General features: G+C 40.1%; 5 protein-coding genes across 9 annotated transcripts; 3 read left to right on the top strand and 2 right to left on the bottom strand.

The window, feature by feature from the left end:
• Positions 1–2,590: 2,590 nt before the first annotated feature.
• LOC134803364 (aldo-keto reductase family 1 member B1-like) lies at positions 2,591–37,269 on the top strand. 3 transcript variants are annotated; one of them, XM_063776168.1, is made up of 8 exons: positions 2,591–2,732; positions 26,462–26,557; positions 26,888–26,934; positions 30,874–31,015; positions 33,730–33,924; positions 34,992–35,191; positions 35,488–35,643; positions 37,168–37,269. In XM_063776168.1, exons 1-8 carry the CDS (start codon positions 2,664–2,666, stop codon positions 37,205–37,207), a joined length of 945 nt encoding a protein of 314 aa, XP_063632238.1. In that variant the 5' UTR covers positions 2,591–2,663; the 3' UTR covers positions 37,208–37,269. The 3 variants fall into 3 exon arrangements, with proteins under 3 accessions (XP_063632238.1, XP_063632239.1, XP_063632236.1); XM_063776169.1 differs by lacking the exon at positions 26,888–26,934 and adding an exon at positions 26,778–26,824; XM_063776166.1 differs by lacking the exon at positions 26,888–26,934 and having other exon boundaries at positions 26,462–26,604; positions 37,168–37,268.
• On the bottom strand, positions 22,927–25,911 carry LOC134803517 (uncharacterized). The gene is made up of 2 exons (XM_063776316.1): positions 25,776–25,911; positions 22,927–24,334 (listed from the first exon to the last, which is right to left on the bottom strand). Exon 2 carries the CDS (start codon positions 24,322–24,324, stop codon positions 23,161–23,163), a length of 1,164 nt encoding a protein of 387 aa, XP_063632386.1. The 5' UTR covers positions 24,325–24,334; positions 25,776–25,911; the 3' UTR covers positions 22,927–23,160.
• Positions 37,270–52,296: 15,027 nt separating the features above from the next.
• LOC134803369 (uncharacterized) lies at positions 52,297–65,307 on the top strand. 2 transcript variants are annotated; one of them, XM_063776177.1, is made up of 7 exons: positions 52,297–52,473; positions 54,452–54,496; positions 56,233–56,407; positions 58,401–58,462; positions 60,028–60,198; positions 62,239–62,436; positions 65,054–65,307. In XM_063776177.1, exons 1-7 carry the CDS (start codon positions 52,425–52,427, stop codon positions 65,266–65,268), a joined length of 915 nt encoding a protein of 304 aa, XP_063632247.1. In that variant the 5' UTR covers positions 52,297–52,424; the 3' UTR covers positions 65,269–65,307. The 2 variants fall into 2 exon arrangements, with proteins under 2 accessions (XP_063632247.1, XP_063632248.1); XM_063776178.1 differs by lacking the exon at positions 56,233–56,407.
• A 2,630-nt stretch (positions 65,308–67,937) lies between these two features.
• Positions 67,938–76,576, bottom strand: LOC134803501 (uncharacterized). 2 transcript variants are annotated; one of them, XM_063776301.1, is made up of 6 exons: positions 76,409–76,576; positions 74,223–74,324; positions 73,007–73,073; positions 71,787–71,847; positions 68,856–68,929; positions 67,938–68,080 (listed from the first exon to the last, which is right to left on the bottom strand). In XM_063776301.1, exons 1-5 carry the CDS (start codon positions 76,469–76,471, stop codon positions 68,872–68,874), a joined length of 351 nt encoding a protein of 116 aa, XP_063632371.1. In that variant the 5' UTR covers positions 76,472–76,576; the 3' UTR covers positions 67,938–68,080; positions 68,856–68,871. The 2 variants fall into 2 exon arrangements, with proteins under 2 accessions (XP_063632371.1, XP_063632370.1); XM_063776300.1 differs by having other exon boundaries at positions 71,791–71,847.
• Positions 76,577–88,833: 12,257 nt separating this feature from the next.
• LOC134803333 (zinc finger protein 771-like) lies at positions 88,834–97,871 on the top strand. Its single transcript, XM_063776126.1, has 9 exons — positions 88,834–89,125; positions 89,797–90,188; positions 90,527–90,626; positions 92,093–92,182; positions 92,485–92,589; positions 93,560–93,682; positions 95,901–96,023; positions 96,497–96,655; positions 97,789–97,871. The coding sequence occupies exons 1-9, from the start codon at positions 89,006–89,008 to the stop codon at positions 97,828–97,830; spliced, it is 1,254 nt and encodes a 417-aa protein (XP_063632196.1). The 5' UTR covers positions 88,834–89,005; the 3' UTR covers positions 97,831–97,871.
• Positions 97,872–123,166: the final 25,295 nt, after the last annotated feature.

Genomic DNA, 123,166 nt, shown 5'->3' with positions numbered 1-123,166 from the left:
ATCGGTGTTTGTTGTGAATTATCGATAGGGGGAGGGAGAGGGAGAGGGAGAGGGAGAGGGAGAGGGAGAGGTAGAGGGAGGGAGAGGGAGAGGTAGAGGTAGAGGGAGAGGGAGAGGGAGAGGGAGAGGGAGAGGGAGAGGGAGAGGAGAGGGAGAGGGAGAGGGAGAGGGAGAGGGAGAGGGAGAGGGAGAGGGAGAGGGAGAGGGAGAGGGAGAGGGAGAGGGAGAGGGAGAGGGAGAGGGAGAGGGAGAGGGAGAGGGAGAGGGAGAGGGAGAGGGAGAGGGAGAGGGAGAGGGAGAGGGAGAGGGAGAGGGAGAGGGAGAGGGAGAGGGAGAGGGAGAGGGAGAGGGAGAGGGAGAGGGAGAGGGAGAGGGAGAGGGAGAGGAGAGGGAGAGGGAGAGGGAGAGGGAGAGGGAGAGGGAGAGGGAGAGGGAGAGGGAGAGGGAGAGGGAGAGGGAGAGGGAGAGGGAGAGGGAGAGGGAGAGGGAGAGGAGAGGGAGAGGGAGAGGGAGAGGGAGAGGGAGAGGGAGAGGGAGAGGGAGAGGGAGAGGGAGAGGAGAGGGAGAGGGAGAGGGAGAGGGAGAGGGAGAGGGAGAGGGAGAGGGAGAGGGAGAGGAGAGGGAGAGGGAGAGGGAGAGGGAGAGGGAGAGGGAGAGGGAGAGGGAGAGGGAGAGGGAGAGGGAGAGGGAGAGGGAGAGGGAGAGGGAGAGGGAGAGGGAGAGGGAGAGGGAGGGAGAGGGAGAGGGGAGAGGGAGAGGGAGAGGGAGAGGGAGAGGGAGAGGGAGAGGGAGAGGGAGAGGAGAGGGAGAGGGAGAGGGAGAGGGAGAGGGAGAGGGAGAGGGAGAGGGAGAGGAGAGGGAGAGGGAGAGGGAGAGGGAGAGGGAGGGAGAGGGAGAGGGAGAGGGAGAGGGAGGGAGAGGGAGAGGGAGATGGAGAGGGAGAGGGAGATGGAGAGGGAGAGGGAGATGGAGAGGACCCAAGATAGAGCTGATGCTGAACCCTGGCTGTACCTAAAGGAACTCAGGTTTGTTGCAACATAGGCACACGCTGTTTTGGTCATCCGACTCGTCTTGATGAGCACTTAGGAGAGTAGTACCCAAGATAGCTGATGCTGAACCCTGGTAGTACCTATTGGAACTCAGGTTTGGTGCAACATAGACAAACGCTGCTATGGTCATCTCTCGTCGCGTCAAACTGCTGTCAAGAAAAATACATATCTTGCAGCAAATGGGCCGCTGCCGATCAAGACTCGAGTGACGATAACGGCGATGTGGCTACCACTTCTCGAGTTGACTACGGATTTGCCGTGTAATAAGTTTCTTGTACTTTGAACATTAATATATCCTGCTTATTAATCGAAAAATGAAATATGTACCTATACTTATGCGCCACGGCGACAATTATTCAAACTTCGATCCGCGTGTGGAAATTTTGCAATTTGTTTGTTCACATGCGTTATGTCCAGGATACTTGTGTTAGTCTAAGAATAAAATAATTATCATTCAACGTTGTAGTTTTATTTTGTAACTTTTTCCTTATCCAGACTTTCTCGTCGCTCAGCGACAATATTTTTTCGAATTCCGTAGATTCATTTCCAATGTGCTCGATAGTCGTGTGAGGCACGAAATCTGTGAATTTTTAAGGTCATACCTATAATCATTATAAGAGCAAATTTCGCATAACTTCGTGCTTGCCTTGAATGGAAGCTGAATAATTCCATAGTTACGTCAGTTACATTAGCAAGGTTAGGGTACGGTTTCTTTGGTGCGACTGATTATATTTTAAAATATTGTAGGTACCTATGTTTTTATGTAATGTCTGTTCTTGTTGTTTTTCGAGATTCACGCGTTCTGGAAGAATTCTGGTTTCCACAACTGCAGGATTCCAGGTTTCTAGGAGTTTAGATGTGTTGGGTGACCGGGACTGCGACCCTCGTACCCACCTACTGCTTAGCTTCCAAGATTAAATACAATAAATACTCCACTAATTTCAACAATTTTACGATGGATTGAAATCAAGAACTTGCATATAGCGAAGAGAGCAATTCTATATATAGTTGGTCAAGCAGATCTTGTCAGTAGAAAAAGGCGGCAAATTTGAAAAATGTAGGCGCGAAGGGATATCGTCTCATAGAAAATTTGAATTTCGCGCCTTTTTCTACTGACAAGATTTGCTTGACCATCTATAATTAATATATATTATACGGAATGTAATTTCAATTAATTCATCATGCTCCACACAGACTCCACATGCTTGTTAAACAGATGTTTGTCTCTTTTGTTTTGTGTTTGCTAGTGATCGGCATGGGTGTCTGTTTTTTGCACAAATTAAAGGGGTGTCCGACAAACTGGCACGTTCGCCAAGCCTGGCGATGCCGTGTTTGTGTTGAATGGTGTTTATCATGTGTTTGGTGTATTATTATCAGCAAACACCAAGCATACTGGAGCCTGCGTCACTCCTCCATTCACCGCTCTAAACTTCAAGACCTACCATACCATAATCGGCATAATCGATCGGCGCAATGGAACGGCACGGAAACCTAACTTAACCTCTTTATAAATACACCACGCGCCCGCTCAGTCCGCGACGGGACGCCGAGACATACAGACGTGTTTCCTATTGATACGAAGTATAATTATAACATATATATACGGTGTTTGTGATGGCTGTTCCCGTGGTTACCTTCAATAATGGGAAGACTTGCCCGATCCTAGGGCTTGGGACGTGGAAGGTTAGTGGTTGTTCATTCATAAACCTATGTAAGTATGGTACATAGGTACTATTTGACAGCAAAAAATAAGAATTTCATTTTAACCGGCTTCACAAAGTATGTATGTATGTATAAACTATGTATTGTACAAAACACAAATGTATGGCACAGGATATGCGGTACAAAGGCGAACTTATCCATTTAAGGGATTTCTTCCAGTTCTCAATTCGTTTGAATCTTTGTCTTTTTTTGTTTCCCGATAGGGTATTTCAAAGAAATCTGGACTGATATGTACTTTTTGATGGAAATCGGTCCAGTAGTTTTAAGAGTAGATATATCAGCTCTTATCTAAAATGATGTAAGGCATTTTTGCCATCAAATGGATTTTTTGGCAGCGTGGGTATAGAGGGTGTTTTTTTTTGTAATTGACCGAAGCGTTAGCAAAGTTCTCCGTTTCGACTGCCTTTCTAATCCCTTTCTAATGTATGGCACTATCCCTTTCGGCTATATGGGATTGTCAAAATTCAAGTCATTGCCTATCTATCTGTGGTTGTTCACGCAAAGGGACGTCAAGTTGTGTAGCAATGCTGATCGAGCCAAACGGATATTTCATTTTCTCGCACAGACTATAGTACAACCATTTCCAGTCGCCGTTACGACGCGGTGTTGACACATCTTGTGTCGACACCGTCTGTTTCGGTCACAATTCCAGTCGCAGAGTCGTCGCCGTGTCGACACAGTTACCAGAAATGGGGAAGGGTCGACACATGACACAAAGTGACATAAAGTGTGGTCGCCGTGTGCACACATTGTTTCGGGTTTGCGACTACTTTATGCCAAAATCATTCGTTCATTCGTTCATTTTGTTCCTGTCAAATGGAAACTGTCAGATGGAAAAATACTTAAATAAAAATAAGTGACATTAATACGCCATCTCTAAAACGGATTACAAGACGTAATTATATATTGTTTGCATTTATATTACAATATGACTTAAATTATTATGGGGAATTAAACTGCTCGAGTGATTTGATAAACTAAGTGTAATATAATCAACGCGCCACCACATTGTTTTAGTTTAGCCGGAAATGAAATTGTTTACTTCTCAGTGCCTGTGTTCATAACTATATTATTTGAAGCATCTTTAGTACTTCGATGCGTATACTATACTTAAATAACAGAAATAACGCTTTACATACTACGAAACTTGTTAATTATGATGTATAAATATGGTTCAAGGCTGAGAAATATTGCAGTCACAAAGTAGTTGCAATGTTTCGACTTTGTGTCGACTCTGTGTTGACACATGACACGCGCTGTCAAAAGTAATAACAAAGTTACTGGTATGTTACTGGATTTGCAAAATGGCTCCTTGTGTTGATTTGTTTTCAGATATTCTCAAAGTGTAAAAATGCCGTGGTCAGAGATGGGCATTAATCGATTAACTGTTTATTCGACTAATTAATGGAATAAAAAAAGTTAATTCTCAAATTTTAATCGCGATTAGTTTAGTCGACCTAACATAGATTGAAATTGAATTAATCTGAATATTAATCGAATAAATTATCGATTAAATCTCGATTGAAAGTTGACAGGGGGCCATTTTTGTACGTAAAAATAATAGAAATGTCTTGCATGCAGATGGTAGCAAAACACTTTGTCATAAAAGTCGAGATGGGTGTCGATATATAGGTTTTAGGGAGTGCCGATTTCGAAAATAATGACCATTTTGGAATCCGAAAAGGCGGCCATGCACTGTGTCATAAAAGTCGTCATGGATGTCGTTTTATACGTTTTAGGGGGCCCCAATTTTGAAAATGATGACCATTTTGGAATCCAAAATGGCGGCCATGCACTATGCCATAAAAGTCGTCATGGGTGTCGTTTTATAGGTTTTAGGGGGCGCAGATTTCGAAAATGATAACCATTTTGGATTCCAAGATGGCGGCCATGCACTATGTCATAAAAGTCGTCATGGATGTCGTTTTATAGGTTTTAGGGGGCCCCGATTTAGAAAATGATGACCATTTTGAAATCCAAAATGGCGGCCATGCACTATGTCATAAAAGTCGTCATGGGTGTCGTTTTATAGGTTTTGGGGGGCGCAGATTTAGAAAATGATAACCATTTTGGATTCCAAAATGGCGGCCATGCACTATGTCATAAAAGTCGTCATGGGTGTCGTTTTATAGGTTTTAGGGGGCGCAGATTTCGAAAATGATGACCATTTTGGATTCCAAGATGGCGGCCATGCACTATGTCATAAAAGTCGTCATGTATGTCGTTTTATAGGTTTTAGGGGGCCCCGCTTTCGAAAATGATGACCATTTTGGAATCCAAAATGGCGGCCATGCACTATGTCATAAAAGTCGTCATGGGTGTCGTTTTATAGGTTTTGGGGGGCGCAGATTTCGAAAATGATATCATTTTCAATTTAAAAATGGCGGCAATGCACTATGTCATAAAAGTAGTAGTAGTAGTAGTAGTAATCACTTTATTGTACACAACACAGGTTTACATAATATTTACAGAAATAAAGGTACAAAGGCGAACTTATCCCTGTAAGGGATCTCTTCCAGCTAACCTTCGAGTAGATGAGGGGAGAATTCAAATTAGATAGACAAACTTACGGAATGCACAGTAACATTTTAAAAGTAAACTAACCAAAACGTCCAAAAGTAAATAAAATACGTAAATAATATTATAAAATAAAATACATGCTACATACATAAATACTAAACATATATTACATATAATATAATTATATATATAAAAGTCGTCATGGATATCGTTTTATAGGTTTTAGGGGGCGCAGATTTCGAAAATGATGACTATTTTGGATTCCAAGATGGCGGCCATGCACTATGTCATAAAAGTCGTCATGGATGTCGTTTTATAGGTTTTAGGGGGCGCAGATTTCGAAAATGATGACTATTTTGGATTCCACTTTTATGACAAAATACGTAGCCGCCATCTTGGATTATAAAATGATCATCGTTTTCGAATTCTGCACTCCCTAAAACCTATAAATCGACATCCGTGACGACGCAAGTCATCTTTATTTTCAGATCTAACAAATTGCTACAGAATACAAAGGACAAAAAAGAAGCGAGGAGGTAATGAAACAAGCAAAAATACAGATGATTCCTCGACGCAATTGGGTGATTCTTAAATTGTGTCCAGATTTTTTTTGTCATAAAAGTTTATATTTTTCACATATTACTAAATCTATGGCAAAAGTTATAATATTGCAATGGATTCCATCGCATGTAGGTATAAGTGGCAATGAGACAGCTGATGCATTAGCAAAACAGGCATGCAGCGATGGCATTGAATTTCACTTGAAACATTGTATGGGGGCAATAATGACTGTTTACATTTAGTCAAATTAAAGTGTCGCGAATTGTGGAAGGAATATTTCGACGAGAGATCTAGGGACAAAGGTATTTGGTATAAGACAATACAGCCACAACCCTTTAATTCTCCTTGGATTGATAATAGTGTGTTGTGTAGGCAGGATCTAGTTTTATTATTGAGATTGCGCTCTGGACACATTCCATTGAATAAGTTCGCCTACCTCATGCGTAAAGTGAATTCGGAATTATGCACCTTATGTAATCGCGTCGAGGATGTGTATCATATTTTAATGGAGTGTGTCCGAAATGAGCGACTTAGAAGACAGATATTTCATGACAATGACAGTTCCATTGGGTTATGTAATACCTACCTTTCGAACCCCATGTCTGAGGTTGTTGAAAAGGTACTAAATATTGTTAAGTGCGGTCTGAGGGACAGAAATGTGTGATGTAATTAAACTAGATGTAGCTATTTACTTTCTTTTAACTTTGTTAATTAAGTCTGTTTTTTATGGGGTGACATATTCGTTCAATCGAAAAAGCCCCTTAATAAAGGAAAAAAAAAAAAAAAGTTCCGTGACATTTCGACCTTGTAATTTTTTAAGTAAATGTTTTTGTTTATCTATGAGGATCTCACTAGAATAGTATAATCAAGGTATGTTTATATTTGATGAATGAAATAGTAACGCAAAAAAAATATATATTTGTGTCTTATATTCCTGCCGAAGACTTTTATTTTACCTTTTCCTTCTACACAAGTTTGGCCAAGTAATAAGAATTTAGGGCACTCAATTTTATTTTGACTTCTACAACAGTAAAGCTACGAGGCCATGTTTTGGTATCGTTTTCGTATAAATTCGCAGTACCAAATTTAGTTAAGGTATCACATTGACACCATTCCGAAGTAAAAACATATAAACTTATTAAAATACTTTCTTTTAAACTCCTCTTCACGCTTAAACTGCTGAACAGTTTTAATTTAAATTTGGTACACATATATTTTGAGTTCCGAGACAGGATATAATAAGTTATCTCAAAAATCACCCTTTAAAGGTGTGAAATGAGGTGTAGGGGGGAATTCAGAATTGACTTCTTGAAGTTAATACTGTTTAAGTTTAGGTTTGAAGTCATGTTTTTTCATCATTTTTAACTAAATCAAAGATGTAGACCATCCCAAATTTCATATAAATCGGTTCAGCGGTTATTGATTTCCCGTACAAATTTCCACGCCACTTTTCACACCTTCAAAAGATGATTTTGGTTATAAGATCTATCCTATGTCCTGTTCCGGGACGCAAACTATTTCTATACCAAATTTCAACGAAATCGGTTCAGCGGTTAAGCGTCAAGAAGAGTTTCAAAAAAACAGGCCAAGTGCGAGTCGGACTCGCGTATTAAGGGTTCCGTACATTAAGTCCGACTCGCGCTTGACTGCACATTTCTAATAGGTTTTCCTGTCATCTATAGGTAAAGAACTATTTTGTGTATTCAGACGGACATACATACAGACGCACGAGTGATCCTATAAGGGTTCCGTTTTTTTCCTTTTGAGGTACGGAACCCTAAAAAGATTTATTTTTATTTTGTGGAATGGTGTCAATGTGATATCTTAAATGGATTCAGCACCCCAGATTTATACGAAAACGATACCAAACACGGCCTAGCACCTTCACTGATATAGATATATCAAGATAAAATTGAGAGCCCTAAATAAACTTTCAAGAGCGGATATCTCAAAAACTATTCAACATATCGAAAAAATTGACGGAATAAACTTGTAACAAATTAAATTAACTTTCATTTTGTATAAGTGGCCATGTCGCTGAGATGCATAGTTTCCGAGATATAATCGAAAAACGGGAAAATGGGACCTTCAAAGCCCCCTCTCTCCCCCCCGCTCAAGGGCTACGGCCGGGGACTTTTGATATGTTCACCTCCTAACTTGTCAAACCGAGTTACGGAGTCAAAAATTGTGTTCCGAGCATTTCCCTCTACAACTTTTGGAGCATTCGTTGCCTGACCTAAGTAGCTTATTGAATTTCTTTAAAAACTTTTCTGTAAAAGGTTGACGGGTGTTGGGTGTTTATATGGTTTCGGTCGATTATTATCATTTGCATTGCCCATGATGACTTACTAGAATTACGAGCACACGAGACACTAATAGTAGTTTGACAAACCTTGGTTTTCAAGAGGTATTTTATATTGACATTTGCTGTCACAAATTTGCTGTCAGATTTAGTCGCAAACCGCACGCAAAGTGCACACAAATGTGTCGACACCTTGTTACGGAAAAGTGTAGACACGGCGACGACACTTTGTTTCGAAACAATTCTAGACACATTGTGTGGACTCTGTTACGACACATCTGACATTTAGTTACCACTTTGTGATTCTGCGACTGGAATGGTTATATGGGTATAGACTGTGCGAGAAAATGAAAACGGTGAAAAATAGAGATACTACTCCTAAAAATACGTGTGATACGATTAGATTCCTCATGATGCCTATAGAAAAATGTATTCTTAGCGTGTATTAGCACACAAAAAATATCAAAAGTTATAAACAAAAGAAGGGGGGAAATAGTAGATATTTTTTATTTCCACAATATCTCAAAAAGTATTAATATTTAAGAAACCAATATTCTTTTTAATTTATTTTATATACAATATATATACAGTGGTACTACTAAACGAAATTAATAACTAGCTTAAATCTAAAATAGGCCCTTGAGGCATTGTACCAAGGATGCTGGCTGCATTTCCTCGCTGTATCGCAATGCTGATACGTTGTGCGAGGTAGCCGCCAGCTCTTCGGTCACCAGTTACGTCAACCAGACGCTTCGCGATTTCTGCGAACAACTTATGCGCGCTGGGACCCCATGGACCTAGAGTTTCAACACCAAATGGTACAAAATGGTACTCTCTACCGAGGCTCTTATATTTGTTACGTTTTAGAATTTCGGCGCTTTCCGCCGCTCCGCCCGCTTTTACAGTAGTCCGTTGGAGGTGGGACGGTGCCAGTGTGTCTACGCAGGTAGCATCCCACACCAATATCCGTCCCAAGCTCCAAGGAACTAAGGACACTCCATCGGGCCTCTTGCCATCATCTCTGATAATGCCAGTCGGCTCAAGAAGAGCAGGCACATTGATGGTGGCAAGAGACCGACGGACTATGTCGTTAAGCGACGCATGTCTCGAAAAACGGCCTGCACTTTTTTGACAAGATAATCCGTGGTGTCCCAGTCGGTCCACGTCCGTGCCACAAGAGCATATGTGTGGCGTACACACCGAAACCCCGAGTCGCAAACCAGTCGCCAGTCTAAGGGAGGCCGGATCCAAGAAAGTACCAGTATTGGGCGAAGGATGGGCATGTAGCCAGTAACCGGCTTCCCGGGCTCCGACCGCCAAAAGCCTCGCGCGGTCTGGACCTGTACAGTTGTTTAGGAGAGTATTGTAAGTTAAATCACAGTAAACATTATCCCAACTCCTTTGTGAATTTGGGTTGTCTGGAAATTGTTTGCCTGGGCAAGCAATTTTAAAAGCATTTTTGGCGTCCTCAAAGCCCGCAATCTCACAGTTTGTGGGCAAAGCCCTTAAGATATTTCCTATGAACCAATATTAATATTATATAAAAGAGGACGACATTTCCAATAAAACATTCTATACTTGCAGCTAGAGCTGTATCTCCATTATTAATAGGTACTTTTTATTAAACGCTGAACACAGCCCTCCGCGTCTCATTTTCGGGAAACGCGCGCGGCGTGAAAAGGTGATTGCGCTTATTTTTTTCCCCTTTTTTTGTTTATAACTTAAGACATTTTTTGTGTGCTAATACACGCTTCGAATACATTTTTCTAGGCATCATGACGAATCTAATGAGGTAGGATCACACGTATTTTTAGGAGTAGCATCTCTATTTTTCACTGTTTTCAGTTTCTCGAACAGACTAGGAGCCAAGAATACCCGAAAGGATCACTTGTAGAGTCTGTGCGGCATTCTCTTTAGAGTCATCGAATGTATGGGGTTCTCTTTCAAGTGCAATAATACTACTTATTGCACTTGAAAGAGTAATATATTAAGTGCAATATAGCTGCCCGATAATATACGGCTTAACATGATATGATTTTTTTCAATACTATCATGTTGTAAAATACTTTTTATGAGTTTCAGTGATTAAGGATTATAAGCAAATAAGTACAATTAGTTAGGTATACGTTCCTGATAGGATATAACAAAAACTTAAACATAAAGGTAGATAGAATTAGACCAGGAAAGGTATGCAGCGATTTTGATAGCATACGCAGTGCAAGTATTACTTATACGTCATAATTTCATAGAAGTTTGACGTTTAAAACATCACTTGCACTGCGTGGGCTATTAAAATCGCTGCAGACTTTTCTTGGTCTGACTCTAGGTACTTGAAGCAAAAGTAAGGACCACACCAAATAGTTTTTTATACAATCGTGATATACCCTATATACTTAATAGAGAGCTTTTCAGTCGTGTACCTGGTATTAGATTAAATAAACATGCAATAGGTAAGCTTGATGATTATATCACTATTGTATACAATATAGGTAGTTAGTACCTACTTTTTCTATGAGTCATCTAAATAATACTTTTTCTACCATAAAACCTAGATACTTAATGAAAGAAAATTATAGTTTTTTTTTAGCATTAGAAAAAAGGTAAACAATGTTGACGTCTTTTTATTGAAAAACACTTTTGAAAAATAAGTCACGGCAAATATGTAACAATTATGAATCATATATTATGTACATTCTTTTGCTGTCATAAGTAATAGTTACCTACTGATTTTAAAAAAGCGTTTTTCAATGGAAAATCATTTATTTACATACACTATATATACAGTGGTACTACTAAACGAAATTAATAACTAGCTTAAATCTAAAATAGGCCCTCGAGGCATTGTACCAAGGATGCTGGCGGCATTTCCTCGCTGTGTCGCAATGCTGATACGTTGTGCGAGGTAGCCGCCAGCTCCTCGGTCACCAGTTACGACGGTTACATATCAGAATACCGAAAACTGATTTACCTAATGTTGAATCACCTAATGCTTGATTCACCTATTTTTAAATTACCTATCGATTATTTTACCTAAACATTGACTGACCTAAGTTTATAATACCTAAGCTCAAATAACCTAATGGACGAAACACCTAATGCACGATATACCTAATGCACGTTTTACCTACTGCACGTTTCACCTTAAGCTATTATACCTAATGCACGAGTCACCTATAGCTGATATACCTAATGGACGATACACCTAAAGCTGATATAACTAATGAACGATGTACTTAAACTTGACTTACCTAATGGACGAAATACCTAAAACTGTTAAACCTATCGCACGAAATACCTAAAGTTGATATACTTCCTGAACGAATTACCTAATGTCGATATGCCTAATACACGGAATACCTAAAGTTTATATACCTAGTACAAATATCATATCATTTTGCCGAATGATCAAGTGGCAACTCCACCCAATAAATCGTATGACTACAAAATTAGTTATCTTATCTTATCTTACCAAAAACTTAATATTTGTAAGTTAACATCATGACGATGAAATAAAAGTCGGTTTTGGCACTGTTTGGTCGCAGTGACCCTAACACGCTCCTCCTCGCTTTGCTCGTCGTCGCACCTATCTCGACTCTGGCAAATGACTAGACCTTATATTATAATAAAAAATTGTAAGCCAATTGAATGATTTGGCTAAAAAATGTATATCAAATGTATGTCCTAATAATATTCTACTAAACAATAATTATATTTTTAATTTTAGGTACATATTTCGTTGTATCGAATTTAGGTATTTCGTTCATTAGGTATGTTAACTTTAGGTATATTGACTTTAGGTAATTCGTGCAGTAGGTATGTTAACTTTAGGAAATTCGATCATTAGGTATACCGATTTTAGGTATTTTGTGCATTAGGTATATCAACATTAGGTGTTTCGTGTATTAGGTATATTAGCTTTAGGTATTTCGAGTATTAGGTGTTTCAACTTTAGGAAAATCTAGCATAGGTATTCTGAGCTTAGGTAAACCAATTGTAGGTGAAACGTGCAATAGGTAATTCGTTCATTAGGTGTTATGAGCTTAGGTTAATTGATCATTACGCATTTAAAAAAATAGGTGAAACGAGCATAGGTGATTCAACATTAGGTAAATCGATTTTCGGTATTCTGATATGTAACCGTTACGACAACCAGACGCTTCGCGATTTCTGCGAACAACTTATGCGCGCTGGGACCCCATGGACCTAGAGTTTCAACACCAAATGGTACAAAATGGTACTCTCTTCTTATATTTGTTACGTTTTAGAATTTCGGCGCTTTCCGCAGCTCCGCCCGCTTTTACAGTAGTCCGTTTCAATTAAAATACATGTCAAGATCGCGTAGTCTTTTTCTAATGCTAAAAAACCGGGCAAGTGCGAATCGGACTCGCGCACGAAGGGTTCCATACCATAATTTAAAAAACGGCAAAAAAAACGGTCACCCATCCAAGTACTGACCCCGCCCGACGTTGCTTAACTTCGGTCAAAAATCATGTTTGTTGTACGGGAGCCCCACTTAAATCTTTATTTTATTCTGTTTTTAGTATTTGTTGTTATAGCGACAACAGAAATACATCATCTGTGAAAATTTCAACTGTAGCTATCACGGTTCGTGAGATACAGCCTGGTGACAGACGGACGGACGGAGTAAAAGTTGACCTCTATAACTTAAGACTCGAAAACATGGGCGAATTGTTTTATCATGTCTAAGTATATTCTCGAAGTTATTTACTAACAAACCTCTGTAACTCGAAAAACATAATAAGACGCGTTTGTATAATTACCTAGCTCTCTAATATGAATTCTTCATTCGTCTGAAAGGATAGTGTTATCTAAGTGATAAGTTGATAACGATAACACTATCCTTTGATACAATCAAGTTATTATAATCGTAAAGCTGGATTAATAAGTAAAACAAAATCGTTAAAATGATTTTTTTTATATCAGTGATAACCCTACAAAGTTGTCATGTCATTCGTAGGATTTACTTGCTAGGGTTGGATCACTTGAATCATACAGATTTTTGCACTAATGTTTAACAAACTGTATTTCAAAAAATAAAATGAAAAAGAGTAAAAAAATAAACAATAAGAAAACCAAAATAAAATATCTTAATATAATTTCTTTTTTAAAAAAGGGAACTGCCTTCAAAAAACTAACCCACCTAAAAGCACAAAATAATTCTTATATGGCACGTGTCCTGTCCCTATCCCGTCGTAAAGCAAATTTCTGCCAAAAAGTAATTAATTAAAAAATAAAAATAAAAAAAAAACATTTATTTCAGACCTTGGTCCATACACTTACATGGAAAAAACTAACTAACTACAAACTAACTAAATTTAACTTAAAAACAAAGTTTTGTACTGAAATATACTTGGTCAAGCAGATCTTGTCAGTAGAAAAAGGCGGCAAATTTGAAAAATGTAGGCGCGAAGGGATATCGTCTCATAGAAAATTTGAATTTCGCGCCTTTTTCTACTGACAAGATTTGCTTGACCATCTATATGAACTAATTAAGGTAAACTATAAATAGTGTTTGACAGGAGCCAGGCATATACACCGGTATAACTACATACACTCATGTGTATGTAGCCACCACCGAGTGTACCCTGGCCCAGTGCGCAAGAAGCTGACTGTCCATCCTGTCCGCTATAACAGTCAGGAGACTGTTGCGACTGTCCCGCAGGCGCCGCAGTGCAGCCGCGCAGCGCGCGCGCATGATGGCCGGGAACCCGTTCACGCGCGCATCCGCGAACATCCCGGACGCGCTGCACCAGCGAGGCAGCCGCAACAGTGCCCTGAAGGCATTGTTGTATTGGATGCGTAGGTCGTTACCTTTGCGTATAGCTGGTCCATAGTGCACATGCATAGAAAGTCGTGCAAAAGGCTCGAAAATGCCTAATAATAAGAAAATTAAGACGAAAAATAAATAAAGAAAATTAATAATCATCCGGGTAATTACTTCGTTTTTGAAGTCGGTGCCAAACCAAAATTTTAGAGAATCGATATTTTAGACAACAAAGAACGCTGCACGTACTTGCATTATAAATATATCATAGGTCAGAGTCATAGTCACGTACATAGGTCTATCATAAGTCATATGTTAGTTTAGTTTACTCATTAATTTAGTTCTTGTAGGTACTACATACTCGTATTTTTTTCTGATTGGCAGCAAAGAATATTTTTGTCGGTTTGGCACCGCCTTCAAAAATGAAGTAATTACCCGGATGATTTGCTTTACGACGGAATAGGGACAGGACACGTGCCATATAAGAATTATTTTGTGCTTTTCAGTGGGTTGGGCGGTTCCCTTTTTTAAAAAAAGAAATTAAGTATATTAAGATATTTTATTTTGGTTTTCTTATTGTTTATTTTTTTACTCTTTTTTATTTTATTTTTTACTTTTTAGTGACAGGTACTTCATTTATTTTAGGTTTTGGGCTGAACTACTAGTTTGTTAGGCTCTCCATTTAGTTTTAGTGTAATTTAGTATTAAGTTATTTTGTTTTAGTTTATTTAAAAAAAAATCTTTTTTATTTATTTTGTTTTATTTTTTACTTTTTAGTGATAGGTACTTCATTTATTTTAGGTTTTGGGCTAAAATACTAGTTTGTTATCTTCTCCATTTAGATTTGGGCTAGTTAATTACTTACTAATGTTGGTGATGGTCTAACTCAATGATAATCGCGACAAAACATAATACTTATTGACGTTTCGGTGCTAAGCGATTTGTATGTATATTGCTCCCACTCCCACTTCCAGTCCCAGTCCGAGTCCGACTCCCACTCCCACTATTTTATCTAAATCGGTTTCAGCAATCTAAATTTGTTTGTAGGTATACCGATTGCATCGCCACCTACCGGGTCCAATTGGTTTTTCAAACCATCCATACACTAAAACCTTCTCCAGAATGTAACACTTTTCTGAAAACCGCATCATAATCTTCTTCTTATTCTTATTCATACAAACATACGGATCAAACTGAGAACCTCCTTTTTTTAAAGGCGGTTAGAAAAGAGTTGATTGACCCACCTAGTGGAACACTGCAACATAGGCACACGACGAGAAGTCGGTTAACCAAAACAAAGTGTGCCTATGTTGCACCAAACCTGAGTTCCACTAGGTACAGCCAGGGTTCAGCATCAGCTCTATCTTGGGTACTGTTCTCCCAAGTGCTCATCAAGATGTGACGGATGACCAAAATAGCGTTGGCCTATGTTGCTCCAAACCTGAGTTCCACTAGGTACAGCCAGGGTTCAGCATCAGCTCTATCTTGGGTACTGTTCTCCCAAGTGCTCATCAAGATGTGACGGATGACCAAAATAGCGTTGGCCTATGTTGCTCCAAACCTGAGTTCCACTAGGTACAGCAAGGGTTCAGTCAGCATCAACTCTATCTTGAGTACTGCTCTCCCAAGTGCTCATCAAGATGTGACGGATGACCTAAATAGCGTGGGCCTATGTTGCACCAAACCTGAGTTCCACTAGGTACAGCCAGGGTTCAGCATCAGCTCTATCTTGGGTACTGTTCTCCCAAGTGCTCATCAAGATGTGACGGATGACCAAAATAGCGTTGGCCTATGTTGCTCCAAACCTGAGTTCCACTAGGTACAGCAAGGGTTCAGTCAGCATCAGCTCTATCTTGGGTACTGTTCTCCCAAGTGCTCATCAAGATGTGACGGATGACCTAAATAGCGTGGGCCTATGTTGCACCAAACCTGAGTTCCACTAGGTACAGCCAGGGTTCAGCATCAGCTCTATCTTGAGTAGTGCTCATCAAGATGTGACGGATGACCAAAATAGCGTGGGCCTATGTTGCTCCAAACCTGAGTTCCACTAGGTACAGCCAGGGTTCAGCATCAGCTCTATCTTGGGTACTGCTCTCAAGTGCTCATCAAGATGAAACGGATGACCAAAATAGCGTGGGCCTATGTTGCACCAAACCTGAGTTCCACTAGGTACAGCAAGGGTTCAGTCAGCATCAACTCTATCTTGAGTACTGCTCTCCCAAGTGCTCATCAAGATGTGACGGATGACCTAAATAGCGTGGGCCTATGTTGCACCAAACCTGAGTTCCACTAGGTACAGCCAGGGTTCAGCATCAGCTCTATCTTGAGTAGTGCTCTCCCAAGTGCTCATCAAGATGTGACGGATGACCTAAATAGCGTGTGCCTATGTTGCACCAAACCTGAGTTCCACTAGGTGCAGCCAGGGTTCAGCATCAGCTCAGATCTATGTATACTAAAACCTTCTCCAGAATGTTACAAACACTTTTCTGAAAACCGCATCAAAATCGGTTCAGCCAAACGCGAGATAATCGCGAACAAATATACATACATACATACATACATACCCACTCACTTGCTTTTGGTAACTGTAGCTACCAGCTGTCACCCTTATTTTATTATAATAATAGAGGTCACTGAAAAATATCAATCATGTGAGTGGATAAATACATACATACATACGGGTCAAACTGAGAACCTCCTTTTTTTTTAAGGCGGTTAAAAACGGTTAGAAAACTTACGTAGCCTAAACAATTCCCCGTTTGCACAAAAGTCCCTCATTCTGTTCCACCCTTCGAGCAACACGGAAGGGAGGCGGCATTCGCACTATTTCCCCTCTGCCGAGGTACAAGATTAGCGCGTCAATCTAATCTAGCGCGGGTAATAAAACTAGTTGCACTTGGATTTTTCACTAGACCGAGTCCAGACGCGCGCGTGAACACTGCTGCACAAAAATGCCTGTTTTCTCGGTTTTTTGTTATAAAAAGAGGTCGGGGACATCAAATTTACAAAAAGAAAGTGTTACATTTCACACGTAATTTTGTTTTTTACATATCATACGTTTAATTACATTCAAACACAATTATTATATTTTAGTCTCATGTAATTGTTGGATTTATCGATTTTGCTCGCTCAGTACAAATTGCGGATCGGTTGAGCGACTAATCCGACTTCTCATCTCTCAGAATACAATAACACTAGATGAAAACCCGGCTTCGCTCGGGTAAAATAAATAATAATAATAGATACTCATTTTGAATTAAGTAATTATTTACTTTTAGACTTCAAACCTTCATCATGGCGGTTACATACCTATCTCATCTCAGAAAACTTTAAATCCGTAACATACAGTTATAACTCTAAAAACTTACTATTTCGATATATCTAAAAACAAATATGTAATTAAAAAACCTAACCTAACCCACTTTTCTGGTAACAGTTCGGTTCTGTAAGGGTCGCAGTTCTAACCTAACCTAACCCACTTCTGGTTGCAGTTTGGTTCTATAAGGATTACAGCTCTAACCTGACCCACTGTTCTGATCGCAGATCGGTTCTGTAAAAGCCGCATTTATAACCTAACCCACTTTCCAATCTCAAAAGAGGGAACCCTTTTGTACCTACCCTTCATGGCACTAAAATAAAAGTACATATGGAAATTATGACTACGATTTCATTCTTTAATATTAAAGCCTGTCCGTTAAATATTAAATTCGATTACAAAAAAAAATAAACAAAAACTGGATAAGTGCGAGTCGGACTCGCCCACCGAGGAGGGTTCCGTACTTTTTAGTATACGGCAATAGAAATACATCATCTGTGAAAATTTCAACAGTCTAGCTATCACGGTTCATAAGATACAGCCTGGTGACAGACAGACAGATGGACAGTGGAGTAAACTGAAATAAAGGTTCCGTCACACAGGCGCGTTTTCCAGGCGGGGCGTGAGCGTTTTATATGAAAAAGCGGCGCGCCCCGCTCATGCGCCGCCCGCAAAACGCGCCTGTGTGACGGAGCCTTAAATGTCATATACTAAGAAAACCGGCTAAGTGCGAGTCGGACTCGCGCACGAAGGGTTCCATACTTTTTAGTATTTGTTCTTATAGCGGCAACAGAAATACATCATCTGTGAAAATTTCAACTGCCTAGCTACCTATCACGGTTCATGGGATACAGCCTGGTGACGGACAGACAGACGGACAGTGAAGTAAACTGAATAAATGTCATATACCTACTAAGAAAAACCGGCCAAGTGCGAGTCGGACTCGCGCACGCAAGGTTCCGTACCATTACGCACAAAACGGCAAAAAAATCACGTTTACTGCATGAGACCCCCACTTTATTTATTTTATTCTGTTTTTAGTATTTGTTGTTATAGCGGCAACAGAAATACAATATCTGTGGCAATTTCAACCGTCTAGCTATCACGTTTCATGAGATACAACCTGATGACATACAGACGGACAGAGGAGTCTTAGTAATAGGGTCCCGTTTTTACCCTTCGGGTATGGAACCCTAATAAGAGTGTATAGATTTGTAACCCGTCAGCAATGTAAGTCCCTTGGAGATGCAGAGATCTAGTCTAAAGTCCCACTTACCATCGGCACTAACAGCCTTGTATGCTTGTTTGCCACCAACATGGCATTTTAAAACATATGAATAAAAACTTACTCATTTCATTTGTCATATCCAGTCTAGCATTGGCCCCGGTTAAATATTTATTTAATTTTGTTTTTAGTATTTGTTGTTATAGCGGCAACATAAATACATCATTTGTGAAAATTTCTACTGTCTAGTTATCACGGTTCATGAGATCATGGTGACAGACAGACGGATGGACAGATGGACAGCGGAGCCTTAGTAATAGGGTCCCGTTATTACCCTTTGGGTATGGAACCCTAAAAAGTGATCATGGCCTCCAGTGCCCCAGGCTGGAATCGAACCAGCATCCCCTGCTATAGCAGCAGGTGCCTGTGCCATTCGGCCACCGGGCCCCAGCGGCATAGGTCGAATTTTTCCAAGTATATGCACTACTTACTGAAAGCTTATGGTGCCCCCTGGCCATCCCTGAGCCTAAATTAAATATTTTCTGAAAATAATTTGTTTTGTGTTAATAGGACAGTGAAGTCTTAGTCCCGTCCCATTGCCCTCCCCGCCCCGTCTCCCGGGGGGTCCCGTATTTACCTTTTGTGTACAGAACTCTAAAAATCAACCTTGTTTACTATGTACTAAGCTTCACTATGACTCTGAAATTTTAGCAGTATATTGTTTTAGTTGTCACCTGACTATTTATTAAAGTCAAACTCTGAAGTTGATATTTACACTTTTATTTGAATAAGCATAAAATATATCTTATTATATATACTATCTATGTATATATCTTATTATCTTTTAACCTTATATTCAACTTACATTGTCTCCGGAGATCACTTATTAATAAATTAGCTTCATTCAATTCACTTCCCGATTCACTGATACGCCTCTAGTTTGATTCTTTGAAGCTAGTCTAAAGCACACATATCAAATATGTCCACCATACACTGTAGTTGTTCACACTGTTTTACACTGTCCATATAATCAGAGTGGAGTCAGCCGGTTCTTTAACTCGAGACTTTCTTTGAATTACTTTTGTGACTTCTTCTCACTTCACTTTCATCTCGCTCACTTATTAGTTTGTCATGCAAACTCCTTCAAGGTTGCTTTCCGTCCAGGTGGCTAGCAGTGCCATGTTTGAAGCCTTTCTGAAATGAAATACAACTTAGTAGACATATTCAATATAAAATGTTTGTCCGGTCTGGCCTAGTGCGTGGTGACCTTGCCTATGAAGCCAATGGTCTTGGGTTTGAATCATGGTAAGTGCATTTAATTGTATGATGAGCCCAGATATTTGTTCCCGAGTCATGGATGTTTTCTATGTATTTAAGTAGGTACTTCCAAAGAGACTGAGATTTGTGTAAGAATGTCCCTATAATATTTATTTTTATTTATTTGTCAAATATATTTAAAGTGTTGACACTACATACATAATACTGATTATAAGGTAATGTATGTAGGTGTAAACTATCTCATACGTTAAGTAAAGAGAAATTGGACGTTGCTCACGACGCTATAAGTTATGAACTTTGTAACATGTAATGCTAATGTGTCTCACATATGCAATACAATGAGAACTATTGTCTTATAAACTAACAAAATAATAAAACAAATACTTACTCGCCCAGGTTAAATCCAAATTTTAACATCCGTTAAACTTGTAACTTCGGTTTCTACAAAGGCTGGTAAGTACAAAACGTAATGTAAATCACTGTTTATCGTTATTTATACAATTTTTACACTTCAAACTACACATTTCAGGGTGATTTCAGGCCTAACTGATTTTATTTAGTTTAGATTTCAACATTTCAACACTCAATTATTCAACACAATGTAATGACGTTGACGTGACAGAAGACCGTTCGGAAACTCAAACTCCTCTTTAGAGCGCTTCAATGTCACAATAAATGGGATGGGTGCAAGATGAGATTGACGCCAATTTCTTTTCGGTCGATTTGATCATCCCGTCGACGCCTTTTTAGGCGTAATTAGAAAGAATGACAGAGATAATTTGCGAACTTCGGTGTTCGCGGTTACAATCCAGCTAACTAACATGCAACATATTCTGAACTGAATTCTGAACGCATCCATAGCTGTCAAATCTCAACCAACAAACTGAGCCTTTAGCATTGATTGTCGAAATTTTTTCACTTTTAAATGCAAAATACGCGACAATACGAATTTTGCGGATACATGTTCTCGATTCAAAAGTGATATTTTTTCAAGCTCTTTCGATTGAGCATAATTTAATTTGTTTCTACCGTCAAAGCCGCTCGCGTTTATATATGTGACGTCCCACGGTCAAAGGTACCTTATGGCGGGTATGGAGTTATGCATACCCCAGTAATCTACAATAAATAAGCTATCGATAACACAAAAGATCAACCTTCTAGGTTGCGTAGTTACAGAGATATGATTTTTTGAAAATAATGTTGTGAAATTAGCAACTTTACGATAGAGAAGTTTTAAGTTTAGCCGCCTAAAAAACTATGTTCCTGAAGTAAGTTACATAGTTGACTACAAATAATAATACCTTATATATCTGAGATTAAAAAAATATTGCGACTTGTTCTGTAATGCAAATAGAAACTTTTGATATCGACTGATTTATGTGTATACTAACCAATCTCTTGAAAATAAAGTTTTATTTCATTTTCACGATTGATTGCAATGAGCTCTCAAGATTTAAATTTTATCTATTAGAAAACGACACTGACAGACAGTTTAAGCAAAAAACAATACCGATTTAGAGGTGAAAATGTATTTTCTGACTTTTTCATATAAAATCACAAAATTCAATATTTTTACTTTTAATGTGACACACAATCAATTTTTCTGAGCACATATGAAAGAAATTCTGTCATTCAAATGAAATAAATCCTAAAACCCCAACTAAATACTATATTTAACCCCTTATGCCACTTTAAACTTACATAACAATAACAGTATTTGCTCCATACATTTACGAAAAGGTACCTTATGGAAATAAATCTAATAATACATCACTACAAAATATCAATCATATTACAGTTTATCTTTTATGAATAGAAGATATTAATTTACATTAAACTGCCCCAAATTTAATTAGTTCTTCGTCATAATAATCTTAAAAAAGACCAATAATTTGTATGTAATGAAAAGGTACCTTGTGATTAAGTTACATGATGAGGCATGATGATGATGGAACAGTTAGGATAAACTAATAATATTTTGGGGTTAAGATGGTATAAATCGTCTATTTCTTATCAATAATATATTTCGGTTGCTATTGAAGATAAGCGGCATTGAGGTTCAATGACCTCAGATATTCCATAAGGTAATGCGTCGGGTATTGGCATTTTTCAGCAAACCAATGGCTGATTTACTGCATGCGACCAAACCAAATGAAGATTATTCTAGTTAAGAAAGACTTGACGAGAGTAACTTTGGTATAATAGCAGGCTACTTGGATTTGTGATGTCGGTCGATGTACGGTTATAATATTTGCGAGGCGCCCCAACCAGAACTGAAATTATCAAATTAGTTTTGCAGAATGCTAATACAGTTCTCTACCAAACTTCTTTTCCCGTATTGACTAGTTTTTTTGGGAATTTTCAATCTTTTTTCCATAAGGTACCTTTTCTACTAAACTCTGAGACGACATTACTAGGCTTATAACTAACTTATAACAAAAATAAAAACAGGTAAACAAACGTTACGCATTAAGGTTTCAGATCACACAATAAAAAAAAATTGAGCATTTTTTCACCTCTTTACAAAACATTTCATATCTCCGAAACTAGAAACCCTCATAAGGTACCTTTTCCCGTGGAACGTCACATATAAGGATACTTCAACGAAAATGTGTTAGTGTGCGTGTTGTGACACTTGTCACTCGTCCGTACACAAAAAGAGATCGAGGTTTGCAAGATTTGTCTTTGACGTGTGTCATTTTCTATGTATTTGTGTCGTCATTACAGATTGGATTTTGTATGTAAGTGTGTGAGAAGTGCGACTGTGTGCACCTTTCCCCCCGCGAAAAATGGCAGAAAGATTTGTACGGTGAGATATCGCTTGGGCCCCTCCCTTCCGATGTGTCGGAAGCCGGTGTTGCTCGAAGGTTCCACCCGATATTATGTACTTATTATTATTTACATGCAAGTCACCGTTAAAATATAAATCAAACATAAAACTCAAAATTAAATTGTTTAATTTATAAATCTCGTACTCGTAAATAACTAATACTATTTATAATGCATTTAGGCAGTCTGTAACACATATTAAATATTAAATTATTTTGACTAATTGGTATTTAACAGAACATTATAATTTCCACAGTCAAAATGACTCTTTCTAAGGCTATGACTGAAATGAAATTAATAATTTATTAATTATTCATTATAAAAACATCACTTTACAATAAAAGTGGTATTAATTATACATTTAAGCTTAGACTTATAAAGAAATTAAAAGTATTTAAATCACTTCATAACTGATCAGTTGCTTGAAAATCACACATATATTGTCATTCTCAAAAAAGTGTGCCCATTATGTCAGTTACCAAATTAAGTGCTATTGAAATCGATCTTATTAAGTGATACCTTTTCCTGAGGATGTCACGTAATCACTCTGTAATTTGAATAATATTTTTCATTTCATTTCTGAGGTTTAGATATAGTTACAACACAAGGCGTATCAAGTTGATATCCAACCTTATTAACTGTTATCACAAATTCATGTCCCGGATACAGGTATCTGGGTAATGTATTGTCCCATACCTGTTTCTCATCAGCCGTGCAATAGATGGCCATTGCCGGTCTCAAAAAATAATATTCCCTAGACATTGTTTTGAGCCGCGTTGCATCCATGTAGATGTCAGTCTTAATACCCCAGTCAATTAGCTGAGCGACAGCTTTTTTCTCTGGAATAATAACATCTGTTATAATCGCTCGCTCATACCTTGTGTACCAGTCGGAAAACACAGCGACAGCTTTGCCACTCTTCAAGTTTTCAGCGATAAAATCCTGCTCTAAATAATAGTATTCTTTCAAGTTGTTCAACTCTTTGATATACTGGTTGTGATCTTCAATTTCACAAACATAAAAACTCTTTAAGGAATCCCCAGATTGTACTCTGACATTTAATGTATCTCCTACTTTTACTTTTTTGTATGTATAGTATAGTTTTGGTTGGTCTATGGAGGGCATTCGGCTTATAACATTGTTCCCGTAACCGAAACATGTGTATTCTGTTAGTGCCAACATAGTTGCAATGTCTTCAGGGCATGTATTGATCAGTTGCACTATGTATTTGTCACCAGTTTTTCCTTGGACTATCATTTTAGCTCTTTCGTCACCTACATAGTAAACCATAGCTTCAGTTGCTTCTTCGTCAAAAGAATCATTGTTTTTTGGTTGGCAATCTCCTAGTTGACAATGTAAGACAAGAGATGGCACTGGGGATTCATCTAGAGGCTTCTTTAAATCTTCTATAGCCACAGATTCTGTAAAGCCGTAATCTAGAGTGAATAAGTCATATAAAGTTGTCTCATTCTCAATTCTTATGTTTCTGATTTGTCCTCTAATATGATGCTTATTTGTTTTTGATTTAAACACAACATTGCTGCCTAGATGAAGCTTCATAGCATCAGCAGGTCCTTGATGTTGTTTTAAAATAGGCAAATAATCTCTGTAAGCTGTTGGACGGACATAGAAATCGCCAGGATCGGTTATATGTGTGACATTCACCCAATGCTGTGTGCCAATGGAATACTGTGTAGTACTAAGTTTCTGCATTAAGTCTGCAAGAGAGGCAGCCATTATTGGTTACCTAAAACCAAGGAGACGTGAATTATTATTAAGACACAAATAGCAATGTCGTTTTTGATCTAATTTATCAAATTTAATTTTTATTTTTATTTAATTTTTTTAAGTTAATTTTTTGACAGTGTGGTTATTAATAGTGTTAAAAGACCTTGAATGTTATCTTAATGGAAAAACGTTGTTAATAAAAACTAAGTTCGTGTAAGAACGATAAAAAACCCAAAGTGTAAGGGAATAAAATTGAGTGTGTTTCATTATTATTTATTATTTTGTTACAGAAAAGATGAAATTATAAGCCTATGCCTAGACCTATATTTCAAAATTAGCTATGTACAGAAACGGCGCCTATTGTAGATGCGTTATCATAGCAAACAAGCTACCCCAACAACTTTTACAGGAAACAAACAACAAAGTATTTAAAAGTAATCTTAACAAACTACTTCAAGATAAATGTTATTATACCATTGAACAATATTTAAATGATGACACTTTGCCAAATTGGTATCAATAGGACATCCAACACACCCATTTAATTTATTTTTTATTATATTTCTTTAATTTTATTATTGACTATTATTGAGTTTTTATAATGATGAATTGTACAATTATAAAATAAGTAATGCCACATAAATCCTATGTAATTAACACTTTCTATTATTTTATTATAATAATGAATTTTGAAATGTATTCTCAAATTATGTTATGACAATTTTAGTATTATTTGTAAATAGTCACCATTAGTATTTAGTATTAAGATTATTGCCATGCCCTAACAGGGTACCATGTACCGACTTTATAATGTTTTAATACCATCCTATGTACAAATGAACGTGGACGCAATAAAGATATGAATTATGAATTATAATTAACTATTATATTTTAAATTCTTTACAGGAATAGTCCTGCAAATACACACAAAAATCTCTTAACTTGGCACATCGTTGTTGAGTATTTTGCATAATGCTCCTCTACATAAGGGCTGATTTAGACGGCGCGCGAACTGGCATGCGATTTTAGTTACATTGCGGACTGTTGATTACGTCCAATTCAACCGACCGATCAAAAACCGCAATGTAATGAAACTCACATACGAGTTCTCGCATCGTCTAAATGAGCACTTGGCGATGATAGACATTGACTGGCGGGGACAGAGTAGAGGACACATTCGGCAGTTCCCGCCAGTCATCGCCAATGATGGCCTGCGACCCGTGAGTTGTCGGCTTTTTGGGCAGGCATCAAAGGGAACTAACGGAATCGCCGGGTGGTTGCGTTGTACAGGCGCATGTGGATGCTTGCACGATGAACTTGCCGATGATACTATCAACGATTATCGCCGCTAGTGTAGAGGAGGCATAAGATTGCTGTTGATAGCTAGCAGGCCTCATTATTCTCATTAATTTCATTGAAATAATTGCATTGATGAATAGATCGACATGATTTAGACTTACAGTGCTATCCACGCTCTTTAAGACTCCTAATCAGTTCACAGCGTGGTTAAACTTGTCTTAGATTTTACGGATATTAATACGGAAGTTAAATAACAAATAAATTGTGATGGAATAGAAAAAGCATCTAATATCAAATAGAAATCATAAGTGACAGTGACAAGTGACAAGTGACACGACACTAGACTTGCTTGACAGATGCCGATGATTTTTTTTTCAATCACAATGGCTATGGCTGCGTAACTTAATGCCTGGTACACACATATTTTCTATTCTATAGACGGTCAAGCAAATCTTGCCAGTAAAAAAAGGCGCGAAATTAAAATTTTCTATGGGACGATATCCCTTCGCGCCTACATTTTTTAAAAATATAGGCGCGAAGGGTTATGGTCCCATAGAAAATTAGAATTTCTAAGAGTAAATACATATTGAATTTAAGAATAAAACAAAATAATTAAACTAAACATTAAAAGACATTCACATTCTACTGACAAGATTTGCTTGACTAGCTATATACATATAATAGTCTGGCAAGCCATTTCCATAACTAGAAAGGAAGGTTCAACCTTCCATACAAAATTTGAATATTGCTCCTATATTTTGAGTATAGCTATCTCGTTTCGCCACGTAGACGTTATAGCGTCGCGATATGTACTGAGCAACTTATTTCCAATACAATTTGTCCACAGTCCCAGCCCGGACAGGTGACGCAAGCCGTAAAGGACGCGATAGACGCCGGCTACAGACACATCGACTGCGCGCACATCTACGGCAATGAGAAGGAGGTGGGGGCCGCGCTCACCGCCAAGATACAGGAGGGAGTCGTCACACGGTAAGGCGGTCTATATACTTACATAACGCTGTCTTGCTCACACACTGCGGCAATGAGAAGGAGGTGGGGGCCGCGCTTGCCGCCAAGATACAGGAGGGAGTCGTCACACGGTAAGGCGGTCTATATACTTACATAACGCTGTCTTGCTCACACACTGCGGCAATGAGAAGGAGGTGGGGGCCGCGCTTGCCGCCAAGATACAGGAGGGAGTCGTCACACGGTAAGGCGGTCTATATACTTACATAACGCTGTCTTGCTCACACACTGCGGCAATGAGAAGGAGGTGGGGGCCGCGCTCGCCGCCAAGATACAGGAGGGAGTCGTCACACGGTAAGGCGGTCTTCATATTGGAGGCCGTTCCTGTGCGAGCGGGACACCACTATATACTTACATAACGCTGTCTTGCTCACACACGTTCATATTTTCATAGAAGTTTGACGTTTAAAATAACACTGGCACTGCGTGGGCTATCAAAATTGCTGCAGACTTTTCTTGGTCTAACTCTAACCAAAGCTCTATATAACTATATGGGTCATTGTACAGTCACCTGCAATAATATGTTACTCTTTGAAGGTCGCAAAAATATGTGACACGCTCTTATGGCTCTACAAATAAGATAGTGTCAGATATTTTTGCGGCCTTCGTTGTGTAACATATTATTGCAGGTGACTGTACTCTTACTTTTTCATGACAATAAAAATTAATCTATTGTCAAATCTATTCCCATTCATAATTATGGGAATGAATACAATTTAGATACACGAATTCAATATCTAACATATCAGAACCAAATCGTAGGAATTTGTTGAGGAAAATTCATATAATTAATACTGATTAATGTAAAAAGATGGTATTTAAATGCCTTATTATTTTCATACATAACCGGGAGACAATCAAGGTCCACTGAAGTACTTATATGATTAATTATATGATTAAAAACATTTACATTACACACAGAGGTTATTCATTGAACAAAAACCGGTCAAGTGCGAGTCGAACTCGCCCACCGAGGGTTCCGTACTTTTTAGTATTTGTTGTTATAGCGGCAATAGAAATACATCATCTGTGAAAATTTCAACTGTGAGATACATGGTGACAGACATACGGACAGACAGACAGACAGGCAGAAGGACAGACAGACGGACAGCGAAGTCTTAGTATAGGGTCCCGTTTTTACCCTTTGCGTACGGAACCCTCGGTGGGCGAGTCCGACTCGCACTTGTCCGGTCTTTAAAAAGTTCTTAGTCAGAACAGAATTTCTTTACGGTGTAAATGGTGTAATGGGTCGAGTTAATAACACCTCGTGCACAAGTTATCAGTGTTATCACACCATGAATCACGATAATGCGACCTTCAACGTATTTATGGCAGTCTTGTTTTAGCACCTGGTCTTCGTACATTTTATTATATCATGTGATACTCAGGGCCGTCTTAAACTATGCTGGGGCCCGGGGAAAACTAACATTTTTCTACTATGATCTTCGGAGTTTTAAACTCATTTTATTGTATAATAAGTGTTATAAAATGAATATAAAAGTAAAATGAACTACAATTAAGATAACTAAAGCTATAAAATTAAAAATACCTATCATAATTTTGCGCCCTTGGTAAGATGCCCATCACGCAGGCAGCGTTCCCGCGCTGGATTGCTATGATCTTCTATTTATTATAGGTAATCAAAAATACTGTTACTGTCTGTCCTTCGGGCCCCCTGAGGATGGGGGCCCTGGGCACGGGCCCCGTGTGCCCTTATGGTAAACACGGTACTGGCGATACTCCTTTGAATTATATTTTTTTTACCATTAAACGGCTCCGGAAACAGTGGTCTCAAGGGGCTCCCTGGCGCCAATGACCTTCGATCTGAATCCCTTAGTTTTCTAATGTTTTTTGTAGCTTATCATATTAACAGCAACGGCTTTAAGCAATATAGTATCCCCAGGGCCGGATTAAGCATGTCGGGGCCCCTAGGCAGTGCAAGGCTCGGGCCCCCCTTACAGTCAATTCTGCATAGAGCATGTTTAGTTGTTTAGCACAGGGAAATAAGTTTGCGTTTTTAATTTCAATCTTCAGCCGAGACGATCCGAGTCTAGTCAGAACGATGTCTTTTTCGCTCTTATTGCTTGGACATAAAGCTTTTTTCTATCGGTTTTTGGCGATTCCGCGTTGCGTCAAGTGTGGGGAGAGCCCTTTAGGAGTAAGGCCAATTCCCATTGGAATACCAAAGCTGTGCGCTTGAGCGTCACTTTCCTATCTACCTCTAATGGAAAATTATAAGCGAGGCTACGCTCAATTAGTGCCGCAAACTTGATTTTCTCAATAGTTAATATTTTGCGAGGCTGAACAGCGATTGCCCGACCATAAGACAAAACGCCGAGCCACATGATTAGGATCAACCTAGTAATAAAGAACTTCCATATGTTAAAATTATTAGATTTAGACCAAGATAAGTCTGCAACGATTTTGATAGCACACGCAGTGCAAGTGTTATTTTAAACGTCAAACTTCTATGAAATTATGACGTATAAATAACACTTGCACTGCGTATCCTATCAAAATCATTGCAGACTTTTGTTGGCCTAACTGTATTAATTCACCAGTCAAGTTAACATGTAGATAGAAAGTTAGCAAAAACGCGAGCGCAGCGAGCGAAAATTTTTTTAACAATATCGTAAATTGTGAAAGCCTGTTAAAAGGCCAGGCCGGGTACCGATCTTTACCTGCGCCTAAAAGTCCGAAGTGCCCCAGTGAGGCGAGCTTTCATGCGAACTCAAAGCCTTTCAGGCTTCGGGATAAGTAGTTGAACACAGACACGAACCAAATCCCATTGTATTAAAAAGCGAGACTGCAGGCCGAGCTAGGCGCAGCGAGGCCAAAGGCTAAGCTGAAGTAGAGGAGATGAGGAACACAAACCAATGGTAAATTGAGGTAAAAAGTGAAGCTGAAGTAAAGGTCGAGCTCAGCAATCTCCGCATTGCTCGACAAGCCCGAAGCGTCTTTTAGCGAAGTGAGCTTTCATGCGAGGCAAAAGGCCAAGCTACTGAAATTGATATTTCATAAAAAGCGACGCCGAAGGCCGTGCTGTAAGGAAGCAGCGCTCTGACAATCGTCGAAAAAAGGTCACTATTGTGACGCATTTTTACATACATTTTGTATGGACCGTCACTAAACTGACACCCAAAATTCGTATTAAAAAACTGGGGACACTTTTTTCTTTCTTTTAATCAATAGTCCTCGTGATTCTGAGTCGAAATAACCCAGAAGTTGTTGGTTGATCGAAAAAAAGTAAATGTAACATTTTTTCAGAAAACCTTTACAGACAGGGACCCCTTTCTCAAAAGCTTGTAACTTGTAACACAAGCGGATGCCACTTTTTGACAGCTTTTGTTAGAAAGGGACTTCCACTTGTATTACAAGTTGCAGGCTTTTGAGAAACGGGCCCCAGGTACGCATATACGCCCCGTAAACTGTAACGTATTGCTTCAATTTTATTACAGTTTCATTTAATTAAAGAATGGATCGAAAAATAAACAATAACAATGCATACAAGAATAAAAAAAAATCGCGTGAATTTTGACCCTATGAAACAAATTTTTTTTTGGTGCGCTCTGAGCCGCCGGGGCCCACTAACCGAGACGGGGCCCCTAGGCAGTTGCCTACTTTGACTTAGGGTTAATCCGGCCCTGAGTATCCCATATTATATACCTCAAAGTCCATTCTCTTCGAGATATTTGGCATAAAAGTTGAACAATTTTAGGCCAAAACACTGGCTTTAACTTTTGTGTTAATTAGTTTAAAATTAAAATCTCTGGCCAGTTTTAAGAGACGTCAAAGACGAACGCAAATATGTAGATTTCGTATATGTAAGATTCACAGTCACAGTCACAGCAATCGAGTAAGCACTTATCGAAAAAAGTGGTTTTTTAGACAATGTTTAAAAAAATCATAAAATTTAGGTGTTAACCCGTGTGAAGCCGGGGGGGGGGGTCGCTAGTTCTAGATAAGTAGATACTAATTTTTAATAGAGTCAGACCAAGAATAGTCTGCAGCGGATTTCATATATTTATAAACTTCTATGAAATTATGACATATAAATGACACTTGCAATCAAATCCGCTGCAGACTTTTATTGGTCCGGCTCTACCACTCTCCTTTTGTTCCTGAAATTTCCGAGAATATTTCTGATTTTTGGAAACATCCCTCAACCAACTTGCATACCTACCCTGTAGTCACAAATGTCACAATACTAACGCCATCTATGTTTTCTTCCAGTGAGGAGCTGTTCATCACCTCCAAGCTGTGGGGTACGTACCACCGGCCCGACCTGGTGGAGCCAGCCCTCAAGGTCACGCTGCAGAACCTCGGCCTGCAGTACCTGGACCTCTACCTTATCCACTGGCCCCAGGCTTATAAGGTAAAGTACAAGTACACATTATTTTCGAGTTATGAACTCTTATAGAAATAAAAGAAAGTTCCAAATTAAAAACAGCAAAAATTGGCTTGGATCTCTTGAGGCTATAGGTTCAGGACCGGATTAACCCTAAGTCAAAGTAGGCAACTGCCTAGGGGCCCCGTCTCGGTTAGTGGGCCCCGGCGGCTCAGAGCGCACCAAAAAAAAATTTGTTTCATAGGGTCAAAATTCACGCGATTTTTTTTTATTCTTGTATGCATTGTTATTGTTTATTTTTCGATCCATTCTTTAATTAAATGAAACTGTAATAAAATTGAAGCAATACGTTACAGTTTACGGGGCGTATATGCGTACCTGGGGCCCGTTTCTCAAAAGCCTGCAACTTGTAATACAAGTGGAAGTCCCTTTCTAACAAAAGCTGTCAAAAAGTGGCATCCGCTTGTGTTACAAGTTACAAGCTTTTGAGAAAGGGGTCCCTGTCTGTAAAGGTTTTCTGAAAAAATGTTACATTTACTTTTTTTCGATCAACCAACAACTTCTGGGTTATTTCGACTCAGAATCACGAGGACTATTGATTAAAAGAAAGAAAAAAGTGTCCCCAGTTTTTTAATACGAATTTTGGGTGTCAGTTTAGTGACGGTCCATACAAAATGTATGTAAAAATGCGTCACAATAGTGACCTTTTTTCGACGATTGTCAGAGCGCTGCTTCCTTACAGCACGGCCTTCGGCGTCGCTTTTTATGAAATATCAATTTCAGTAGCTTGGCCTTTTGCCTCGCATGAAAGCTCACTTCGCTAAAAGACGCTTCGGGCTTGTCGAGCAATGCGGAGATTGCTGAGCTCGACCTTTACTTCAGCTTCACTTTTTACCTCAATTTACCATTGGTTTGTGTTCCTCATCTCCTCTACTTCAGCTTAGCCTTTGGCCTCGCTGCGCCTAGCTCGGCCTGCAGTCTCGCTTTTTAATACAATGGGATTTGGTTCGTGTCTGTGTTCAACTACTTATCCCGAAGCCTGAAAGGCTTTGAGTTCGCATGAAAGCTCGCCTCACTGGGGCACTTCGGACTTTTAGGCGCAGGTAAAGATCGGTACCCGGCCTGGCCTTTTAACAGGCTTTCACAATTTACGATATTGTTAAAAAAATTTTCGCTCGCTGCGCTCGCGTTTTTGCTAACTTTCTATCTACATGTTAACTTGACTGGTGAATTAATACAGTTAGGCCAACAAAAGTCTGCAATGATTTTGATAGGATACGCAGTGCAAGTGTTATTTATACGTCATAATTTCATAGAAGTTTGACGTTTAAAATAACACTTGCACTGCGTGTGCTATCAAAATCGTTGCAGACTTATCTTGGTCTAAATCTAATAATTTTAACATATGGAAGTTCTTTATTACTAGGTTGATCCTAATCATGTGGCTCGGCGTTTTGTCTTATGGTCGGGCAATCGCTGTTCAGCCTCGCAAAATATTAACTATTGAGAAAATCAAGTTTGCGGCACTAATTGAGCGTAGCCTCGCTTATAATTTTCCATTAGAGGTAGATAGGAAAGTGACGCTCAAGCGCACAGCTTTGGTATTCCAATGGGAATTGGCCTTACTCCTAAAGGGCTCTCCCCACACTTGACGCAACGCGGAATCGCCAAAAACCGATAGAAAAAAGCTTTATGTCCAAGCAATAAGAGCGAAAAAGACATCGTTCTGACTAGACTCGGATCGTCTCGGCTGAAGATTGAAATTAAAAACGCAAACTTATTTCCCTGTGCTAAACAACTAAACATGCTCTATGCAGAATTGACTGTAAGGGGGGCCCGAGCCTTGCACTGCCTAGGGGCCCCGACATGCTTAATCCGGCCCTGTATAGGTTAATTGGAAGTCTGGAAGAGATCGCTTTTTAGCGATAAGACCGCCTGTTTTTCCTCATCTTAATTTTCTGTATTCTTTGTATTGTATTCTGGTGGCTTTCTGTATTGAGGTGTGCAATTAAGAGTATTATCGGCATTACTTTGAAAAAAAAACTCGTATATTCTTCTGTCAATCAAAAGAAAAATGTGGTGTCTATGTATGGGCACAGAATAAATAATAGTACTAGGTACAGAAGACTCACTCTCTAACAAAACGCGTCTGTTACGATCAGCACAGATATGGCCGCTACGTGGCGACAGCGCCACGCGCGGCTTATGGCTTTCCCCAAAATTGGGGCGGAACGGATGTAGGTACTTTTAGCTAAGCGACGAAATCGCGGAGTGAGCCACGCCTGGTATGGGATGCATACAGGTTTACTAACTTTGAGTAGCAGTGTGCCTCAACAATTAAAGTCTGTACAGTCACCTGCAATAATTATGTTACTATTCGAAGGTCGCAAAAATATGTGACACGCTCGTATGGCTCTACAAATAAGGTCGTGTCAGATATTTACGCGGCCTTCGTTGTGTAAGTGCATTCCCGTTGCCAGGGAGGTTTTGGGACTATACTGAGCAACTTTTACTATGGGACCAACCCCGAAATCGCTAAAATAAATTGGCTGTTTCATGCATACTGGCTGGTCCATTTTCTTTCGTGATTTCAGGGTTGGTCCTATAGTAAAAGTTGCTCAGTATAGTCCCAAAACCTCCCTGGCAACGGGAATGCACTTATTTTTTGGCCACCGTCTATAGCTTGGAAGAGAGATATCCTAATAGAAATGTATTTATGTTCGTTTCTTCTTAAATTTCAGGAAGGCGACGATCCCTTCCCTAAAGACAGTTCCGGCAAGGTGATCTACTCGAGCACGGACTACGTAGACACGTGGGGCGCCATGGAGGCCCTGGTCTCGGCCGGCCTCACGCGCAGCATCGGAGTGTCTAACTTCAACAAAAAGCAGATCGAGAGAGTCCTCGCTGTGGCTAAGATCCCTCCTCAAGTTAACCAGGTACTGCTGAAAATATGAACTACCTCTCCTCGTTTGCAGGACATAGGCCTCTCCTATTGCACGCCATTGAGCACGATTTGCGGCAACTCTGATCCAGCTCTTGCCAGCCGCCTTGCGAAGGTCATAGCTCCATCTAGTCTGAGGGCGTCCTACGGCCGGTTTTTTTATAACACCTTTATTGTCGAAACTTAAATATAGATACAAACTAAATATGTAACAAATATACCTTTATACCTACCCTAAAACCCGTCCCGGGCTGCCCCCGATGCAAAGGTGCTCATCACCGGATTAACTGGAACTCTATTTGTAACTCCTTCTGCTTGTAATATTAGTCGTAAATTGTTTTAGTAATACATTGTTCGTCGGTCGCGACACTCGTCCCATCTATTGTCAAGTAGCAGTAGTGATAAATCCACTACATGGCGGTAGATTTCGGCTACGAAAATAACTAGAGATGCACCGGATATCCGGTTACTATCCCGCGTCAGGGATGCGAAACTCCTCCCGTCGGGTAAACTCGGCTCCGTTCGGCCTCGGCTCAGCATTATAAGGGTGACACAACTTAAAGTTGTGTTAATATTTTGTTATTTTTTCAATTATTTCAATTTGACATTTTATATTTATTTAAATTTATGATTATAATGATGAATTTGCACGCTTGCATGCAAGCTAGGTACATGATCTGTAACACCATATTGTAACTTCCCCATACTGTATCAATGCAAATAAATAATTTCTGAATTTCTGAATTTCTGAATTTCTGAATTCTGAATTTCTGAATTCTGTTCTTTTGCGTGCACGAACAGATAAGCTAATCGCTTGAATTTTGATAATCTAAATAGCCGAAAGGGATAGTGCCATATATTAGAAAGGGGCAGCATGATTCGACCCTGAACTGCTGTCAAACTTTGGTTGTACAGGAAGTTTCCTTTCTGTACGGTAGTACTATTACATATTTTATTCTGTGCCCGCGATTTGGTAAGAAAACTGACGTATGGAGTTAGCATTAGCACATTTAGCACTCTATCCTTTATTTATCTATGCTACAAACTCGATTTAATTTCCAGGTGGAAGTACACCCATACCTGAACCAGCAGAAGTTGTACGACTTCTGCAAGTCTAAGGGCATAGCTGTCACAGCATACTCGCCACTCGGCTCGCCAGACCGGCCGTGGGCTAAGCCTGGAGAACCCCAGCTGACTGAGGACCCCAGGGTCAAGGCTGTAGCTGACAAGTATGGGAAGACTACGGCGCAGGTTCTCATCAGGTAACCAACATCGTAACAGCTGGGCTTAAAATGAAAATCTAGCTTAGAAATATTTGCCAATATCCACATTTTACCATTCCCTCGCAGAGCAATATGTTTTTCTTTACTTTACACCCTGTAACATATATTTTCGCGGACTGGGCGGTTTCAGGGGAATTTCCTTCGCTAACTCTTTGGCTATAGAATAAATTCTGCCATGGTTTTCAAAAAGTACAGAAAGAAGACTGTATTTGACGACTGCGCTGAGCTGAGTACAAAAAAAACCCTTTAAATTTATACTTTTGTTTCTCTTGCAGATACGCGATCGAACGCGGGCTAATCGTGATCCCCAAGTCGGTGACAAAGTCGCGTATCATCCAGAACTTCCAGGTGTTCGACTTCCAGCTGTCCCCTGAGGACCTGCAGGCTATCGCGGCCTTGGAGTGCAACGGGCGCGTCTGCAAAATGGAAGAGTTAGTATTCATTACCATCCAGAACTTCCAGGTGTTCGACTTCCAACTGTCCCCTGAGGACCTGCAGGCCATCGCGGCCTTGGAGAGCAACGGGCGCGTCTGCAAAATGGAAGAGTTAGTATTCATTACCATCCAGAACTTCCAGGTGTTCGACTTCCAGCTGTCCCCTGAGGACCTGCAGGCCATCGCGGCCTTGGAGTGCAACGGGCGCGTCTGCCAAATGGAAGAGTTAGTATTCATTACCATCCAGATCTTCCAGATGTCAGACTTGATCTATAATTGTACATATATCAATTTTAATTTATTTGCATCAGAAGCCCCCTCCAGACTATGCGCGTGAATCGCGGGCGAAGCCGCGAACGCGAGTGTGGCGTCGATTTCGCAGATTGTTCAAGCCTTCGCGCCTTGTTCTCCGTTTTTTGTCGGTATTTCGGCCCGCGTCAAAGGAGACGCGAAGCGCGAACTTGCAAGACTCCACATTACACACCATTTTGGGCTCTTCTGTGGCAAGATAATTATACGAGTATTATGATTATATTATATTAAGCTGCTATATTTTACGGTTTCACAAGAAAACAAAATGGAAAAACAGCTAAATCACGTATGATGCCATAGATAACTAACAGTTAAACTCGATCAGCTGATGCTTTTCCGCCATCTTGCCGCAAACCAAACTGCGAAATCGCCGTGAAGTGTGCGAGTGTGGAGTCATACGTCAACTTCGTGATATGTTCGCTCCGCGACGTCGCGGCGCGATTCACGCACATAGTCTGGATGGGGCTAGACATATTAAGGCGAGTCGCGATTCGCGCACGAGTGTGGAGGGAATAACATACATCTAGCGCGACTTCAAGTATGGACTCGCGCGCGAGAACGCTACTCGTGCTAGTCTGATGCGCTACAAAAGCGTGGCAACAGTAACCTACATTACATCCCTTATTACTTGGACTTGCAGAACATGACAAGATGTGTCCCGCCGAGTTTGTTGCCGGTCCCATATTGGGATACCCTCCTCCAATTGAGGGGGGATTTAAATCTTCTCGAGGCAGAGGTGTAGGGTTGGAGCCGGTATAGCTTTATTTGAAGTTCATAAGCGCATTGTAATATGCCTACTTGAATAAACTATTTTTTAACTTTATCTTTTATTAAAGCCACATTCTCACGAGCGCTTTTACAACGCGCGTTAATAAAGCGCTTGAATCCGTCCGCACCCTAAATTAGATTTAACGACCAACGCTTTAAGTCGAAAATCCAACAACGCTTGATTAAAAGCGCCACCGCCATTGTGTGAATAAATACACATGTTTCCATTTGTGTCATTCAAACGCTTTTTTAACGCGCGTTGTAAAAGCGCTCGTAGGAATAACGATTTAATGTCGTCTTAGTATGCCGTCCACAGGCTGCACGTGTATAAAGTTAAAAGGTTTGACAAAACGACATAAATACTTAGGTACTTAATGTAGTTTTGACACTTTTGACTTAATTAATGTATATCAATGACATATTCCTATCACCTTGTTACAGCTCCGACCATCCTGATTACCCCTTCCACGACGAGTACTAAGCCCGAGAAACCAGCATATCTCAGCACAAAGCGTGACAGTCTATATGTCGTAGGCCGATCGTAAGATCAGGCAGATCGTAATGTTCCTGTGTAATGTTTTGACGATAGTCACATTAAACCAATACATAGGTAGGATAGGTTCGTTAGGTTGCTTCAGATGCCCGAAGGGCAAACTGCCCAGAAATAGGAGCCTTTGACTCGTTCTCCGTCGACTCAGGGAACGAGTCAAAGATTTTCACGTTTCACGATTATGTCTAGGAATTTCACGATATGCCTGATCTTACGATCGGCCGCCGACATATATATTTTTAAAATTATACCTATATACACGGTGGTTAAAAAATAACTGCATTCCCGTTGCCATTGAGATTTTCGGATTATACTGAGCAACTTTTACTATGGCACCAACCCCGAAACCGCGCAAAAAAAATGTACCCTCCCATAGAAAATGGACCAGCCAAAATGTATGAAACAGCCAAATTTTTTTTCGCGATTTCGGGGTTGATCCCATAGTAAAAGTTGCTCAGTATAATCCCAAAACCTCCCTGGCAACGGGAATGTACATTATATAGTTATTTACGATACAAGTGCGGAAAAGAGGAAATTCGAAACAAGTGGCGATAAACTAAAACACGACCGAAGGGAGTGTTTTAAATCGACACGAGTTGCGAATTACCTATTCGCACGTGTATCGTACAACGTTTTATAGATATGGCCCTCTAAACTTTTGACATCGCACGAAAAGTGCTATTTTACGCACTAGTGCGGGAAAATGGGACCATATGTACTGTAAAGTTATTTAGCCACCTCAGTAGCCATCCGTACACAAGTCAAGCACGAAGATAATAAAAATGTGTTCACTAGTAAGCACAGAAGTAACGATAGTACTTAAAAGATACAAGAGTTTGTTAGGCCGGTTTCACTTAGCATTTTTCTCTGCGCGCTTCCATAAACGAGTTTGTTTATACGCGCGTATAAAACGCTAGTCAGGGATAAACCGCCCATACACCACGAAATATGTACTATTTATATTTTACAAAATGCACTCGTGTGGAAAATTGCACGCAAATTACTGTTAATAAATGTTTAACTACCGTTTGAAAAGGTTTCTTTTAATTCCCTGTCTTTGGTACCGTCTTAAGAGTCACACTAACTCACAAAAGAAGTTACGCACACAATGGGGGGTATTACTGCAATGTTCTGCCGCCAGAGTGCAGCACTAGCGCCTCTAGTAAACCAGAGAGTAACTTATTAGGGCGAGCGAAGCGAGCCCTATCACTAATCGACGAACTATGCATTCTTGTGGTACACTTTACGGAAAAACTACTGCACTGTTAGGTTTGAAATTTAACATAGTAATTTAAATTCATGTCTAGATGTGTTATCAAACATAAAAATATCATTTTATAAACCTAAAAAAATTAAATAAAGTAATAACACTTTGTATTACTACTAGCGCCATCTGTTGGCAAAATAATGAATTATTTCTTTCTCTAACAGATGGCGTTAGTAATAAATAAATAAATAAATATTGGACATTCTTATACAAATTGACTACTTAAGAAGGCTTGTGTTGTGGGTATTCAGACAATACGATACCTATGCGGTGTTTTCAAGTTCAATAATGTTGTCGTGTATAGCTAGTTTTTAATCATACATGTTTAGTTTTAATCGTTCTTATATTATGTTAATCTACTTTTGTGTGTTTATTTTATTATGAAACTTGTGTCCATTTTTTATTAATTTTATTATGTTATGTGTATAATTTTAAGTGTAAATTGTTCCCCAATAAATTGCATACCCTTTTCCCTTAATTATGAACAATATGTAATAGACTAAGCTTATTGGATGAATAAAACAATTTCTCACTCTGCACGTAACACCCACGCCTTGAGTAGGCGTGGCCTAGAGTACCCACGGTGGGGATCGCGCCGAGCGCGCCTATATATACGCGCCCACCCTGGGTGCTTCTCACTCACTCATCAATAGCCACAGAGGCACCAGCCTCCCAACACTCTCCAAAGTTTTCTTATAAATCAACAAATGTGTTTTCATTAAACACCCTACACAGCCCCGGTAATGGTGCGGTAATCAAGAAGGAAATCTGCAGCAGCCAGCCAGCGCGTTCCAGCCGTCGTGTACGAGTTCCTGACTTCGGAATCTGCGAGCCCCACAGTAACTACGCTCGACATTATGGTCCTTCGTTTGCCGAATGAAGAAAGAAACAAGTACGCGCTGAATTTTAAGTAGAACTATACTTAATTCAGGAGAACAAAGAAATAAGAAAAACGAACGCGCTGAGCCCCCGAAGTTCGCTTCGGCTCAGACCTTATCTACCAACCTTTTCCGTAACCCACCATTACCGGCTTGCCGGTGGACCGTGCAGTGTTGTAGGTTCGCCTCCACTCACGTGTCCTGGCAACTTTAGTTGCATGTGTCACATGGTGATACCATCACACTGCTTTCGAACGCTCTAGGCCTTGCACTTTAGCCATTGCGGGAGATTCAGTGCACCGAGGGATCCACGCTTAGGGGCACTGACGCTGCGCTCGGTGGCGTCAGAGCATAGGCGTTAGGCAGGTAAATTTGTATATAGTTAGGGACCCCCCGCGTGTGTCAAGTGTTGTGTTGTGTTGTGTGCGTAAAAATCAAGAAAGAAGAAGATGTCGCAAGACGGAAGATCACTACGCTCACGCAAACGGGACCTGCCTGTCCCCACGCCTACGCCCTCGTCCGGCAATACTACGTCCGGCGCGACCAATACGTGGAGCAAAGGCACCAGTGGCGACCAGAAAACTAGTGATGAGAAAGAAAATGAGTCGGTACACTCAGACGAGCGTCATAACGATACAGTGGTAGTTCGCAGTCGGTCGAATACTTTAGTGCCACCCGTTGTTGCGCCGCCGCCGCGAGCGCCGTCTGTTCGCGAGTCAGTTAGGTCTGTTCGCGAATCGGTAAGTAGGGACCGCGATAGTGAATTAACCGTGCTGTTAGCAGAGCTCGAGGTTCGTAAAGCCGCTCTAGTCGTAGCCAAAGCAGAGTCCGATACTGCCAAGTTAATGCTGCAGATTGCCCAAGTTAAGGCGCAGTCTGACGGCGGCAGTGTCGAGTCCGAGGCCGAGGTACGAACTAGAAGTTGGGTAGAACGACAAGCGACGCTACAGCGCGAGATCGCGCGTAAAAACGTAAAAATCCCGCCGCCGAAAGAGACCGCGCCGCGCGCCGCGCCCGACCGGGCCAGCAAACCGCAACCGCGATATTTAGAGGTACCACACGGTACCTACCCGCCAATGTATCACAAGCCGCCTGAGTTACCCCCGTTCGGCGGAGATATCACCGAATGGATATCGTTTAGAGCGGAGTTCGAGGACACGTCGCCCATGTTTAGTGCCGTCAATAATGTCAGTAGAATCAGACGCGCGCTTAAAGGCGAGGCCCGGACGGCCGTAAAATCGATCATGTACACTGTTCAGGATCCATACGAAATTATGGAAGCGCTAGAACGGCAATTTGGCGACCCCGAGGAAATTGTACTTACGGAGCTGCATAATATCAAACGCATGCCGCGTTTGTCGGAAGACAATGCTAATATCTCGTCGTTTGCCGCGCATATCGCGAACGCCGTCGCCACCGTAAAATCATTGCGTCAAGAAAAATATTTGCACGCGCCTGAACTAGTGAACAAAATAGTGGACAAATTAAATTTGATAGTGCGTTACGAATGGGCCAGATATAGGCAGACTAATTCGGAAACTCCCGGCTTAGCCGCTTTATCTGAGTTTCTCAACGACATTAGTACTGCAGCCAAACGCGTAAACCGCAGACCGGCTACTAGATCGCGAGCTGTAGTGAACACGGTATCTTTTGAACACGAACCTAGGCGGTCGAGCAACGCTCCCTCTAGATCTCGCGTCCCCGCGTTCTCCCGCGACTGTAGCACGGGCTCGGAGTCAGATTTCCACGAAGATTACCCACGCGAAACGGAGAGTAGATCGCGTAGTAAACATACTGTCGCACAAGTAAAACCACGCGAAAATAACAATAAAAAAAAACCCGCGTCAACCGGAGCTAGACCCAAACAGCAGGTATCGTCCGTCCCTGTCTCGCGCAGTACGTGCGCCATTTGTAAGAGCGGGAACGAGCACAAAGTCAGTGCGTGCTCAAAGTTTTTAGCCGCGACGATATCTGAGCGATGGGATCTGGTGAAGGGTGCTAGATTGTGCTACAGATGTTTGGACGTGAATCACCGTAGGCCGTTTAAGTGTAAATACGTCGCGTGCGGTGTAAATCAGTGCGAAGCCGGACACAGTAAGCTGTTACACGGACTGAACGCGGCCGCGCCCGCGAACGGTAACAGTACGCCGGCCGTATCTGTAAACAATATTAGACTCCCGCAAACGTATCTTAAAGTCATGCCTGTGGAGGTGTCGGGACCTTTAGGTACCGTACAAACCCTCGCGCTACTCGATGAAGGCGCGGCAATGACTTTAATGCTGCACGAGACAGCTGACAAAATCGCGCCTCGTGTACGCGGAGAGACGCTAGAAATTGAAGGAATAGGCGGCAGAGTCACAGACCCTGATTCGTATTCACTACAGGTCGCGATTAGGGGTTTTTGTAGCCGACATTTGGAGTTAATGGAGGTGCTCACGATAGGCGATATAGGTATAGGTTCGCAAGGCGTACCACGTGACTTAGTCGACAAGTGCGAACATTTGTCGAAAATCGCGGACGAGTTAAGTTACCCGACGTCAGTACCTACTATCGTGATAGGCCAAGATAACTGGCACCTCATCATTTCTCGGCAAGTCATAGACGGCCCGCCTAACCTTCCCGTCGCGAGTCTAACTAGATTAGGATGGGTCCTACACGGCCCAGACCGAACGCGTCGCGCCGCGGTAAATTTTGTTGGGCACGCACGGCCTAAAACCGCGGACGACGAAGCTCTAGAGCTTATGAAACAGCATTTCGACATAGAATCGTTAGGCGTTTCGCAAAAGTTGCCTCGGGCCGATCCCGACCAACGCGCGCTAGACTTATTAAAAGCCACGTGTGATAAGATACCGGGGGAGAATCGGTATCGAGCGGGCTTATTATGGCGAACTGACGACGAAAAAGTCCCCGATAACCGAGCGCAAGCGTTAAAGCGGCTATTCAGTCTAGAACGTAAACTAGACCGCGACGTAAAGTTGAAAGCCGAATATACGAAACATATGAACAACTTGCTCGATAAAGGTTACGCGGAGAAAATGAACTCGCCCCCGCCCCCCGACTCACCCCGGACGTGGTACCTAGCTCATTTCCCCACATTTCACCCACAGCGCGGTAAAATGCGGTTAGTTTGGGACGCGGCTGCTACAGCATACGGACGTTCGCTAAACAGCGCGCTGTTAGCCGGCCCCGACCTGTTAGAGTCACTTTTTGGCGTATTAGTGCGATTCCGCGAAGGTAAAATCGCGGTGATAGCCGACGTCAAAGAGATGTTTTTACAGATCGAAATAGTAGAGCGAGATCGGGACGCGTTACGTTTCGTTTGGAGGGGGGAAGACCGTACATCTCCTCCACAAGAGTACAGAATGAAGCGGCTTATATTTGGATCGGCAGCGTCGCCGACAACCGCGTTATATGTCAAAAACGAAAACGCAAAAACGCATAGTACTGAGTTTCCGATCGCAGCTGAAAAAACAATTAAAAATACGTACATGGACGACATGTTGATCGCCCTCGACAAGTCAGAGGAGCACGCCAGACGCGTAGTAAACGATATTTACGAGCTAAACATGCGCGCGTCCTTCGAACTCCGCGGGTTCGCTTCGAACCACCCTGCGGTAATTTCTGACGTAGTGAATAGCAAAGAGGAAACGTCTTTGTTAGGCGCGAGCGAGAGCGAACGTACATTAGGTTTGAAATGGAATCACAAGCGTGACACCTTAGGTTTCAACGTGAACTTTGGTAATACGCCCGAAGACGTACTTAACGGTCAGAAATTGCCGACGAAGCGACAGGTAACGAGTAGCGCGATGTCAATATTCGATCCGATCGGTTACGTAAGCCCCATATCCGTCTTAGGCAAGGCGTTAATGCAGGAAATATGGAGGACAGGAATCGGTTGGGACTCGCCTATACCCGTCTCACTCGCACCCGCCTGGCGATCGTTCATCGATAACGTACAACAATTACGAGACTTAGAGATTCCGCGACACGTGCCCGCATTTAATAGGGAGGCATATATGCATGTTTTTTGCGACGCGAGCGAAATAGTACATTGTGTATTAAGGGCGGGAAATAAGAAATTACGAACGAGTGTCAATTTTAAGCCCGACGCGAAGCGAGGGCTTAAAATGTTCACGAGTTCGGAATTTCTTTACCGCCCGTGGCACACACAATGTTTTTCATCACACTTGTAAGGAAAAAAAGGAGAATTAATAAAAACAAACTTCTGTATAAAACACTTTTCCGCCCTAGGGCGAAAATTTCAATTTCCCGCCCGCAAGCCCTACGTGTAAATAAGTGTTTTTCATCACACTTGCTCGGAAAAGATTTTTTCCGCCCTAGGGCGAAAATTTCAATTTCCCGCCCGCAAGCCCTACGTGTAAATACATCTTTTCCGAGCAAGTGTGATGAAAAAATATATGCCGCGGCCGTGTATTTAGTTAGCGTGAACCCCGAAGGGACTAGAACTTCCGCGTTAGTAGCCGCTAAGGCCCGCGTTTCGCCTCTCCGGGTAGTTAGCATTCCGAGGATGGAATTGCAGAGCTGCGTACTAGCTACTAGATTAGCGGAAACCATAGTCAAGGAGTCAGATTACGTAATAAAGGACAAGTATTTTTGGTCTGACTCCAAAACGGCGCTCACGTGGATACGTTCGGACCCACGTAGGTATAAAACATTCGTAGCACATAGGTTAGCAGAAATCGAGAACACTACCACCCCCGCCAACTGGCGCTGGGTGCCTAGTGCAGCTAACGTGGCTGACGACGCGACTCGCGGTATACCTGCGCAATTCGGAGTGAACCATCGGTGGTTCATAGGGCCCGATTTTATACGTAAACCCGAAGAGCATTGGCCGACCGAAAAAGCGCCAACGCCCGTCGCCGATACGGGCGAAGAGCGCGCCAACAAACTCGTATGCTCAGTAGGTGTCGCGAAAAATAAGTTTGAGTACCTGCCGGAGGTAAGTAGGTTCTCAAAGTTCGTACGACTAGTTCGCGCCACCGCTAGGGTTCTGGTTGCCGCCGAGGTATTTAAAGCCTCACTGCTATCTAAGAAAACAGATACAGAAATGAATAAGGGGCATTTAAATTTAGCAGAGATATTGCTAATTCGCCGGAGTCAACATGCTGCCTTTCCAGAGGAGATTAAGCTATTGGAAACTGGGCGGCCTCTACCGAAGAAGTCTCCGCTGCATAAGATAGCAATACAACTTGATAAGAACGGAGTCATAGTGCTAAACGCTAGAATTGACAAAGACGTGCACATACCCGTCCTACACGCAAAAGAAGACTTCGTCAAGCTGCTAATACATCATTTTCATGCGCTCTTCGACCACGGCAACCACGCAACCGTCATCAACGAGTTGAAGCAGAGATATTTCATTATCGGGCTGCGCGGTAATATTCGCTATATAGCGAACAAGTGCCAATGGTGTCGGACCTATAAAGGAACCACACTCAAGGTTCCTGTAGGCGACCTCCCGCCAGAGAGGCTCCAGGCGAATCAACTGCCATTTACCGCTGCAGCCGTAGACCTGTTTGGCCCTATGCAAATCACAATAGGCCGCCGCCGCGAAAAGAGATGGGGTGTACTATACACATGCCTCACGACACGCGCTGTGCACTTAGAGCTTGCCGCCTCACTTTCGGCATCCTCTATGATACTTTCCTTGCGCAGAATGATAGCGCGACGCGGCACGCCTACAGTTCTTTACTCTGACAACGCCACCAACTTTTACGGCGCAGAGCGAGAACTGGCAGAGGCCAAGAAGACGCTGCCCGACACTTTAAAGCCATTTTTGATCGAGCGAGCCATAACCTGGAAAAAGATACCGCCCGGCAACCCTTCCGCCGGCGGTGCATGGGAACGGCTCGTAGGCAGCGTGAAAAGGTCACTAAAGGTAACACTCAAAGAGAGAGCACCTCACGAAGAAGTTCTGCATACATTACTGCTGGAAGCCGAGCACATAGTCAACTCTCGACCGTTGACACCAGTGAATCCAGACCTAGACAGCGAAGCTCTGACGCCGAACCATTTTCTCATCGGGCGATCGAGCTCAATGTCACCACTGGGCGTCTTCACAGACGCGACTATGTCACTCTCGTCATGGAAGACAGCGCAGACCTTAGCCGACCATTTTTGGAGGCGCTGGCAGCGAGAATACCGACCCAGCCTCCTCCCTCGGCCCGGTGCTCATCAGAACGTGAAGAAACTACATGTAGGCGACGTAGTCATCGTAGCGGACAGCTCCATGCCACGAGGAACATGGCCTAGAGGCGTAATCGCACAACTCTTTCCCGGCCCTGATGGCCACGTAAGAGTAGCCATTGTTCGCACCCGCGCAGGTGACGTCCGCCGCCCAGTTTCCCGGCTTATACCTATATACTCCTCGCAATCAGACGGTGTTGACACACGTGGGGGAGATTGTCGTGTATAGCTAGTTTTTAATCATACATGTTTAGTTTTAATCGTTCTTATATTATGTTAATCTACTTTTGTGTGTTTATTTTATTATGAAACTTGTGTCCATTTTTTATTAATTTTATTATGTTATGTGTATAATTTTAAGTGTAAATTGTTCCCCAATAAATTGCATACCCTTTTCCCTTAATTACGAACAATATGTAATAGACTAAGCTTATTGGATGAATAAAACAATTTCTCACTCTGCACGTAACACCCACGCCTTGAGTAGGCGTGGCCTAGAGTACCCACGGTGGGGATCGCGCCGAGCGCGCCTATATATACGCGCCCACCCTGGGTGCTTCTCACTCACTCATCAATAGCCACAGAGGCACCAGCCTCCCAACACTCTCCAAAGTTTTCTTATAAATCAACAAATGTGTTTTCATTAAACACCCTACACAGCCCCGGTAATGGTGCGGTAATCAAGAAGGTAATCTGCAGCAGCCAGCCAGCGCGTTCCAGCCGTCGTGTACGAGTTCCTGACTTCGGAATCTGCGAGCCCCACAGTAACTACGCTCGACAAATGTCGATGGCGCTTACGCCATTAACAACGATGAATACCAAAGTGGGTACAATTTTGGATTCAACCCACCTCGCTTCACTTGGTTTGATTCCCATTTTAGCAATTAAGTTTTTGTGAATACCTACTAGAACAATCAATCTTGCTGTATATTTACTCGTATGTTTTGTGACGCTGACGATGTGATGATCAGTCATGTTGTGTTAGCAAACTTAAATCGGGTATTTTCAGTTCGAGATACAGTTTTGGCGCCATTCATTTATTACGTAAGACGATTTTGGGGTGGAGGGGGGTCGAACATATCTTATTTATTCTTACAAGGGGGTGGGAGGGGGTTTTCATAGTTCTTAACCCATTCATGGCCACGAACCGCCGAGCGTACACAATACGCCAGGCCACCATACAAACCGTTTTTAGCTAAAACGTATGACTCAGCTTATGGGTCTCGAGCCTGGCGCGAACGGTAAATAAATCGCCGCTTATGAAGCCGGCCAGTTGGACAGCATTATGCAACATTTTTACTAACCACCGATTTTCTGTGCCTATCAAAAAAGAAACTAATTATTGCAGTTTGTAGGAGTGAATATTTTTACTTTCTACAAGCTTTTAATGTCTGACCAAGCTAAGTTGGCAGCAATTTTTATAGCTCAGCCTGTGCAAGTGTTAAGTTAAACGTCATAATTTCATATAAGTTTGACATTTAAATTACACTTAGGTACTCAGCCTGTGCTATCAAAATCGCTGCCAACTTAGCTTGGTCTGATTCTATTTAACTTGCCGTGTTTTTTGTTGTTGTTTTTTGGGGCAAATCTTGGAAGTTAAATTAGACCCGTTTCCCGATATCCCGATCCAGTTCATAGCACAGTCGGTCAGGTTAGGCGGGTTCAAATTCCGGTAATCCATAGCCATGGTCACAAAATACGAAACCACTAAACAGCACAGGAGGAGTATAAAGTCGCCAGCGAATAAATCGTGACTAAATAATATTTTCCATGTTACTCCAAAATACATCTCTAATGGGGGATGGGATGAATCACATCTTGAACTCTTGTGACAAATACCACATGAAAGATAATACCGCCGCCGCCGCTCGGATGCATTCCTTGTTTATTGTCCAAGTGTGTCCGATAAGCTTACACCTGGTCGGTCATGTATCTTTGTTTTGGTAAACGCCATTATATTAGTAACAATAGACAACTTAAAATGTATTATAGTACTTACTTTCTAATCTGCCGTAGAAACCACGATGTTTGAAAAAACTTGTAAATATTTGTCACAAACTATTTGTAATACAATACATATTAGTTAGTGGTGACTGTTTCAACCGCCTTGTTCTATATTGAAACGAAAAAAAATTAACCTTAACATCATTGTTAGTAGGTAATTGCCTAAGATACAATACAACGATCACCAAATATTATGACATAAAAGTACAGTGGGAGAAAATCCTCGTTGCCTTACCCCTCATACAAAACAAAATATTATTATACTACGGCTTGGTTCCTACAAATTGTTGCTTCCCATCATCCAAACAGTAATCAGTTGTAAAATGGTACAATATCAAACAGCTTCAACATGAAATAAGCTTTAAAACCAGCCAATAAAGTTTATTTTAGCCTGCTACGGAAACATTAGTAGTTTTTACAAGTAGCGCCAGGCCACGGTGACCCATACCTTGAGCCATGTCAATAACTTCTGAAATATATATATTTTTTGTATTTTTTAAATATAGATCTTTCTGTTTTCTTGCATCGCATTATGTATTTAGAATTTCAGTATATTTACTATATTGCATTGATAGTAAATCAAACTTGAATATTCGAGACCCTGTTTTCATTAAAAAAAACGTGTTTATAATTTTTTATCCTAATATGCCTTTGCCTTATAGAAATGGTTGTTAGCTTATATGATACTTACGTTATTACATCAAATTACGTTTCGTTTAAGTTTAAATCAGAATTTATTCAGGACTCACATGTGAGTCACTGGCCCTGCGGAACTGTTTGAGCATGACCCATACGCTGAGTCGCTGGCCCTGAATGGGTTAAGTAAGATCACAAAGATGCGATATTTTTTTTAATTTCTATGAAATTATGACGTTTAAAATAATACTTCCACACTCTATGCTATCAAACACGGTGCAGAGTTAGCTTAAACGAGCTCAAGTACCTTTGTACAGGTACAAATAAACATTCATAAAAATATTTTTTTGAAAATAAATTATATTGGTGGCTGGACGGGGTCAGCCTATTCTTATTATTTCTTACATAGGGGAGGGAGGGAGTCAAAAGCTGGCAAAAATTGTCTTACGTAATTAATGAATGGCGCCTTTAGTGTTACTATTGCTTGGAACTGCTAAAATTATAAATAAAGATAAGCATAATTAATACAAACTTCAGTGACTTAGGGCCGATACAGACGGACTACAACCCGACTGCAACTTGTATGGGAACTGCACGCCAATCGAAACGTCGGCGTGCAGTTCAGCAAAATGACCCAGTACCCTGGCAGTACCTAGTGGAACTTAGGTTTGGTGTAACAAAGGCACATTATGTTTTGGTCATCCGACTCATCTTGATGAGCACTTAGGAGAGTAGTACCCAAGATAGAGCCGATGCCGAACCCTGGCAGTACCTAGTGGAGCTCGGGTTTAATGCAACATACATAGACACACGCTGTTTTGGATATCCGACTCGTCATGATGATCACTGGGTAGATCAGTACTTTCAGTACCCAAGATAGCTGATGCTGAACCCTGACAGTGCCTAATGGAGCTCGGGTTTTATACAACCTAGGCACACGCTGTTTTGGTCATGCAACTCGTCTTGATGAGAACTTAGGAAAGTAGTACCCAAGATAGAGCTGATGCTGAACCCTGGCTGTACCTAGTAGAACTCGATCAGGTTTGATGCAACATAGACACACGCTATTTTGGACATCCGACTCGTCATGATGAGCACTTAGGAGAACAGTACCCAAGATGCAACTCATGCTGAACCCTGGCAGTACCTAGTGGAACTCAGGTTTGTTGCAACATAGGCACACGCTGTTTTGGCCATCCGACTCGTCTTGATGATCACTTAGGAGATTAGTACCCAAGATAGAGCTGATGCTAAACCCTGGCTGTACCTAGTGGAACTCAGGTTTGGTGCAACATAGGCACACGCTGTTTTGGTCATCTGACACGTCTTAATGAGAACTTGGAAGAGCAGTACCCAAGATAGAGCTGATGCTGGACCCTGGCTGTACCTAGTGGAACTGTGTGTGTTAGTTTATGTGTGGAGCAGCGTGATTACCGCCAGTAGGTGTCCAGACGGGATAGTTTTTCGATCAATTGTGTGGAGTGGACGCAAAAATAAATTCAAGAACATTGGCTCGCTGACGCAACATTATGTAGGAAAGCCAGTTGGGTTCCTTACAAAAAGTACTGGGCGACCGTGTAGGATGTAATGCACTTATGAAATTGTATATTACGTGTGGATGATGATCTATTGGCAATTTGATTTTGTCGTCTGCATGGACACGTTTTTAAAGGACAAAGTAAAAGCTGTAACAGACAGGCGTACCGGACAGCAACCGGTTCGGTACGTTAAGGTAGAAAACCTCCGCGAGCCCTTACAAAGCTCTGCTTTTTGCTAGTACATACTGTGCCTTAAACTGTTTTTTGACAAGTTTTCACAGACAGTAAAATATGACATTGATACATTATTAAAAGAACATCACCATTTCTTTTTAGGGTTCCCTACCCAAAGGGTAAAAACGGGACCCTATTACTAAGATTCCACTGCCCGTCTGTCTGTCACCAGGCTGTAACTCATGAACCGTGATAGCTACCAGTTGAAATTTTCACAAATGATGTATTTCTGTTGCCGCTATAACATCAAATACTAAAAAGTACGGAATCCTCGGTGGGCGAGTCCGGTTTTTTTTATATTAAGAACCCCAATCTGCAATATTCCAAAAATCATAAATTTTTATATGTGATCGCACCAATACATCAGTGCGAGCGAGATGGACTGCGATCGAGTTCACGCAGTGGCTAACGTACACGTCAAGTGTCAACTCAACTCGTGGTGAGAAGCTTATCCCGAGGTCTACAACTCACAGCCCTAGCGTGTAAATATCTATGGGGCAACCTACACAGATTGCACTACGAGTAATCCTACCTAAGTAAATTATATTACTTATAGGTCTCCAAACTTTATAACCTGAAGGGCCATATTGTGCGCCTCAGAAATGTTCGCGCGGGCCACCGTCGGTTTCTGCGTCGCGAGACGGTGTCCGGTTGCTGCTGTTAGGAACAGTTCCACTCTCAATGAATGCTGAACCCCTGGAGCCTGGCTCCCGCGGGCCGGACAGTGGGCACTCGCTTTGGGGGTCCGCGGGCCGGATTGGAACACGTCGCGGATTTGGAGACCCCTGATATAGACTATAGGCAGGCGTGGCTCACTCCGCGATTTCGTCGCGTCGCAACAAGTAGCTACAAGTAGGTACATCCGTCCCACACCAATTTTGGTGGCTACCCATAACCGCGCGTGGCGCTGTCGCCACCTAGCGGTCATATCTGTCCTAATCGTAAAAGAAGGCGTTTTATTAGAGTTCCTTTATCCGTACTTATTATTAATATTATAAATGCGAACGCGTGCCTGTCTGTCTGTCTGTTACCTCTTCACGCTTAAACCGCTGAACCGATTTAGTTGAAATTTGGCATAGAGATATTTTGAGTCTCGGGGGATGACATAGGATAGTTTTTACGTCGGGAATAATCCCAAAAGAGAATGAAAAGCCCCCCCCCCCCCCCCCCCCCTCCTTTTCACTCTCTTTTGAGAGAGTTAATGAATTGCCTGACCACTGATTGAAACTTATACTCAAATTGAATGATTGATATTACATTTTATTCAGGCGCTATGCTTACACTAGCTGCTGTTACTGAGCCACGCAGTCGAAGTCGCGGGCAAAAGCTGTAATATTATAGTATGGATTCAGGTACTAAACCGTATAATTACATATACGGAACCTTGATATCATCATCATTGACCACATCATCTGCTGCAGATGCTTGTTGCAGCGCTTGTGTGATGGGGTCCCGCATCGCCGTTGATGGCTATAAAGTCCTATAGCAGCGCGGCATTTCTTTAAATAAATACGTTAATAAATTAGGTAAATGATTCTTCATGTTCTTAATAGAAGGTAGCATCCTAATCATCATATAGAAGTGGTATACTATACGCGTGCCTCCGTGAGGGACAAAACATACGCAATGCGACACTAATATAGTTCGTTTTTTTTAGCATTAGAAATAAGGTAAACAATCTTGATGTGTCTTTTAATTGAAAAACACGTTTTAAAAATAAGTTACGGCAAATATGTAACAATTATGAATCTAATACAATCATTTATATTCTTCTGCTTTCATAAGTAATAGTTATTGATTTTTAAAAAGCGTTTTTCAATTAAAAGACATGTCAAGATTGCTTACCTTCTTTCAAGTTCTTTCTAATGCTAAAAAAAACGAACTATATGATTGGTCGAATTTATTTGTTGCCCACCATAAGCCATACTAAATTTACGGTGGGGAACAATAAATATGTGAGACTGCGACAAGGACAAACAATAATAGCGCTTTCGCTAGGCTACTCCTACTGAAAGATAGAGTCAGACCAAGAATAGTCTGCAGCGGATTTGATAGCCCACGCAGTGCAAGTGTTATTTTAAACGTCAAACTTCTATGAAATTATGACGTATAAATGACACTTGCACTGCGTGGGCTATCAAATCCGCTTTTTTTGGTCCGACTCTACATTAAGACTATCCCGTTCTGTCAATTATCCCCACCACTCATGCCAGTTCAATACTAGATTCATGATTTTCTTCAATGGCTTCCAAGCAACACTTGATGCATGAAATAGATGTGAAATTGAATGTATATAGGCGTGAAATTGAAGTACAGGCACTGATCAAAGTAACGACTGAACTGATGAACTCCTCTGATTTGTAAAAACACTTGTGTTTTTGCCAATGCAAATGAGTGCCTTTCGAATTTTTGAGACTACTGTATGTATATCAGGTAATATTCTTCAATACTACTACTACTAGTGCACCTTTGAACGTTTTCACAATATCCGATCCGATAACGGATGTCGGAAGGAAGTAAAATGTAAGATATATGAGTTTCTCTGTATTTATTTATGCATTTAATAAATCATTATTATAAAAAAAAACTATTTATAGCGTAAAAAGGCGGACTTAATGCCAATGACAACTGTTTTTGTCATTGCCACCTTCCGACATCCGATATCGGTTCGGCGCTTCCGATAGAGATAGATAGAGATAGAGATCTTTATTTTGCATCCAATGTACATATTTATATTACATACGAGTAAACTACATAGTAACATACAGGCACATGGACCCTGGTAGGGTATCGCAAAAATATTTGTAACAAATCAAATTATAAATTTTATGTGACAAGCATAACATATATGACTTAAAGTAAATTAAGAGTAGGTAACAATTAGGAGTAATCAATTTAATATATTTTTTAAGTAAAATGTGTTTTCTTACTTACATACTACTTATACTTATAACAATGTGTCTTCCATAAACTCAGATATACTGTAGTAGCACTTTACGACCAACTTACTTTTTAGATTTGTTGCAAATTGGTTGTATGACGTTTTTAAATAAGCGGGAATTTTATTGTAAATTTTAATAGCCCCTGTAATAGGGGCCGTTTTTGTAGATCTCTAGTTTCGGCTCCGGAAGTTCTAAATACTGTTTGCGTCTGGCATTTTGGCAAAATTTAAAAAGATGTATATTTTTGTGGACGAATATGGCTACTTCTAAAATGTAAAGAGAGGGGAGGGCTAGAAGTTTTAGATTTTTAAAATAAGGTCTACAGCTATTTGGTTGGTGGATATTGGCTAGGATTCTGACGCATTTTTTCTGCACCACAAAAAGATGCTGAATATCGGTGCTATGGCCCCATAATAGGATACCATAACGCAGCCATGCAACTGCCTGTGAACGATAATTTTAGCCATGTCGGACACCCCGTCTGCTGTCGGACGATAATGTTTGTTGTACTGTGCGTGACCGCTAACCGCTATAACGTAACCGCATTTAAAATAAAATTTTATAAAATCAACCCTTAAGGGGAGAAATGGGGGGGAGAAAGTTAGTTTGTATGGAAGAAAAACAAAACAACAGATTTGTTCCAAAAAAGTTCAAAAACGCATGGAAAAATTATTAAAACATTATATTCAAACTTTTAAAATGCCAAATTCAGTGTTTTAGTATAAACATTTTGAATCTTTGACTTTGGGCATAGTTCCATTTGTATGGAAATCGTTACCGCCACGCGCTATAAATTATTTTTTTATTACGAAAAAATGTATGAATGCCTACTATAAAGTGATATTTTGCAAAATAAAAAATACATGAGCTACATCGTCCAATTTTTTATTTAGTGCAAATCACCACACTGCGATTGTAACATCCAAAATAGTCACAAAAAATGACATATCATTTTCAATTTTTGTACAATAATATTTTTTTTATATGGAAAGGTATAATAATTATTTCAAAAATGGATTCCTCGTTCCTAAATTATACGAAAATTATATATTACTTGCCCTAGTTGCTAAGAACAGGAAGAAATATAGCATAGATTGGACCTGGGGAGCCGACCCTTTCACCCCCCCCCCCTTTTTAGGGGGTATGCACGGTACGATCTTTTGGCTACCGGGGCAAATCAGCTTTGTTTGACCTAAGGAACTAAGTGAGCCTAAAGTGCATGCTGTTCCATGCATTTATTAGTGTTCCGTACTAAACCTACTATACCTATTATTACAATCAGGATATACCTATATTCCTCGTAAGTTAATAAATAGACAATAGGTTTTTTTAATCCAATATTGTGTAGAGTAAGACCAAGAAAAGTTTGCAGCGATTTTGATAGCCCACGCAGTGCAAGTGTTATTTATACGTGCAGCCTGCAGACTTTTCACGGTCTCTGACTCTAAACAGCGTTGATTTGATTTCAGTTTTGTTCGTAGCGGTTGCGGTTTCGCAGGGGGAACAGCCGCCACGTAAGCCCTGTTACCTTCCTGTTATAATTATGGCCAGCCCCTCTGGCAACAGACGCCACGTGAGCCCTGCTACCTTCTTGTTACAATTATGGCCAGCCCCTCTGGCAACAGACGCCACGTAAGCCCTGTTACCTTCTTGTTACAATTATGGCCAGCCCCTCTGGCAACAGACGCCACGTAAGCCCGCCTGTTACCTTCTTGTTACAATTATGGCCAGTCCCTCTAGTCTGGCAACAGACGCCACGTAAGCCCTGTTACCTTCTTGTTACAATTATGGCCAGTCCCTCTAGTCTGGCAACAGACGCCACATGAGTCCTGTTACAATTATGGCCAGTCCCTCTAGTCTGGCAACAGACGCCACGTAAGCCCTGTTACCTTCTTGTTACAATTATGGCCAGTCCCTCTAGTCTGGCAACAGACGCCACATGAGTCATGTTACCTTCTTGTTACAATTATGGCCAGCCTCTCTGGCAACAGACGCCACGTGAGCCCTGTTACCTTCTTGTTACAATTATGGCCAGCCCCTCTGGCAGCAGACGCCACGTAAGCCCTGTTACCTTCTTGTTACAATTATGGCCAGCCCCTCTGGCAACAGACGCCACGTAAGCCCTGTTACCTTCTTGTTACAATTATGGCCAGTCCCTCTAGTCTGGCAACAGACGCCACGTAAGTCCTGTTACCTTCTTGTTACAATTATGGCCAGCCTCTCTGGCAACAGGGGCCACGTGAGCCCTGTTACCTTCTTGTTACAATTATGATTTTGGGGTTGAACGTACTCTATGTCCTTCCCCGCAACAAAAACTATCTATGGGGTCATCCATTAATTAGGGAGAGGGAGGGGGTCAAGAAAATGTGACATGTTGTGACAAGGGGAAGGGGGGAGGCATAAACTCTGTGACGTCACTTTGACTTCATCAGTAACCGAAAATGTATTTAAATTATTTTATACGCTAATTATCATTTAAATAACAAGGTTTTGAAACGATAATCGTTTTTATTCGTTTAATTTTATTTCTTAATCAGTTTTGGGTTATAAAACTACTAATATTTCTTTTGTCAAAAATATTTAGATAAAATATTAAATAAATATTTGCCGATTTCGTTGTCGTTGAAGAAATGTGACGTCACACCAGGGGGAAGGGGTTTGCCAAATGTGACCAAGTGTGACAAGGAGGGGTAAAAAAATCTAGAAATTCGTGTGACGTAATTAATGGATGACCCCTATATACCAAATTTCAACTAAATCGGTTCAGCGGTTATAGATTCTCCATACAAAATTCCCCCCTCCCCCTTGTCACCCCCTTAGGGGCAAAAAATTTCAAGGTTTTGAATTTTTTTGTTGTTTGTTTACTAAGACTATTTTACATACCAAATTTCAGCTTCCTAGGACTTCAGGAATTACCTTAAAGATTTTGATGATCATCAGTGAGTGAGTGAGTCAGTGACGAAATCGGGGTTTTTTAGATATGAATACAATCTAAAGTATAAGAGCCGAAGTATAACAATTGAAAATGTGTACGCTTAATAAGTCCACTATTGACATCCTATCCCGAGAATTTTGTTTATCTGGTATAATCCAAACCCAAGTTATGAGGGTTCAAAAAAACAACGAAGCGCTTTAGGAAAAGTAGGTATAGTGCCCTTGCGCTTCGCTTTGCTCGTCTTAATCAAATCAATATAATTATCAATTTATTCTGCATATAATCATTTATTCCACGGCCTTTTAATAACAATAGCTAGAGAGCCTATTGGAGAATCAGGAAAATTTGAGTGGTGTAAAAAAGCGGAATGCGTTGCCAACCAAACAAACTACAATACCTCGCGCTTCCACAAGATACGAGATCTCCAGAGCGTGGACACATCGCCGGGCGTCTGGGAGATCTATTTGGGGCTGTGGTCCACCTCCACCAGGTACCGTATGGGATCATCCATTAATTACGTCACACGAATTTCTAGGTTTTTTGCCCCCTCCCCCCCTCCATGTCACACTTGGTCACATTTTGCAAATCCCTCCCCACCTGGTGTGACGTCACATTTTAGACAATTTTGTTTGCAACGAAATCGGTAATAGTAGCTCGGCATTATTTTTTTGAATGAAAAAATATTTTTGGTAAAAGAAATATTAGTAATTTTATAACACAAAATCAATTAGGAACGAAAATTACTTCCAAAAACTCATTATTTAACAGTACAGCGAATAAAAAAATATAAATTAATTTTCGGTTACTGATGAAGTTAAAGTGACGTCACAATGTTAGTGTCTCCCCCCTCCCCCATGTCACAACATGTCACATTTTCTTGACCCCTCCCTCCCCTAAACGTGTGACGTAATTAATGGATAACCCCTATACAAATTAGAGATGCACCGGATATTCGGTTACTATCCGGTTTCTATCCGGCCATTATTTTACCATCTGGCCGGATACCGGATAGTGACCTACTGTCCGGCCGGATTGTAAACAGAATTGGAATATGAAACAGTCACGGTCGTAATCTAATCGTACTCGTTTATTATTTTAAAACAATTTAAACATTCCATTTACTGGCACGTGCACTTATTTCGAACCTTCAGCGGCCGGATACCGAATATTCGGCCGATGGTCTGGCCGAATATCCGGTGTCCGGTATCCGGCCAAACAACTATCCGTTGCATCTCTCAATGTTATCATTAACATTAACTGTATCGACTAGTAGAATATTTGCGAGTGTTTATTTTTTGGAATTTTTAGTCGGTTTGAGTCCCGGGCGAGGCAAGCGAGTTTTAGAAAATCTTTGCATGCAGTTTTGTTTCTTTTTAAAAATAAAGGAATGTCTCGTTTAAGTAAAATGAGCCAGCTTAAGGATTTAAGGTAGTTTCCTCCAGGGCCCGATTTATCTTTCCACACTGTATAAGGGTCGATCAACTTTTTTATGTACTTAATAAAAAAAGTTTTGTTCAATAAAATCTTATGGATAGGAAATATTACGCAAAACTTTGCGTAGGGGGCGCCACTACCACAATCCATCACAATCTGGGGGTCTACCGCGAAACAAGAAATTCTAAATTTCCTTATCTAACCTTTCTATCACTCTTGCATATTCGAGCGATAAAGAGGCAGATAACTAATTTTCGATTATTCGCGTTTCCCGGTAGGCCCTTTTGTAAACCACCCGCCTTGATGCATCAATGTCATATGTTATTATCTTTGAAAACTTGTCAAATAACAGTTTAAGGCACAGTATGTACTTATTAAGTAGTTACTCTATGGTTTACGATAGGCGCTACTGCTGCACTCTGGTGGCAGAATATTGCAGTAACACCCCCTATTTTTATAGTTGGTCAAGCAGATCTTGTCAGTAGAAAAAGGCGGCTGAAAAATGTGGGAGCGAAGGGATATCGTCCCATAGAAAATTTGAATTTCGCGCCTTTTTCTACTGACAAGATTTGCTTGACCATCTACCGTAAAATGGGGTGAGTAGGGTTAGCGGGGAGAGTTGGGTTATGAATGGGGAGAGAAAGGATGAAAGGGGGTGAGATGGGATTTTAAGGCTACTGCTACAAAAAGAATGTATGCCAATTTAAAATGGAGCTATAGTAATACTCATAATAAAAAAAACTCGATCCAACAATCTTCCAAAATCACCTTTGTATGAAAACCCATCTCACCCCAATTACGAGGGGTAGTCCCGAGTTGAGGTGGGATTTCCTGTTTATCGTCAAAGTTATGAAATGGAACTACCCAAAATAAAATAAAAACTAAAATACAAACGTCCGGAACACTTATATATTATAGTTTGCATATGTAAAAATAAAATGTTATCGAGGTTTGAATGTCAGTTTTGCGCCTACTCACCCCATTTTACGGTATATTTGTATTTTAACCGGCTATGCGATTTGACTAGTGATTGCATTACCTCCTTACAGGTTGTTAATCCTGCTGTCGCAACACAACAGCAGCACAAATCTGGGACAATATTATGAATTCAGTAAGATAGTGCTTCTTTTTAACAAGCTTTTATTAGGTCGACCTGTATGTAACTAACATGTAATGGAATCTAAGGTAACTAATTTAACCATCTTCCAAGGATCGTAGCGTCATGAAAATTGGCAGCTGTATGTAGTTCTGATGACAATACAATAATATGGTACTGTCGAACTGATCTGATGATGGAGACAGGAGGTGGCCATAGGAACATTAGGAACTCTGTGATGAAACAACGCAACCTAATTGTGTTAGGGGTTTTTAGAATTGTCTCGATGATTATTAGTTGTCTGTCGTAAGAAAAGTACAGTCAGCGATAAAAGCTTGTACCTAAAATGAAATTTTTGCCAAAAACTTATTTTTACTTCATTTCTTCACACTTCACAAGAGTAGAAACATAATAATTAGAGTTAGACCAAGAAAAGTCTGCAGCGATTTTGATAGCCCACGCATTGCAAGTGTTATTTATACGTCATAATTTCATACAAGTTTAAATAAAAATAAATAAATATTATATAGGACATTCTTACACAGATTGACTAAGTCCCACAGTAAGCTCAAGAAGGCTTGTGTTGTGGGTACTCAGACAACATGTGGGGTTGACGTTCAAAATAACACTTGCACTTGGTCTAACTCTATCAGGTTTTCCGCAAAATGTAGTAGAAAGTCGTTTAACCATCTTAAAGATCCAACGGAATATATATGGACAAGTTATTAAATAACTACAACTTATAAAACGAAGTCCCCCGCCGCGTCTGTCTTTTTAGTGTGTTTGTATGTTCGCGATAAAGGTAAAAACTACTGAACGGATTTTCATGCGGTTTTCACCTATCATTAGAGTGATTCTTGAGGAAGGTTTAGGTGTATAATTTGTTAAGGTTTTGTGTAGGTACCTAACCCGTCCGAAGCCGGGTAAATAAATGAACTTTTACTCGAAATTACCATTGTCAGGTACTTAAAGTGTCATTTTAGGGGTCATCCATTAATTACGTCACACGAATTTCTAGGTTTTTTGACCCCTCCCCCCCCCCTTGTCACATTTGGTCACATTTGGCAAACCCCTCCCCCCTAGTGTGACGTCACATTTTTTCTACGAAATCGCCAAATCGAATTAAGTAAGTACCTAAGTATTATTAATATTTTATCAAAATATTTTTGACGATATAAATATTAGTAATTTTATAACCCAAAACTGCTTAGGAAAGAAAATTAAAAGAATAAAAACGATTATCGTTTTAAAAACTTGTTATTTAAATGTACAGCGAATGAAATAATTTTAAAAAAAAATTCGGTTACTGATGAAGTTAAAGTGACGTCACAAAGTTTGTGTCTCCCCCCTCCCCCATGTCACAATATGTCACATTTTCTTGACCCCCTCCCTCCCCCTAAACGTGTGACGTAATTAATGGATGACCCCTTATGGAACTTCACGGGCCTATAAATCCCGGTCTTTTGATAGGCTTGCGTGGGGATATACATAGATCCATTGTGTATTGTTATTATATATAAATAAATCATGGTATGGCACGTGTGGTATTGAAACGTTTAACATGAAGAGTAAATGTTTAGGTCTTGGAGTCGAGACTCCAGGCAAGAATCGTGGGCCCGCCTTTTCGCAAGTCAAATTCAGATATAAAGAAGGCGGCGACGAGGAGCGGAAAAACATAACGTTTCCCCAGAGGCGGCCCTGGCTGCTCCCGTGGCAGGAGTTCGGATCCTTCGTCATCAGGTTCACTCGGGGTAATAACGACGTATTTTTCTTAACGCAGCGTACTCCGTTAGTAGGCGAACGACACGCGAACGCGAAGCGAAGCGATGCGCGGGGTGAATCAATCCTTTCATACCTATAGAAGTGTCCTACGTGGGCGATCTCGTTGCGAACGCGAACGCCTTGGGCCCGCCGCGTTGCGTTCGCGAGTTCTTCGCTTACGTAAGACGCAGCGATTTACATCGGTGACGACCGCAAGGTGGCGCAGGTGGGAACGTTCCCTGACGGCGGGCCTGCCCCGATATAGCGTCGATCGTATTTTACCTGGAATACCTGGAATAAAGCCAAATTGATTTTCTGAGATGTCAGATAGAGCCATTATCCGGGCCGCATTATTCTCTCGTACCTATCATAGTTAAAAGGAAAATTGTTGAAAATCATACGTTTTTAGTTTAGCTTGTAGTTGAGGCCCCTAGAACACAACCAGAGCATTCTCTTGGTATGTACAATCGTCTCTGTAACATTATCTACGCTTGTAATCGGGAAAGAACTGGCTCTTGAGACACAGGGAAACCTACTTTTCATTTCTCATGCTCTGAAAGAGGATCATTGTTGTTCTAAAAGGTGTGCAGAAAATAATACGTTTCTGCACTAGAGCATTTTAGGTTCCAAGAACGAATTTATTATTTTTTTACGATAAGCAATTGAAATTTGGGAAAGTATAAATGGATTTGTTATACTAATGATATTTGACTCCCCATTCCATAAATAACAATAATTTTGCCTAAATTGTTAATTGAAAGTACCCTAAAAAATCCTATAAAGATTTATCATGTCATGTTTTTAAAAAATCACTTGCATTTTACTGTCCTCGTATTAGAAATTAAAAGTGGGTAATAGAGTGTTTAACTCGGGTGAAAGGCATCATTTCAGCCTCGGAGCGTTCGAGCGCCAAACCTCGGCAGGTTTGCGAGTTGTTTTTCGGGCACAGTCACTGTAATTCTTAATAATTGTAGGAGATAACACTAATTGTTCATATTTACACTAGAATTTTATAATTGACCACTTTAATGTTCAGTTTTAACATTTTTAAACAATTTAATTACGGACCTATTATGTTTACCGTGGCACTAGCGCCACCTGACGCTCCCGATTAATATATAACTTCCTGGCCGCGACGCGATTCGCGCACGAGTGTGGAGTTTTATCAGGGGCGCGAGACTCCTGACTTCGGCCAAACTCGGCTCCGCTCGGCTCAGCATTGCTCCGAGCAATTATTAGGGTTGGCACCACTTGACGCCCCTTTGCGTGCACGACCACAGATAAGATAATGGCTTGAATTTCGACAACTTTAAATAGCCGACAGGGATAGTGCCATACCGTCGGTTGAGAATACGTTTGTGCCATATCCATTATTGGCAAAATCGTTTTTTAATGATTCCTTAAATAACAAAAAATATGCTATAATTGACAGTAATAAAAAAAAACAGTTTTTGAAAAAAACTGTTTTTTTAATAAAAAAAATCAGTTTTTTTAATAAAAAAAATCAGTTTTTGAAAAAAACTGTTTTTTTTTTTATGTTGTGCCATATCCGCATTTTGCTATAGGATAATAATTACACTCTGTTAACAGAAAATTATCACAAAAGTGTGACATATCCAAAACGTTTGTGTCATTGTACGTTTAACATTTACTCATCAAAAACGCATATGGCAATATTAAAAATGCTTTTATTTTATAATTACTACTATATTTACAATATTTGTATGGTACTATAAATAGTAAACATAATGTTCATAAATTAAAAATAAGTTCAATATTTCCTAAATGTAAAACTTTTCGAAAAATATTTTTTTTAGCTTCTTTTTGCTCTCTTGCAAACCAATGTAAGTGGCGTATGGCACAAACGTATTCTCACCCGACGATACATTAGAAAGGGACAGCATGATTCGACCCTGAACCGCTGTCAAACTTCGGTTTTGTAGGAAGTTTCCTTTCTGTACGACAGTTCTTAGTATTATTTATTCTGTGCTAATCTCGGGTGCTAATGGTACATTTATTTTTACATTCAGTTACTCGAGACCCTGGACATAACCTCACCTTCGAGCAGGTTGGTGCTGACATGACTGGCAATAAGGTACTACTCCACCACCGTAACAGTGTCAAAAATGCTCGGAAAATAGAATACATCGCCTTTGCCGCCGAGGATAAGATGGAGTCAAAAATATTCTTCGATTGTCCAAATCCTCGTCATGCGAACGCACAGTTCAGTAAGTTTTAATTTTGAAAAACATTTGTGACGTCCCACGGTCAAAGGTACCTTATGGCGGGTATGGAGTTATGCATACCCCAGTAATCTGCAATAAATAAGCTATCGATAACACAAAAGATCAACCTTCTAGGTTGCGTAGTTACAGAGATATGATTTTTTGAAAATAATGTTGTGAAATGAGCAACTTTACGATAGAGAAGTTTTAAGTTTAGCCGCCTAAAAAACTATGTTCCTGAAGTAAGTTACATAGTTGACTACAAATAATAATGCCTTATATATCTGAGATTAAAAAAATATTGCGACTTGTTCTGTAATGCAAATAGAAACTTTTGATATCGACTGATTTATGTGTATACTAACCAATCTCTTGAAAATAAAGTTTTATTTCATTTTCACGATTGATTGCAATGAGCTCTCAAGATTTAAATTTTATCTATTAGAAAACGACACTGACAGACAGTTTAAGCAAAAAACAATACCGATTTAGAGGTGAAAATGTATTTTCTGACTTTTTCATATAAAATCACAAAATTGAATATTTTTACTTTTAATGTGACACACAATCAATTTTTCTGAGCACATATGAAAGAAATTCTGTCATTCAAATGAAATAAATCCTAAAACCCCAACTAAATACTATATTTAACCCCTTATGCCACTTTAAACTTACATAACAATAACAGTATTTGCTCCATACATTTACCAAAAAGGTACCTTATGGAAATAAATCTAATAATACATCACTACAAAATATCAATCATATTATAGTTTATCTTTTATGAATAGAAAATATTAATTTACATTAAACTGCCCCCAATTTAATTAGTTCTTCGTCATAATAATCTTAAAAAAGACCAATAATTTGTATGTAATGAAAAGGTACCTTGTGGTCAAGTTACATGATGAGGCATGATGATGATGGAACAGTTAGGATAAACTAATAATATTTTGGGGTTAAGATGGTATAAATCGTCTATTTCTTATCAATAATATATTTCGGTTGCTATTGAAGATAAGCGGCATTGAGGTTCAATGACCTCAGATATTCCTTAAGGTAATGCGTCGGGTATTGGCATTTTTCAGCAAACCAATGGCTGATTTACTGCATGCGACCAAACCAAATGAAGATTATTCTAGTTAAGAAAGACTTGACGAGAGTAACTTTGGTATAATAGCAGTCTACTTGGATTTGTGATGTCGGTCTATGTACGATTATAATATTTGCGAGGCGCCCCAACCAGAACTGAAATTATCAAATTAGTTTTGCAGAATGCTAATACAGTTCTCTACCAAACTTCTTTTCCCGTATTGACTAGTTTTTTTGGGAATTTTCAATCTTTTTTCCATAAGGTACCTTTTCTACTAAACTCTGAGACGACATTACTAGGCTTATAACTAACTTATAACAAAAATAAAAACAGGTAAACAAACGTTAGGCATTAAGGTTTCAGATCACACAATAAAAAAAAATTGAGCATTTTTTCACCTCTTTACAAAACATTTAATATCTCCGAAACTAGAAACCCTCATAAGGTACCTTTTCCCGTGGAACGTCACATTTTAACTTAACGTTATCAATGGGGGACACTCCTCCGATCGGCCATTCTCGATAGGCCCCTGTACACAATAGGCCAGCGCCGGCCAGTCCAAGGGACGCAGCCATGCCATAGAATGCGATAGCAATATCATTTGCTCCCTCTAACGCATAAATGCGTCCCCCAGACTGGCCCACGCTGGCCCATTGTGTACAGGGGCCTAGCATTGCTCCGAGCAGTTATTAGGGTTGGCACAACTTAGCGTCCCTTAATCTTGCAAGGTATGTTTGACCCATTTTTCGACTTCCAATGAAGCTGAAAATTTGCATACATATATAAGTCAGGTGACAATGCAATATTATGGTACCACCGAGCTGATCTGATGATGGAGGGAGACGTGAAGTAGCCATAAGAACTCTGTGATAAAACAATGCAAATTAATTGTGTTTGGGGGTTTTTAGAATGGTCTCGGTGAGTATTAGTTGTCTGTGGAAAGAAAATTACAGTCAGCGATAAAAGCTTGTATCAAAAATGGATTTTTTGCCAAAAACTTATTAAATCCTGCGATTGCTAATATATTGCGATTGGTAGGCCTAATAGCAATATATAAGAAGGTATTATAGAAGCTAGGAACTTTGTTTGGACTAGTTAGGAGGTGAACATATCAAAAGTCCCCGGCCGTAGCCCCGGTGCTGGGGGGAGAGGGGGGTAAGGAGGTCCATTCCAATAATGTATCAAAACTTATAAACTAAACCTAACTAAATATTGAAATAAACGATAATAATTCTCCATAAAACATTGAAATAGGACTGGCTTTACGGGCAATAATAATGAGGCATGACAGGGGCCAGTACAACGGTGTGACACCGCTACAACGCGATTGGTTGATGAGTTCGCATCACGCGCGCGATTGGTTGACGAGTTCGCATCACGCGCGCTATTGATCGCAACTAGTTGCGTTAGACTGCACGATTGGCTGGAATTCGTGAGTAACACCGCTGAACTAGTACCATTTTTAGTGCCCCATTAGCCCGTCCTTAGATATTATACGTCAATGGCATAAAACAATTTTCTCCACAGTTATAAAAAACAGTGTGCCCAGACTGGCCCATATAGACGCGCCAACTTGCCGGCCCGACCTGTGTGATCAGTGCCCGCGCGTCTACCTGCCGGTGTGTTCCTCCGACTTCAAGACCTACCGCAACGAGTGCCTCTTCCACTGCCAGCGACCCATCAACAGCACCACCAAGGTGCTGCACAAGGGACTGTGCATGCACTGGCTGTGGCAGAACTAAGCTCTTAAAATTTTAAATTAAATGACTAAGGAAGTAATGTTAATGTGGCTAATTCCGTCATAGGGCCTATTCCGTCCACTAGCTTTTTTCTCGAACATTGATAATTTCGTCGAAAAAGCAGAGATTGCTTTAAAGGCGTGTCCAGACAGAGGTGATCAAATCGACCGATTTGATCAGAAATCAAATTGGTGGCAAATTCCAATTTAATCACCAATTTTAGATTTATGGTGATATTAGAGCCCCCTAAATTGAAAAAATGCCCCAAAACGTAAATACTGGCATCACAAATTGGTATTCTTGCGTCCGCACTCCAGTTTATCGGTAATATCGGTCGGTTTAAGTGGTATCCAGACGGGTCTGATCAAATCGGTCGATTTGACCAGGAAAATAATTGGCGCCAATCTTATCTAGCGTCCACACGTACACAATTTAATCACCAATTTTAGAACCATAAACAAACGCACGTACAGATCCTAGCATTCCATAGATACTAGCTTCGAAAATTGGCATTGTTGTATCCACACCTTTTGATTTGATGGGGCAATCGAATCAGCGAGCCAAATTGCCGTTTGCGTCCGCACCTCCTGATTCGATCGGGCAATTTAATCAGATTAGCGAAAAATTGACTAATCTGGATACACTTTTAATTCGGCGAGCCAAATTGGCTTTTGCGTCCGCACGTCCTGATTCGATCGGGCAATTTAATCAGATTGGCGAAAATTTGACTAGTCTGGATACGCCTTTAGTTTCAGCAATCAAAAACAAATGGTTTTTTTTCCTACGATTCAAAATCAAAGAAATATACCTACGCTCGCTTTTCGGTGAAAGAAAACATCGTGAGTAAACCTGCAGACATCTAGAAATCAGGCAACAAGGCCTATATACCTCCCTAATAGACAAACATACATACGCATTTTACAACATTTTAACGTTAATGAGCTTATATACCTACGTGGGTTTCATCCGCGCTTTTGCACTTGCTCGGTTTGGTGGTAACTACTGGTTTTTTTTTCAGTAGTTACCACCAATATATTGTTACAGTTCAATACTAATAAAGACAGTTTAAATATATAGAGTGCTTTAATAAATAATTATAAGTCGATTAGTGTTTCAGGAAACTGCCTTAAGAGTGATCAAAAATATTAAACCAGTTTAACCGGTACGAGTGCGAAAATTAAAACGTGTATAAGGAAAAAAAAAATAATTAATTATTAGGATAAATTTAATCGTCCATTTAGAATCTAAATTTTAGATAATTTTCAAGTGATTTTATTAATAAAAAAGTTTATGTTTTAGTATTTTTGATCATTTACAAGGTAGTTTACCGAAATGATACAGAAATCAATTTATAATACTTTTTTATACAAAATGTATTTATTAAATTGGCTGTGTTGTGTCATACAGTTTTTCCAGAGTGCCGTAATATTTTTAAATATTTTGATATGTGAAGAAACTTAAACAAGTGAGAAACCTAATATATTGAGTGAGTTTTACCAAAGACATAGTGGTTTTACGTGGGTAATATCCTGATGAGTTTAAAAAAAAATTAAGGTGGGCCTTATATACCTCGCTTACCTAACTATAGATGGTCAAGCAAATCTTGTCAGTAGAAAAAGGCGCAAAATTCAAATTTTCTATGAGACGATATTCCTTCGCGCCTACATTTTTCAAATTTGCCGCCTCTTTCTAGTGACAAGATCGGCTTGACCAACTATACTTCCCCCGTCCCCGTTAGACCCAGCCCCAGACCCACCGCAACGAGGGCCTCTCCCGCTGGCAGCACCACGACACCAAGAAGGGGTGCTGCAGAAGGGGTGCTGCATGCACCGGTTATGGCAAAAATATAAGATGGTCACGTAAATCTTGACAGTAGAAAAAGGCGCGAAATTCAAATTTTCTATGAGACGATATTCCTTCGCGCCTACATTTTTCAAATTTGCCTTTTTTTACTGACGAACTAAGGGGTTGTGCACCAATCACGCGAGGTGTTTTCGGCTACTTTTTGACCCCCCCTCCCCCTTGGTGATATTTGGTGGTTTTTGGCTACCCCCCTCCCCCCACACAACCTGTATTTTGACCTAATTTTAAGATCAATAGTATTGTATATAGAAAATCTTGTTTATTTTTCTATTTTCGTTAAATAGAATCGCTATTTTGAAGTGCAGAGTGAAGATTTATGTTTAACCAAACCGAGAAAAAGTATCTACTCATGTGGTAGGTTTTTTTTCTTAGTTTCGTTCACTGTAGAAAAATACACGTGAGGTTTCCTTATACCCCCCTCCCCCAACGTGATCTATCCTGATTTTTTCGTGATCCCCCTCCCCCTATCGAACCTCGCGTGATTTGTGCACAAACCCTAAGGGTGTGACAGAGACGGGACGTCTAAGTGTGCGTTAGAACGAGATAGCACACCTAATGGCGTCGTCCGAATAGAGCCAATAAGGCTCCGTCACACAGGCGTGTTTCAATAGTAGTACAGTCAGCAGCAAAAGTTGCTAAGCGGGCCAGGTGTTCAAAATGATCTTGACGCGACGTTATTGTTAAGAGAATAAGAGCGTGTCAAGGTAATTTTAGCGTGTTAAGGTTTAAGGTAATTTTGAACACCTCGCCCGCTTAGCAACTTCTGCTGCTGTGACTGTACTAGATCTAAACAGTTATTATTAATTTTATTTCTTTGCATTACTATGGTTTATTACTGAACTGATCATATACAATTTAAAAATGAATATTAGATAACATAAGATCTTCCATTCGTTCTTGATTCGTTCTCATTCACTTCATTCGCCAGAATTTATTGACGTTTGCCGGTGATCTGAAACAGAAAATTGGTGTGTTGATATCTCATTCTGTCAGTAACATTCTCTACCATATAAAACGAGAGAGTCGGACTAAGAAAAGTCTGCAGCGGATATGATAGCCCACGCAGCCCAAGTGTTATTTTAAACTTCAAACTTCTATGAGATTATGACGTATAAATAACACTTGCACTGCGTGGGCTATCAAATCCGCTGCAGACTTTTTTTGGTCTGACTCTACTGCAAATCGCGCTCTAAAAAGTATGAAACAAGATAGAATTCTTATCTGAAATTATCATACAGGAAATATTATAAATGTTATAATTTTTTATATAAAAAAATATAGTTGATAAAAAAAACTAGTTAGCCTCTTAAGGGTCTTAATAAAATGAACCCATATTATGTTTAATAATGACACTTGATAGACATGACTAGATAGACATCTATCTAGTCATCAAGTCATCATATATAGTGTCAAGTATCTGAACTGATAAATCCGCTACTTGACGCTAGATGTCGACTACGAAATAACCCGCTTTTTGGTAAGAAAACATAAATGGAGTGAGCACTCTATCTCTATGCTTACTTATACTCTATCTCTATCTTAAGGCCCCTGTACACAATGGGCCAGCGCCGGCCAGTCCAAGGGACATGAGATAGCAATATCACTTGCTCCCTCTAACGCATAAATGCGTCCCCCAGACTGGCCCACGCTGGCCCATTGTGTACAGGGGCCTTTATACTTATGCTCTATATATCTCTATGGTAATAAGAAGTAACGTATATTCGAACCTTGAATCTTTCGTCATCAATGCACCGGGACACCTGCAGACCGCGCTCGCATCCTGTCTTTATATTCTCGTTCACTGAAAACCAAACAACAACACATAAATTATTATACCACAGATTATATAATAGTTCTTACGAAAGCTTATATTATGCATATATATAGTTGGTCAAGCAGATCTTGTCAGTAGAAAAAGGCGGCAAATTTGAAAAATGTAGGCGCGAAGGGATATCGTCTCATAGAAAATTTGAATTTCGCGCCTTTTTCTACTGACAAGATTTGCTTGACCGTCTATAGCTGGTCAAGCAGATCTTGTCAGTAGAAAAAGGCGGCAAATTTGAAAAATGTAGGCGCGAAGGGATATCGTCCCATAGAAAATTTGAATTTCGCGCCTTTTTTTACTGACAAGATCTGCTTGACCAGCTATACTTACTATATTATGCATATGCTTATACTATGATAATACTATTACTTATTCTGTGCTTATACGAACAAGTCCGTAGCTTACGTACCAGGATATTGTGTGTCCTACGATATAACGACACACAACGTGACAAAAAGCTGAGTGAGGACCTTTTGGCACAAATATTATGTAGGTATGTGAATGAATTAATAGTTTTGTGTTATTTTATTTTGTGTTATTATTTGTGCTAATAAACATTTCTTATTCTTATTCTTAGGTAGGCTTGTGTCGGTCATGAGGTCACGACCGAAGAACTGTAAGGGGCCGCCGAATGGAATCGGCCTGTGTCAGTTAGAACAAAAAGTTGACAGTTCCGAACAAATGACAGGCAGATACCATCCGGCGGTGACCGAAATATTGCACGCTCTTAATCGATCTTCAGGTCCGTTAAGCCCCCCATTCACACTCCTACCGTGTAGGCCGCCTCGTAGTCCGCCTCGTTGGGTAGGATTGTGTATGGGGGTTGCGGACTACGAGCCGTCCTACCGTTTAGCCACATCAACATCAACATCAACATCAACATTTATTCAGCAAATAGGCCACAAGGGCATTTTACACGTCAACATTGAATTTACATACAAGCAAAAATAATAACATCAACAATTTTATAAAATAAAACTAACAATTCAATCTAACGTATTACAATTACTAAGAGATGTATATGGTCTCTTAATGTCGAATTACATACAAAATATAGATACAAAACACAAAAAAAATCTATAATATTTAGAGGTGAAAATGTCTCTAGGTGTCAGAACTATAAGATTATATAGTTTATCAAGTTATCCTTAGAGATGTATAGGGTCTCCAAGAGTCAATACCCTGTATAATTAATACATTCATTAAGAGAAAAGAAACATACGAGAGCAGAATGAGGCGTCTCACTGTAATTAATTAATAAAAATAAAGTTACTAAGTATAATAGCTTGTGTTAGCTTAAACAGACCAGTCTCCACAAACAGCACCCGTTCACGAGTATGACGCGTATCTCAGCCATCGCCTCCCTCAACCTTCATTCGGGAAAGTGGCGACCCGATCAACGACGCCACCGTAAGCAAAGACTTTTAAGCGAGCATGACATGTTCAAGCTACCGGCCTATATTAATATTAAAATAGTAATAACATGTAGCTGTAAGACACGGCATTTTGTGCTCGTATGTTACATAAAAAGACAGTATAGCTTCACATAATTACTAGCCTAAGTTGACTTAGAGATGTAAAGGTCTCTAAGTGTCAGAAACATTAAAAATATAGGTATGTACAACCAAAAATAAAAATAAAATATATAAATAAATACTTAGAGATGTATAAGGTCTCCAAGTGTCCAAAACTAAAATTAAATTAAACAATTTAATCAAGCGAGAACATCATTGTCTCATGTGTCAATTCTACTGGACACTAGCATATTTAATTCACAATGTAAAAAAAAACAATATTTATTTAGCTCTTATTATACTAATGAAATCAAGCTACCGGCTTAAAGGCGTCTCTATCGTTTATAAAATCATTTACAGTGTAGTACGCCTTACTTAACAAGAAGCGCTTAATGTGCGACTTAAATTTGTGAAGTGGTAAATTCACTACATCAGTGGGGACTTTGTTATAAAAACGTGTACAGTTCCCGACGAAAGACGTACTAACCTTACGGAGGCGGTGGGCGGGCACAGCAACTTTATGTTTGTTTCTAGTGTTATAGTTATGGATATCACTGTTAACCTTGATAGGTTGTTACCTTTGCCGTTTTTTGCTTGATACCTTTGCCGTTTGTAGGACGGCTCGTAGTCCGCAACCCCCATACACAATCCTACCCAACGAGGCGGACTACGAGGCGGCCTACACGGTAGGAGTGTGAATGGCGGGCTTTAGTAAACTGGGATTGGTGAGCGCTTGACATGAGTAAAACAGAAAATAGACCGAACGAAATGGTTCACAATGACGCTGGCACGAGTGCGAACGAGATAAAAGTCCTAAACCTGAAAAGTATGAAAATCAAATATATTTTTTATTGTGTCAAGCTTTTTAATGTTTAACCGTCATATAGTATCGTACACCTTGAATCGTAATTCAGTTGCCAAAGATAAAAAAAAAACTACTGTAAAATCGATTCATATTCATTCCAGCTCTCGTGACCGAACTGAACTAAAGGAACTACGATATAACTCGCGTTTTGGTAAGAAAACTGATGTATGGAGTTACCACTCGTCGTAACACACTATCGCACCGCACCGCGACGTTGGTGGAATCTTGATGCGTCGCACCCATAAGTGAGAGCGGGAAAGAGATATCTGTTTCTCGCTCTCACTTATGGATGCGACGCACCAAGGTCGCGGTGCGGTGCGATAATGTTTTATGGCTTATAAGTTGAAAGAGTATAGGTATAGACCTATAGATTTAGATTTAGATATTTATTCTCATAATATTAAATTACATTATAAATTATGCTACTAATTATGCTGCTTTTAATCATACTTACTTACCGGAGTTGCACGTTTTAGCGATTTTGTTAACTTGTTCTTGATTCAGTATGCCCTCATCACAGAACACCGCCTCTAGAAACCTAATATAGGCCATTTTGTTCCCGACGCAAATCACCAAACTGTGAGGTGCGGGAGGGGTGCTCACGGCGTTGCGATTGGTCGATTCAAACATAGCGCGCTGACACGTGCAAGCGTAGGGATGGGACATGTTCATTACAGGTAGTTGGTACTGCTACCAGTGATACCGAAATTTATTGTGGTAAAATTGTTACCAATTTAGTATACTTAGAGTAAACTTACTTAATAATTATATTGATTAATTTAATATTTCATTAAGTAATTTAACAATGTACCTGAAATTTTTACTTCACGCGCACTTCTTTGGAGTTCATCATCAGGTCCATCTCGTGACATGAGAGCTAACTGCTCACCTAGAGGATTCTAAAAAACCCATACAACATATGTCTATCACAAACCAACACCGAGTGCCCTCGCACTTCTTTGAAGTTCATCATCAGGCGGCGTAGCACGGTCGCGTTCTTATCCCTTGTCACCATGCCTGTCACGTAATAACAAGTATGTAAGTGCGAAAGGGACGCGCATAGTGATAGACGATAAAAATGGAACCGTGCTGAGCCCACAGGTCCATCTCGTGACATGCGGCCTAACTGCTCCGCTGGCCTAGAGGATTCTAAAAAACTTACACAACATATTACCTATATATTATGTCTAAAATGGTACAATACGGTATGACGAAGCACGAAGTTTCCGCAACTGAAAAACCATCATCGTCACATCACTAGTCGAAAGGGAAAGGGATAGCGCATAGCATTTTCAAGTTGACGAAAAGGGACGGACATACTTCGCCTCTGCTTACTGACCAGTATAAAATGAACCCCGCGGACAAGAAACATTATTCAATGAAATAATGAATTTGACTTTCCTGTGGGATGTTATTCCATCTGTTTCGTAAGTAGATGTCTTAGATGACTTGCCACACCATTTTACGCTGCAATATCCCATGATTTCCCAATGAATTCAATAGTTTACGATTTATTTTCTTAGACTCGTGCACACTGCTAACAGTTCGTTACGTTGGGCGCAACTGATCGGAGCGGCGCGCGAACAATCTTATATTTGACCTATACACCATACGGGCGGTGACCGCGAGTCGTCCTATAAGCTCGGTCTATAGGGGTTGGTCTGTGGCCCTCATGGACCATGATTGCCATCGCCTTAATTGCTTCGCTCTCCACGTAGCTACCACCACCATCTTTGTCCAACTGTAGAGTTAAGGATGACTCACGTTAGACCGGGCCGTGTCCGGGCCGGAGCTTCCGGCGCTTATTTTTCTATGACATGACAGGCGATCACGTGATGCTTTCTATAGAAAACGATGCGCCGGAAGCTCCGGCCCGGACACGGCACGGTCTAACGGGAGTCATCCTTTAAGCATCTTTTTAAACAAGCAATCGCTTACCAAGATGACAATCGTTTGATTCGTTCGCGTGATAGTGAACGAAACGCTTATGTCTCGCCGTAGCAGTGGGTGACAGTGACACTCCTCCTTTCGGACATTCTCGCGCGGCTCCGTTCGGCCATAGAGTAATAAGTAAAGAAAGAGCGAGAGCGGTAACTCCGTACATCAGTTTTCTTACCAAAACGCGCGTTATTTCGTAGTCGACATCTAACGTCAAGTAATGGAACTATCAGTACCCCTACTTGACACCTGGGGCCGATCGCATAACAAACTACAACTAATATTACAAGCGGAACTCCTTATTTAATAAGTGAAATTAGAAAAGGAGTTCCGCTTGTAATATTAGTTGTAATTTGTTATGCAATCGGCCCCAGATGTCACAAGCGTCGCTACGTTTGACGCGACATCTATCTAATGTCAACTGATAAATTCCGCTACTTGACGCTAGATGTCGACTGCGAAATAACGCGCGTTTTGGTAAGAAAACTGATGTACAGAGTTACCACTCTTTCTTTACTTATATTACCTACTCTATGGTTCGGCTTAGCATTGTTCCGAGCAATTATTATTGTTGGCACAACTTGACGTCCTGCGATCATAGTTGACGTCCCTTTGCGTGCACAACCACAGATAAGCTAATGACTTGAATTTTGACAACCCTATTTGAAAGGGCCAGCATGATTCGACCCTGAATCGCTGTCAAACTTCGGTTTTGTAGGAAGTGTCCTGTCTGTGCGGTAGTACTTTTATTTGTTCTGTGGCTGTAGCGCGACCGAACTGAGAGTACGCCAAGTCCGCCAGATTTCTGCCGCGGGGCGAGGTAGTTCGAATCGGGGCGGGGCGGTACGTGGCCGTGCTGTATGATAATACTATTACCTACTTATTCTGTGGTATGGGTAACTATTAAAGTTAGTCAAGTTAGTAGTTTAAATTCGCACCCAAAATAACTTACAATTCCGAGGTTCGTGATCTGGCAGAAGTCTTGGCACTCTCTAGTCTCATTTTTACACGCCTCTCTCGCTGCTTTGAACATTGTTCTCAGTTGATCATGTGTCTAAAATTAAAACATAAAATCAAAGCCATCATCTGAAGGACAGTCAGCAGCAGAAGTTGCTAAACGGGCGTGGTGTTTAAAATTACCTTGGCACTTATTATCTTAACAATAAAGTCGCGTCAAGATCATTTTGAACACCTGCGGGCGCAGCACGGTTCCATTTTTATCGCCTATCACTATGCGCGTCCCTTTCGCACACATACTTGTTAGAACGTGACAGGCATGGTGACAAGCGATAAAAACGCGACCGTGCTAAGCCGCCTGCACGGATATGATGGTTGTTCTTGTCTACGTGACAACGTGATAAAACGGTATCCGTCACTTTCTATCCCGCGGTGTTAAAAAGTGACAGTTATTTTATCACGTGGATAAACCTGGATAAAGCCATCCATAGTACGCCGGCTGGCTCGCTTAGCAACTTCTGCTGCTGACTGTACACGTAAAAAAGTCTCTAAGGCCCCATTCGCACGGCAGCTTTTTCAACGCGCGTTAAAAAAGCGTTAGAATGACACAAATGGATAACCATGTATGTATTCACACGACAGCGGTGACGCTTTTTATCAAGCGTTGTTGGATTTTCGACTTTAAGCCTTGGTCGTTAAATCGAATTTAGAGTGCGGATAGATTCAAGCGCTTTTTTAACGCGCGTTGAAAAAGCTGTCGTGTGAATGGGGGCTAAAAGTCTAAACTAAATGTTCCCGATAACCGCATGCGATTTTCTGATACCTACATTGCTGCATTTGATCGAACTTGTCGGTCATTAGCCGTGAAACCCTTCGATGGAAAAACATAGACACATTGAGATTAGACTCATTAGAAGATTTCGAGTACCTACTTGATATAGTTAAGAGACCAAGTTCAAGAGTACCTAGCAATTTTCGTAGGACTGAAAAGGTTTATACCAACGATATTAACTAGGGATATGCGCGTTCATACAAATCCGACTGAACATTCTCGTTAATCAACACAGGCGCCATCTGTTGTATAATATGCGTACTACCGGCTAAGTCAGAGACATATGTTAAAGTAGACTGCACTCTCGCGTCGCGCCGAACAAAATACCTCGAGGGAGAGCGGTGTCCCATTCTTTTCTTTAGGACAACGATGAAGTAACAATTGAATGAATGTTGCTATTGTTGCGACAGCTAAATAAGGCATGCGCCTTTTTATTAATATAAATGTCATAATTACAAATTCCGCCGTGCCAGTTTATTAACTCAGTTCATATAATATTATGTAGCAATAAGTGGGAGTCAAAAGATATAAAATATATTATAAATTAAGCGCGTACAAAATATTGAACAACCAAAGAAGCGTTATATTTTCTGAATGACAACATTTAGAAAAATATTATTATTAAAGGGAAAATTCTTAAGTTAGTTAACCAGCACGTCAAAACCCACAAAATAGACACTCTTTTTAATGAATGTGGTAGCAGAAGTCTCCCTTTCGAGCCGTCTCGTTCGGCACGCTCGCCGGAGACGAGAGCGCAGTCTATTTTATAATGTGTCTTTGGACGGCGCACGTACAAGGCCATCATGGCCGCACGCGCAATAACGAAATAAAATCGCTTATTAAAATTGATTTTAAGCAAGAGATCAATAATATCATCATCATAATCAATAAAATGAAATCTCATCAATTTATTAGATTTTTCTGTAACAGTTTTTACACCCTTTCACAACACATCTAGACATTTTTTTGAATTGTAAAATGCATTAGGCACGTGACAACTTCACATTGCGCCGCGCGGCTCCCGACTGAGCGCGCTGGTGTGCTGAATGCGATTATCACACCCATAAACTGGTCCCTTTCGTAGTGCCCGTTAAGGCGCGTCCTTACGAAGTAATATATATGTCTATGGTTTATACCGACAAGTGGTAGGTATCGGTCGAATCAGCATTAAGATACAGACTACAAGCTGCTATAAGTATGTAAACCAAAGTCAGTAGTAAATTCATCATTCTTTGACCATTTCAATATGACGTTTATTTACATAGTTATCAAAATAATTAGCAAGTTCCATATAATGACACTTTTTAATATCGTTTTTACTTAGTCGACCGGTTTAAAGATGTACTTACAGGTAGATCAGCCATGACGCTCGCCAGCACAGCTGCGATAACCACGTAGCTCAAGGACGCCATTTTGAAATGTTACCAAATGTCTTCACTTCCACTTTCAAATAACTTGTGCGGGTCGCGCGGACGGCGGACCCCTTTTTATCTTATTGCGCCGTATCCTTTGCCTTATCTTCGCTCACTCTTCGCTATATTCGTAAGGGTCATAACCTTTATTACCTACTTATCACTACACCTTATAAAACAAAGTCCCCCGCCGCGTCTGTCTGTTTGTATGTATGTACTCGTAAGTTCGCGTTAAACTCAAGAACTGAACGGATTTTCTTGCGGTTTTCACCTATCGATAGAGTGATCCTTGAGGAAGGTTTAAGTGTATAATTTGTTAACCCGTGCGAAGCCGGGGCGGTTCACTAGTGTTATTAATATGAATTGCGTGAAACATTGTAATAATTGGCCGAGCGAGCGAAGCGAAGCAAAGTTCTTACGTTCAACTTTCGAATACGTGTGTGGCTACTATGGCTAGGGACACTTCCCCGCATTTCAAAGATTTTTGGATTTTGATACCGACATTACCTACATATAGTTTGTTCCCCGATAACTTTAGTAAATTTATTCTTATTTTAATTAATTAGGTAAATGGCGGGACCAAAGATCCGATAGATGTAGTACTTATATGACGGGGCGCAGAAAACTGTGCGTACCTATTGGGTGGCATAACATAGGTAATAATATCAAACACTAGCGACCCGCCCTGGCTTCGCACGGGTTCACAAATTAGGTACACAAACCTTCCTCAAGAATCACTCTATCGATAGGTGAAAACCGCATGAAAATTCGTTCAGTAGTTTTTGAGTTTATCGCGAACATACAAAGAGACAGACGCGGCGGGGGACTTTGTTTTCAAGGTGTGTAGTGATTAGTAGGTAAGTACCTATATCACTGGTCCGAATGAGTTGGAAATAGGGATCTGAGTCTGAGGGTGCGGAGATTCGCCATCTTGAATTACTTCATAAAACTCCACACTCGTGCGCGAATCGCGGCGCGGCAGCAGATCTACGAAATTGACTCCACACTCGCGTTTGCGGCTTCATGTTATATATCGATAAACGCTACACAGCGGAAAGAAATAGCGATTAATTAAAGCTTCGATATTTTCGTTTAAAATAAACATAATTGAAATGCTAATGGATAATAAATAGGTATATTATAAAATGATTCAAATTTGCGGAAAACATATTTTGGTAAGTATTTATGTATTGCATGAATCTAGTATCTATGATGTATTGTAATTAAAAATCTGAATTTTCCCTTCGTTCCCTGCTGGGGCGTGACGATAAAATGGTGATTTGATAACCACGATAAAGAATAAAAGCGTTTTTTGTTCATTTTAGGTATCGTTAAACTTTCAAGTAAAACTAAAATTGCAAGAAATGTCGATAGTTTATCGATATGACTTTATCGACATGTCCACAGCGAGGTGAATGCACATTGTTAATCGTAAAAGCCTTAACACACTTGACTATCGCACCGCAGCCCGACCTTGGTGCGTCGCACCCATAAGTGAGAGCGAGAAACAGATATCTCTATCTCGCTCTCACTTATGGGTGCGACGCACCAATGTCGCGGTGCGGTACGACAGTGTGCTGTAAAAACCAAGTGGCCACTGACAGCTCGCTTAGACACCGTCTTTAGGAATATTATATCTATGGTGTTGAGCCCTTTATTGACAATGTCATTTCGCATTTGAATTTGACACTGACGTTTCTTTTAGCATCGCTTTTGAGTCGCAACTCCCGCTCGTAGTTGTTTTATTGCTTTTAAGCTTCCTTATTCTCAAATAACTAAGTCAATGAACACATTACTAAGTAAATATCTTATTTAATCACTTTTGCACGCCGTATGGTCGTATTATCGTGCCCAAACGACACAGAACTAGTGTTTGGACACAATGGAGGCGCGCGTGAGTGTGTCGGTGGAGGTGGTACGAGTGAAAGAGGAACCTGTGTGGGAACAGGACGAGGTGCAGGCGCCGGACATTTTAACGGAATGTGGTTAGCTGTTTCCTAGACTATTAGCCAGTCGGTTGGGGCAGATTTATTAAATGTATAAATAAACGACGATAGAGAAACACATATTTCTTACATTTCACTTCCTTCCAACATCCGATAACGGATCGACCCGTTACTTTGTTGACATTCATAGGTGCATTATGTTAATGCCTAAATTGAAAAAAAAATAAGAAATTGACCCAATAACCCAATTTTGTATTTATATACCTACAGAAGAGATGCCAGTGTGTGTGAAACAAGAGCCCTCATACTCAGACGGCCTGGAAAGTCAACTTCCTCGTGATGGCTATGCAATTAAGGATGAGCTCAATGTCGGGCCAGAAGATGGTAAGAAATAAATACATTTACAGTTTTATTTATTTACGTAAAAATATTTTCTATTAGGTCAATATCTAGAGCAGTACTGTCTTTACCATATGGACACACGGGGCCCGTGCCCAGGGCCCCCACCCTCAGGGGGCCCCGAAGGACAGACAGTAACAGTATATTTGAATACCCATGACAAATAGAAGATCATAGTAGAAAAATGTTAGTTTAATTAGCTTTCTTTACTTTCCAAAGGGGCTCCAAATTCTTATGTGCCCAAGGGCCCCAGCATAGTTGAAGACGGCCCTGTATCCAGTGCAGTATTTCCCAAGCTATGGGTCACGACCCATTGGTGGGTCGCGAGCGCATATCTACTATTGAATTTGAGCGTTATCAATAACATTTTAAGACAGCCAAGAGGTGGGTCCCAGCCTCGGACAAGTGCTAGTCGGACTCGCCAACCGAGAGTTCCGTACTTTTTACATACATAATTATATATAATCACACCTATTTCCCGGAGGGGTAGGCAGAGACCACGGATTTCCACTTGCTACGATCCTGACATACCTCTTTCGCTTCCTTCACTTTCATAACATTCCTCATACACGCTCGCCGGTTTAGGGTGCTCTTGACCTGGCCTTTCTTCAGGATTTTTAGTATTTGCTGTTATACCAGCAACAGAAATACATCATCTGCGAAAATTTCAACTGTCTATCACGGTTCATGAGATACAGCCTGGTGACAGACAGACGGACAGTGGAGTCTTAGTAATAGGGTCTCGTTTGAGTACGGAACTCTAAAAACGAAGTAAATATAGCAGCACAAGTACTAAAACAATTTTGTATTTACATTTAGAAAATCCAGCGTGTGTGAAAGAAGAAGCCGCATTGGAAGACACGTCGTGTGACGTGACTGGGTCCGGGCAGCAACGCTCGTGTGGCGAGAGTGGCGCTGACCAGCAAGTGACGGCCAGCGGGGGCGGGGGTGGTGCTGGCCAGCAAGTGACTCGACTGGTGTTGCTACACCCGGTCTACGTGCTCAGCGGTGAGACACAGTGTTCACACTAGAGATGCACCGGATATTCGGTTACTATCCGGTATCCAACCATTATTTTAACATCCGGCCGGATACCGGATAGTAACACTGCTTCATTTCGAAGTAAACAAAATAGGAATAAGAAACAGTCACGGTCATAAATGTCATAATCGTACTCGTTTATTATCACGTCTTTTCATAACATTACATCTTATAATTAATATGCATGACGAGTAAATAAGAAAAAATACAATTTAAATAACTGTAGAATTCATGCAATTACATACAGTAGGTATTTTTCTCTATTTTAATTTGATTTATAAGTATATATTTGTATCAAATCGAATCATACAAATACTTAAAGGTAAAGGTAGACTACACAGGGTAGCAAGATATCATTCATATCTTAATCTGACGCGCTCGAGTAAACACAAAAATCCCCTCTTGGGCTCCCCTACTACCATTAACTCTTTCAGAAAACATAGAATTCATACAAAAGCAAAAGAAAATAAAATTAATAAAAGAAATGAGAATACATATTACATATATAAATCAGATTGATGGTTTGAAATACCTACATCAAATATTTGATGTGCTTTCTTACCTGAGCTGCGTCACAGAATAAATAATAGTACTAGGTACTGAAGATACACTCTCTAACAAAACGCGTCTGTTACGATTAGGACAGATATGAATATGACCAAGCAAGCGCCACGCGCGGCCTATGGCTAGCCACCAAAATTGGTGTGGAACGGATGTACTTGTAGCTACTTGTTGCGACGCGACGAAATCGCGGAGTGAGCCACGCCTGGCTGTGTCACCGTTACTTTACACATAATATATCAGAACTCGTGTAATATTTAATCTTGTTTGGTTCCAGCTTCAAACCAGGCGCTGCTGAAGCCTCCGGCTCCGCGTACCCGCAAACGGCAGCTAGAAAAACCATTCACCTGCGATATATGCAACAAAAAGTTCAAATATGCCAGCCACATGGCTAGGCACAAATTGAACCACGTGGAGAACAAGCCAGCGAGACTACTTCAAAAGAGGCCATTCTTTTGCGTAATTTGTAGTAAGCCATTTTCTCAGCTTATAAAATTTACAGCACATTTACAAAATCACTCCAACAAATTACCTTACTATTGCGAAATATGTAAAAAGGACTTCTCTAATCACAGCGCATTTGTTAAACATAATGAAATTCATGGTGATATATATAGTTGTGAATTGTGTGAAGAACGGTTTGCGCATAAGATGGCATTGCTCAGACATAGACTGGATCATACAGTAAGCGACTTGAGTAGACCTAAGCGAATTAATATACTTCGCCGATGAATTGATTCGTAAGGAACTCAATATTGAATTAATACAGGGGGGCGTGAAAGTTTTGCACGGCTGCAGCGACTGGACCAACTTATATTCCACATAAAAAAAACGGAATCTTCACATTTTTAAATAAATATTTTTGTATGGGGATCGACATTTTCCGTTGGTTTCCTAAATGTATTTATCCTTATTTTCTTATGGAATATTCCGAGATTTTTTCAACTATTTTTATTATATTTTTTCCGCATCTTGCACATCATATACCTATTTGTGTGTATGATATCTATTTCAGTTTATAATTTGTATATCTATCTAATACCTTTAAACAAGCAATTCTTGTTTATTTATATATATATTTCGGAGATCTCGGAAACGGCTCTAACGATTTCGATGAAATTTGCTATATGGGGGTTTTCGGGGGCGATAAATCGATCTAGCTAGGTCTTATCTCCTGATATTGTATAAGTAGTAGTGTGAGTAGGTACTTCAAAAAAACAAATCAAAAAATATTTCATAAAATAATTTGATTTGTTCCCTATAGTTCGTTTTTTTAGCATTAGAAATAAGGTAAACAATCTTGATGTGTCTTTTAATTGAAAAACACATTTTAAAGTTACAACAAATATGTAACAATTATGAATCTAATACGATCATTTATATTCTTCTGCTTTCATAAGTAATAGTTACTGATTTTTAAAAAGCGGTTTTCAATTAAAAGACTCGTTAAGATCGCTTACCTTCTTTCAAGTTCTTTCTAATGCTAAAAAAACGAACTATAGCTGGAAAATAACCCTAACTTTAACTTTTTATTTTATACAATACAACAGTTATTTACGATACAAGTGCGGAAAAGAGGAAATTCGAAACGAGTGGCGATAAATTAAAACACGACCGAAGGGAGTGTTTTAAATCGACACGAGTTGCGAATTACCTATTCGCACGTGTATCGTACAACGTTTTACAGTACATATGCTATTTTACGCACTAGTGCGGGGAAATAGGACCATATGTACTGTAAATACTCTTTATTGCACACCTGGTAAACAACAGGCGGTCTTATCGCTAAAAAGCGATCTCTTCCAGACAACTTTTAGGTATTGTAAGTTAATTATATAAATATTAGTTGTAAGAAATCATGTTGATAATTATATCGCATATTTGTATGATACCAGTGTTTTATTTGACATGCTTCCAAAGTTTGGGCTTTACCTAAAAAAATATTAATAATATACCTACATCAAATTTTCAATACTGTTAGCCCCCGCACGCACGAGAGCTATTTCAACGCGCGTTAAAAAAGCGCTTGAATCTGTCCGCACTCTAAATTCGATTTAACGACCAAGACTTTAAGTCGAAAATCCAACAACGCTTGATAAAAAGCGCCACCGCTGTCGTGCAGTCTGTCGTATGAATAAATACACATGTATCCATTTGTGTCATTCAAACGCTTTTTTAACGCGTATTGTAAAAGCGCCCGTGGGAATGGGGGCTTAACTTTTCGACGCCGTGTCAAACACAAAAGCTGTCACTCGTACGCCACGTCACCGAAGTGTCAAACCTGAAATTGAACTTTATGCATATGCACGTAGGTCTATGTTGCTCTGTGGTCTGTGACCGATTAATCCGTCTTTGGCGTTGGACTTGCGGTGCGGATATATCGGTCATTGGCGTCCAAAAGGTTAATATTCAGGGAAGAAAAAGGGACCACGTTGATATGGATATAGGCGGATCCGGGGCGGTCGTCCACTTTCCTCTAAAGGATGACTTACGCTAGACCGGGCCGGGGCCGGGCCGGAGCTTCTGGTGCTTCATTTTCTATGGAAAGTGCCACGTGACCACCAATCAGTCATCATAGAAAATGACATGTCGGACGCCTCGGCCCGGTCTAACGTGAGTCACCCTTTAAAGGCCATAGCACACTGGATGTGAGTGGGTTGTGTGTGTGCGCTAAAATGTTGGAGCCGTCACTCACACGTCACGCAAACGGTGTCTCTCATATGAATCTGTACATTACAACGCGCACGGCCACGTCTACGCACACGCAGCCGATGTGCAAAGTAGCCTTACCACGAGTAATGTATTTCTGTTGCCGCTATAACAACAAATACTAAAAACAGGCTAAAATAAATATTTAAGTGGGGCTCGCATACAAAAAACGTGATTTTTTGTCATTTTATTGTGTAATGGTACGGAACCCTTCGTGCGCGAGTCCGACTCGCACTTGGCCGGTTTTTTATTTCTTGTATTGTATTATATATAGAATATCGGCACTTCTTCAACCTAGCGTTAAAAAACTCGTATCTTGTTCTGTCAATCAAAAGAAAAATGTGGTATCATAGACATCCCCCCACTTTCATCCAATATTCCCCATAGCATAGACATAGATATCTAGGACCAAGGCCTGTTCACTTCCTAAGAAAGTTATGTCCCCAAATAATTGCGCATGTGTGCGCCTTAATCTTCTATGTGTGCGTTGGCCTCCGGGAAAAAGTTGCGAGTAATAAAAATAAATACATTTTTCTACAGCAACATTGTTCCCAACTCTGATTTAAATTATCACGAATTTTATACAATATTAATCATATAACGGGACTTAAAACGCTTAAAACTTAATTACATGCGATTAAGTTTCATAATGAATATTTGCTTCCAACTGTCTTTATCAATGTTCATAAAATATATGGAGGGTAGGTACGTCTACCCACCATAATAAAAAATATATTTGTCAATGACTCTGTCCAACTGCTGTGGTTAAAGTTCATAACGAAAATTTTATTTATTAACTCTTTAAATAATACATACAACGTGTACCGCTACGTACCACTTAAGACTGTAAGTCTGTACCTACATGGATTACAGCAATGCACATAGAAAATGTGCTAAATGCGGAGCAACGGCTGTTGAAGCAGCCAGAGTGAAATTTACAACTTTAGTGGGTTCAGAAGGAACCGAGTCATAACGCATCTGGAAAGCGTATTAATTAACCGTGAAGAAATGTATGAATACAAGTTGGAAATCTGTGTAAAATGCCGTATGTAAAGTGTAGTGTATCTGTGTGTAAAGTGTAATAGGTAGGCATGCCTAATGTTATTTGTATAAAAGGTACTGAAAACTTTGTGAATGCGCTTTATTAATGTCTATTTTTTTATTAAGTTGCCAGTTGCCAGTTTTCAGTGTATATTTTTATATGTAAAACATTTTTTAATAAATAATATATATAATGTTATAAACATAAACATGCCTTTTATTTAAATCAATTGATAATACCACAAACAAGGGGTAATATTTGCATCTTGCATATATTTCGTGATATGAAGATAACAAATATGTTTATCAACAGAATTACTACCTAAACCGGTTGTCAACTATAGTTCCATTGGTACACAAAGACGGCGCCACTAGTATAAACGTATAAACGGTTGGGGACATTTTTTTGTATGGAGTTACCGTTCTTCTCCTAGTGAGTATTATATTCTTTGTCTAGGACTGGCTTTACGGACAATAATAATGAGGCATGACAGGGGCCAGTACAGCGGTGTGACACCGGTACAACGCGATTGGTTGATGAGTTCGCATCAGAAAGAAAAGAAAGAAAGAAAATACATTTATTTAACGCCACAACATATTACATCTAGAAAACAAAGACATACTGACATAAAAAAACATTTGGACGCTAAAATAGGACCCCACTCAGCATAATGCCGCGGCAATCCGTGGCGCTGGTTTTCAGTGGGGACCTGACTTAAAACTATGAGACGACAACACACACCAGTGACACACAAAACAGACATAAAGAAAGAGAGAGAGACTCTAAAATGTATACATACTGAACAACAACAAAAGAAAAAGGAGAAAAAAAAACATACTAATAACATATAGAAAAAAAAACACACTGAATTATAAAATATACACCAAATTAAAAAATATTAAAAAGAAAAAGACAAACTGTAACCTAGCTAAAAACTTAAAAACTACCCACAGAACAAATTATCGTTATTTTAATAGAATGACGGTATCAAATCGGATTTATCAGATTATCAGAGAGATAAAGTAAAGTGGTTAACGTCTACGTGTGTTACTTATATTGCAGTGATGTTTCAATTTGTGTTTGTAATAAGTGAGAACGACATTTTGACTTGAAGCCATTCAACGACTTCAGCGAACGGATTGGTGGAGGCAGGTCATTCCAACACTTCGTGGCAGTGTACCGAAAACTGCCGCGAAAGGCCGTAGAATGGTGACGAGGGCAAACAAGTTGCAGATACCTGGATGATCTGACATCTGAGGATCTGGAGTTATGAGCCCAGGTTAGCTTATCGTAAAGGTACGAAGGCACCCGGTAGAGCACAATGCCAAACATAAGCGACACTAAATGGACCTTTTGACGCGTGGACATTTTCATAATGTGGTTTTTATTTAAGTATTGTGTTACGTGCGAGCGGGGAGGGATATCAAAGGAAAAACGTGCACAGGCATTTTGCACTCTCTGTATTAACCTCTGGGTACTCGCCATCCATCCATCAAGCGCGATTGGTTGATGAGTTCGCATCAGGCGCGCTATTGGTCGCAACTAGACTTGCGTTAGACTGCACGATTGGCTGGAATTCGCGAGTCACACCGCTAAACTAGCACCATTTTTAGTGCCCTATAAGGCCAGTCCATAGGTATACGTTAATGGCCCATAGAGGAAGATCTGTAGACTTAGCTATTTTCTCCCTCCACTTATTAGGGCGAGCGAAGCGAGCCCTATCACTAATCGACGAACTATGCATTCTTGTGGTACACTTTACGGAAAAACTACTGCACTGTTAGGTTTGAAATTTAACATAGTAATTTAAATTCATGTCTAGATGTGTTATCAAACATAAAAATATCATTTTCTAAACCTAAAAAAATAAAATAAAGTAATAACACTTTGTATTACTACTAGCGCCATCTGTTGGCAAAATGATGAATTAACATTCGTGCTAATGTTAATTATTTCTTTCTCTAACAGATGGCGTTAGTAATAAATAAATAAATAAATATTGGACATTCTTATACAAATTGACTACTTAAGAAGGCTTGTGTTGTGGGTATTCAAACAATATGATACCTATGTGGTGTTTTCAAGTTCAATAATGTCGATGGCGCTTACGCCATTAACAACGATGAATACCAAAGTGGGTACAATTTTGGATTCAACCCACCTCGCTTCACTTGGTTTGATTCCCATTTTAGCAATTCAGTTTTTGTGAAAACCTACTAGAACAATCAATCTTGCTGTATATTAGGTCCTTACCTATGAAATTGGCGTTTTTGTTCATAGATATAAGTCTGATCCTAGTTTTTTTTTTTACAAAAGTACATACACAATTACAATAAAACTACAGTGCACTCAATAAACAACGATTTTACATACAATTAATTGTTATTTTTTATTGTTAAGTGTTCAGAATTAAGCCTTGAAAATAGGTCTTTTCATGTGCTGTCGGTTCGAGTATTAAAATTACTTATATTTTTCTAATGGTACCAATTTTCAAGAAATGGAGATATTGAAAACATACCTTAAAGGTGTCAAAAATTACTGGAAAAATTTTGTTTGGTTTGAATTAGCCATCAAAAAAATATCCGCAAAATTAATTGTATGGAAATTCGTGTTTCGTTGAAATTCTCCGTACAAAACGCCAATTTCATAGGTAATGACCTAATATTTACTGCGGAGGTCAATTTACTCGTATGTTTTGTGACGCTGACGATGTGATGATCAGTCATGTTGTGTTAGCAAACTTAAATCGGGTATTTTCAGTTCGAGATACAGTTTTGGCGCCATTAATTTATTACGTAAGACGATTTTGGGGAGGAGGGGGGTCGAACATATATTATTTTTTCTTACAAGGGGGAGGGAGGGGGTTTTCATAGTTCTTAAGTAAGATCACAAAGATGCGATATTATTTTTAATTTCTATGAAATTATGACGTTTAAAATAATACTTCACACTCTATGCTATCAAACACGGTGCAGAGTTAGCTTAAACGAGCTCAAGTACCTTTGTACAGGTACAAACAAACATTCATAAAAATATTTTTTTGAAAATAAATTATATTGGTGGGAGGGGGACGGGGTCAGCCTATTCTTATTATTTCTTACATAGGGGTGGGAGGGCGTCAAAAGCTGGCAAAAATTGTCTTACGTAATTAATGAATGGCGCCTTTAGTGTTACTATTGCTTGGAACTGCTAAAATTATAAATAAAGATAAGCATAATTAATACAAACTTCAGTAACTTAGGGCCGATACAGACGGACTACAACCCGACTGAAACTTGTATGGGAACTGCACGCCAATCGAAACGTCGGCGTGCAGTTCAGCAAAATGACCCAGTACCCTGGCAGTACCTAGTGGAACTCAGGTTTGGTGTAACAAAGGCACATTATGGTTTGGTCATCCGACTCATCTTGATGAGCACTTAGGAGAGTAGTACCCAAGATAGAGCCGATGCCGAACCCTGGCAGTACCTAGTGGAGCTCGGGTTTGATGCAACATACATAGACACACGCTGTTTTGGATATCCGACTCGTCATGATGATCACTGGGTAGATCAGTACTTTCAGTACCCAAGATAGCTGATGCTGAACCCTGACAGTGCCTAATGGAGCTCGGGTTTTATACAACATAGGCACACGCTGTTTTGGTCATGCAACTCGTCTTGATGAGAACATAGGAAAGTAGTACCCAAGATAGAGCTGATGCTGAACCCTGGCTGTACCTAGTGGAACTCGATCAGGTTTGATGCAACATAGACACACGCTATTTTGGACATCCGACACGTCATGATGAGCACTTGGGAAAACAGTAGGTACCCAAGATAGAACTCATGCTGAACCCTGGCAGTACCTAGTGGAACTCAGGTTTGTTGCAACATAGGCACACGCTGTTTTGGCCATCCGATTCGTCTTGATGAGCACTTAGGAGATTAGTACCCAAGATAGAGCTGATGCTAAACCCTGGCTGTACCTAGTGGAACTCAGGTTTGGTGCAACATAGGCACACGCTGTTTTGGTCATCTGACACGTCTTAATGAGAACTTGGAAGAGCAGTACCCAAGATAGAGCTGATGCTGGACCCTGGCTGTACCTAGTGGAACTGTGTGTGTTAGTTTATGTGTGGAGCAGCGTGATTACCGCCAGTAGGTGTCCAGACGGGATAGTTTTTCGATCAATTGTGTGGAGTGGACGCAAAAATAAATTCAAGAACATTGGCTCGCTGACTCAACATTATGTAGGAAAGCCAGTTGGGTTCCTTACAAAAAGTACTGGGCGGCCGTGTAGGATGTAATAAGCACTTATGAAATTGTATATTACGTGTGGATGATATTGGCAATTTGATTTTGTCGTCTGGACACGTTTTTAAAGGACAAAGTAAAAGCTGTAACAGACAGGCGTACCGGACAGCAACCGGTTCGGTACGTTAAGGTAGAAAACCTCCGCGAGCCCTTACAAAGCTCTGCTTTTTGCTAGTATCTATGTAGACATCATAGTATGGTGGGCAACAAATAAATTCGACCAATCATAGTGTCGCATTGCGTATGTTTTGTTCCTCACAGACGCAGTAGCACGTCTATAGGATCCTACCATCTATGGACACACTCGAGTATTTAGTTATTTCCGAACGTACCGCGTCTAATGTCAATGTCATGTAATTTCGTATGTCGTATTCAGCGACGGAATATTTTATTTAATATGTATTTAATTTTCCCAAAAGTTCATGAATACTTAGTCCATTTCCATCGCAAACAAAACTTTAAATACCTATTAATTTAGCTGGTCAGGCTTTACCTTTATGTCTTTATAAGCCTCAATATTCGACATAATCCCAATGAGACGATGGATTTCTCAACATTGTGCCGCACTTGTCTCAGTACAACGGGGTTGAGGCCCATATTCGCTTCGAGTGCGGATTACAGGCGTCATGCGACTGCTGTGTTCATTACTACAGGCATAAAAGTAAGTTACTGTTTGAGCTGTTATTAAGATTACTAGCGACCCGCCCCGGCTTCGCACGGATTAACAAATTATACACCTAAACCGCTCAAGAATTGCTCTATTGATAGGTGAAAACCGCATGAAAATCCGTTCAGTAGTTTTTGAGTTAATTGCGAACAAACAGACGCGGCGGGGGACTTTGTTTTGGTGTAGTGATTACAATGTTATGGTTACCCTAGTAGGTACTAACTGTTATGTTGTCTATGTATTTTTCATGTAAAGTAGAGGAAGTACAGTCAACAATGAAAGTGTGCATATAAAATATTTTTTTACAGTAACTTGTTTGTAATGATTTGATATTAAGCGCACCAGAATTACCCTGGAGCGCACCAGAATTACCGTAGTATGGAACTCCTATACTAGTTACCAGCACACGTGTCTGTTTAGGGCGCTCCATGGGTTAACAAATACATAATTTGTACAAAAGGAAAAGAAAATAAATACCTAGATGTAGATGTCGTGTAGGGAGGCCCGGCCAGAAGCAGGCGGGCTGTCGATCATGTATCATGTTCATTCAGCCCTGTTCCCTGGAGTCAGAGCTGCAGGTTACTGTCCCAGCGGCATTCCCACACCATTCTCCTCGAATCTTCTTGTTTTTGAAATAAATACCTCAGTCCAAGAATTGGTTACAGGTTGAAGTAAATGATGGGCTGCCACAGCAAATATGCACCACATGCTTTGACTACATCAACAGTTCCCTTAAATTCCGAAGACAGTGTAAAAACTCGGAAAACAAGCTGCTTGAACTGAACCAATCTAATTCAAATAAAGAAACATTAACTAACAGTAACAATATAGACTGTGACATTGAAGATTTAAAATGTAATATTTTGAAGACTGAATTGAAATGTGAATTTGAATTGCCAGATGAAATGGAAATTGTCAAATGTGAAATTTCTGATGGAGAAAATGATAGTGCGCTCGGATGTTTTAAAAGTAAAGAGAATGAGAAAAGTTGTGATGTATCAGAAGTTGTGAAGGTGATAGAAAATAAAAAGTGTGATAAAAAAAGGAAAGTGCAAAGGTAATTTATGTTTTGTTTTTAGACGTTGACATTGTTTGAGGACCATTCTGGCCTAGCCAAGTTTTGTGAACAGGTTTGATGATTAAATATATTTTTTTTGTCAATTCGGTCTTTGTATTTTTTTTTTTTCAAAATGGCGGAGCCAAACATTTTATTCAATTTTAGTTATGCTAGCGAGGTTTACAGTTAAAGGCTTCGTCACACTGGCGCGTTTTCCGGGCGAAGCGTACCGGGGCGCGCCGCTTTTACGTATAAAACGCTCACGCCTCGCCCGGAAAACGCGCCTGTGTGACAGAACCTGAGCCCCATGTTGTATTAATTAAATTGGTGTGTGCCAGGGTTATCTGTAAGATATGCGGCAAGGACCTGTCGGTGCGGAGCCTACGCGCGCACGTGACGGCGCGGCACGAGGCCTCCACCGCCGGCCTCCGGTGCGGGGTGCGTACAATTACTTCAAAACTTCAACATTTATTCAGCAAATAGGCCACAAGGGCACTTTTAATAAATGGCAATGTTATTAATAAATACATATTATAGGACATTCTTACACAGATTGACTAAGTCACACAGTAAACTCAAGAAGGCTTGTGTTGCGGGTACTTAGATAACAATATATATAATATATAAATACTTAAATACATAGAAAACAACCATGACTGGGTAACAAATCTGTGTATTCACACAAATAAATGCCCTTACTGGGATTCGAACCCAGGACCATCGGCTTCACAGGCAGGGTCACTACCCACGAGGCCAGACCTATCGTCAAAAAAAAATTCAAAAAAATTGTCGAGAAATGAGAAAACTTGAGTGACCCATTTTAAATTGGGGCATTTTCTATGAAAAGGGACCTTATTGTCGATGGCGCTTACGTCGCACAGCATCGCGCGGCATTGTATTTATATCGGACCATCGTTAATAATGGCGTAAGCGCCATCGACTATAAGGTCCCTTTTCATACATAACGTCACATATATTGAAATAGTAGTTTTCACATCACCTAATCAGAAAATTGATTTTTCTTCCCTGCTAGGACGGATCAAAGTGGCACTTTTCTGTTCAAGGACATTTCATTGCCAGTATAAAATATTAATATAATTAACTATGAACAGCCTGGCAAAAAAGAGTAGAAATTAAAAAGTGGCAACACTGTAGTGTCAACACTAAGATTTTTTTATTTTCGTCATAGTTGATGTGAAAAGCAGTATGTGTCACACGGTATCAAAATTATTTCGTCTTGGGCGTTAACTCTTGAATCCCTCATTACGCTCAGGATTCTACTTTAGAATCCCTCACTACGTTCGGGATTCTATTGTAGAATCCATCAGAACACAATAGTAGTTTGTGTTACAAGGGATCAAAATGATATATTTCCGTCAAGGGCGTACATTGAATCCTAAATGAAGCGAACAATACAAACAATACAATCCCCAACGTAGTGAGGGATTCTAAAGTAGAATCCTGAGCGTAATGAGGGATTCAAGTGTTAACGCCCAAGACGAAATAATTTCGATACCGTGTGACACAATGGTACTGCTTATCACATCTCCTATGAGGGAATTATGATGCTTAAACAGATTATTTAAGCTAAAAAAATAATGTGCAAAAAAAATGTAAAAATAGTGTGGTAGAACGGAAGTGTTACTTTGATCCCTCCTAGCAGGGAAGAAAAAGCCCCTTTTCGAATTGGTGATGTGAAATAGTTATTTAAGATACAAGTGCGGAAAAGAGGAAATTATCTATTCGCACGTGTATCGTACAACGTTTTACAGTACATATGGCCCTTTAAACTTTTGACATACGCACGAAAAGTGCTATTTTACGCACTAGTGCGGGAAATTAGGGCCATATGTACTGTAAAATCCCTTTTCTGATTAGGCGATGTGAAAACACTATTGTTGCAGTATTGCACGTTAGAGCACGGCAGTAAAGAGGCGCTCGCGACGCACGCCGCTCAGTGCCCGCTCAAGAAGAAACGACGGGTCTCCGACTCGGTACGTAATGATCACACGTACCGAGTGGCGACGAGTACCGAGAAGATTGCCCTTGGCCGTGTAAATTGTGAAACCGTCTAGATCCAGAAAAGTCGGCTAAGTTACTGTTTACGAGTATTAAATGTAACGCACCTATATTCTTGCTCAAATTCTACCCGTATCATTTTGACCAGACCGTCAAGTTGTGCCAACCCTAATTACTCGGAGCAATGCTGAGCCGAACGGAGCCGAGTTAGCCCGAAGGGAGGAGTGTCTCCCCACTGACGATGGTTTAAATTTGTATGTGTTTTTGACTGTCGCAGGGCAAGGAATTAGTATCATGTGACGTCTGTCACAAGCCGATGCAGAGGAACAGTCTACGCGCGCACCAGGCCGTTAAGCACAAGGGGCTAGGACCCGTCTGTGAGGTACATATCCATACTAATATATTATTGGAAGGCAAAAGTGTCTGTCTGTCTGTCTGTTACCTTTTTACGCTTAAGCCGCTGAACCGATTTAGTTGAAATTTTGGTATAGAGATAGTTTGAGTCCCGGGGAAGGACATAGGATAGTTTTTATGTCGGAAATCATCCGTGAAGAGAGTGCAAAGGCGGTGGAATTGAAAGAGTTAATGAATTGCCTAATAATTGAAGTAAGCAATGCGCGAACTGAATGATGGCTATTAGCATTATCCAGGCGCTATACCTACTTTAGCAGCTGTCACCAATTCCACGCAGACGAAGTCGCGGGCAAAAGCTAGTAAACAAATAGAATACAGAAGATACCGCTTAATACGATCACGTATGTACCTTGTTTTCAAACACTTTTTCATAGTTAATACGCTTAACCGCTTAACCTTTTACTCACACGCCAGAGCAAAATTTAAGTAAACAAGTAATAAAATTTTTAAGAATTGCAAATATTAGTGATATCGATATTTACAAATTATAGTAAAAATCTTTTCAATGATTTGTTCTTATCCAGCTTTAATTTATTGCCAAAATGCCAGTTATTTCGTAGTCTACATCTAGCGGAATTTATCAGTACAGTTAACTAACTGATGACAATAGATGTCGCGGCAAACGAAAACTAATGCTGAAAAATTTTTATTTCGATAAACTTTAGCTTTTAATCAAATTTAGCTCGATATTAACTGGAAGTCTATTTTCAACTCCTTCTACTCATATTAGTTGTAAATTGTTTTAGTAGTACATTTTTCGTCAGTAGCGACACTTGTAACATCTGGTGTCAAGTAGCGGTACTGATAGTTCCACTACTTTACGTTAGATGTCGACTACGAAATAACTCGCGTTTTGGCAAGAAAACTGATATATGGAGTGTCCACTCTTTATTGACTTACGAGTATATTAATCTATGGCAATTAATATTATTTTGTAGCACTGCGGGCGTTGTTTCGGCAACAAGTTGCGTCTGAGCGAGCATCTCCGCGCGAAACACGGTTACGAAAAGTTGCAGTGCCACCACTGCGAGTTCAAGAGCGCGAGCAGAGCCGCCCTTGAGGTAAGATTATGGTAAAATGGTCCTTATTGCCATAGCGCTATGGTTAATTATGCAACAGACACGGCTACGACAACAGCAACCACTGCCAGTTCCAGAGCTCGAGCAGAGCCGCCCTTGAGGTAAGATTATGGTAAAATGGTCCTTATTGCCATAGCGCTATGGTTAATTATGCAACATACACGGCTACGACAAAAGGTGCCGCCGTTGAGGTACCTAAATGTAAACTCGTACCAGTACGTCTACCATCAGTTTTGACATTGACATATACGCTCACGTCTACGTAATTTACTTTCTATGCATCTCGCTCGTACTCGCATATGCGAGCAATAGTGCAAGAGAGATGTACAGAAAGTAAATTACGTAGACGTGAGCGTTATGTCAATGTTAAAACTGATGGTAGAGGCTCAGGGATGTTGCGAATATTCGCGTCCGCAACCGCGGAACTTCCGCGTTATTTTCAAAATCCGCATCCGCATAAAATCCATGCGGAGCTTAATGCGCCTGTCGAACCCGTCGGCGCAGGAACGTCTTAGCGGTGGTGTAAATGCTAGTTAATTTCGCCACACAACATTTAGGGACACATTTTTTCATGTATTAGGCGTGAATGTACAAATGATTCTGAGTAAAATGAGCCCAAGAAGTCAATATTTTGAAAACGCTCAGTTACACGCCTTCTAAAATATGTTTACGTAAATATGTGATATGAACTAGAGATGCACCGGATATTCGGTTACTATCCGGTATGCGGCCTATCCGGCCATTACTTTAACATCCGGCCGAATACCGGATAGTGGCCTACTATCCGGCCGGATACCGGATAGTAACATTGCTTGATTTCGGAGTAAGCAAAATTGGAATAAGGAACAGTCACGGTCATAATCGTATTATTTGAAAACAATTTAATCATTCCACTCAGTTGCACGTGCACGTGCACTCATTTCGTACCTAGAAATGAGTCCGCGCGAACGTTCACTACGAAATAGGACAAAACCTGCACAATGTGCACCTGAAAAATCGAAATGTAGGTATAGTTCCGAAGTCCGAATATGCGGCCGATGGTCTGGCCGAATATCCGGTATCCGGCCAAACAACTATCCGTTGCATCTCTAATATGAACAATAAGTTTTCGATATTCGGTTGGGCTGAAATTGGGCATATTTAGATATGTAAGACCGGAGAACATATAACTTATGATTAATGATGTAGATGTAGATGTAGTGTAGGGACGCCTGGCCGGAAGCAGGCGGGCTGTCGATCACGTGTCGCGTTCATTCAGCCCGATTCCCTGGAGTCGGAGCTGCAGGTTACTGTCCCGGCGGCATTCCCTCACCATTCTCCTCAAATCTTCTTGTTTTCCTGCAGAACAGAAGGACATCTTTGAGTTCGACGTCCGTTAGTTCGTTCTCTTTTAGTGTGTCTTTGCCGAATGTATTATATCGCGGTGCCGCATACATAATACATTCCGCTAGTAGGTGTAAGCTAGTCTCCTCCTTACCACAGTGTGGACAGGAGGCATCTCTATGATTAATGATACTACGCACTACCCATCAGATAAAATACCTTATCTTCATTTCACAGGTATAGTCAGCCAAGAAAGTGCTAAACCACTTTCTTGGCTGACTATACTTAAGAATCCATTATACTCTGTTAGTTTATCTTAGCTACCTAATAACTAGTGTCTACTTATTCATTATTTGGGTCGATCAACTATTATTCTGTCCCATCAGCCAGGAGACAATAGTAGCATAGTTTGTTAGAAGAGCTGCTGTACCGTTCTACAAACGTGCTTAGAAGCTGTCCCATTATGGAAAGGCCTTATACCTACCAAAAAATTCAAGTTTGATTCATTTAAATACGAAATAACTAGTAGTTTAAGAGTGACCCAGGAGACCGTAACCATGACAACCAGTGACAAGAAAAAGTTGATTCACCCATTTTTTTATGCCACATCGGTGGCAAACAAGCATACGGACCGCCTAATGGTAAGCAGTCACCGTAGCCTATGGACGCCTGCAACTCCAGAGGTGTTACATGCGCGTTGCCGACCTTTTAAAAACCTGTACACTCCTTTTTTGAAGAACCCCATACTGTAGACCCTCGGGAAAACCTCGGAAGGGAGCTCATTCCATTGCCATTTATCCTAAAACTAAAAACATACAGGCAAAAAGTTATAGTCTAATACTTACAACTAAATGCATAAATGTAAAACACCTTGCAGAACCACGAGCGCCGCCACCGAGGAGAGAAACCTTTCGTCTGCGAAACTTGCGGTGCAAAGTTTCACGCGGCGTACCTTCTAGCCCAGCACCGACATAGCCACCGCACCGAAAAGCGCATCAAGGTTATAATATGTACATACATTTTTGTGAATAGAAAATCCTATGCCTCGTTATTGAAACTAAGGGCCACTTGCACCATTCACTAACCCGGGGTTAACCGATTAAACCTGGACTTACCATGGTTGGTGTACAATTTGACACGAGTTAACGGTTTAACCTCTTACCCACGGGTTAGTGGAATGGTGCAAGTGGCGCTTATGGTTTATATGAGACGCTTAACTTCAAACTCGAGTAAATCCATCTGTCAGATTATGCGATTTTGGTACTAAGAAAAGGTAATCCCACCAAAAACATTTTCATGTAAAATGTTGCCAAGACGAAACCATAAGGCTCGCACTGTCAAAAAGTTATCAGATCTCTTGTAGAGCCAAGCTTCTAACTCTACAAGCCACTTCACAAACTACACCTTACTCGAAATATGTGGCTTACAACACAAAGGCAATGTAGGTAACATCCCCTATCCATCTGTAAACAGTGTGGGCTGTGCGGCGCGGCGTTTAAGGCGACGAACAGCCTGCGCGCGCACCGCGCCGCGAGCCACGGCGCGCGGCGCCACCGCTGCCCGCTCTGCGCGCGCGCCTACGCCTGCAGACACTACGCCGTCAAACATCTACGCGCCGTGCATGGCTTTAAGGTACATTTTAGTCAAGGAAGCAAAAATCATGGTCACTCTAGAGGCAAGAGAAGCAGTAGGATCAGCTCACAGAGGAGAGAAATCATTCACATGCGACTAATGCTGCGTCGCCTACTCTTGACCTGTATATAGTTACGCCTGTTGCTATCTGCTGTGTGCGCGAGCTTCATCCTGGAGACACTATGCTGTTAACCCTCGGCATACCAGGTAGAAAATACTACTATGAGTGAATCTATTATTGTGGATCAATTTGTAATAATTTTGCATATGTATTTAATTTTTCCTTATATTTGAGGATATCTTTGAAAGAATAAAATAAAGTATTTTTGATCATAAAATAATATGTAGTTATTTTTAAATTTTTAATGCCATAAATAATGTTTCGTGCCGTGTACGGGTTCAAGGTACGTTGGAGAGACTCACAGTGGAGATAAAAACCATTCGCCTGCGAAATATGCGGCGTAGCTGTCAGCTGTGAGCTCGAGCATATTTCTGCAGACATAGGACCAGACTGGCGAAAGAGAACTGGCTTAAATTTTCATTACATTGCGGTAACTGAGCAAACTTTTGAATACAGTCACAGAATAAATAATAGTACTACCGTACAGAAAGGAAACTTCCTACAAAACCGAAGTTTGACAGCGATTCAGGGTCGAATTATGCTGTCCCTTTCTAATGTATGGCACTATCCCTTTCGGCTATTTAGGGTTGTCAAAATTCAAGCCATTATCTTATCTGTGGTCGTGCACGCAATGGGACGTCAAGTTGTATCAACCCTTATAATTGCTCGGGGCAATGCTGAGCCGAACGGAGCCGAGTTTGCCCGAAGGGAGGAGTTTCGCACCCCTGGTACCGTTTACCTCAGTAGTCGGCAACCTAAGCCTCGCTTTACACATCGAGATACCTGCAGTAACCTTTTCGACGCCGTGTCAAACACAAAAGCTGTCACTCGGACACTACGTCACCGAAGTGTCAATACTGAAATTGAACTTTATGCATATGCACGTAGGTCTCTGTTGCTCTGTGGTCTGTGACCGATTAATCCGTCTTTGGCGTTGGACCTGCGGTGCGGATATATGGCGTCCAAAAGGTTAAGGTCAATCAGACTTGCGCTGATGATTCGCTTGTTTCAGGGCACGGTGCCGCCGCTGCAAGTCGATCCGGCCCCGACGTGAAACTGTCATCTACTTGTAACGTCACTAATTATAAAAACACTATAAAAATATAAATAGCATTTTATTTCAAAACATTACAACATATCTGGAAATTAACTCAATTTATAGTACATTACGATACACGTGCGAAAATAGGTAATTCGAAACGAGTGGCGAATTACCTATTCGCACATGTATCTGTGGCGTCTCCTCTAGCTGTCACTGCCAACGTCGTGCCACAATAATCTAACAGATGGCGTTAGGGAGCTAGAACGCACAAACAACTAAGAAGGATACTACGTCTAGAACGCAATTAGTATGTGAGACCTACATCGCGCTTACGGAGTTATAACGTCAGTTGCTATATATATAACTTCCGACCAACTCTCAGTGGACTTCGGTCCCCAGGCATAACACCCGCCTGGAGAGAGTACTCTCTATTGCCTCTCTACCTTCTACGTATCGTACGTTTTACAGTACATACATATGGACCTTTAAATTTTCGACCACTTTTCACCACCAAAAGAACAATACACACACAATACTCAGTTTAAATAACGCAAAAAAGGCGGACTTAGTGCCAATGGCACCCTACTGCAGCTGTTTTTGTCGTAGGCGCCTTCCGACATCCGATATCGGAAAGGCACTTCCGATTAATTCAGCCATGTCGGAGCCCCCGTCAGCTGTCGGATCGATAATATTTGTTTGTGTGCGTATGTGTAAGCATAATGCTTGATGTAGTGTACGTGACGGCGCCCGGGCCAGGGCTGCCAGTACATAAATCTAGATTATACGATCCAGTGCCCACATTTATACGAAATTCGATTGCATAATAGTTACGAGTACAAAATTTAAAAAAAAAGATTAATTTTAAATATTTTTTTTAAAAACTTGCGAATTTCGGTTTTCACGGTAAGCCCCCAATTTGGGGATATCTTTCTCTTTTACTCCAATGAAGGCGTAATAAGAGTGACAGAGAAAGATGCCCGCAATTTGCGAACTTGGATTTTCGCGGTTATAGCCCACGTTGACGTGTATTTAAGTAGTTGCCGTTCCATTAAATCGTATAACAGTATTGGTACACTGTATTTTGAAGCATTGTCAGTAGTTTGACATCGGTGTTTTTTTTCGTATTCAATTATACCGATTGACAAACTATACGTAATAGATACGAAAAAAAATTTGATTATACGAATTTCGTATCAAATTCTACGATCTGGCAGCCCTGGCCCGGGTGCACCCCCGCGGCCTGACTACGCGGGTGTAGGATCCTACATCCGATATCGTGAAAACGTCGAAATCGCATGAAAACGCTCTAACTTAGACCTTCAAGCATACCGACCAATAAGGTTTACGGCGACGCTTTATATTTCCAGTGTCAAGTTCTGGCGGTTCCGCAGCCGGCTCCCTGGCACTGCCACAGAATAAATAATAGTACTACCGTATAGAAAGGAAACCGAAGTTTGACAGCGGTTCAGGGACGAATCATGCTGTCCCTTCTAATATATGGCACCTTTCGGCTATTTAGGGTTGTCAAAATTCAATCGATTATCTTATCTGCGGTCGTGCACGCAACGGACGTCAAGTAACGCTTATTTTTATGCGCGGCCTAGGAACAAACTTATATGACGCTGAACGCACATGTGCGTTGGGGTCAGTGAATGTGTTAAAGACTCGAGCCCTCAAGACTCGTAAGTCTTGAAGATTCGACTATATATTGTATTTATTTATTTTACGCGTATGGATGTAAGAAATCGTCTTTACCGCCATTGAGGCGTTAAGCCTCGAGTCTTAAGGGTTCGAGTCTTTAAGCCTCGAAATGAGCGTTATTCACAACACTTACGTCAAGTGTTGTCAACTCTAATAATTGCTCGGAGCAATGCTGAGCCGAACGGAGCCGAGTTTGCCCGAAGGGAGGAGTTTCGCACCCCTGTCACTGCGGGTTGCGAAATGCATCGCAGCCATATACGTATTTGTATGTTTTTAGTATTAAGGTGCAGTGGGTTCAGAAAACGAAGTTTTTAAAAAGCCGTAGCTCTTTTTTGCTTCACAATACGGCTGCCATACATTCAATTAGCAATCTTGAGGGCTTTTTCTAGTGACTTCCGCGATTCGAATCCTAAGTTTTTGACTTTTGCTCGATAGAAAACGATCACGAACATAGGTCTAAAACGGACTTTAAACATTCGTAACAATTTGTGCACAAAAGATAAAAATATGAAAACTGCTTCTAATAACGCGCAATTCTATGCTTGAGCGAATTCAGCGATTACTTTTTTTTTTAATTTAACATTAAATAAATAAGTTCAAAAACATGATATCAGCGGTCCCGTGCACGCAACTTCTTTGATCAGATGCCCGCTGGGCTTGAACGAAGGCGGTCCTATCGCGGGGCGCACTAAACTGACAGTTGGATTTTGCAATTATTTTGACATTAAATCATATACGTATACGAAAAAGTATACCAGTAGACAAATTGTATTTAAAAAATAGGGTAAATTAATTATCATCACATAGAGCTCGAGTCTCATCTTAAATTTGATTTGTTGTTGTTTACGGGGGATAATTATTGAAAAACGCAGTAAACTATCTTAAAACAATACGGTTCTAAAATCATTTAAGTAATTTGCTCCTTGAAACCCCGCTTAAAATGAAAAAAGTTTGAAGACTAATACTTACTGATTGGAGTTAATTTTCATTATGCTGGTATTACCTAATATTGCGTAATTTTAAAAACGTACCCATGTGACTTCTGTACGTCAACGTCAATGAACTGATTGTGATGACAATTTTGTGATCTTTTATTTATGTTAGAGAACTTTTGATCTTCAAATATTACCTTCAAATAATACGGAACGATATGTAAATATTTCGTGTACTACTTGAAAATCTTGAAGCGGTACACCTATTTTGTTGCTGTGAGGTCCGCCCAGATATATAATGCGGTTACGTGCTGTTCTGCAAACCTTCATGAAATCAAGAATAAATAAACGACTATGGTCTAGCCTCAGTCCTAGTGAGTTTTTGCGGCTCGTGAGGCCGAGATATACTTGCCTACGAGGCTTACAGGCCAATACCGTTGCGGACTGGTTTACTGTGATTGTCTATGTATCGATTGTTATCCAAATTTACTATAAAATAAAACAAAGTTTCTAGTTAAATTATATTCTGTGCATATTTAATTTTATTTTTTATACCTCGTCGATGACAAACAAGCATACGGCCCGCCTGATGGTAAGCAGTCTCCGTAGCCTATGGACGCCTGCAACTCCAGAGGTGTTAGGTACATGCGCGTTGCCGTGCCTAACCCTCCGCACCCTCGTTGATAACCATACTCACCGGCAGGAACAATACTATGAGTAGGATCTAGTGTTATTTGGCTGCAGATTTCTGTAAGGTTGAGCTCTGCTCTAGATCTGGAATGACATCCGCTGTGCTGTGTCCTACCACACAAAGCGAGATGTAATTCACAGTGCCCATACCTCTCTTTTGGACGTAGTTCAAGGACCAGAGGAATGTCCATATATCTTCGTTCAGTATTTTCGTACTAAATAACTACACAGATTCAGATTCTGAACATATAACCGTAAGTTTACCAAAAATTTGGCGTAGCTGTACAGTCAGATGCAGAGAAAAACAATCCGCCAAAATTAAATTTCCACCCTGCCAGGACATTATTTATTGATGAAGATAACGATATGTTTGCAAAAATGTAGTGATGAACATAGGTGGACAGTAATTTTGGATGCGTAGGGGAGAGCGGGGAGAAACGCAACACTTTGTACTTTGACCTTAGTTTCTGGCTAACCGTTATTATATTTAATTACACAAACGGGTCTACCGCGATATGATTTCATTGTTTTTACCTTTAATTCCGACGTTTCAGCTGAGTTGCACCAGCTGTGGTCACGGAAAGACACCGTTATTAACCGTTATTATATTGATGAAATTAATGTAGTCATATATAACTTCATTGCATGTTCTGTACATTAACATCTTGATTAACCTTATAATTGTGTATTTTGTATGTAAGTACCAGAGTGACTAAAAAATCTTCTTTTGTTACTCATGACCCCGTTGGCGTGCAGAAAGTAACACGTGTGGGTCAAAAGTAACAAGCACAGAACACCGCCTCTAGAAACCTAATATTGGCCATTTTGTTCCCGACGCAAATCACCAAACTGTGAGGTGCGGGAGGGGTGCTCACGGCGTTGCGATTGGTCGTTTCAAACATGGCGCGCTGACACGTGCAAGCGTAGGGATGGGACATGTTCATTACAGGTACTGCTACCAGTGATACCGAAATGTATTGTGGTAAAATTGTTACCAATTTAGTATACTTAGAGTAAACTTACTTAATAATTATATTGATTAATTTAATATTTCATTAAGTAATTTAACAATGTACCTGAAATTTTTACTTAACATATTAGGGCATTTCTGCTTAAAGTACCCAGAACATGAATTTTAAAGTTTAGAATTTTTATATTATTTCCACTCAGAATCGCAATCTCTTTTGATACGAGAAAAAAGTGTCGCCGAAATCTCATACAATTATTTTCTTTTGTCCGTTTTATTAAGGTCATAGAAGGTTGTATTGAAAACATATTCAAATGGACTAATAACATATGCCTATTACAAATCAACGAGTTCTCTCGCACTTATTTGAAGTTCATCATCAGGTCCATCTCGAGACATGAGACCTAATTGCTCACCTACAGGATTCTAAAAAACCCATACAACATATGTCTATCACAAACCAACACCGAGTTCCCTCGCACTTCTTTGAAGTTCATCATCAGGTCTATCTCGTGACATGAGACCTAACTGCTCACCTAGAGGATTCTAAAAAACTCATACAACATATGTCTATCACAAAAACCAACACCGAGTTCCCTCGCACTTCTTTGGAGTTCATCATCAGGTCCATCTCGTGACATGAGAGCTAACTGCTCACCTAGAGGATTCTAAAAAACCCATACAACATATGTCTATCACAAACCAACACCGAGTGCCCTCGCACTTCTTTGAAGTTCATCATCAGGTCCATCTCGTGACATGCGGCCTAACTGCTCCGCTGGCCTAAAGGATTCTAAAAAACTTACACAACATATTTCCTATATATTATGTCTAAAATGGTACAATACGGTATGACGAAACACGAAGTTTCCGCAACTGAAAAACCATCATCGTCACATCACTAGTCGAAAGGGAAAGGGATAGCGCATTGCATTTTCAAGTTGACGAAAAGGGACGGACATACTTCGCCTCTGCTTACTGACCAGTATAAAATGAACCCCGCGGACAAGAAACATTATTCAATGAAATAATGAATTTGACTTTCCTGTGGGATGTTATTCCATCTGTTTCGTAAGTAGATGTCTTAGATGACTTGCCACGCCATTTTACGCTGCAATATCCCATGATTTCCCAATGAATTCAATAGTTTACGATTTATTTTCTTAGACTCGTGCACACTGCTAACAGGTCGTTACGTTGGGCGCAACTGATCGGAGCGGCGCGCGAACAATCTTATATTTGACCTATACACCATACGGGCGGTGACCGCGAGTCGTCCTATAAGCTCGGTCTATAGGGGTTGGTCTGTGGTAACAAGACACAGTGGGCTGTAATTAATATAATATGATAGTTATATCAAATCAAAAAAGTACTAATTAAATATGTAAATTATTATTGATCACACACTTTAATATTTGCATTTTAACTACATAAACATTAGCATTTTAAGAAAATAAATCAATATTAAGTCCTCGTTAGAAATTGTTTTTAGGGTTCCGTACCCAAAGGGTAAAACGGGACCCTATTACTAAGACTTCGCTGTCCGTCCGTCCGTCCGTCCGTCCGTCGGTCTGTCACCAGGCTGTATCTCACGAACCGTGATAGCTAGACAGTTGAAATTTTCACAGATGATGTATTTCTGTTGCCGCTATAACAACAAATACTAAAAACAGAATAAAATAAAGATTTAAATGGGGCTCCCATACAACAAACGTGATTTTTGACCAAAGTTAAGCAACGTCGGGAGTGGTCAGTACTTGGATGGGTGACCGTTTTTTTTTTGCTTTTTTTTGTTTTTTTTTTTATATGGTACGGAACCCTTCGTGCGCGAGTCCGACTCGCACTTGCCCGAATTTTTATTTCAAGTGATGAGATCAATTATTCTGTTATAAACATGTTTTCTACTCAGATAATTCAGGGTCAGTGTTTTTTCACTCACAAATATGGCATACATCGTTTAAATCATCATTGACGCATTAAGCATGTGACACCATATTAGATATAGGTATATATTGTATGGGATGTAAATGTTACTTTTGTACCTGTACGGCTTTGTTACTTTTGTACCCGACCGCATTTTTCTGAAAACATGAAAGATATCTTTGAAACGGAACGTGCTCGAGAAAATAAATTGCAATCAAGCTAATCAATAATCAATATCCCTTCTGGTGGCAGGGCCTCCGGTTGAAGAGTAGGAGAAATGGCGCGGCCATTTTTTTAAATATGCCCCTGCGTGGCAGAGGGCGGGAGCCGGACACTTCCCTAATTGGCGGCGAACCGGGAGACGGTTCCGTCATAACAAGCCCGTGAGTGGCAGAGACCGTCTCCCGGCCTCTGTGCGACATCGTATTTCGCGCCTAAAATAAAACCGTTAAAACTATGCCTTGCTTGCTCACTCTTGCAAGATGCATTCGTCAATAAACAAGGATGGTATTCCTTAACGGTCGAATTCCCGCGTAAAATAAAGTTTGTTAGAACTGTGTGAATCATATTAAATGTATTGTTTTGTCATAAAAACTGCTTTTTCTACAATCAATTGTTTTATTTCCTAATTATACGTATTTTTATACATGAAAGTAGAAAAAAATTGGTAATAATATGAGATTTGATCAAGTCCAGCATAATTCACATAAAATAGAATGTAATTCATTGGTATACAATCAAATAAACCATTTTATGCTGAATTCAATAATACATAGTTAATATATATAATTCATACATATTTTTTGAGAAATGGTCATATTTCTAACGCGCGACCACCCTGGAGGGGGCCACTTCACGTATATTTTTCCAAAATGGCCGCGCCACTCAACCTCAACCCACCGTTAAATCTGAGGCGCCGCCATTCAACGGCTCGTTATGTCTGTCCGTCTCCCGGCTCCCCGTCACTTACCGTAGAGACCGAGAGCCGGACAATGCCACTCTAGGAGATATGCAAATACCCAGAAAATGTATGTATTTTAATACAACGTAAAGATAAAATAACTAAAAGTCGAAAAACGTACTTTTGATTCGAAAAATCACGTTGCGTCCTCTCACACAACCACGTGGCGCCCGTTTCGACTAAATGCAAGTGAAGGGGGCGCCTTTGTCTATCACCTAATAGCAGCGGAGTGGTATTTTTGTTTATTAGATAAACCTACAGAGCAATAGTTACTTTCCTTTCCACCCGCCGTTACGTCTGTCCCCGCTCTCCCCTAAATTTCACTTGAATAAGCATGAAAAATTTTCTTATTAGCTAGGTACTACAACTAAATATATACAGATTGAAGCTACGCTAAGGTAAGTAAGTTATATAATAATAAGATCATCGGAATACACATATGATTTCAATGAAATTGTCATTGAGCCTTATCGAAAGCCCTATTGAATAGAGTAGTACCTAAATAACGTTTTTCATCTGACGACTTCTGTATTTATTCGGTTTATTTAGTACGCGTATCTAATGAATTCGATTTTAGTTAATTTACATTTAAATACGTCACATGTGACATGAACAGACAAGGAGAGTAAGATAAAATATATTGTTTCTCTTCCTTCTTTCAATGGAACTTTTTTAGAGTTTCTCTTCCTCAAAGGAGGCTAGTGGTTAACACGAAACTCAAAATACTCTCATTTGCATTTAAAAAAAAACAGGATGGGTCACTGACCTGTCCCAGTAAAGTGAGGTAGTGTGCGTGAAGTGTGCTTGTGTGTGAAATGGGGTAATTTGACAGAATCTGAAAATTTTCCTCGGGCATACCTCGCCTTAAGATACACTTTATAATAATATGTTTGCTGGTTTGTAAAGTATGTATCTATGTGTCGATAGCTGCCTAAAAATAAAGATATTTCATTCCATTTATTTTTTATTATTTATACAGTCTGACAGTATAAACCAAATCACTGTACAATTTAGAGTTAACTTATACGCTACGGTACACAACACTTTACAAACAGTTTTATAAAATACCACTACCATCCATCGCCTCGCAATACCTCAGACAGATTCTACATTCACTTGCCCATCGGCTTGCAAACAAATCACTTTCAGGAGCCCATGACAGAAGCGCGTTCAGAAATTTTAGAGCGCGAATGAGAGGAGATTTTAGATGTGCTGCAGTACGCGTTGCTGGAACTGCAAGAAGGTTATGGTGTCTAGGCCTAAGTTCCTGCTTGGATAGGAAAGGCACAGAGAGCCTCACTATCTGTGCCACTAGGTCAGGGCAGTCGGAATCTCCGCGCAAGGTTCTACAAGCCACTACCAGAAGATTATGTTTACGCCTCAGAGAGTTGAATCCCAGGGATCCTAACAAAAAATGTTGTAGGGTATAAAAATGGATAGCACTTGTAAACATTTTTGTACAGGAATCTTAGAAATGCCTTCTGTACCTTTTCTAGAAGCAAGGCATACGTACTTTCAGCGGGACTCCACACTATGCTAGCGGCTTCAAGCTTATTTATTGGCGTACCTGAGCAATTCTCAAAAAGTTTGTACATTTCCTTACACATTTGGTAACGAAAAAGGAACCTTTTTTGTTACCAAATTTCCTTACACATTTGGTAACGAAAAAGGAATGTTTCTTAAAAACTTTCTGGGAAGTTTGTGGAAGTTGTTCAGCTGCATGTACTTTACCAGCATACCAATTTTTTATAGAAATCTAAGATGTGATCGAAATGTACAAACTTTTTAAGAATTGCTCACCTAGTGTTTAAAGAGTTAACATTAATAATGATCTGCTGCGCTCAATGGCGCTGAGTGTTAAATAAACTAAAGGATGTAAATTTGTCTATAATTTAATAAGTCTATTATTAAATACATATTTTTTAAATCTATATTTATACTAACTAGGCATAATATAAATACTTTCATTTTTATCAGAAAAAATAGTATAGAAGTAAATAATGTAATGTCTAATATAAATTTCTAATTAAAATTAATGAAGAAAAACCGGCCAAGTGCGAGTCGGACTCGCGCACGAAAGGTTCCGTACCATTACGCAAAAACGGCATAAAAATCACGCTTGTTGTATGGGAGCCCCACTTAAATATTTATTTTATTCTGTTTTTAGTATTTGTTGTTATAGCGGCAACAGAAATACATCATCTGTGAAAATTTCAACTGTCTAGCTTTCACGGTTCATGAGATACAGCCTGGTGACAGACGGACGGACAGAGGATGGAGACGGAGGTTTTTACCCTTCGGGCACGGGACCCTAAAAGGAATAATATTAACAAAAAAAATCATAAATTGTAAATACAGATGTCAATCACAATGAATAAATCAACGATGACCAACTCTGGCCAACGTGGGACTCGAACCCACATCCTTGGATTGCCGGTCCAATGCGATTACATTCACATGTTAATTTACTAATTAATTTACTTCAGTGATGAGTTCATTCATTTAACTAACCATTTTTGTAGATCATACTTAATTTTTAAAACGTTTACATATTTTCTAAATTCTAGGCGGCCGTAAACAGACTAACATATCTGACAGACATAGATTCGATTGAATTTGTAAAGTATTCATACACAAGGACTATCAATTTTCAACACTATGGATCTTTATATGTTTAATCAATACAACAGAACTCGAATACTGTTTCTTACATATTTCACAAGAGTGTGGTTTCTCACCAGTATGGGTGCGTTTATGTACAGTCAAATTACTCAAATGTGCAAATTGCTTTTCACATATTTCACACGTGTACGCCTTTTCCCCTGTATGAATTCTTTTATGTACCGTCAAGTTGCTTAAATGTGCAAAAGGCTTTTGACATACTTCACATGTGTATGATTTTTCACCAGTGTGTATTCTTTTATGTACAGTCAAATTGCTTAAGTGAGCGAATTGCTTTTCGCATACTTCACATTTATACGACTTTTGACCAGTATGGATTCTTCTATGTATAGTCAAGTTACTCAAATGTGCAAATTGCTTTTGGCATATTTCGCAGGTGTACGATTTCTCACCAGTGTGAACACGTATGTGACTGGTTAAAGCAGACAAACGAGAGAACTCTTTTTTACAAAATTCACACGAAAAGGGCTTTTCTCCGGTATGGATTCGTCTATGTTTGTTTAAATTATCTAGTTTACTGAATCGCTTTTCACACATATCGCAAGGGTATGGGTTTTTCCGTTTTGGAGTTCGGGCGATGGTTGTCTCGAGCCTCGCGCGGCAACCCCTAGCGGGCTGTTGGCGACCACCGTTTTTTCTGCCTCCTCGGTTCTTCGAAGCTGTAACCATACAAAATGAACACTTAAAAATATTCATAATAGTCAAATAACATCCAGTAGCTTATATCGTTTCACTTTCATCGAGACGATTGTAACGGACTTAGTAAATATTTCGACCAAATATAGCTATAAACCATCTCGACAGATAAGATTAAAAAAAAACCGGTCAAGTGCGAGTCGGACTCGCGTTCCAAGGGTTCCGTACATTACTCAATTTTTAAGAATGTATTTTTTATGTGGAAAGTGAATGCAATGTCTTTAAAAAACCCGTAGGGGTCGGATCAAAAACTATTAAGTAATGAAGTCCGACTCACGCACACTTGACTGCACATTTCTAATAGGTTTTCCTGTCATCTATAGGTAAGGAATTATTTTGTGTGTATTTTTGTACCCAAAGGGTAAAAACGGGACCCTTTTACTAAGACTCTGCTGTCCGTCTGTCTGTCACCAGGCTGTATCTCATGAACCGTGATAGCTAGGCAGTTAAAATTTTCACAGATGATGTATTTCTGTTGCCGCTATAACAACAAACAACAATGGTTGACTGGTAGAGAATGCCTTTAGGCATTATTAAGTCCTCCATTTGCCCATTTTTCTTGTATTTGTGCAATAAAGTTTAAATAAATAAATAAATACTAAAAACAGAATATAATAAATATTTAAGTGGTGCTCCCATACAACAAACGCAATTTTTTTGCTTTTTTTTGCGTAATGGTACGGAACCCTTCGTGCGCGAGTCCGACTCACACTTGGCCGGTTTTTAACCTTCATAAGTAAATTGTAAATGTGAAATATGCCTAACATAGATAAGTGAATATTTATTCACGCCAAGTTTCATGTATTTAAGACCCCATCAACGTGCACACTAGCGCCACGTCTAAATAATCGTGATTATTTAAATTTAACGAAAGAAATTGAAAAAAGGGGGCCGCTACGTACTGTATTGTGTATTTAAGTACCTTTTGAATACATCAAACTAGTTTTTTTATTGCTGGATTCGTCAATCTATGCGTCCAAAGCTAAAACGGCCGTTTTTGTTTTGAGTTCCTAGATCGATGAAACCAGCAACATAAAAACTAGTTTGATGTATTCAAAAGATACTCAAATACACAATACAGTACGTAAAAAAATAAAAATCAGTCGGTATAAAATGGTAGCAAGATAAATTTAAATATCTTCTTTTGTTACTAGAATGGATGTCAGCGTTACAAATATTTCATTCAAAGAACAGTTACGAGAACTTGACATTTTAAGGAGTTCCAATTCCCACCCCACATCCCATCATCAGGCTTTGGAATCTAATCAAATTTACTTATAATTGTTAACCTAATTTTAAACTGAGATTTGACATTATAACCAGGGCCGGATTAAGCATGTCGGGGCCCCTAGGCAGTGCGAGGCTCGGGGCCCCCAACAGTTAATTCTGCACACAGCATATTCAGTACAGGGAAATAAGTTTGCATTTCTAATTTCAATCTTTAGGCGTCGGCCGAGCCGATCCAAATCGAATGATGTCTTTGTTCTTATTGGGTGGACATAAAGCTTTATTCTATCGATTTTTGCCGATTCCGCGTCGCGTCAAGTGTGGGGAGAGCTCTTTAGGCTTTAGGCCAATTCCCAGTGGAATACCAAAGATGTGAGCTTCAGCGTCACTTTCCTATCTACCTCTAATGGCAAATTTTAAGCTAGGTTAAAGGCTAAGCTCAACTAGTAACGCAAAGTTGATTTTCTCAATAGTTAATATTTTGCGAGTTGAACAGCAATTGTCCGACCATAAAACCAAACGCCGAGCCACATGATTAGAATCAACCTCATAATAAAGAATTTCCATATGTTAAAATAACTTACATTACTAGAGTTAGACCAAGATAAGCCTGCAACAATTTTGATAACACTCGCAGTGCAAGTGTTATTTTAAACGTCAAAAATTCTATAAAATTATGACTTATAAATAACACTTGCACTGCGTATGCTATCAAAATCATTGCCGACTTTTCTTGGTCTAACTCTATTCATTCACCAGTCAAGCTAACATGTAGATGATACAGGGTCAGCTAAAGAACCAAAAATAAACGCGAGCGCGTAATTTTTTGTTAACAATGTCGCAAATTGTGAAAGCGTGTTATTTAAAAGGCAGGGTACCGATCTTCATCGGGGCCTGAAAGTCCGAAGTGCCCCAGTGAGGCGAGCTTTCATGCGAAGTCAAAGCCGTGCTTCCTCAGGCTTCAGGATAAATAGTTGAGCACAGACACGAACCAATGTCCGCGAAAAGCGAGACCGCAGGCCGACCTTGGCGCAGCGAGGCCAAAGGCTAAGCTGAAGTAGAGGAGATGTGGAACACAAACAGTACCGTCTTTACCATACGGGCACACGGGGCCCGTGCCCAGGTCCCCCATCCTTAGGGGGCCCGAAGGACAGACATTTGACTACCAGTATATTTGACTACCCATAATAAATAGAAGATCATAGTAGAAAAAAATTAGTTTAATTTGCTTTCTTTACTTTCCAAAAGGGCCCCAAATTCTTATGTGCCCAAGGGCCCCAGCATAGTTTAAGACGGCCGTGAACACAAACCAATGGTTAAGTGAGGCTGAAGGTCGATCATTCTTATGAAAAACTGGGGACACGTTCGTCTTCTTTCTTTTTCTTTGTTTTAATCAATAGTTCTCGTGATTCTGTCGAAATAACCCAAAAGTTGTTGGTTGTTCGAAAAAAAGTGAACCGAAATTCCTAAAAACCGGGCCCCTATTATTACAACTTTACAACAGGTACGCAGAATACGCCCCTAAACTGTAACGTATTGCTTCAATTTTATTACAGTATTTCATTAATTTAAAGAATGGATCGAAAAAAAGCAATAACAAAGCATACTTATTATTATAAGAATAAAAAATTTACTCATGAATTTTGACCCTATGGAACAAAATTTTATTTGGGTCGCGCTGAGCCGCCGGGGCCCCCTAGCCGAGGCGGGGCCCCTAGGCAGTTGCCTACTTTGACTTAGGGTTAATCCGGCCCTGATTATAACACTTTTTACCTACTAATAAGTTTTTTTTTTGTTAAAAAGTCATTTATTAACTTCAAATAATTGATTTAGGAATACATTTGAAAACAATCCTTTATTTCTTGCAATATTACCCAAAAAACTAGAAAAGTATGTCATTTAATTAACTGTATATCCCTATACCAATCTGTACCCGGTCTGACCGGTCAAAATCCGGCCGGATTGAAAATCAATCCGGTTTGCAATCCCTAGTGTGTACCTATATTTATACAATTATATATTTAGGTATTTTTATTTTTATGTCCTTGCATATGTATGTTAAACTTTAATGTAGCTTGTGTTATTTTTGTATTTTGTTAATAGTAGCAACACCGCCCACAATCTCTGTGCTTTGCCTTATGGTTTACTGGTAGAGAAAGCTTTTTGTTAAGTCCGACTTCTGTACGATAAGTTTTTCTTATGTGCAATAATGATTAAATAAATAACCGTAAATATGTGTGTACCTTCAGGGTTCAGCTCCTGCCCCTCGTGATCACCATCGCTGCACGATCCATCGCTCATTTCACATGGCACGAACTCGATTTCCACCTCAACTGCAAATATAAACAGATTAACTCGCTTCATGTTGTTCTGCAATTACTCTATTGATCTAAATTTATAACTGTTTATTACACACAGTAATCAGAAAGTTTACAAACAAAACTCTTAATCTATTATTAAATAAATTTTTATTGATTTAAGTCTAAGTAGATCTCATGCCTTAATTACATTTACATATATTTATGCTTAAAACTATGAATTAATCTCTCTATCTGAATTTCTGAATACAACAATATGTAGTCAGAGCTTTAGACATTTATGTTGTCTTTAAAAATAAATTCGATATACCAACTAGACATATTATTAATGTTGCAATTCATTAAAAATAAGCGTACATTTTGCAAAAAAAACATGCATATGCATAATAAAGTATATAAATATATCAGGAACAAAACGAAGGACTTTTATGCAAGCGGGGAATTGTTTAGGCTACATACTTTATTTGCACTATTAATATTTCTAACAAATCAGCATGTAGATCCTACCCTACCCCAACGCTACTGAGCCCCTATATACCCTACCAAGACCCTAGCAAGTAGATCCAAGCATCAAATATAAAGTCAAGTTAATGACATGTGTCAATTTAAAATGTAATAACCAAGTAATAACTTTGTAGTCGTACAGTTGTCACTAATAAAAATATTTCATTTTAATGATTTTGTTTTACTTTTTCCAGCTTTACGATTATAATAACTCGATTATATATCACTTAGATAACACTATCCTTTCAGCTCAGTCTCAAGAAATGTTCCACGCTGTATAAGTTGTACATATTAATTACATATTAATCACTAAAATTATAAAAACTACGCAAAAAATATTAAGACAATTACTCAAAATTGACAACAATTAATATCTTTTCATGAAAATAGAATAACAAACAAACACATTTGATCAAACATACTGTGTTCTGGTTCCACCGGCACTTCTTCAGCTTCCTCCTTCACGCGTGCAAACTCCACAGACACCTCGCACGCACCCGCACCGTGCGTATCCATTATAGGGACCGCCTGTAGCGGCCTGTGAACCCGGTATACGGTATTAGGCGATGCTACGGGCGAAGGCGATGAGACGGCGCGTTCTGTGAGCTATCTATTCCTATTTAAAGTCAAATCAGTCCTGCACGGCTACTGTTGGTACGCAAATCTATAAAATTCAACAAATTACACTTGCATTGATGACAACTATATATGCCGATGTATACAGAAAGTTGTACGATTACGATTTTTTATTGTGTATCAAAGACTATCGAAGCAGAGATATAATACGTAAGAGAAAATGAGAAGAAATGTTTATTATGATAGCCGATCTAAGACTGAATAAGACAATAAGTATTAAGTAGCTTGAGAAAATAAAAGTTTAACAATCAATACAATGCAAGCGGTGAGCCCTCGACGGATAGTCGGAAATGTCAATATGACATTGACAACTTCCATGGCACAGACTATAAAATAAACGTTTTCTTGTGCTTGGTTTACACCATGTTTACACGGCTCGAGCAGGAAGTTATATATTAAGCGGGAGCGAGCTGTCATTTTCTTTGTCATACTAAAATTGAACCTTATTACCGAGCTAGAAAGTTGTTCGTACCAGACTAGAGAAAACGGTCCACATGAGATAGAAAAACCAGAGCCCCGTGTCTCACTCGCACATGTTGCCAATGTAAAAAAGATACCATTGTGGCAGTGTTTATATCAATATACTACTGAAAGGGGTCATCCATTAATTACATCACACGTTTAGGGGGAGGGAGGGATCAAGAAAATGTGACATGTTGTGACAAGGGGGAGGGGGGAGTCATAAACTTTGTGACGTCACATTAACTTCATCAGTAACCGAAAATGTATTTAAATTATTTTATACGCTAATTATCATTTAAATAACAAGGTTTTGAAACGATAATCGTTTTTATTCGTTTAATTTTATTTCTTAATCAGTTTTGGGTTATAAAATTACTAATATTTCTTTTGTCAAAAATATTTTGATAAAATGGTAAATAAATATTTGCCGATTTCGTTGAAGAAATGTGACGTCACACCAGGGGGGAGGGGTTTGCCAAATGTGACCAAGTGTGACAAGGAGGGGGGGAGGGGTAAAAAAAACCTAGAAATTCGTGTGACGTAATTAATGGATGACCCCAAAGTAATTACCTTCTTATACTATTTTAGTGCTATATTCCGATTACAGTTCTGATATCTATTAAGTAATTTGTTAATCATTATGATGTCAAAATTATTAACTGATTAAACCAAGCATGTGCACAACAAAAAAAACATTAAATTGAATATGGTAGAAATATTAGTAACTTTGAATATTATTTTGGTATCCCCAACTTGATGACATATTTTTCGTGTACACACACACACACACACACACACACACACACACACACACGTGTACAATACAAGAAAACATTGTCAAACTCATTAGGGTGACTACGATATCGGTACGATTTGGATCGGTCTTACAGAATTGTTATTACGTACTTAATATAAAAATAAGTTTACCCAAAATAGTATACTAATAAATAAATTAAAATATACTTATTTCGGCATGTTTGATTATTCGATTCATGTAATAGGGTGGGTAAGACAGGATTCTCTGCCTCTGGCTTGCCTTAGCCGGCCGGCCAGAGTGGAGTCGTTAGAGCTATAAGCTCCAGGGGTGGAAGTGAAATATGCATAAGACGCGAGTTGGCACAGTGGCTGTTAACAGCCACTGGGTAGAAAGCGGCGCACACCTCTTGACACCCCTGAGCCGCTCACATCGGTGTTGCTCTTGAGCCATCCTAGATGTCGCTTTTTGTGGGGGCCCATCTTGTAAGGGCGAGTCACCGTCTGCCGGAAATAAAATTGCATACCGTTTTATTAGGCAGGCGTCCGGTTTTTTACCCCATAGCTCAGTACTTAGTCCATCGCTTTCACCCAATAACCTAGTTCATTTTAGATTCCATCAACTCTCAATAGCCCTTACACCCTGGCGGGTGCTGCCTCTGCGTGCGTCCCATGACACGGGTAAGTGCAGCATCCGCTCGGTGTACCCCTTAAATTTCATTAAAGTGTCAAAAGGGCCTCTACGTGTTGGCTTCGGCTCCGCGCACGCCTCCCAAAGGTCACACCATTGTTCCGTGATGGGAAAGACATACAAATAGTAATGAGAGCTATATAATTGCCAAAAATTAAATCAAAAGTCCTTAGACATTACAGACTCATATTTATACTTACATAATATTTAATTACTGAAACGTTAATTCTAACTATTTATATATATATGTAATCGATTCTATATAGATTGGACACACATTTCCGTCAGTATACAAAGACGGAAAATTTGAAAATTTTGTTGCAATCACAGATCTACGATGACGCTTACGCTTAAAGAATAGCTTAAGTATGCAAAAGGGATGTCATCGCGTATATGAACTAGTGTCCGACCGAAACATGTTTTTTTGCCGAAACCGAAACCGAATGTTCGGCTTTGGCTCTAGTTTCGGCCGAAACCGAAACCGAAACTTTTTGTAGACTTGTTAAAATCGTTGAAAAAATGTCATAAAACTGCTTTTACACACATATTATGGGGCTGTCAACACCCAATGTCCTTGAAATTGATGTTACTTAAGCAGTTTTTTAAGAAAATTACTAGAGTTAGACCAAGATAATTCTGCAACGATTTTGATAACACATGCAGTGCAAGTGTTACTTTAAACGTCAAAACTTGACGTATAAATAACATTTGCACTAGTAGCACTGCGTATGCTATCAAAATCATTGCAGAATTTTCTTGGTCTAACTCTATTCATTCACCAGTCAAGCTAACGTGTAGATAGAGGGTCAACCAAAAAAGCAACCAAAAACGCGAGCGCAGCGAGCGCGAAATTTTTTGGTAACAATATCGCAAGGCCGGGTACCGATCTTCACCTGGGCCTAAAAGTCTCAAGTGCCCCAGTGAGGCGAACTTTCATGCGAAGTCAAAGCCGTGCTTCAGGCTTCAGGATAAGTAGTTAAGCACAGACTCCAATCAATGTCCATTGTATTAAAAAGCGAGACCGCAGGCCGAGCATGGCGCAGCGAGGCCAAAGGCTAAGCTGAAGTATAGGACATGTGGAACACAAACCAATGGTAAATTGAGGTAAAGAGTGAGGCTAAGGTCGAGCATTCGTATGAAAAACTGTACTGGGGACACTTTTAATGCTTTTTTCTTCCTTTTAATCAATAGTCAGCTGTTCAGCTTCGCAAAATATTAACTATTGAGAAAATCAACTTTGCGCCAGTAGTTGAGCGTAGCCTTTAGCCTCGCTTAAAATTTGCCATAGATAGAAAAATGACTGAATAAGTGAGTGAATAAGAGCGAAAAAGACATCGTTCGACTCGGGCCGAGCTGACACTCGGCCAACGGCTACGTGCGACAGTGCTATTTCATTCACTCCGATACAATTAGACAGTGTGCGCGTTATAGGTATTGACAGCCTCTTAAGACTGCGTCGACCGTCCAGTGGCGCTCTCATTAGTGGAATTGTGTTTTATAATAAACCAATTAATTTCTGTACCTATACATGAATCAGTATATGTAGGTATGTATTAATATTGTTGTACTACTTATTCCCCAACTTTTGGTCTTTGTCCGAAGTACCATTTCATAAGTTTCGGCCCCGCCGAAAGGTTCGGCCGTTTTTTGGCCGAAACCGAAACTACAGCCGAAACATGATTTTTTGGCCGAAACTGGCCGAAACCGAAACCGAAACCGAACCTTCGGTCGAACACTATTATGAACACACCATGAGTATGATATTGATAGTGATTAGTGTCCGACCGAAACATGTTTTTTTGCCGAAACCGAAACCGAAACCGAATGTTCGGCTTTGGCTCTAGTTTCGGCCGAAACCGAAACCGAAACCGAACCTTTTGTAGACTTGTTAAAATCGTTGAAAAAATGTCATAAAACCGCTTTTACACACATATTATGGGGCTGTCAACACCCAATGCCCTTGAAATTGATGTTACTTAAGCAGTTTTTTAAGAAAATTACTAGAGTTAGACCAAGATAATTCTGCAACGATTTTGATAACACACGCAGTGCAAGTGTTATTTTAAACGTCAAAACTTCTATGAAATTATGACGTATAAATAACATTTGCACTAGTTGCACTGCGTTTGCTATCAAAATAATTGCAGAATTTTCTTGGTCTAACTCTATTCATTCACCAGTCAAGCCAACATGATTGTAGATACAGGGTGAAACAAAAACGCGAGCGCAGCGAGAGCGAATTTGAGCGCTTGTGCGACTTTCAATCCGAAGGTCGCAAGGTACAAACCCCGGCCACGTACTCTTGACGTACTCGTACCAATGAGTTTTTCGGAACTTTTATACTAAATATAATTTTGATATTTACCTACTATTTGCATTTCGGTGAAGGAAAAACATCGTGAGGAAGCCGGATTAGTCCCGATAAGGCCTAGTTTACTCTCTGGGTTCGAAGATCAGTCTGATGGCGGTCGCTTTCGTAAAAATTAGTGCCTACGATAATTCTTGGGATTAGTTGTCAATTGGATCCCAGGCTCCCATGAGCCGTGGCAAAAATTCCGGAATAACGCGAGGAAGATGATGAGTTTTCTTATTATTCCTTTGCCCAGGCCCAGTAACATGCGACAGTGCTAATCTCATTTACTCCGATACAATTAGACAGTGTGCGCGTTATAGGTATTAACAGCCTCTTAAGACTGCGTCAACCGTCTAGTGGCGCCCTCTTTAGTGGAATTGTGTTTTATAATAAACCAATTAATTTCTGTACCTATACATTAATCAGTATATGTAGGTACATATTAATAAATATTGTTGTCCTACTTATTCCCCAACTTTTGGTCTTTGTCACATAGTTTAGTTTCATAGTACGAAGTACCATTTCGTAAGTTTCGGCCCGGCCGAAAGGTTCGGCCGTTTTTTGGCCGAAACCGAAACTACAGCCGAAACATGATTTTTTGGCCGAAACTGGCCGAAACCGATACCGAAACCGAACCTTCGGTCGGACACTAATAGTGATAGGTATTTTGTTAAATTATGAGGAGCATAAATAGTGTAAGATGCCGGTTTACACAGTTAAATGTAAGTTTTTATTTCGTTGTGTGCTAATATTTTATTATTTTAGTCAATAATCAAGATAATTTCGTGTATAAACATACATTGTTACGCTACGCTACGCTAGGGCTTGACAAAATGACTAGTATCGATAACTAGTCGGTAATGTCGGTATAGTATTAATATAAAGTTATTTGCGGTACAAGTGTTGAAAGTAGGAATTAAATTCGTAACGAGTGGTGATAAATTAAAACACGACCGAAGGCAGTGTTTTTTAATCGACACGATTTGCGAATTACCTAGATACCTAGTACAATGTTTTACCCCACCCTGGATATCTGTCTCGCTCTCTCTTATAGCTGTGTTTTTGATGGACGTACGGCGGACCACCTTCCTCACAATCGACCATGATCGCGATTCAATACGCCCATCCCATCAGTAACAGCTTTTATAATGACTAAAAGCTGTTATAACGACTAAATTAAGTAAGGTTGTGTGAAGCGTTTTACAGAAGAGAAAAAAACTATATCCATCTCTTTTCTGGGGCAATTATACTAGCATAGGGAAAATACAGTATGATTCTCTCTGATTATGCACGAATGAGAAAAGATCCTGGCCAAACTATACATTCCATCTTATGCTAATATCCCACATTCATATGACTTATGGTCACCCTAATTAGAAAGAGATGGAGGGCTCAGGTTTGACCTTTCATGTGGACACACTTTTTGGCCAGTGTACACTATCCAGTTTACTCTCTACGTCCGTGTGTCAAAGACATTGTTACATTTTGAGGTTATATTTACTTCATTTAGGGTTTTTTTTTCAATTATTTGTTTTGTTTAACAAATTTTTGTGCATAATGTCGCCTTCAGATACTGTAGTGCAGGACCTTGACGAGAAACACGTCGATTTGGTGGCGAAATTTGTGTCAGATGTCCGAAACGGGTACGTGCGTGGCATACAGAAAAAATGCTGTATTTAGCAATTTAAGGCAATAAATTGATTATTTTAAGAATATAGACGAACCCACGGCTTCGAGCTTTTATATATTAAGTCTTTATCATTTAATATGTGCTCCGGTATTTATTGAACATATCTAATATTTCATCATCCTATGAGTGTCATTGGTCAGTTTAGTATCAAAAGTTTTTGAATAAATGCTGATAGATAGATTTAAGTAACACGTTAAGTTCGAAAGGTTTTTTTTTTCTAAACCTCACCAGTATAAAAGCCTGGGTTGGATCTTAAAATAAGTCGCCTTATTTGAGGATAACTGACGCTATGAGGGGTTGTTTTGGGTTGTTTTAAATTGATTTAAAGCAATTTTAGCTGCCGCAAATAAGATTTTTTTTTGGGTGATCATTGAATATTAAGACGGTCTAGAACGCAAAATGACTAGTGAATATTTTGCCTATATCCCTTATAGTCTACATCGCGCACGGTCTAGAACGCAAAGTTACCACTTTTTTATATCACTAGGGTAGGTTAGGTTCGTTAGTTATCTTCAAAAGGCCGAAGGCCAAACAGCACAGAATAGGAGTCCCGCGACAGCGGGGCTCCGTCGACATCGCTAACATAAAGATAAAACGACGAAAATGATGTAGGCATTTTGCGTTCTGGACCGTTCGCGATGTAGACTAAAAGTGATATAGCCAAAATATTACACTAGTCATTTTGCGTTCTAGACCATCTGTGAATAACCCAATCTTTGGCACTGTCATAACCTCAAATTATAACTATGAAATTATGAATAATTCAGAAATCAAGCATTTCCGCGGGGAGAAAGTTGGAGGGGGGGTTTCCCCAACTCCCCCCCCCCCCCCCCCCCCCCTCCTTCCCACCTTTCTATTAAGGCAACTTATTTTAAGATTTTTACCAAAAGCCTTACTCCTGAGCGACTAGATAATGATATTTGACATCACATTTAATAATTCATTTTTAGTCTGCATTGTTTTGTTATTTTGTTTTTGTCTTAAATTTATAAAGAATTGTGGATTTGAATTTTGATATAAAAATTTTATTTAATGAATTTTATGGATGATTTTTATTTTTCTTTCAAATGACTATACTTAGTTTACAATTTCTTAATTATGACATTTTAAGATTATTGTGTATTTATATAATATTCTAGTGATAATATATTATGTACATAATTATATCCTTGCTTTGCCTGAACAGGGCCCATGTGAAACTGTTGATAATATTGTGTAACTTCTACAGTGTGGCTAAAAAATAACTGCATTCCCATTGCCAGGGAGGTTTTGGAATTATACTGAGTAACTTTTACTACGGGTCCAAACCCGAAATTGCGAAAAAAAAATTGGCTGTTTCTTACATTTTGGCTGGTCCATTTTCAATGGGAGGGTAAATTTTTTTCGCGATTCATTGGTAGGTCCCATAGTAAAAGTGGCTCAGTATGATCCCATAACCTCCTTGGCAATGGGAATGCAGTTATTTTTTTCCAACATGTATATTTCCATGGTCACAATAAAGTATTATGAATAAAGTATTATGAGTTTCATATGTAAACATTGCATTCAAGGGTATCATAAACTATGCTGGAGCCCCTGGGATACATAAGAATTTGGGGCCCTTTTGGAAAGTAAAGAAAGCGATTTAAATAACATTTTTCTACTATTATCTTCTATTTATTAAGGGTAATCAAATATACTGTTACTGTCTGTCCTTCGGAGCCCCCTGAGGATGGGGGCCCCGGGCACGGGCCCGGTGTGTCCTTATGGTAAAGACGGTACTGATTGCATTGATTTTTTTGTACCTTGTATTACAGGAAGATTGAGGGATCTAACAACATAGCTCTGGCCACTGTCACCCTATTGGAGCAGATCATCAACGAATCTGACAACACCACTGTGATGTAAGTGTCTTGCTTGTTTAAACATTTTGCAATGGCAAATAAAAAAAGTATAAAGATAATTATTTTATTGCTACAAATGGGGTGTTATAAGTTTGGCTAATGAATATGGCTACGTGTATGTTTACAGAAACGCTTTAAGGGTTAAAGAGCCGAAAAGACAAAAGTACCATCACGTTCCGCGATTGTTGCGCCATTTAGGGTCCTAGCTAAATCGGTAGTTCAATACTTACGCTATAGAATTTTCAATTTAGCAAGAACTCTAAACGGCATAACAATCCCGTGCGGTCCTCGGACACATCTTTCGGGCAGTACCGGCGGGCAAATCCGTACGCGTATGGCTAGCTGTTTTTGGAAGGTTTTACGGTGGTTTCGTTGCAGCGGGTTGTGCAGCGTGGTCCGCGCGGCGGGGCGGCTGATGTCGCTCGCGCTGCCGGGCGCGCCGGGCGCCGCCAACATGGCGCGGCGCGTGCTGCGCGCGCTGCGCGACGAGGCGCGCGCCGACGCCGACGGCGACGCGTCGCTCGCGCGCCTCGTGCGCGTGCAGCCGCGCCACCACCGCGCGACCACCACCGCCATGGCCGAGGACCTCAGGGAGCCGGTGCGGGAACATGTGGCCGAGGTAATCGTTTTTTCACCACACCAGCTCGGAAAGGCTCACTTTGCTCTTCAAAAACTGATAGCAAAGTTGCATTTTATTCACATGTGAGGCAAAGTAATCGAATGCAAATTTTGAGTTGTTTCTTATGTTCGCTGGTAGAATTTACTTTTAAATGGTAATTTTGGATGATAATTAATAACATTCATTTGGATTTGATTTGGTTTGATTTTGTTTCATATTTTACATTCAACATTTGCTTCGGGTTGGTGTGGTGAAATAGTTTTTAGTGTTCCGTACGCAAAGGGTAAAAACGAGACCCTGTTACTAAGACTCCACTGTCCGTCTGTCTGTCCGTCACCAGGCTGTATCTCATGAATCGTGTAGGTAATTATTACCTTATAGTCCTTATACCTCTAAACGAGCAATTCTGGTAAATTTATTTATATATTTTGGGAATCTCGGAAATGGCTCGTACAATTTCGATGAAGTCTAGATGGGGGTGTTTGGGGGCGAAAAATCGATCTAGCTAGGTCTTATCTCTGGGAAAACGCATTTTTGAGTTTTTATATGTTTTCCGAGCGAAGCTTGGTCTCCCAGATATTTACTATTTATTTAATATAATTTATATCATGTGTTGCTTTGCTTATAATATTTATTTACTTACTAGCTTTAGCCCACGACTTCGTCTGCGTGGAATTAGTAGCGCCTGGATAATGCTAATAGCAATAATTCAATTCGCGCATTGCTTACTTCAATTATTAGGCAATTCATTAACTCTTTCAATTCCACCACACTTTCCACTCTCTTCAGGGATGATTTCCGACATAAAAACTATCCTATGTCCTTACCCGGGACTCAAACTACCTCTATACCAAATTTCAACAAAATTGGTTTAGCGGCTTAAGCGTGAAGAGGTTGATACCGTATTACGTATACAATTGACGTGCAAAAAATCGGCTGTTTGGCTGTGTCGGCTGTTTTGTACAGAAAATTACAGACCAGGTGTCTCCGTTTGGTTACATCCTCCTAGCGCGTAAAGGATATCGTATTGTAAGGATCATTATTTATTAATAGCTTATATTTGGATTATTCTTACTTTTATATTATGATTAACTTATAAAAGAGCAGCAATTGACATCAATACTTGTCACTGGTTCTGTGTCTGTCTGTTGACAGACAGACACACTTTCGCCTTTATAATATTAGTATGGATTGACCACCTGTTTTTCCCCAGTTACGCACAGAACTGGAAGGCACGGCCGCCGCCATAAGCTCGCAGGCCAAGGAGCACGTGCAAGCAGACGAGATGATCCTCACGTACGGGGCGAGCAAACTGACCGAGCGGTTCCTGCGGTCCGCGCGCCGCTACAGACTGCTACTAGCTGAAGGGACCGACGTTGCCGAGGTAATAGTAGTTTGTGTTACAAGGGATCAAAATGATATATTTCCGTCAAGGGCGTACATTGAATCCTGAATGAAGCGATGGATTCTACAATAGAATCCCGAACGTAGTAAGGGAGTCTAAAGTAGAATCCTGAGCGTAATGTGGGATTCAAGTGTTAACGCCCAAGACGAAATAATTTTGATACCGTGTGACACATACTGCTTTTCACATCAACTATGAGAAAATTGTTATGTTCCAAAATATGTATTATTTTACCAAAAAAAATAGTATGCAAGA

This window comes from Cydia splendana, chromosome 26, assembly GCF_910591565.1.
Source record: "Cydia splendana chromosome 26, ilCydSple1.2, whole genome shotgun sequence".
Lineage (NCBI taxonomy): Eukaryota > Metazoa > Arthropoda > Insecta > Lepidoptera > Tortricidae > Cydia > Cydia splendana.
This window is presented reverse-complemented; position numbering and strand designations above follow the sequence as displayed.

Bases quoted from the DNA above. Each gene is read 5' to 3' on its own strand.
- LOC134803364 (XM_063776168.1), top strand. From the start codon at position 2,664: ATGGCTGTTCCCGTGGTTACCTTCAATAATGGGAAGACTTGCCCGATC. The intron at 31,016-33,729 runs GTAAAGTACAAG...CTTAAATTTCAG, and splicing joins ACTGGCCCCAGGCTTATAAG to GAAGGCGACGATCCCTTCCC. The intron at 35,192-35,487 runs GTAACCAACATC...TTTCTCTTGCAG, and splicing joins ACGGCGCAGGTTCTCATCAG to ATACGCGATCGAACGCGGGC.
- LOC134803333 (XM_063776126.1), top strand. From the start codon at position 89,006: ATGGATTTCTCAACATTGTGCCGCACTTGTCTCAGTACAACGGGGTTG. The intron at 92,590-93,559 runs GTACATATCCAT...ATTATTTTGTAG, and splicing joins GGCTAGGACCCGTCTGTGAG to CACTGCGGGCGTTGTTTCGG. The intron at 96,656-97,788 runs GTACATTTTAGT...CGCTTGTTTCAG, and splicing joins GCGCCGTGCATGGCTTTAAG to GGCACGGTGCCGCCGCTGCA.
- LOC134803369 (XM_063776177.1), top strand. From the start codon at position 52,425: ATGCAAATGAGTGCCTTTCGAATTTTTGAGACTACTGTATGTATATCA. The intron at 52,474-54,451 runs GTAATATTCTTC...ATTTGATTTCAG, and splicing joins GACTACTGTATGTATATCAG to TTTTGTTCGTAGCGGTTGCG. The intron at 54,497-56,232 runs GTAAGCCCTGTT...TAATAACAATAG, and splicing joins GCAGGGGGAACAGCCGCCAC to CTAGAGAGCCTATTGGAGAA.
- LOC134803501 (XM_063776300.1), bottom strand. From the start codon at position 76,471: ATGGCGTCCTTGAGCTACGTGGTTATCGCAGCTGTGCTGGCGAGCGTC. The intron at 68,930-71,790 runs GTAAGTAAGTAT...TTTGGTTTTCAG, and splicing joins CGCTAAAACGTGCAACTCCG to TGAACGAGAATATAAAGACA. The intron at 68,081-68,855 runs GTTCGAATATAC...TTTCTGTTTCAG, and splicing joins TTGATGACGAAAGATTCAAG to ATCACCGGCAAACGTCAATA.
- LOC134803517 (XM_063776316.1), bottom strand. From the start codon at position 24,324: ATGGCTGCCTCTCTTGCAGACTTAATGCAGAAACTTAGTACTACACAG.